General features: G+C 41.0%; 2 protein-coding genes across 8 annotated transcripts; both read left to right on the plus strand.

The window, feature by feature from the left end:
• Positions 1-2,493: 2,493 nt before the first annotated feature.
• LOC113067365 (gastrula zinc finger protein XlCGF52.1-like) lies at positions 2,494-45,351 on the plus strand. Of its 6 annotated transcripts, none has more exons than XM_026239728.1 (5): positions 2,494-2,774; positions 4,603-4,822; positions 39,103-39,141; positions 39,615-41,000; positions 43,760-45,351. In XM_026239728.1, the coding sequence occupies exons 2-5, from the start codon at positions 4,663-4,665 to the stop codon at positions 43,795-43,797; spliced, it is 1,623 nt and encodes a 540-aa protein (XP_026095513.1). In that variant the 5' UTR covers positions 2,494-2,774; positions 4,603-4,662; the 3' UTR covers positions 43,798-45,351. The 6 variants fall into 6 exon arrangements, with proteins under 6 accessions (XP_026095513.1, XP_026095510.1, XP_026095511.1 ...); XM_026239730.1 differs by lacking the exons at positions 2,494-2,774; positions 4,603-4,822 and adding exons at positions 27,222-27,470; positions 36,817-37,039 and having other exon boundaries at positions 39,615-40,558; XM_026239727.1 differs by lacking the exons at positions 2,494-2,774; positions 4,603-4,822 and adding exons at positions 27,224-27,470; positions 36,817-37,039.
• A 15,257-nt stretch (positions 45,352-60,608) lies between these two features.
• Positions 60,609-115,347, plus strand: LOC113067381 (zinc finger protein 845-like). 2 transcript variants are annotated; one of them, XM_026239765.1, is made up of 3 exons: positions 60,621-60,674; positions 112,067-112,205; positions 112,855-115,347. In XM_026239765.1, the coding sequence occupies exon 3, from the start codon at positions 112,870-112,872 to the stop codon at positions 114,739-114,741; it is 1,872 nt and encodes a 623-aa protein (XP_026095550.1). In that variant the 5' UTR covers positions 60,621-60,674; positions 112,067-112,205; positions 112,855-112,869; the 3' UTR covers positions 114,742-115,347. The 2 variants fall into 2 exon arrangements, with proteins under 2 accessions (XP_026095549.1, XP_026095550.1); XM_026239764.1 differs by lacking the exon at positions 112,067-112,205 and having other exon boundaries at positions 60,609-60,674.
• Positions 115,348-128,741: the final 13,394 nt, after the last annotated feature.

Raw genomic sequence — 128,741 nt, forward strand, 5'->3', positions numbered from 1 at the left:
AGGAGTTTCTGTGTGGCAGCGCCCTCTGGTGCGCCCCATTCCCCTGCTCTCCGGAGAGGGCTGCCCAACCTCCTGGTCTTCGACGACCTAAAGAGGGCCGTCATGCAGCGGGTCGGCCGGTCGCCCGAACAACACCGCCAGCGTTTCCGGTCCTTTGACTTGGGCGAAGCCGGTCGACCCTTCGCGATGGCCCAACAGCTCCGGGACTCCTGCCGCAAGTGGCTACTAGCCGATAAGTACCCACTGCAGCTTTAATTGTATTTGAATCCGGAAAAAGTCATTTTAATTTATGCCCTGGAGGTCCTCCTCTACTCCACACTTTTCCTGTCTTGCACCAACCTCCTGTGTTCCTCCAGAGTTCCAGCGTTACTCCTGTGTTCATCCAGCGACCACTCCTCCAAGTTCTCCTCTCCTGCTGCATTTTTCCCAGAGGTATGTGCAACGATTCCTCCATCCTGGTCACCCCACTGTCATTACAGAGAAAGCCTATATCGAGTCTGTTCATCAAAACCCTGCTCTACGCCTCCGACAACTAACACCAAATCGCTTCCAAAATCGACAAAGAATCGCCTGCGACTTTAACATCGATTTTGTGTAGATTGTTAGTGAATTACGGCTCGGTGTAGTAAATGTCAACCAGTGTTGCCAAGTCTGTGGTGGTTGTTTTTCATATCCGCGGGTCACGGCAACCCCAATACAAATAAATTGATATTTAGCCCATAAAACGCGAATTTTACCATGGCAACCCTGCTAAAAAAACGTATATTTTAACCCTGGGAAGCAATGTTTTATCGGGGAACCTTCTGGAAGCGGGATTGGGCTAGTTTTGAGAAGCAACTGGGCAGGATTTGTTGTGAAAACCTGGCAACCCTGATCTGAACACACGTGCTGGAGATATACTTCTAATTACAGGAGCGTCTTTACTGATGAGATGTACATGAAAATCGTATTCGATTTTTTGCACAGCCCTAATACCACATAGAAACGTCGTTGCTGATGCTGCTCTTGTTAAATTTCAGCCTCTGGATCTGATCCGTGTTTTTCCGGGAAAAATCGGTACAGACTATCTTTCTCTTATGAATATAATAAAACTAAAGACTTTTTGGAGTTATGAAGGATGCAGTACTACTCTATAGTTACTCAAGATTAAAGCTGCAGTAATGAACTTTTGATTTGGTTTTGGTAAATACTGGGGTGAGGATCAGATAAGGCTAGGACTTCTTCCTATGCCTTATTTAAACGGGTTGAGTATAATTTCCAAATGATTGTTTTGTCACACCTCATGGGTGTTCATTGTGTTTTGTCCCTCGTGTGCCCATATTTGTTTATGTTCCTGTTCTCATTATTGGTTAATTTTCATAATCTGTGCCCCTCTTGTTTTCTGCCCTATTATTGTTGGTATCACTTCTCATGTGTTGGATATTTTCTGTGTGTAGATTGCCTTCATCTTTCCTTGGATTTATTTTAAGAGATTTGAGATTATCTTCACCGTTGTAGGCTCTTTATCTCCTGCCAGCACGTAGTGTGACACTTATGTAATCATGTGTATATATATATATATATATATATATATATATATATATTTTTATTTTTTTTTCTCTCTCTCTCTTTTAACTGTTTGAAATAAATGTAATTCAATCATTCATTTTCATTTTCGTCATTTTCCTTGATATCTCTCTGTCTAGCACTTGTGTTTTCACTAATTTTCTTTTTGTACCTGTCACTTTTTCATCAACACAACTACTGTTATGAATATATTTATTTAAAATGTAGTAGATAAATTGAATAGAAATGTATTTTAGTTACATACATTTAAAATATTACATTACTACCATGTGTTATTGTTTATTATGACTTAAGATTTAACAAAACTCTACATTTATTAAATTATCTAAATGTCAAAATTAGCTCAATAAACATAACTCTTGGAATGGAAAGAGTTAATATGCTTAAATGATGTTAGGAATACAAGGGTAGATGTTGCACAAGGAAGAAATTCTGCAATTTATTTGACACTAGTATCTCGAAGCTTTGCAAAGATGTGTATGGAATATTATGGAAGAAAGTAGGTAGTGACCATTTCCCTATAAGCTATAAAATTGGAATAGAATTAAAACAAGTTGAAAGTGAAGAAAACCCTAGATGGAAATTTAAATCTGCTGACTGGGAAGAAAATCCAAGAAATAAGTGAGACAAGAATGGTAGCAATAGATATATCTGTAGAAGATGTTGATGGATAAATGTAATTCGGATGGCAAAAAAGAATTATTGGAGAACATTTTGTGATAAAATTGAAAAAGAGACAGATGTATGGGAAATGTGGGAAATGATAAGAAAGATTGGAGCGATTCAATCTAATAGAGAAATTCCAGTCTTAATCAATGAAAGAAAACAAGCCACACTGCACTTAATCAATCATTGTATGAAATAGGAGAACATGAGTCTGGACTTTGTGTTAAATGTGATCTTCCTGAAACAGTTGAACATATTTTAGTTAAATGTAAAGGACATGAGAATGAAATATTACAATTTACAGAAGCACTTCATATAGGAATGAATCCGATCACACTTCTTTCCCAATTCTTTGTTTACCCTTTCAGTTTTTCCTTTAACTCCAGTTACATCACTCCATCCTGATAGGTGGCGATATATGCACCCAAAGATAGTTTGCCAACCGCCATAAGAAAAAAGTCGAAGAAGAAGAACCCGAAGCGGAGGATCCGTCGGTGTGCGCATGCGCGAGTAAATAATGGGAGCCGGCGTGAGAGTTGAATGTGAGACCTCTTTTCTGCTTTTCCTTCACTATTTATTTGCTGTTTGGTGTAATGCATGGATTATTTTGCGTAAATAGGTTTGAGGTCAAGTCAGATTCTCGTATGAATAGCGCTGGAGTGATTTACTTTAATAACACTTGTGTTCTGTGCAGAAAGAGACTTTTACTCTAGAAATGCTCTTCGTTCAAAAACGATCATATTGTGTCTACTGTTCCTCTGTTCATAAAAGATGAGTTGTTCAGGACAAATAGTTTCACAAATGAGGAAAGTAAATTTAAACACGTATCTCTCAGATTCTTACTGAATGTGAGTTGAGCTATATTTTGCAAAACAAACAAAAAAAACTTTTGCTGGTATTTGGGGTAAAAACCGCCCCTGCTGTTGAAAGGCACAGTAATTTTGATAATTAATAGATGGCTGACTTTTTCATTTCTTGACATGACGTGGTTTGATGGTAAATATAACATATTATGTTGGGTGTCCATATTAGAAATAATCACCATGTTAGAATGAAACCATGATATTTAAACACATAATATTAATCATATATAATAAAACATTATTTGTTGTTACTATTGTAAATATATGTTAAATTATTATGGGATCACCTTCAGTGCTTTCAGAATCTTTACGTTTTAGTTTGTTTCTTTATTTTATATATTATCAACATTTTAATGATGGGATATTTATTGAACATTATCAATATACACAGAGAATAGCCTACAAACTTTTGCTAAAGTGATTGTTTTGAACAAGTATTAACCTTAGATGTTAATATATATAGGTCATTCCTGGCATGCGGTAACATTTTGGCTTCATAAGTGTTGGGGAAAAAGTTACATTTTTTTTTTTTTTTTGCATTCTACCAAAGTAGTGTCATGTTTAATGTGTGGTACTGCACCTATATAATATTTTCAAAACAATACCAAAAAAATTTAATAATAATCCAGATTTTATTTGGGGGAGAGATACAAAAAATAGCTATGTGTTTCCTTATCACTATCACTCATGGTGGAAAAACAATTATCTGTTCAGATGGCTAGAGAAATTGTTCAGAATTTCACTGTAAACTAATATTCATTACACAGAGGCAAGATGAAAGGAAAAACTACAGTATAAACTTTTCTAAAGACAGCAAGTTCTCATCAGACATACATTTATATAAACTGCGAATCGCGATTAATTTAGCGTCTCAACCAATTTGAATCGACACATATTCGAATCGATTTTCAACCGGCTCGCAGATAATCGTTACATCCCTAGAGCTGAAGGATTTTTCTGAAGAACAGCAGGAAGTTTAACTGTTCAGAACAAGCAAGGGACTCATGAACAACTATCACTTAAAAACAGCTGTGGATCAATCAGGCAACGACACTGTGTTAGGAATCAGTAAACTTTTGAAAAGGGGTCATTTTCAACAATTCAACTATTCGTTTCTCTTGTAGACTATATGTAAACAACTTTTATGTGAAATATCATATTTAGGTCAGTACTGCTACTACTACTAATAATAATAAAACACACATTTTGTATGATCTGTCTGATTTTGGTAAGATAATTAACATTTTGCATAGGCTTTTAGCATTTGAAAGGTGTCCAGAGTTGGTTTGTGATCGCATTAAGTCTGGAATAGCCTCTTGTTTCAGAAGTGTTACTGTCAGAGATGACTTTTAGAAGACAACACAACACTGTAAGCTAGGCTGGTGGTTTTTCAAGGTTCAAGAGTCACAGTTCACTACTGTGGTATAATATAGTAATGATTTACAAAGAGACAGCACTTAATGCATCTTTGATTTATTGTGTATTTAAATCTGCTTCTTCCACACAGAAATTCATGTTCAGTGAAACTCCTCTGACAACGATCTCACATTCATCGATTCAACAATAAATGCAGGAATATCTCCATCCCTTCTCAAGTGAAGAGGAGCATCAAATCATCCAAGAAGAGATGAAATCTGTAAAGACTGAGTTTATTAAAGAGGAAAGAGAGGAGATGGGAGATCCAGAACCCTGGATCAAACACACTGAAGATACTGAAGAACAAACAGGTTGGTGTTTATTCTTCATTAATTAATTAACCTATTAACCTGCTCCTGAATGCTATTACTAGGCACTAGAGATCGACCAATATGGGTTTTTCTATAGCCGATCCCGATGTTTAGAGGTCAGGGTCAGCCGATTGCCAATATGTGCTGCCGATTTTTAGGGACGATATCTTGAAGTTTTCCCCTTCATTTGCATACTAAAATGTTGCACTAATAATAAGTGGATGCACAACATTTCTAAACTTATCATCACTTTAACCATCTCTCGAATCTTAATTTTGTGCACTGCACGGTATTAAAATAAAAAAATTATCCAAAGTTAACCAAACAAATTAATAAACTGACCAAGTATTAAATTATATATATGTCAATCATTTACATAAAAGTTTTAGAGCATTTATCAATTTTTCAAGTTTGTTGGAACATAAATGTAAACACAAATATACATTTAAATAAATAAAATTTTAGAAATTAAAATCGATTAAACTGAAAAATATAAAAAATAGATAACAGTAGTGCTGCAAACACACTAGCAACATTTGTGTTTGGTATAAATGACACGGAACATCTAAAGTGCATTCTAATTTCAAACTTACATCGCAGTCTGTTCATTATTAAAATAAAGTACAGTCAACCAAACATATAAAAGGTTACACTGGTCAGTTTAAATGGACCGAAGTATACCGGTCCACTCTGCTGTTATGCCAAGGACGTTTTTGCTCATGTGAAGAGGATGATAATCTAAACCTGTATCAAGGACTGTAAAAAGATGGACTAATGAAGCAGAGCAGGATTTACAATCTTGTTTTGACCTCACTGATTGGAGTGTTTTTGAAGCTGCTGCCACCGATCTGGACGAACTCACAGAGACCGTAACATCATATATCAGTTTCTGTGAGGATATGTGTATTCCTACAAAGACTCAACTAATTTACAACAATGACAAACAGTGGTTCACTGCAAAACTCAGACAGCTCCGTCAGGCCAAAGAAGATGCTTACGTGAAGGGGGACAATGTCTTGTATAAACAGGCTAAATACACACTGGAAAAGGAGATCAAAGTGGCAAAGAGGAATTATTCTGAAAAAATAAGGACTCAGTTCACTTCCAACGACTCCGCATCAGTGTGGAGAAGTCTAAAGAAGATCACCGATTACAAGACACCACCCCCCAGCACCGTAGAGAATCAACGACTGGCAGACGATCTGAACGAGTTTTACTGCAGGTTTGAAAGAACACCCATCACCTGCCCTGAACGCCTCCCCACAAAACCATTCACACCCTTCACAACTCCTGCAACCCATCCTGAACACCTCTCCAATCAAGCACTCTCACCATTCACACCTCCTACATCCCCCCTCTCCCCCACACCTGCAATTCAGATCAGCGAGGATGCGGTGCGCCAGGTCTTCCGGAAGCAGAAAAGGAAAAAAGCACCAGGCCCAGATTGTGTTACACCAGCCTGTCTGAAATCCTGTGCTGACCAGCTGGCCCCCATCTTCACACAGATCTTCAACAGATCGCTGGAGCTGTGTGAAGTCCCTTCATGCTTCAAACGCTCCACCATCATCCCCATCCCTAAGAAACCCAAAATTACAGGACTAAATGACTACAGGCCTGTGGCTCTAACGTCTGTAGTCATGAAGTCATTTGAGAAACTGGTGCTGGGCCACCTGAAGGACATCACTGGCCCCTTGCTGGATCCTCTTCAGTTTGCCTACAGAGCAAACAGGTCTGTGGACGATGCAGTAAACATTGGACTGCATTATGTTCTGCAACATCTAGACAGACCGGGGACTTATGTGAGGATCCTGTTTGTGGACTTCAGCTCTGCCTTCAACACGATCATCCCAAACCTCCTCCTGCCCAAACTAAATCAGCTCTCCGTGCCCACCTCCATCTGTCAGTGGATCAACAGCTTCCTGACAGACAGGCAGCAGCTAGTGAGGTTGGGAAAATACACATCCAGCACCCGTACAATCAGCACCGGAGCTCCCCAGGGCTGTGTCCTCTCCCCACTGCTCTTCTCCCTGTACACTAATGATTGCACGTCTAAGGACCCCTCTGTCAAGCTCCTGAAGTTTGCAGATGACACCACACTCATCGGCCTCATTCAGGACGGTGACGAGTCTGCTTACAGACAGGAGGTAAAAGAGCTGGCTGTCTGGTGCACTCTCAACACCCTGGAGCTTAACACGCTCTAAACAGTGGAGATGATCGTGGACTTCAGGAGAAACCCCCCTGCACTCCCCCCACTCACCATCATGAACAGCCCTGTGACTGCAGTGGAGTCATTCAGGTTCCTGGGCACCACTATCTCTCAGGACCTGAAGTGGGACATTCACATTGACTCCATCGTGAAAAAGGCCCAGCAGAGGTTGTACAGAGGTTGTTCACTGTTGTGAACTGGTAAACGACAAACTGATCACATAACATGTTTGTAAAGCTTTAAATGTTAACTGTTAAAAAGCAATATTATCAGCTTTTACGACTAAACATTTGCAAACAACCTTGTACTGGAGAATCTGCACAAATAAAATTCTTAGGGGCCGTTCACATATCGCACCTAAAAACGCGTGGAAAACGCTAGTCGCGCCGCTTTCTCCACCTTTCCAAAGCGCTCGGGCAGAAGCGCCCCTGAGGCTTCTGCCTTTGCTAAGCAACCATGACGTGCTCTCTCCATGACGTGCCCTCTCCATGAAGAACCGGAAATTTCAGCAAAGGATAAATGGATGCGGTGTGGACGCGCCTGGAAAAACGGGCGCATCGCACCGCGTGCGTGTCGCGACCGCGTCGCTTCCATTATGAGAGTGCATACTGCGCGCCTACATAGGAAATAACGAACTTGAGCACGCAAAAGACACGATATGTGAACGGCCCATTAAACAGTTCAGTAGTGCAGAGTTTACAGGTTACTCTTCATTTTGAAGGCTCAAAGTAAAGTACTCCCACTTCCCGCTGAATGCTGCAGAGACGCTGTTCGGGAAGCACGTGACATAAAACGAGGCCAGCTATTGGCTATTCGCTACTTCACCTGCTGTACTGGCTGAGTAAAACCTCCGGTGGCTCATTACTGCCACACTTTGGTCACCGCAGATTTGAAATATGCACGAAATGAGCCGCTTATGGCAAATAAAATTTATTTAGCGACGAATCGATTACTAAATTAGTTGACAACTATTTTAATAATCGATTTTAATCGATTAAATCGATTCGTTGTTTCAGCTCTATTCCGAACAAATGTTATTTAGTCTCTCTGAGCGCGGTGCTGTCTGTGAGCGAGGCGAAGTAACGTCAGAGACAGTTTACTTTGGTAACGTCACGCTGCAGTGTTTGTAAGAGCTGACAACTTCTCCACCCCATTTACAGAGTGAAAATCTCTAACTACCTTTTTCTACCAGGGCAGTTGTTGAATCTTCAAACAGTTTTGGCTTGGGGTGCTTCACATGCAGCGGCAGCAGCAGCACTTTCCACCGCGCCAATAACACGGGTTGCCCGCCAACTTGCCTGACTTTAAATCGGCGCTACAAAACATGGATATCGGCCAATACCAATATATTAAAAAAAAAATTACAAATATCAGCCCGATATATCGGCCGAGCGATATATCGGTCAACCTCTACTAGGCACCTCTCTCCAAGTCTCTAGCCAACGTGCAGCACTAGGTAGCTTTTCAATACTTTCTTCTTTGTGTGGATAAGAGGAAAATATATATATATATATGTGTATACACACACACACACACACACAGAAGGGTAGAGTACCAAAAAACTGTACTCAAGTAAAAGTACTAGTCTGAATAGTTTCTAGAGTAAGAGTAAAAAATCGGCTAAAAAATCCACTCAAGTAGTTAGTTACTTTGGGTCATATATACTGAGCCTATTTTTATTTAGATATATAGATAAAATGTATGTTATGTGTGTGTGTATAAATATATATATTTCATCAGCCTTTACTCCAGTCTTCAATGTCACATAATCCTTCAGAATTCATTCCAATATGTTGATTTACTATCAATGATGTTCTTTTTATCATAATCCTAAACAAAATATCACAGGTTCTTAAAAAAAAATATTAAGCAGCAAAACTGTTTCCAGCACTGGTAATTAATCAATATATTAGATTTATATTTTGAAGGATCATAACTGGATCAAATCAAAACTGATCAGATCAAAACTGGAGTAACAGCTGATGAAAATTCGGATTTACATCATGAAATAAATGATATTTTAAAGTACGTATTATATATGTATAAATAACCTCTGACACAGAGAAGAGAGAAAACAGCATCTGTCTGTTTACTTAAGTCACAGTAAAGGTGTCATGCCATAACATATTTTTAATACGACTGACTTTATATTAAATGTGAATTTAACATTGAAAGTTAATGTGATATAAAAACTGCTACTAATCTTTCATTGTTCATAGAGCAAATGACATTATCAAAAATCATTTTCACTGACAGTCTAGAGTTCAATCACTCTCAGAAACTCCCATTAAAATCACTAAAACTGTTAACACTGTCAAATCAATATCTTATTTACAGATTCTTACACACATCTGCACTTTGTTGTTTCTGACGAGAGAATTCGCCAGAAAGAGGTATTCAGTCAGTGAGAGTGAAGGATGCACCGGCATTTTAGCAATGACTCATCGGAACACCTCTGATTGGCCATTGCATTCAAAAGCTCAACAGAACCGTGTGTGATTGGTTATAATGTGCACCGATGTAAGAACGCTTACAGAATCTCTGGCTCAGCTCCAGCATGCGATCACAGATCTGAATTTAGCAGCTGGTGACTTGCAGAACGTTCTCACGTTGGTCAGATTGTATTAACATTAATAAAATATGAATCGCCTATTTTTTGTCTTTTGGAAGCTCCATTCAACTTGGTTCCCTTCTGTTATAAGCAGTGTTGGGCAAGTTGCTTTTAAAAAGTAATTAGTTACAGTTACTAGTTACTTCTTCCAAAAAGTAACTAAATTAGTAACTCAGTTACAAATTTTAAAAGTAACTAGCTACTTAAGAAAGTAACTATTACGTTACTTTCAAGTAAAATTAAATTTTAAATGCTCAAATGTGACCCCACCTCTACCCCTCTTTAACGGAACTTAAAATACATGTGCATGTTCAATTATTTATGATAAATCTAAACATTATAATGAAACGGACACTTAATACAATTATTAACAGAAACATGAAACATTGTACACTCATCTAAAAAAATTAATGTTGCTTTGGGACAAAGTGAGACTAGCCTCCAATCAAATGCCATGTATGTAGATATTATGTTTATATAGTGGATCAATGCAAATAACACAATAGATGTTTTGGAACTTTTGATATTTATTGCCCCTCAACAGGCCACAACTGGGCAAAATTAAATTAAGCTTGTTAAGCAATATACCACAAAGAAATAACAAATATATACACTCTTTGTAGCGCTCTAAGAGCCGGCTCTTTTAGGTGAACGTCGGGAGCTGGCTCGCATATCTGAAGAGCCGACTCTATTTTTACAAATTTAGCCTATAGAAATTAAATAATTAGGTAATAAAAATTGAAATATTATAGTCAAAGTCATTTAAAGAGCCGTTTGTGAGCCAAAAGAGCCGGCTCTTTTCAGTGAGCTGAGTCAAAAGAGCCGAATGCCCCATCACTACTATGCGTGCTTTCGAATACCCGCCCAACTCTACCTCTGATTGGCTTGCAATGAAATTTTACTCTACCTCAGCCAATCGTCAGCATTTATGCGCTTGTCTCGTGCTCTGCCCACTAACCAAGGAAGAACAGTAAAAAAAAAGTATTTGCCTCTCACTCAGAGATCTAGTTGGTCTGATGAAAAAAAAAACAGCTTCATCAGTTATAGTAACGCTCCGCATTTTTTGCAGTAACGGTAACGGCGTTATTAAGATGAGAGGAGCAATCAATTAGATTACTCGTTACTGGAAAAAGTAATGGCGTTAGTAACGCCGTTATTCCCATCACTGGTCATAAGTCACACGTACAACAAACTAATGGCACAGTTATTACCTGTTAAACAGTAGACAGCACATGTGGTGTCTATCTAATAAAGATCTTCATCGCTAGCAAATAATAGCCTTTGAACATTTTCTTTCAATTCAGTGCAGTTCCATAGCCACGTTTCAACGCTGCTGATGTTAAACGTTTGCCAATTGGCTTGATCAAGCCTTTGAACAGAGTTGACTCAAAAGAATGAAACATTCGCGAATGGGCATCGCTCATTGTCCAGAGAAAAGTAGACGGTGTGTTTGGAATAAACTGAAGCATTTATAACATTTATTCCATTAAGATAAAGTAACGAGAGGAGCGTTTCCCACAGTAACGAAGTAAAGGTACAGATTTTTTTCAAAAAATTTACTCAAGTAGGAGTAAAAGTACCCATCTTTAAATATACTCAAAAAAGTATTAGTTGCCCAAAACCAAAAAATTTACTTAAGTAAATGTAACGAAGTAAATGTAACTCGTTACTACCCACCTCTGTGTGTGTGTGTATATATATATATATATATATATATATATATATATATATATATATATATATATATATATATATAAGGTCCGTTTGTTGCTATGTGCTTTGGCAGTACATGTTGCTAGGGTAGTCAAAAAAAAAAAAGCTAAATCTGAACAACAAATGGCTAAATTTGCAACCGTGCAGGCTACTCTGGGATTTCAGCATTTCCCGTCAAAATGTTACAAACCACTCTTTCCCGATGCCTGCAGCCGAGGAAAGCGCAAGGCTGCCTCCTTGTAGTACAGACTCACACATCTCAGTCTTTTTCCACCTGCCGCTAATAACCCCTTTTTCCTTTTCAGTGGCTTCCATCTCCCAAATCAGACACCAGCGCGAAGAGCCTCTGCTCACAACACAGACCAATACATCTTTCTTTTCTCCATTTTTCTTGCACTTCTCTCAGTTTCCCACCTCAAGCCCCAGAGGTCGATATTAAACACGAGGCAGCCCCTGCTCCAATCTCCCAGTTGTGTTTTACTTTTCTGTTTCCCTGCCTGGCTAGGCTTACCCATCTGATGATGAAAAATTAATTAGTTTAACCCAAGCTAAAGAATAATAATGCGCATTTGATCAGATACAACTGCAGTCACAATTTAAGAGATATATTATTCGAATGCTTGGCGAAAGAGATGCGTTTTCAATCTAGATTTAAACAGAGAGAGTGTGTCTGAATATCAGTTAAGCTACATAAGTATTAAAGTATAAAAGAATTGAGTTGCTTTTAAAATTTCCTCAACTCCTTTTCCTAATTTCAGGTCGAGTCTGATTCAAGTCTGAAATATATAAAAATGCGATTCGAGCCCGAGTCACTAGTCTCAGCTTCAGACGTCATGCCCAAGGACTGTTGGCTAAACGTCTGATGCATATGGGACACAAAAGTCGAAACACTTCAGCAGTGTCGAAGTCCTCATCACATTGGTTGAATTTTACATGATTTCTGGTAGACGTGCATATCGTTCTTTAACATTCTGCCTGGAAACAGAGATACTGTGGTGACAAACCACCTTACGAAAGAAGAAAGCTATGACGATGAGTGCACTTAGGATTGAAAACAATCATGGCCTCCATATTGAAGGGTCGTTTCAAACCGACGTAATTCTTGTGGCAGATCCATCACACTGACAAATGTACTGTTTTTACTTTTGTTTCAGAGTTGATTGAAGATAATGTGGTGAAAGAAGAACTGAGTGAATCTGAGAAGAAAAATTATGTAAGAAGTGGAGAGAAACCTGAACAGAATGCTTTAAAGAAAAAAAGAACCAATAAATCTTTCACCTGCACTCAATGTGGAAAGAGTTTCTCACGACCATCAAACCTTAAGGATCACATGAACATCCACACTGAAGAGAAACCATACACATGTGATCAATGCGGGAAGAGTTTCACAGTAAAAAGATACCTTGCATCACATGTGAGAAATCACACTGAAGAGAAACCATACACATGTGATCAATGCGGGAAAACATTTTTGTTTGCTTCAGAACTGAAGAGACACCTGAGAGTTCATACAAAGGAGAAACCACATTCATGTCATTTGTGTGGAAAGAGTTTTTCATTAATACAAAGTTTAAAAGCACATCAGAAAATACATACTGGTGTGAGAGAGTACATGTGCTTTGAGTGTGAAAAGACTTTTAATTCAGCGACCAGTTTAAAACAGCATGAGAGGATTCACACTGGAGAGAAACCTTACAAGTGTTCACACTGTGACAAGAGATTCAGTCAGTCAGGACACCTGAAAAAACACGAGATGATTCACACTGGAGAGAAACCGCACACATGTGATCAGTGCGGGAAGAGTTTCACACTAAAAGGAACCCTTACATCACACATGAGAATTCATACTGGAGAGAAACCTTACAAGTGTTCACACTGTGACAAGAGATTCAGAGATTTAGGAAACCTGAAAACACATGAGAGGATTCACACTGAAAAGAAACCTTATAAGTGTTCACACTGTGACAAGAGATTCAGTCGGTCAGGAGAACTGAAACTACAGGAGATGATTCACACTGGAGAGAAACCGCACACATGTGATCAGTGCGGGAAGAGTTTCATACTAAAAGGAAGCCTTACATCTCACATAAGAGTTCATACGGGAGAGAAACCATTCACTTGTGATCAGTGCGGGAAGAGTTTCTCACAATCAGCAAGTCTAAAGGTACACATGAACATCCACACTGGAGAGAAACTGCACACATGTGATCAGTGCGGGAAAACATTTTTGTGGGCTTCAAACCTGACAAAACACCTGAAACTTCATGCAAAGGAGAAACCACATTCATGTCATTTGTGTGGAAATAGGTTTTCACATCTAAAAAATTTGAAAGAACATGAGAAAATACATGCTGGTGTGAGAGAGTACATGTGCTTTGAACGTGAAAAGACCTTTACTTCAGCAAAGTATTTAAAACAGCATGAGAGGATTCACACTGAAAAGAAACCTTACCAGTGTTCACACTGTGACAAGAGATTCAGTAAGACAGGAAACCTGAAAACACATGAGATGATCCACACTGGAGAGAAACCTTACCAGTGTTCACACTGTGACAAGACATTCAGAGATTTAGGAAACCTGAAAACACATGAGAGGATCCACACTGGAGAGAAACCTTACCAGTGTTCACACTGTGACCAGAGATTCAGTCGGTCAGGAGACCTGAAAAGACATGAGAGGATTCACACTGGAGAGAAACCTTTTAAGTGTTCACACTGTGACGAGAGATTCATTCAGTCAGGAAACCTGAAAACACATGAGATGATCCACACTGGAGAGAAACCTTACAAGTGTTCACACTGTGACCAGAGATTCAGTCAGACAGGACACCTGAAAAGACATGAGAGGATCCACACTGGAGAGAAACCTTACACTTGTGATCAGTGCGGGAAGAGTTTCACACTAAAAGCAAACCTTACAGCACACATGAGAGTTCATACTGGAGAGAAACCATTCACTTGTGATCAGTGCGGAAAGAGTTTCACACAATCAGCAAGTCTTAAGTCACATATGAACATCCACACTGGAGAGAAACTGTACACATGTGATCAGTGCGGGAAAACATTTTTGAGGGATTCAGAACTGAAGAAACACTTGAAAGTTCATACAAAGGAGAAACCACATTCATGTCATTTGTGTGGAAAGAGTTTTTCATTTCTACAAAGTTTCAAATTACATCAGAAAATACATACTGGTGTGAGAGAGTACATGTGCTTTGAGTGTGAAAAGACTTTTACTACAGCAAGCCACTTAAAACAGCATGAGAGGATTCACACTGGAGAGAAACCTTACAAGTGTTCACACTGTGACAAGAGATTCAGTCAGACAGGAGACCTGAAAAGACATGAGAGGATTCACACTGGAGAGAAACCTTACAAGTGTTCACACTGTGGGAAGAGATTCAGAGATTTAGGAAACCTGAAAGCACATGAGAGGATCCACACTGGAGAGAAACCGTGTCACTGCACTGCATGTGAAAACTATCACAGTAAGTAATCATCTTCAGATCCAGCACTTTCAGACCTTATGCTATGTCCTCCCCAAATGTGACACAATTATGCATCAAGCATAAATATTTCACCTTTATGTTCAACTTTTATGTGTCTCCCTAATCAAACACACCTGATTCAACTCAGTAGCTCATTAAAAGAAACTCCAGAAACTGAAATAGGTGTGTCAAAAAAAGGAGACATACAAAATGTTCAGTGTTGGGGGACGCCTAGGACCAGAGTTGAGAAACTGATATAGTGCTCTTAACAATTAAGATTATCAAAGCAGCTTTGCAGTATTAAATAGGAAAATAGTGTTTCAATAATGCAGGAGGACAATGGTAAACACTCAATTTTCAGTTAAAATATTATCTGGATAAATCTGTAATTACAAGTGACACAACATAAAAACATAATCTAATGTTTTCATGATAAATAAAATTAATCTTCATCTTTAAAACCATGAGATTCGACTGAGATGAGTTTCTCCTCAAAGAATAATGTCAAAAAGTTTTATTCTTCTGTCATTTAATGGCAACATAATATGATGATTGTGGGCTGCTTTTAAATGAACATTTATTAATAAAACAAAATATCTTCTTTGGCCATAAAGATTAGCTTACTCAATAGCATTAACACAGGCTTTGCTCCTTTCCATTCAGGCGAACAAACACACACACATAAAATCGTCCGCCTGTTAAAAAACATATCTAAACTGTAGTTAATATTTGCAGGACAGAATAAATAGAAACATTTAAAATCCAACATGGAGAAGTCTGATGTAACATATAAATAAGGATATTTAAAGGTTTCATCTGTAATGTTTGGCAAAAAAAATCAAGTCATACTCCACATTCCATACCAGATGGGGGCAATATGCCTCAATAAAGTGAATGCTCACGACGCTCAGACACTCTAACGTAGATCGAATGCTTATTTTGTATTTAAAGTGGCCACAAAGCATACAAGCTTGTTGATCTCGTGCAGACTAACCACAAGGAGTTATAAGTTAACCTCATTAAAAATTGTTATGGACTAAATATTATGATCCTTTACTTAAAATGAACAGTCTCAGACACCTTGGTCCACGTATCGCTTTTAATTTATTTTTTATGTCCTTGTACGCAAACAGGGACACATCATAGATTAATACAAATGCTAAACAGCAATAATCAACATGTCCTTTATTCTGCTTGGGAACTAATGTGCCAACCCTCAAGCATTCACCGTGTGACACACACAATTGACTCTTTTCACACGCTTTCACGCCAAACATCAATTTTTTCACGCACAGAAAAACCACAATGCAAACAGGACACGGAGACCAACAGACTAGACAGAGCAGTTTAGTTATGATATAATAAAATGGGTAACGTTAAGTTATAGCTAGCTAATTATCAAACGCAGCTACGGTTAGCCATCGCTAACATTAGCACGTTTATCGAACAGTCTTCGATACATTTCTGTGTTATAACTTCCCGAAAACAAATACACAAACATATAAAACAAACTTCTAGCGAAATACTAACAGCATCTAACTTACCAATCGAAAAGAAATGTTGCAAGTTCAAAGTCAAACCTCATTTCTTTCAGGTCCATCAGTTTTCTCCAGCGATTAAAAGCAGTGCCGAAGTTTACTCTGGTTCGGCTTCTTTTCTTATCGGATTTGATTTGTGATTCCGAGCGTGGTTGTTTCCCTGTAGCGGGTGGTGGTCTCTTGCCAAGGGCTTGAGACATCCTTTCTCTCTCTTCCCTGAACTGAAATGAAGTACTGTGCTGTACTTTCCACATGATTGACATCAGGTTCAGGCACGCCCACAAGACGTGCGAGTTATTCGTGTATTGCAGGTTGGCTGGTGGTTATGTTGCCCGCATACCGCCTCCCATGGCCGAAACTGGTATTATGACACCTGTCGGGCTGGGGCTAGTAATGCTAATGCTAATTAAGGTTGATATCTCTGCAGCACTATAACTTGACATTTTTTTAATGACATCATCCCCCTTATTTCTTCTCATTCTTTTAATGCGTGTAGGTCATGTTATGGATATTTTTACCTCAATGTTTGCATATGGCACCTTTAAGTATTTAAGGATAAAAGACTGCATTTGCATTTAAAATATTCATGTCCTTTTCCTCCTGTCAAGTCAAGTCTGGAGTCATTTCAGGTAGAGTCTGTCAAGTCTATAAAAAGCGTCCAGAGTCCCAGTCACTAGTCTCAGCCTCAGATGTCATGCCCACAGACTGTTGGCTAAACATCTGATGCATATGGTACACATAAGTGGAAATACTTCAGCAGTGTCATACGTGTCGTACATGTAGCCGTGAATAAAGCATTCTTTAATGTCCCAAATGGAAACAAAGATACCGTGATGCCAAACCCCCTCACCAAAGAAAAAAGCAGTTGTGTTTACAGCTGTGACGATGAGTCTTCATCGGGATCAACTAATCTAGAGCTTCAAAAGTATATGAAAAATTAAAAGTTTGCGGCATAGAGTCTTTGTCACAAACCATGAGGTAGTCAGAGGGTTTAGTGCAAGTGAACTGTTTATTTACAAGTGGTAATGTAACAAGGTGTTATTGAGTTGTAGAGTGGAGCACTTCCAGAGTTGTGGAAATGAACACACAAAGAGTCAGCTTAGGAATGTCAATGTATATCGTCGTAGGGAAATCTAAGGACCTAGGAACGACAGGTAAGAGAGAGGTCGGGAACCAGTTCCTAGTAGTGAATGGTAGACCAGAGTCCATAGTATTGAAGGGATGAAGGCTTTATGTTTATGCACCACGCTGGAGACAAGTGCGAGGATGGAGGCCCGAGACTGGGCTTAATGGACAATCGGGAGCCCCTCCTGGGCTTAACTGGGGATTGGGAGACCTTGTTTAGGTCAGTGTGAGTGCGGTGGCATCAGCCAGTGGGCCTGCATCTGATGAACCTCTTCACCTCGGCGTCCAGGCCGGGCCAGTGGAAGCGATCCCGGATCCGATGGATGGTATTCTGGACCCCGAGGTGGCTGGCCATGGGATGTGAGTGGGCCAGCTCCATCACCATCTCCGTCTTCGTCCGAGGCACTACCAGCAAGGTTTTTTCCTTCCCCCTTCGCGGTGCGACACAATAGAATAGCCCTTTCCTGACGATGAAGTGTGGTACCGGGTGTGGCCCTGGCCAGACCTCCTTCCCCTCGATGACCCGGACCTGGGCCCAACAGTGCTTCAACCGGTCGTCCTCATGCTGTGCCTTGCTGAAATCGCCCTCTCCTGACACCTACTGGAAGACATCAAGATATAGGTTAGGGACACTTGGGGATTCACCCTCTTTAGCGCTGTCAGATGCCAGCTGCACGGGACGACGTCGGTCCCCTTCTTACGGAGGGGTCTTCATCGGCTCCAACAGGGGCTGGCAGGCTGGGTTGCGGCAAGGAGGAGGCGGTCAAATCCGGGCCAATCCCTTCCCAGGAGCATCGGCACTGGGAGGTCTGTGACAATTCCCACCTCAAGCGGCCAAGATCCTGGGGTGGCCGAAATGGTGACCCACCATCTCTGGGGTGTCCCCGTGGACATACGTGATGGCCAGGCGAGCTTTAGACTCCGGACGAGGGGGCAAGACAGCGAGGTGGACGAGGCTGACCTTCACCTTGGCTCGTGGGGCTCCCCCGGGCTGGGCGTGGTGGACGATGCAGCCTGCCAGCCACGTCCGCATGGAAGGGCGGGTTGGTTCGGTGGGCATGGGCTCGTCCTGGGGGGGAGTGGGAGCCGCCGGCCTGCTCACTGGTTGCGATGCGTCCTCTGGCGTGCGTCGCTCCTGGACCATCCTCCAGGGAAATGGCAGCTCCCGCTCTCCAGCCTCCCGTCGTTGGGCCGCATCCGACAGTTAGACCACCAGCTTGCCTAGAGTAGTGGGATTCCGCATTCTTGCCGCTTGACGATGGGGCCGTGGTAGGGCGCGCAAGAACCGATCGACGACCACGCGCTCCGCCATCTGGCTAGCGTTGGGATCCCCGGCCAGTGCCGCGCAAGCTGGGAGAGTTTTGCCGCTGGGGACCGTGCGTTGTATTCCCAGTCAAAGAACAGTTGGGCCGCTGCAATCGGTGACAATCCCACCGAGCCAGGATTTCCCGCTTCAGTTCCTCGTAGCTCTCACTGGCCTCGGGTGGGAGGGAGAAGTAGGCACGCTGTGATTTGCCAGTCAGGAGGGGTGGCGACGTTCTCAAACGTCTGCAGGAACAACTCCACGTCATCATGGGCAGTCATTTTGGGTATCAGCTGTGCGGCCTGGACATGGGAATCAGGCGGCGAAATGTGTCGGTCTACCTGGAGGGCGGCAAGCTTGCGTTCCGTCTCTCCTTGATGGCTGGCGAGGTGTTCAGCTGTTTGTTGCTGGCGGATGCTGACCTCGGTGAGGTGTTTGATAAGCTCTTCCATGACGTGGGGAGGAGCGCCCGCCTGCATGGGGAAAGGGAGAAAAGAAGCAGCGGTGAGGAAACAAAATAATTTTTTTTTTTTTTTACTTTTTTTGTGAGGGCGGCTGTCGGTGACTCTTCACGCTTCTGCCTGCATTCTCCACCAGTGTCACGGGGTGAAGAATAACACGACAGCAAGGAATACAAAGTAAGGCCCCGGAGGGTGGATTTATTTGGGTGAGAGAGTTCATTGGTCAGGAGTGGGAAGTGCTGGTGCACTGGTCGTTGTGGTGTCCCAGGTACGGCGTGTCCGTGCGTAGGGGTGCTGATCAGTCACAATCTTTCTGCAAGGGAACACGGAGAACAGCGTTAGCATCCAGTCTTCTGGAGTGATCACTCACTTGTGCATCAGAATGCTAAACCATTCAGGGCTTTATAAGTAATAAGCAATATTTTAAAATCTATACGATGTTTGATAGGGAGCAAGTGCAGTGTTGAAAGGACCGGGCTAATATGGTCACACTTCCTGGTTCTAGTAAGAACTCTTGCTGCTGCATTTTGGACTAGCTGTAGTTTGTTTTCTAAGCGTGCAGAACAACCACCCAATAAAGCATTACAATAATCTAACCTTGAGGTCATAAATGCATGGATTAACATTTCTGCATTGGACATTGAGAGCATAGGCCATAATTTAGATATATTTTTGAGATAGAAAAATGCAGTTTTACAATTGCTAGAAACGTGGCTTTCTAAGGAAAGATTGCGATCAAAAAGCACACCTAGGTTCCTAACTGATGATGAAGAATTGACAAAGTAGCCATCAAGTCTTAGAGTTGCAGAGACTTTAGGTCCTACAATAAAAACCTCTGTTTTTTTTTTTCCAGAATTTTGCAGTAAAAATTGTCATCCACTTTTTTATATCAACTATGCATTCCATTCGTGTTTCAAATTGGTGTGTTTCACCGGGCCGTGAAGAAATATAGAGCTGAGAATCATCAGCATAACAGTGAAAGCTAAGACCATGTTTCCTGTTGATATCTCCCAAGGGTAACATATAGAGCGTGAAGAGTAGCTGCCCTAGTACTGAGCCTTGAGGTACTCCATACTGCACTTGTGATCGATATGATACATCTTCATTCACTGCTACGAACTGATGGCGGTCATATAAGTACGATTTAACTCATGCTAATGCACTTCCATTAATGCCAACAAAGTGTTCAAGTCTATGCAAAAGAATGTTGTGGTCAATTGTGTCAAAAGCAGCACTAAGATCCAATAGAACTAATAGAGAGATACAATCACGATCAGATGATAAGAGCAGGTTATTTGTAACTCTAAGGAGAGCAGTCTCAGTACTATGATACGGTCTAAATCCTGACTGGAAATCTTCACATATACCATTTTTCTCTAAGAAGGAATATAATTGTGAGGATACCACCTTTTCTAGTATCTTGGACAGAAAAATGAGATTTGAGATTGGTCTATAATTAACTAGTTCTTTGCGGTCAAGTTGTGGTTTTTTGATGAGAGGCTTAATAACAGCCAGTTTGAAGGTTTTGGGGACATATCCTAATGACAATGAGGAATTAATAATAGTCAGAAGAGGATCTATGACTTCTGGAAGCACCTCTTTTAGGAGCTTAGATGGTATAGGGTCTGACATACATCAGTGATGCAATGTATAAACAACCCGCACCCGACCAATATTTTCAACTAACCCGACTGCAACTCAGACCGCAAAAAAAGAAAAAGAAAATATTGTAACCGACCCGCTTCCTACCCGCATATTTTAAAAGTAGTAAATGCGTCGCCCCTTTATATTAATTTAATTACTTAAATAAGCTATAGCCTACAGGATAATAAATGTTATGACCGCACACAAGGCTTGCCACAAAGAACCGTAATGATTATGACTTTGTCTAAATTAGCAAGGAGACATTCAATTTTTAGTAATAAACTGGTGTTTTTTTGTGTCGCTGCTAAGATAAAGTTGACCATGAGAAGTCACCATAAACGCCAGAGAGAAATGCACATTTCATATGGATTACATATTCAGATTATAGCCTATTTATTTTGGTTTGAATATTTTAGTTTAAAAGTAGACATTTCAAGCTTTCTGTAATATATCACCTATGTTTTTTTTTAAACCCACCGACTAAAAGATTAAGACACTACCTGACCCAAAATATCACCAATCAAAGTTTCTACAGCTTTTTTTTTTTTTTTGCTATTTCAGAATCTGGAAAAATGACTGGGGCTAACTTGTTACTGCAGTCGGTAGAACGTTATGAATGTGTGTGATGTCCGGCATGATAAATGCTCGTCACTTCTGCTGCCCAAACTTTGTCAGCCTGTGGGTCATTTGGTTTATTGAAAAACGATTGCACTGATTTGCATGTTTCTTGATGATGCACTTTTTTTCTGTGGTACTCACATGCACCATGTTGCTCACGTTGTATTCTCCACCATGTCCCACAGAAAAACTGCTTTTGCATAAAACACTGGCCATGGCTGCTTAACCTCAGCGAGCAGCGCGCGCGCTCTCCAATTTGAGATTATTGAATGTTGAGGAGGCTTCGTGCACCAGTCAACAGTTTGATTGACGTACGACTCAGCCTATCGACTAACGCTTTTATTGCTCTCCTCTGAACTATTGGATATAAGTTAACAGTACACCGATGGACATATCCGTGTATTTATTAGGCAGGGTCGAATGAAAAAAGCAATTTTATCTCTAATAGTATCGATTTTAGAAGTAAAGTAGTTCATAAAGTCATTACTGCTGTGGTGTTGGGAAATTATTTTTTGTTAATTTAGCCACTGTATTGAATAAATAACTGGGGTTATGTTTGTTTTCTTCTAAAAGAGAAGAAAAGTAATCGGATCTAGCAGTTTTTAATGCTTCTCTGTAGGATAGGTTACTTTCCCGCCAAGCAATACAAAATACCTCTAGTTTTGTTTATTTATCTATATATATATATATATATATATATATATATATATATATATATATATATATATATATATATATATATATATATATCAAAGATTTTGGTGACCCAATAGATTAAATACACTTAAAAAGGCCAGAGGGACACAATTCCACAGTTTCAAGGAATGACTCTGTTTTTGTTTTAAGAAATTGTATGGTTTTGTTTATGCTTTTTTGTTTTAGTGGCGCCGGCCACCTCTTATAAATTCAGTTTATGTCTTGTCTAGTAAGTGTTGTTATGTGATGTATCCTGGAAAGGTGGTGCTGTTTTATGGTCCTCGGTCAGGTTGAGAGGCTCTAGCATGATTATGCCCTTGGGAATGCTTTCTGTTCCCTGTGATTGAACCTTAATGGAACATGACTTGACCTTTTTAATCTGTTATCGTTTTTGTACCTCTGATGAGATTTGATCACTTTTTTTCTTGTTTCAGCAAGATTCAATACAGACTGTCACAATTGAAGACTGTTTTGCTGCAGTTTGTGGCTATGGACTTTTTGTTGTTGTTGTGATTTGCTAATTCTTACGGCAGATCAATCACACTGACAAATGTACTGTTTTTACTTTTGTTTCAGATTTGATTAAAGACAATGAGGAAAAAGAAGAATTGAGTGAATCTGAGAATAAAAATCATGTCAGAAGCGGATAAAAACCCAAACAGAAAGATTTAAAGAAAAAAAGAACCAATAAATCTTTCACCTGCACTCAATGTGGAAAGAGTTTCTCACGCTCATCAAACCTTAAGGATCACATGAACATCCACACTGAAGAGAAACCATATACATGTGATCAATGCAGGAAGAATTTCACAATAAAAAGATACCTTACATCACATATGAGAATTCACACTGGAGAGAAGCCATTCACTTACGGAGCTATAATTATGACAAAATGATTTGAAATTGAATTGTGTAAACTTGAATTATTTGCAAGTGTAATCTAACAAAATTGAATTTTAAGTGATAGTTTAAATAGTTCTGAATTTGATTTTTTTTTTTTTTACGAATATTGAAGATTTGAAATTTAACAAACTGAAATGTTTTATGGCTGAATTTTATAGACATGTATTTTCAAACAGCTATTTTTTTTGTTCTGATTTCTTATACTGCAAATATTAATATAAAACAAATTCAGATTCAAATTTTCAAGCTTAGGAAATTCGGAACTTCAAATTCAGTTTTCTAAAATTCAGTGTAAAAAATTTAAACTCAGAAATTCAGATCTTACATAAAGTAGGTCACAGGTCATCCACAGGGAAGAGTAGATGATCTCAGAAAAGTCGAACAGAGCATTTTGGCCATTAGTTCCCTTATTGTGTGCGTTTCCTTGAAACAACGTGCAAATGAATGGAACTGAAAATATCAGTGCACACTCGTCAAATCTCTATTTGATTTAATGGATTATTTTGAACAGGTAACAAGGTGTCAATGTTAAGTGTTAATTAGCATTAACTGCAACAGTGCCAAAACAATGGATAGTTTGTGTAATATGATAAATCGTCTTTCATGTTTTGCTTGATTGATTACAGGCACACAGAAAAACAATCAATAAGCTAATTTAACCTTTCTTAACTAATATAGTTTTTACTGTTTGGTGTATTTCGCTTTTTATATATTTCATTTCTGAGGCTTTTTTAAAAATAGTTTGCTTTGATTAGACTAAATAGTTGTCATTGGAGAGAAACTAGTACAATTTGTATACAATGCTTGAAACAAACCACTACAAATGTATCTGTGTCTTAATAAAATCGATGTGAGCATCCTGTGTCATGCTTTCTTTAATCTTCTTTTTTTTTAATAACCGGTTTTTACCAGCCTTCACAGCCCCATCAGTCTATATATTATTATAAATGCACATTTACTTCGGTCACATATTTTATCCTGTTACTAAGATTTTAAAGTCATGCAACATTGAAACAACATGCAAGTTATTTTTTATATTTAAACGAAGATCTTTAATGAATTTTAATGTCTTTTTAAAGTGGACACATTTTTCTTTATTGCTTTATTTTCTTTATTATAGTATGTTTACGGTTTAAATTATACTCATAAAACAATATTGTAGATCACATACATATAACATTCATTAAATGTTAATATGACAAGTACAGGAGTAATTGCTTTATGAATATAACTCAAATAGAAAAGACAAGGAAAGTTGTGTGAAAGTAAGCATGGAATGAAGCAATGCAAAATGAGTTGAGTGTCTGAGATATTTATTGTCTCTCGTTGAGAACAGCTTCCATGTATGTCCAGTTCATACAATGATCAGCTACTGTACCAGTGACTTCAGCTCTCTCATCCAGTCTGAAACAGACAGGGACTTTACATGAGGATCAATATATGTGGAAACATCACAAAAGCAAATCAAAGCCATATTATAACATTGGTGATGATGAGACACATGATTTCTTATCCAAATGTAAAAATAATATTCTTGGAGTAGTTACTGACCTATGTCCAAGAAGACTGCATCAGAACAATACTTTAAGGTTTATGCACCGTTTTATATAACCGATTACAAATTAGATTAATTACAATATTAGCATTTTCAGTGCAAGAAAATAGTTTTCAGTAGCCTATGTGTGTGACTTATTCAGGTAACAGAAACACTGGCTACATACAAACTAAACCTTTTATAAATGACACAGGAAAGCTAGCCTATAGCTATATTTATTAGGTGGCATATATATGTGTTTCAAGCGTTGTCATGAATACATTGCAGTAATAGTCACCAGTAGCCTAACTTAGCTAATCATACTATTCAAACAGCAATTCATGCCCCACAAATGAAATGAATAAAAAGCTGAACACCTCAAAAAATAAGATTCAGAAACTATATATCCCAAGGTTAGCATAGGTTATTCGCTTATAGTTTTTTTCTGTGTTCCTGCAATCAATCAATCAAATCAGCTTACAGACGATTAATATTACACAAACTGCATTGTTTTGACACTGTTACAATAGTATCTCTTGCCATGTGCCAAAACTACTTTTTTTTCTTTTGCTGCATGTTCAATCCTAGTTCTATGATGAGATTTGTAATAAAAAATAAAAAAAAAACTCAAATTGTACATGGCTTCTTGTTCCCCATTGTTCATCCATTGGTGCTGCAGTATGAGCGGTCCTGAACGCAGATTTTTACCAATCGCACAGAGATCTTTAAAATGACACCAAACATGGAAAATGTATCAAAATACATTTCTGTCTCTGATTCTTGATCACAAAATCTGCTGGAAACCCCACATTAAACACGTGAGAGCAAAAGAAGCACAGAATATTAGAATAATTAGGAGAGCAAGGCATGTATTGAATGAGAAAGCTCTTTATATTCTGTGTAGCTCACTTGTGTTGCCATCTTTTAAATACTGTGTTGAAGTATGGGACAACACAAACACACCACCTTAAGACTGCACAAATAATGTGTTTGTACTTTGATTTGTGGCGATTTTGTGGAATAGTTTAAACAAAGTGTAAATACGTTGCACTTTAAAACATGATACAAAAGATGTTTTTTTTTTTTTTTTTGGTAAGTAAAGAAAGTGAGGGGTGGTAGTGATAAATAATTAATTCTTTCATTCATTCATTCTCTTAATGTTACCTGATATCTCACTAATTTTCTCGTACCTGTCACTTTCTCATCAGCACATCTGCTGTTATGAACAGAACGGTCTCCACTTTACTACAAAACTACCACCTCATTGTAATTTGCTTGCACTTTATATTTATTTTAAATTAATATATAAATTAAAAATGCATTTATTTTAGTTACATACATTTTAAAGTATTACATTACTACCATGTGTTATTGTTTTATATTATTAACAAAACTGACAGTAAATGTTAAAATTAGTACAATAAACTTAATATATTTATAGAAAAGTCCAAAAACAAAGCATGCTATTACATTATATCACGAGTTACATTTTCCCTTTCCCAATGTACCATGGTTATATTATAGTAAAAGTATAGTTACCTATTTTTTTATTATTAATTATATTATTAATTCTTTATGTTTTTGTTACTGCTCTTATGCAATAAAATAAATAACTAACTACAACCAAACTTATTTAAGAGGCGAACAATTGAACTTACATCAGCGTGACAAAAACTACATACAGAGTCAAAACTCATCTTTGTAAACAAATATTGTGAGTGTAATTATTTAGTGAGTCTCGCGCCCCGTTATATCAGATGAAGGGGGCGGGGTTTGATCGAGACGCGCTGACGTCACTCTGCAGCAGCCCTCGTCGGAATCACTCGGTGTGCGCATGCGCGAGTAAATGAGCGACAGAAGAGACTGTCTGATCAAATATCTGTATTTACAGTGGAATTGATGGGTATCTGGTTGGCTCTACAGTGGGTAGAAGAAACAAGACCGGATAAAGTTGTAATTTGTTCAGACTCTAGTGCAGTACTAAAGTGTTTGCAATCATTTAAGTCAAAATCAAGACTAGACATAGTATATGAGGTACTAGAATGTTACACAAGGATTTCTCAGTTGGGGGTGAAGGTAAAATTTACATGGGTACCAGCTCATGTTGGTGTTAAAGGAAATGAAATGGCAGATGGTTTGGCAAAACAAGCCAGTAAAAGAGAAGATGTGGAAATATCAATCTTAATGAGTAAAACAGAAGCTAAAACAAAAATCTGGATGGAAATTATGAAAAAGTGGCAGAGTGGTTGGGATAGAGAGGAGAAAGGGAGACATTTATACAGAATACAACAGAAGGTTGGGACAGAGAGGATCACTGGAAGGAGTCGAAGGGAAGAAATAATTTTCACTAGGTTAAGGATTGGACATTGTGGGTTGAATAAGTGCTTACATATTTTAGGTAAGCATGTAACAGGAAGATGTGAATTTTGTGACAGTATGGAATCTGTTGAACATGTGGTACTTGAATGCCAAAAATATGATCGAGAAAGGATAAAGATGAAAGAAAGCATAAGGAATTTGGGGGCGCAAGGGAATTCACTTAAGGAACTTCTGGGATTAACTTCAAATGATATCAGTACTCATTTATTTACCTTCCTTAGGACACAGGGATAGCAAATAGAATATAGAACAATTTTATTAATTAAAGGGTGGGGGAAGAGAGTTGGAAGTCTCCATTTTAGTTTTAGTTTCTCTTTGTCTAGCTCCGGTTCACACTCCAGTACAGTAGGTGGCGGTAATGCACCATTGAAGTTGGATGCCAACCGCCGTTAAACATCAAGGAAGAAGAAGAAGAAGGAGAGTTGTATGGTGAGTGAAACTCCTCTTTTTCTGATTTTTATTCGCTATTATTTACTTATGGAGCCCGACAATTCACCTGTAGGAGAGAGAGAAGCAATCCGTCCCCTCAGTTTATAAATTGCACTCACGAATTCTCAAATTGTTACCTCTTTTAAACAAATCGTGCCCCCGGATTAAAAAAAAAAAACCATACCCAAGTTGCGCTCAGATTTTGTAAACCGTACTCACGGATTCATGCACAGCAAGCTCATGGGTATCCTGTGTCAACGAATCATATTGTATATTGTTTTATTTGGCGTTATTAATGATAAATGTGAGAGAGTTTTGAGAGTTTCACAGGACACAGTCTTTGTGCTGGCTAGAGGTTAAGTGAGAGGAGAGACGCGTTGTAAATGCGCGCACTCGCTCGGGTCAAGAGCAGCGTGTATTGAGAGTGTGATTTTAGCCCAATGACACAAACTGTACCAGGTTTTTGTGTTGGGGGCTGCAAAGTGGACAAACCAGTTCTGGGTTAGCTAGGGTAGTTAAATGTGTGATTACGAGATGTAAATGTCTGGGTTAGATTAAAGCCATTAACAGCGTGAATGCAAGGTGACTTACATCATAAACGATATAATTCACAATGTCCATATGTGAGCACAGAGGTAAATGGTCCAGGTCTCTGTTCCGCTGCAGGGAGCTCGCATGGGTCGATATTTTGGATGCCTGAGAGCTTCTCCAAACACCGCTGTTTTGCGCTTGGTGTGAGCTTGTTCCTGTAAGGTCCCCTTTCTTTCGCCTTACCTCTCTGAATTGCTTTACTTTCTTCGTTTCTTTCTCGTATTCGTAGATCCGTCTCTGTTCCACTGACATAATAAATGCGCAAAAATGAAAGAGCTCTGGAATGTTTAGTCGCGCCTCTGTGAAGTTCTGAAGACGTTGCCCCTGGCAACCGATAGCGTGTCCTACCATCATAGTCGACCGACTCAGACCCCTCCCAAATCATCCCAAATCGGCACGTGACTCCTCACTTTCAATAGCTTTATCTTATATTTTATATTTATATTTGATGTAGATTTTTAGGCTCTAATGTTAGTGTTATCTGTATGCACCGGGGTCTGAGAGTAACGTAATTTCGATTCTCTGTGTGTATGTACTGTACATGTGGAAGAATTGACAATAAAGCAGACTTGACTTGACTACTGGTAACTGATATAAATAATTGTAATTAATCAAAATGTAATTATTATATACATTTCCCTTTTGAACTGAAAATTATTTAAAATGAATTTCAGTCTGAAAATGATTATACATAAAATACAATGCAATCACTTCCGACAATGCACAGTGCTCATTCAATAAAATATGATTTCAATTTATAAAAAAATTAGCCTGTTTAAAAGTTTACATCCCCTTGATTCTTAATACTTTGTTACCTGAATGATCCACAGCTGTGTTTTTTGTTTAGTTTAGTGATAGCTGTTAATGAGTCCTTTGTTTGTGATATGATGCTGCTAAAAAGAACATCATTTTTTCATCATTTGGTGTAATGTAATGTTTATGCGGTTTAAGGTTTAAAAAAAACCCATTATTTTCCACATATTGTTGCTCTCTATGCTCCGCCTTTCTGAAACTTTTTTACATGGCTTATCATTAAAAAAAAAAAAAAAAAAAAAGCTAGGTGTGCTCTTGCCATACTATTCAGTGCATTGTGTTTGGCTGAGGCCATCCTTAAAAATATTTTGGTTTGCAGTAACAGTAATAATAAAAAAAAAAGGGTCGGTAGGTCGGTCTATATATTTTTTTGCATTATTAATTAAAAATATACATTTTTGTGATGGTGATGACGTCGGTATGAATTTAAACAAATTAGCATATCGTAACGTCACTGACTGGGTCTTCAACCCGTGCCTTCGGGCGCATAATTGTAAACCTCATTTTGATGCAGGCTATATAGACCACAACGACATTTAAATCTTTGTCAAAAAAATGTTTATTGCATGATTTTCAGGTGAGAAAAAAATGAGGTACTGTTTTACTTGCATCCACCGCTACGTATCAATGCAACCTACAAATTAGAGAACGTTTTCTTTGCTTTCTTGGGTTGTCACTTTTGTGAAAAAAGGTCAGGTCATCCTCAGACATTGTCCCCCCACTATATGGTCCAATGACCCTCTCAGGTCATTCTCAGACATTTGGTTGCTGGCCCGGGACCCCTCCTCTCTGCTCTCCGTCTCCCTCGCTTCAGTCTGCTTGTTAATTTTGCAGATTCTCCGGGCAATCCTCGGCCCAATGACCGTCCTTTTTGCACAGTCTGCATCTGCTACAATTCAATATCTCATGTTCATCAGTCCTACAGATCCGACAACCCCATCTTTCAGAGTTTCTTTCAGTTTTGTTCGGATATCTTCCTCCTCTCTTCCACTGCTGGTCTCGCTGTGCAGAATAGCCCCCCGTCTTCGACACGGCTTGCACAAACGCCAGCTGCCACTCCTTGTCGGTTTTGGCTTTAACTCTTTCCTCCTTCGACGTCTGTATCTCCTCTGCATGCAAAGCGTGTGCTAAAACAGCAGATAGACGTCCACTTTTCCATTCACAGTGCCCTCTCCGGCAGTCCTCTTTCTGCAGCTCTCCACTCACTTCATGCCAGCTCGTAGCCCCCAGTTTCACTGCCAGCGGCCTCCTCAGTTCGTGCACGGTAGGGCTGAATTCTTGGCAGAAGGTGACTAATTCGGTAGAAAATGTATCACCTGCTTCGTCAGGGCTTGGCAAGTGAGCCATCGCTTCCTTCATGTCCGTTATAGTCCATGGACTAAAGACCATAATAGGGACGTCAGGGCCTGAAACTTCAATCATTGGAGCTGTAATACTCACATTTTCTTCTTTCACTGGCTGTCTGGTTTTTCTTTTCTTTGTCGGGGGTGCTCTGCGCACTATTTCCTCTTCTATTTCCTCGTTGGGGGTTTCAGGAATGATTTCTGGGTCTTCCGCTGTTTCTTGTCTCCATTCTGGATCTGGCCACGGTGATGTTGGTCTTCTCGGTGGAGAGCAGTCGAGATCGGGGTCCATTTTCGCGGCTTGCACCTCGGTAACCGGGAAATGTGTGTATGGCGGAGGTACATGTTTAGAAACACAAACATCAGAGCGGTTAGTAGGTCTATGTGAGGCATTTACACTTTCATCACATTCTTCAACTTTCTTTTCCTTCTTTCTACTTGCTAATTCTTTCTGCATCGCTCTCCTTTCTCTCCTATCTGCTTCCGCTATCCAACAATTCACAGTCCGTTCACATTTCTCACACACCTGTCTCGCACAACAACCTTTCTGTCCCTCGCTTCCCTCTTCTACTGATTCCTTCACAGCTTTTAATTTCTTAACACTCAACGTTCCCTCTTTTGGAAAACCATGGTATTTAATTAATCTCCCCACACTTTGCATGCATTTTTGGCCATACATTTTTTTTCATTTTCCTAAACACCGGTGTTATCATATTCAACGAGCTTGCTCTGAGACTTTCCCATACCTGCTTGTTTCCTTCTCTGTGGAGACCTTTTCCCTTTGGCGCGCTTATAATCTGTCAGATGTCTCCAACAGATCTGACTTCTTGTCCCGGCCAAGTCGGCAAGCAATACTCACACAGTCTCACTTTCCCTCTTAGAAATATGTTAACCGCTCGAGCGTGATCTCAGCTTATCGCTTCGAAATATCTGGATCGCTTTGATCTCAATTTCTAACTCAATTTACGATCATGCCAGTTGCAGCAGTTTCAATTCCCCTTAGAAATGTATTAACTGTGCCGCAATATTCTCACAATCGGATACCCTCATCCTCTTGATTGTGCTTCCCACAGAGAAGGTCTCACCACTATGGTTCATCCCTCTTCTAATGTAGGTTCCAATCGTTATTTCTAAAAACCCAAAATTTTTGAATACCATGAACTGTCTCTTACCCGAGAGCTCTGTTGCCACTCCGGTTCTTTCCTGATTCCAGTGGTGTCTCCTCCTGGCCTCGGCGGTCGGTCCCTTTCTCCCTCAAATCTAATCGGGGTTAGGGCTGAACTTCTATTGTTCAGGATGATCAGTCACCGTCCGCTCACAGGTCCGGAAGACACATCCAAGGAATCCCACGTTCTGACACCAAATTGTCGTGGCAAAATTTAAATCAACTCTCGTCAGCATAAGAGACAGACTCATTCTCAGGTATAATTAAAAAGAAAGCTTTTATTCTTTGCAAAGAAGGTCAGACAGTCATACAGCAACACTGAGTTCCTGCAGAGTGAAACCGACCCAGGAAGAGGGCAGTCCTCCACCTTATATACCTCTGCTCTTCCAAGGTTATACATTCTGAACAGCTGTAACTTTTCAAACATAACAAGGAACACTCTCAATGGGCGGTTTCTCACACATTTAGGACTTAGGTGACCCCCTCGGGTCATCCTCAGACATTGTCCCCCAACTATATGGCCCATAACCCTCTCAGGTCATACTCAGACATCTGTTTCCCCCCAGGTGTCATCCTTCTGAACCACACAGCAATTCTAAGAAAACACATGCATATATAGGCATACAGAACCAATGTTAAATGAATTTTTCCACCACAGTGGCTAAATTTGAAAATGCCATTTACACGATGTTGTGTGGACTGTGAAAACGGAGGCTTTTGAAAAGGATGACGCAAGTTTAGTCATGTGACGTATATTATACCAATAGATATCCGTGTTTATACTGGTATATTGTGCACGTTATGTGCTATGCCCTTTCACACTATTGCTATAGATGTGTTACTCTGTACACTCTTCATATCACAGTCCTGCAAAGATAAAAAGCAAATTTACTCATAATCGCGAGTTTCATTAAAGATCAGATGTACAATCGTGAGTGTTTGCGACCTGGACGCGTCAATGAATGGTGATTTCTTTTCGTAAAATAAAATATATCAAATTTCTGTCAGGAAAAACATGCATGAACACGTTTCATGAAAAGCACCGAAAGTTGGTCAAATGACCATGGTGTTGGTTTGCTTGACTGGCCAGTAAACTCACCAGACCTGAACCCCAGAGAGAATCTATGGGCTATTGTCAAAAGGAAAGATGAGAAACAGAGACAAACAATGCGATGAGCTGAAGGCACTGTCAAAGAAACCTGGGCTTCCATACCACGCTGAATAATATAAGAGAGTTTTGATAATTACGAGTAAATAACATATTCCAACAGGCCACAATTACTAAATGTTTTTTTTAATTATTATTTATATCTTAGATATGTTTGAAGTTGGTGATTTACTGTAAAATCATCACATTAAACAATGCTAAACTACTTCAGTCTGTGCACTGAAATTATTTAATACACAATTTTCACAATTTGAGTTGAATTACTGAAGATTATAACTAATATGGCACCGGTACATATGTAACCCCTGTATGACCCAAACTGAATCAGAATGCAGATTTTGGTGCCTCATTTCGGTGCCTCTTAAAAATGCTCCGTTCACTGCTCATCACTGTGTCCTCCAGTGGAAATCTAGCCCTTAACACACATTTAACGCATACTTTTATTTATATTTTTTGCTGTAGTGTCTGTTTGCTGTAGAGACATTTAGTTTGTTTCAGTTTCATCTGTTTCTTCATGCAATCACAGGCAGTGAAATCATATCTCTGTGTGGCGTATCCCTTTAACTAATGAGGTCTTATTGTCTTTATAGTTCTTTTGCACTTAAATTTTTTTTTTTAAAGTTTTAACTTTTAACTTTATATATTTTTCTGTATTGGGTTATTGTATTTAAATGTTCACAATTTTTATTAAACCTGTTAGGCTCTATTATGACCACTTTTTAGAGCTAAATTTCAATTAGCATTAGCAATTAATCGCAACATAAAAATCGGATACCGTCATCCCTATTCATTAGTCATTTAAAGAGAGGGAGAATGTGAACACTTTGCACCATCAAAATAAAAGTCAGGCGTGCCCTCAAAATAAAAGAACACATAGTCCAAGCAGAAAAACGTATTGGCCAATGCCGGTATTTGAAAATTCCCTGTTATAGAAACTGCTTTTGTGTGTAGACGGCATTGTAGGCTACTCTCCCAGGTTCAGGAATATTTGGGTTGTTCTTGAACAGTGTTGTAAATAAAACGTAACCACTGATTTCTTTTGTGAACATCAGAATCAGAATCAGAATGAGCTTTATTGCCAGGTATGTTTACACATACGAGGAATTTGTTTTCGTGACAGAAGCTCCGCAGTACAACAGAATGACAGCGACAGAACATAAAACACATAATAAAAGAATAAAAATACAAATATGTAGACAGTGAATGACAATATACAAATGACAATTGTAGGCAGGTATATTACAAAGTGAAGTTATGTATGTACATATATATTGTGTGCAAAATTTAAGTGTATACTAAGTATGTGTGTTAGATAAATAAAGTGTGTGTGTATATAAATATAAAGTGTAGTGTGTTCGCCATTATTGTCAGCTGTTCATAAGATGGATTGCCTGAGGGAAGAAACTGGTCCTGTGTCTGGTCGTTCTAGTGCTCAGTGCTCTGTAGCGTCGACCAGATGGCCAACAGTTCAAAGAGGGAGTGTGCTGGATGTGAGGGGTCCAGAGTGATTTTGGCAGCCCTTTTTCTCACTCTGGATAAGTACAGTTCTTGAATAGATGGGAGAGTTGAACCGATGATTCGCTCAGCAGTCCGGACTACCCTCTGTAGTCTTCTGAGGTCAGATTTAGAAGCTGAGCTGAACCAGACAGTTACTGAAGTGCAGAGGATGGATTCAATGATGGTGGAGTAGAACTGTTTCAGCAGCTCCTGTGGCAGGTTAAACTTCCTCAGCTGGCGAAGGAAGTACAACCTCTGCTGGGCCTTTTTCACGATGGAGTCAATGTGAATGTCCCACTTCAGGTCCTGAGAGATAGAGGTGCCCAGGAACCTGAATGACTCCACTGCAGTCACAGGGCTGTTCATGATGGTGAGTGGGGGGAGTGCAGGGGGGTTCTCCTGAAGTCCACGATCATCTCCACTGTTTTGAGCGTGTTAAGCTCCAGGTTGTTGAGAGTGCACCAGACAGCCAGCTCTTTAACCTCCTGTCTGTAAGCAGACTCGTCACCGTCCTGAATGAGGCCGATGAGTGTGGTGTCGTCTGCAAACTTCAGGAGCTTGACAGAGGGGTCCTTAGACGTGCAATCATTAGTGTACAGGGAGAAGAGCAGTGGGGAGAGAACGCAGCCCTGGGGAGCTCTGGTGCTGATTGTACGGGTGCTGGATGTGTATTTTCCCAGCCTCACTAGCTGCTGCCTGTCTGTCAGGAAGCTGTTGATCCACTGACAGACGGAGGTGGGCACGGAGAGCTGATTTAGTTTGGGCAGGAGGAGGTTTGGGATGATCGTGTTGAAGGCCGAGCTGAAGTCCACAAACAGGATCCTCACATAAGTCCCCGGTCTGTCTAGGTGTTGCAGAACATAATGCAGTCCAATGTTTACTGCATCGTCCACAGACCTGTTTGCTCTGTAGGCAAACTGAAGAGGATCCAGCAAGGGCCCAGTGATGTCCTTCAGGTGGCCAGCACCAGTTTTACAAATGACTTCATGACTACAGACGTTAGAGCCACAGGCCTGTAGTCATTTAGTCCTGTAATTTTGGGTTTCTTAGGGATGGGGATGATGGTGGAGCGTTTGAAGCATGAAGGGACTTCGCACAGCTCCAGCGATCTGTTGAAGATCTGTGTGAAGATGGGGGCCAGCTGGTCAGCACAGGATTTCAGACAGGCTGGTGTAACACAATCTGGGCCTGGTGCTTTTTTCCTTTTCTGCTTCCGGAAGACCTGGCGCACCGCATCCTCGCTGATCTGAATTGCAGGTGTGGGGGAGAGGGGGGATGCAGGAGGTGAGAATGGTGAGAGTGCTTGATTGGAGAGGTGTTCAGGATGGGTTGCAGGAGCTGTTAATGGTGTGAACGGTAGTTTGGAGAGGCATTCAGGGCTGGTTGCAGGAGTTGTGACGGGTGTGAATGGTTGTGTGGGGAGGCGTTCAGGGCAGGTGATGGGTGTTCTTTCAAACCTGCAGTAAAACTCGTTCAGATCGTCTGCCAGTCGTTGATTCTCTACGGTGCTGGGGGGTGGTGTCTTGTAATTGGTGATCTTCTTTAGACTTTTCCACACTGATGCGGAGTCGTTCGAAGTGAACTGAGTCCTTATTTTTTCAGAATAATTCCTCTTTGCCACTTTGATCTCTTTCCAATGTGTATTTAGCCTGTTTATACAAGACATTGTCCCCCTTCACGTAAGCATCTTCTTTGGCCTGACGGAGCTGTCTGAGTTTTGCAGTGAACCACGGTTTGTCATTATTGAACATTTGGCCGGTGTTATGCAAATCTTCCCTCACTGTAAAGTAGACATGTGGGGGGGTGTTTAAACAAGGCATCTTAGGAAGGTGTGCTTGTGTTTTTACTTTTACAAAGAATATCTCTTTGGATTTGAAACTTTAGGCTTTGCAACTTTAGGGACTAAAGTCTATTCACTAACAGCTTGTAACACTTCAAAGAGAAAGGAAAACTTGAAATTGCATCATATGACAAATTTTGTAATGCAATTGTCTACTTTTCGCTGTTATAGCAGGGTTTGTTTTTATGTCCTTTCACTTTTTTTAAGTTAATGTAAAATGTACAGTTTACATTTTTTTTTTTAGTTTATCATATGACCCCGTTAAAAAGTGCCCATTGTTCTTCAGAAAAATCCTTTCAGAAAACTCCCCAAAATGATTTGGTTTTCCAGAATTTTCGTGTGTTTGAACCCTTTCCAACAACGACTGTATGATTTTGAGATCCATCTTTTCACACTGAGGATAACTGTGGGACTCATATGCAACTATAACAGAAGGTTCAAATGCTCACTGATGCTCCAGAAGGATAAACCATGCATTAAGAGCCAGGAGGTGAAAACTTTTGAACTTATTTTGCCTATATATGTATATACGTTTTGCTAGTATATTTAGTACTGAGAAGCTATGGAAGATGATTGCATAATTACCCCCCTCCCATCACATCTGGGATCCACTGTGTGTGTGTGTGCACTTCATATAAAACAATGTGTGTGAATTTTAAAAATGTGCAGAGAAGCACTGCGCTTCTCGTCCAGTTTGTGACCACATTAAGGCTGGAATAGCGTCTTGTTTGAGAGGTGGAATCATAAAAGATGACTTTCAGAAGAAGACACTGGAAGCTAGGCTGGTAGTTTCCACCAATGAGGGTAGAGGGACAGTTCAAGAGCTCACTACTGTAATATAATATAGTAATGTAATGATTTACAAAGAGACAACACTTAATGCTTCTTTGATTTATTGTTTATTTTGGCAAATCTGCTTTTCCACACAGAAATTCATGTTCAGTGAAACTCCTCTGACAACAATCTCACATTCATCAATTCACCAATAAATGCAGGAATATCTCCATCAGTTCTCAAGTGAAGAGGAGCATCAAATCATCCAAGAAGAGATGAAATCTGTAAAGACTGAGTTTATTAAAGAGGAAAGAGAGGAGATGGGAGATCCAGAACCCTGCAGAATCAAACACACTGAAGATACTGAAGAACAAAAAGGTTGGTGTTTATTCTTCATTAACGAGGCTGACATTTCTAAAACTTCACACAGATTTATATTTAGATTTTTGTAATTGGAAAGGTCTTCAGAGCTGCTGAATGATTTTACTGAAACATCAAATAATAAGGGACACTTCCTATAGACTGGCAGGTTTTCCCGCTCCAACAAAATGTATATTAGTTTTAGTCTCAACCATAGACTGTATAAAAACATAGACGTAGTGCCTGTGACCTCACCTGTTGACGTTTTGTAGCTCAAAAGCCATAATGGCCACAGAGGAGACACTAACGATCACCCTTCTGAGCGCTAAAATTATAAATTGGACACCCAAAGTTCTTGTGGACTTAAGACCGCAAATGCACATGAAGTGGTCCATTTGAGAAAGACCATCGCCATCTTGGCAGCACGTCTCTCCCAGATCATCGAAAATGGGCAAAGAGGGGAGGGAGTTGGTTGCTGAAACCACGTCCACCTAGATCGATGGCAGTGTCAGCAGCGGCAATCCACCTGTCACTCAAGTGCCCACACCCTTACTTTTGCAGGACATTAAGGCTTAATATAATTTAAACTGATGAGTTATAAAAACAAAAAAATCACCCCCTCACAGTCAATCAATCAATCAATCAATCACCTTTATTTATATAGTGCTTTAAACAAAATACATTGCGTCGAAAGCACTGAACAACATTCATTTGGAAAACAGTGTGTCAATAATGCAGAATGATAGTTAAAGGCAGTTCATCATTGAATTCAGTGATGTCATCTCTGTTCAGTTAAATAGTGTTTGTGCATTTATTTGCAATCAAGTCAATGATATCGCTGTAGATGAAGTGACCCCAACTAAGCAAGCCAGAGGCGACAGCGGCAAGGAACCGAAACTCCATCGGTGACAGAATGGAGAAAAAAACCTTGGGAGAAACCAGGCTCAGTTGGGGGCCAGTTCTCCTCTGACCAGACGAAACCAGTAGTTCAATTCCAGGCTGCAGCAAAGTCAGATTGTGCAGAAGAATCATCTGTTTCCTGTGGTCTTGTCCTGGTGGTCCTCTGAGACAAGGTCTTTACAGGGGATCTGTATCTGGGGCTCTAGTTGTCCTGGTCTCCGCTGTCTTTCAGGGCAGTAGAGGTTCTTTCTAGGTGCTGATCCACCATCTGGTCTGGATACGTACTGGATCCGGGTGACTGCAGTGACCCTCTGATCTGGACACAGACTGGATCTGGTGGCTACGGTGACCTCGGAACAAGAGAGAAACAGACAAATATTAGCGTAGATGCCATTCTTCTAATGATGTAGCAAGTACATAGGGTGTTATGTGAAGTGTTTCCGGTTCCGGTTCCCCTAATTAATGCAGCCTAAAAATCCTTTAACGGATTTGGATATTAAAAGCATATTAGTATGTTATGTGTATGCCAGGTTAAAGAGATGTGTCTTTAATCTAGATTTAAACTGCAAGAGTGTGTCTGCCTCCCGAACAATGTTAGGTAGGTTATTCCAGAGTTTAGGCGCCAAATAGGAAAAGGATCTGCCGCCCGCAGTTGATTTTGATATTCTAGGTATTATCAAATTGCCTGAGTTTTGAGAACGTAGCGGACGTAGAGGATTATAATGTAAAAGGAGCTCATTCAAATACTGAGGTGCTATGAAAGGCAGTTTTCATGAAAGGCAAAATTTGCTATATAGACCAAAATTACTATTTTATACTAGGCTGTATACAACTTCTTTGTTGGCTTGGGAGTGGAAGGTTGCAACTCGGTCTCAACACCAGATAGTTAAGATCCAGTCCTGAAAAATATCCAATTTGTTTGGTATCTGAACAAATAGTCAGTAGGGTTGTCGATAACCAAAATCGATTAAAGGGGTAGTTCACCGAAAAATGAAAATTATGTCATTAATGACTCACTTTCATGTAGTTCCAAACCCGTAAGACCAGAAAGGTAAGAAAAGCATCACAGTAGTCCATGTGACATCAGAGGGTCTGTTAGAATATTTTGAAGCATCGAAAATACATTTTGGTCCAAAAATAGAAAAAACTACGACTTTATTCATAACTGTCTTCTCTTCCAGGTCTGAACGGAGGTCTAAGGGGTTTGGAACGACATGAGGGTGAGTCATTAATGACATAATTTTGATTTTGGGGTGAACTATCCCTTTAACATCAAGTCTTGTCTCTTGCCATCAACTGTCCTCTTGCCATCAAGCCTCCTACCAACCAAGAAGTTGACCGAGCATAGCCAGAAAAGAGACTAAGCAAGAGAGATAGTGTGATGATGATAAAAGAGTTTATTGAAAAATCTTAGTTGTGTGTGTTTCAATCCTCACACTTCATCTGACCAGCACACATCCAACTATAAACAACCCATAAACCTTGAGTTTGCGTAAACATTCCATCTTATCTCTTATTCATTCAGACAAAACAGTTAATGAAACCTAATCATAAGATTAAGCAAACAAACTAAACAAATTTTGCAGTGCAATGGTCTACTTTTCGTGTTATAGCAGGGTTTGTTTTTATGTCCGGTCACTTTTTTGTAGTTAATGTCAAATGTACAGTTTTTTTTTTCTTCTCCTTTTTTCAGAGTTGATTGAAAGTAATGAGGAGAGAGAAGTGAGTGAATCTGAGAAGAAACCTTACAAGTGTTCACACTGTGACAAGAGATTCAGTCGGTCATCACATCTGAAAACACATGAGAGGATTCACACCGGAGTGAAACCTTTTAAGTGTTCACACTGTGACAAGAGATTCAGTCAGTTATCAAGTCTGAAAAGACATGAGATGATCCACACTGGAGAGAAACCGCACACATGTGATCAGTGCGGGAAGAATTTCACACTAAAAGGAGACCTTACATCACACATGAGAATTCATACTGGAGAGAGACCATTCACTTGTGATCAGTGCGGGAAGAGTTTCTCATACTCATCAAACCTTAAGTTACACATGAACAACCACACTAGAGAGAAGCTGTACACATGTGATCAGTGCGGGAAAACATTTTTGTGTGCTTCAGTCCTGAAGCAGCACCTGAGAGTTCATACAAAGGAGAAACCACACTCATGTCATTTGTGTGGAAAGAGTTTTTCATTATTACAAAGTTTGAAAATACATCAGAAAATACATACTGGTGTGAGAGAGTACATGTGCTTTGAGTGTGAAAAGACTTTTACTACAGCGGGCAGTTTAAAAAAGCATGAGAGGATTCACACTGGAGAGAAACCTTACAAGTGTTCACACTGTGACAAGAGATTCAGTGTGTCAGGAAACCTGAAAACACATGAGATGAGCCACACTGGAGAGAAACCTTACAAGTGTTCACACTGTGACAAGAGATTCAGTGTGTCAGGAAACCTGAAAAAACATGAGAGGATCCACACTGGAGAGAAACTGTACACATGTGATCAGTGCGGGAAGAGTTTCACACTAAAAGGAAGACTTACATCACACATGAGAGTTCATACTGGAGAGAGACCATTCACTTGTGATCAGTGCGGGAAGAGTTTCTCACGATCAGCAACTCTTAAGGTACACATGAACATCCACACTAGAGAGAAGCTGTACACATGTGATCAATGCGGGAAAACATTTTTGAGAGATTCAGCCCTGAAGCAGCACCTGAAAGTTCATACAAAGGAGAAACCACATTCATGTCATTTGTGTGGAAAAAGTTTTTCGCGTCCAGAACATTTAAAATTGCATCAGAAAATACATACTGGTGTGAGAGATTACATGTGCTTTAAGTGTGAAAAGACTTTTACTACAGCGGGCAGTTTAAAAAAGCATGAGAGGATTCACACTGGAGAGAAACCTTACAAGTGTTCACACTGTGACAAGAGATTCAGTGTTTCATCACATCTGAAATCACATGAGAGGATCCACACTAGAGAGAAACCATATCTCTGCACGACATGTTGGAAGAGTTTCAGTCATTCCGTTTCTCTACACAATCATACAAAAAACTATCATAGTAAGTAGATCATCATCAGATCTGATGCTGCATCCTCACCAAAAAAAATCCTCTTAAATCGATTAACACGTATACGAATTATGATTCATTTTCTCCTGATAACCCCAAAAAGAATTTAAATTTCAGTTTTGATCGTACAGATAAGAGCAATACATCAATCGAATCTGTAAAGGATAAACTTTTTTTGTATACAGACATAATAACAACAAAACTTGGTGCATTTATAAAATAACGATAACAAACAAGGTGTGCTGTCTGCAGCTTTTGTCTGCGCTGATCTTCATTTACAAACACGTCACTAAAATGAACTGTAACTCAGTGAATACTCAATGAAGAGACATGGGAGACATATCTTTAGAAAGCTTGACATAATAATAATAATAATAATTCATTACATTTATATAGCGCTTTTCTAGGCACTCAAAGCGCTTTACATAGTCTGGGGGTATCTCCTCATTCACCACCAGTGTGCAGCATCTCCCTGGATGTCTGCTTTTAAACTAAACAAGTGCTGCCGAAAACAAATATTCTGTAATAAAGTATTCCATATGAAAACAACACGATGTCTGTTTTTCACGTCTCCCTTCATTATATCTAATGTGACAACGCCCCCGCGCTTAACGCGCTAGTCAGATTCAAACTGAAGCGCGGCTTGAATACACACACAACAGAAGAAAAAGCAGCGAGACTGTTCTTCAAGTTTTTTTATTTTACTATTTGCTTCTCGATGAGAGGAATAAGACCTAATTCACCCCAAAAAGATGCAATGTGGTTGAGGATTTGAGATTTGGGTTTCCTCAGAAAAAAAGGTTGAAGTGCTTTATTCAGCAGAGAACATAAACATGAGTAAGTCTCTTTTTATTCATTTATATACTTGAACTAGTTTTAACATAACGTACTAGACTTTTTCCAAACTATAATTCCTGACTAAATGTATAATCAAGTGAAATATTATGAAGTTTCAATAACAATATACAATACTATACAATTCAAAAGCTTGATGTAAATAATATAAATGTAACAAATAAATGTAACTGTAACACTTGTAACAAACAATGCTGTTCTTTCAATTTATCCACCCTAAAAAACCTGAAAAAAATATTCTCAGCTCTTTTCAACATTAATAATAATATATATATATTTTTTGTAGAAAATCAGATTGTTAAAAGGAGGTGACTGGAGTAATGATGCAAAAAATTCAGTTTGAAAGTCAGCTTTGATTGTTCCTTATAAACTGTTTAACTGCTCCACCAAGTGGATATTAAATTATGTTGTGGGATAATTAATTATATTCTAAATAAACTACAAACATAAAATTATATAGATTTATTTTGTCCTCACATTCTTTCTTGTAACTCTTCCCTCTCAGTGACAGCTGACTGAGAGGCTCATTATGCGGCTCATTATGCAGGCCTTTGTCTTCTCAGGTGTAAATCACAATGATATTCATTATAGTTGACGCCTACTCGCATATGACTTTTACCAACCAAATGTGTCTTAGAAAATTTTAATCAATATATTGTTTTCTGTAAGTGAGTAAACAAGATGATTTTCACATAATTTACAAAGAAAAAAATCTAGGCTACAAGCTCCAGTTCTCAAAAATCCCGGGAGCCAGTTTTTGTAAGTGTTTTATGGCCTTATTCAAGTGATTTAACATTTTTAGTTTTTCACTAACCACAAAAAACATTTTCTTTTCTCAAAAACAGAATCATTTACATACATGCTGCTCACATATTATTATAGCCCAGTTTGTGCTGATTACAGTGAGATTAGACTTTAGCCATTTAGATGTGAAAAAGCACAAATGACAGGGCATGACAAAACTTCTCCAGGCCCCAAAAATACCCTTAGACTCCAGAGGGTTTATCTACATCTTCATAACCATTAAATTAAACTCAGATTCATACCAACTCAAAGATGCAGTTTCTTTCCAGATAACAATGTTACAAACTTTTGTTCCACTATATAATTTAGTTTCATGATATAAAAGATATCATTGTACTTATGGGTTTCATATTATTTTCATTAATTTAATATTATGTTTAATAAGCAGGATTGTAAGAATATCAAAACCTTACCGATACTCATCCATACGTGTAAGTCAGAAGGAGAGAGAGAGCGGAGAAAGAAGTTTTCACTTTTGCTTAGCTTGTTTTTCTATTTGCTGATAAAATGTAATTGATTAAATGTTACCTTTTTTATGAATACATTATCTTTACTTTTTATATTTCAACTTTTTATCAACAACTGTTATTGTCTGCTGATTGTATTTGAATCAGGGAAACGTAATTTTATAATTGTAGTTTTAATATTTAAAAGCCACAAAGTATTATAATTGCTTTTGGGGCTTTTACATTTCTCAGTAAAGCTTTAATTTGCCTAATAAACTATATTTTACTCCACACATGACTGACATTGAATGAGTTTGTCTACATTAGCAACCCTTCTCCTAGCTTTGGGCAGTTCAATCCTAATATCGATGGTATTAATACCTGCAACCAATCACATACAATATAAATACGATACCATAAGCACCACTCAGGGCTGAGTATTGTTAGTGTTTATCACCATGTTAGCGATAGCTACATTACACAGACCGTTCCTAGTACTAGTTCTCAAATCAAGTCTAGTTTAGTCCTGTCCATTGCCTTATACATCCGTGTCTTAATCCTAGCATGTTTGCCTTGTTCTGCCTGTTCTCTGCCTGCCTTGGACTTTAGCCTTTCATGGATTATCACTTTGTCTTGCTGTTTCAGACTTTGTTTGTACCTCGCCTGAACTATTGCCTGTCTGAAGATTACCCATTTGCCTTGCCCTTTGGATTAAATTACAGAGAGTATTGAAAACTGCAGAGCTCATAATTGGACATAAACTCCCAGCCTTACAGGATATCTATCAAACTCACTGCTTGAAAAAGGCTTGCAGCATCATCAAGGACTGCACTCACCCTGCTCATCACCTGTTTGCCTCACTGCCATCTGGCAGACACTTACGATCCATCTGATCATGGACAACCAGACTGAAAAATAGCTTTGATCTTCAAGCCATCAGACTGATTAACAGCCAACTATCTTTCATCTAAAACCGGAATACATGCTGCCTTTAAGTTTATTATTTATTGTACTTGCACTGCAACTTTTAATAGTTTTTTCTTGTAGCTCTGCGATATTCTACAAATACATTTTGGACACTGCTCTACACCAGTATTCTATATTAGTATCTCAGGACTAGTTAAATCTCTTAACAATGTCTACCCTTATTGTATCGGTTACTGCCCCTTATTTTTTATTTACTGCTCTGTTTATTGTTCTGTCTATAGTGACTTAAGTCACTCAATATCTCCATACCATCCATGTATGTTTATATCTGTATATGTTAATTTTTTTTATATGTGGGCCTGTTATTGTCCTTGTTGTCTGAGCCTTGTCACAATCATTTCAATGCCCAGTTTTTCCCAGTGTTACCTATGCAAATTATAAATAAATTACTCTTGACCTCTTGACATTCGCCATCGATTGATCCATGCCTGTCTCTGGATGACTTTTCTGCTGTGCCTGTGCTATACCTGTTGTTGCTGTCGACCCATCCCTGTTTTATGACTCCTTGCAGATAAAGGCGGCCACAAAATTTAGTCAACCACAAGACATTCAAGAAAGCTTATCACTACTCTGTTGACATCCCATTTAATCATCTTAAGTCATGTTATAGTTGGTCATCCAGAGTTTGTCAGGTCACAGCTGATCTTCCAGGTCCTTGGCACATCTCAGCTGATATTTAGGGGTTTGGTCATGTTACAGCTGATCTTCCATAGTCTCGTCACTTTACAGTTGATCGTCCAAACTCTCGTAATGACCCAGCTGATCTTATCTCCCAGAGTCATGTCACGTCCCAGTTGATCATCCAGAGTCACTTCACATCACAACTGATCATCCAGTTTCGTCTTGACACAACTGATCGTCCAGAATCACGTCACATTACAGCTGATGTCCAGTCTCTCGACACATCACAGTTGATCGTCTAGAGTCATGTGAATTTACCAGTTGTTCATCGTGAGGTGTGTCACTGTGGGTGTCTACCTGTGGGTGTCGCTGTTGGACAGTGTTATTCCTGCTTCCTGATGCCCTTGCTGCTGTTTGTGATTGTAGCTCCATGTTGCTTTGTTTTCAATAGAATCTTACTATCACTCTCTGTTGTTTAAAGTAATAAAATATAACTTAATACCCACCATATTTCTGATATTATCTATCAATCTAATCTGATTAATTTGATAGTTCACTTTTATTTGAAATTCGTGAGTGCAGTGCACCTGTATTAGCGTTTTCATTCGTGCCTATCACTGTTTTCTTTTCTCCTCTCTACTATCTCTTGCTACTCTCTCTCTCTCTCCAGTTTTTTTACAAGTTCATCAAAAAACTGTGGTAAGAATATTTCATCAAGCACGGTGAGTAATGGCTTTTCCTGCTATTGTTATTTGCACCTCTTGCCACATGTACAGTTTATCTATCTCTGTCGCAGATGAGGGATTCACATGTGATAAATGCTGGGAAATAGTTAGGCTGACAGAGAAGGTTTCAGAATTAAAGACACGCATCCAAACTTTAATTGAGGACAGTAAGAATGTTAGGGCTCTAGATATGGCTTTGGATGCGTCTAGCTCAGGGACTCCTGTACATTGTCCGGTTCCAGCAGAGCCCCTGCAGCAGGGCAACTGGGTGACGGTGAGGCAGCGTAGTCGTGGGTCAAAACACCGCTCTTCTGTTCCGATCAAAACATTAAACAGGTTCTCCCCACTCAGTGATGCACCCACTGAGAAACCTGATGAAAGTGCTGTAGTTATTGGTGATTCTATTGTACGGAACGTGAATATAGAGACACCAGCCACCATAGTCAAATGTTTACCAGGAGCCAGAGCGCCTGACATCTTGGCAAATTTAAAAGTGCTGGCTAATGCTAAACGTAAATACAGTAAGATTGTTATTCATGCCGGCGCTAATGATGTTCGACTTCGCCAGTCAGAGATCACAAAAAAGAGGTGTGTAAACTTGCAACCACAATGTCAGACACTAATATACTCTGGTCCCCTCCCTGCTTACCATGGTGGTGAGATGCATAACAGATTGTCATCACTCAATGGCTGGATGTCTAAGTGGTGCCCACAGAATAACATAGGTTTCATAGACAATTGGACGAGCTTTTGGGGCAGACCTGACCTGTTGAAAAGAGATGGTCTTCATCCCTCCTGGGGTGGCGCCACTCTTCTCTCTAGAAATATGGCAAATAGTCTTAGTGTTTATACTTGACTAACTGGGGCCCAGGTCAGGAAGCAGACAGACTGGCTAAACCGACCGTCTGCTAGCTGCCTCACTTCACACAGGTCAGCTAATTCTCAGCACATAGAGACTCTTTCACCTAGATATCACACTATAGAGACTGTGTCTGTTCCCCGAACTAGAAAATACAAAAAAATGTCCAAACCAATGTAAGATTAACAATTTGAGGTTGAACAAATAAAAAAAACGATGTAATATAGATAAACAAATGATAAAGCTTGGCTTATTGAATATCAGGTCCCTTTCTACGAAAGCACTTTTTTGTAAATATGATCACTGATCATAATCTAGATGTGCTCTGTTTGACAGAAACCTGGCTAAAACCTGATAATTACCCCCCAAGATTACTGTTATAAACATGAGCCTCGTCTAAAAGGCAATGGGGGAGGTGTTGCTTCAATTTATAACAATGTCTTCAGGATTTCTTAGGTGGCAGGCTTCAAGTATAACTCGTTTGAAGTAATGGTGTTTCATTTAACATTATCCAGAGAAACAAATGTTAATGATAAATCCCCTGTTATGTTTGTACTGGCTACTGTATACAGGCCACCAGGGCACCATACAGACTTTATTAAAGAGCTTGGTGATTTTACATCAAAGCTAGTCCTGGCTGCAGATAAAGTTTTGGTGATTTTAATATCCTTGTTGAAAATGAAAAAGACATATTGGGATCAGCATTTATAGACATTATGAACTCTATTGGGGTTAGTCAACACGTCTGCGTTGTGGAAAAAGTACTCTAGATTTAATACTGTCACATGGAATTGATGTTGTTGAAATTATGCAGCCAAGTGATGATATATCAGATCGTTATTTCGTTTTATGCAAACTTCATATAGCTAAAACTGTAAATTCTACTTCTGTTTAAAAGTATGGTAGAACAATCACTTCTACCACAAAAGACTGCTTTTTAAGTTATCTTCCTGATGTATCCGAATTCGTTAGCATATCCAAAACCTCAGAACAACTTGATGATGTAACAGAAACTATGGACTCTCTCTTTTCTAGAATTTTAAATACAGTTGCTCCTTTACTTTTAAGGAAGGTTAAGGAAAACAGTTTGACACCATGGTATAATGAGCATACTCATACCCTAAAGAGAGCAGCTCGAAAAATGGAGCGCAGCTGGAGGAAAACAAAACTAGAGGTATTTCGTATTGCTTGGTGGGAAAGTAACCTATCCTACAGAAAAACATTAAAAACTGCTAGATCTCTTTTAGACGAAAACAAACATAACCCCAGGTATTTATTCAATACAGTGGCTAAATAAAATAAAAAAGCATCAACAAGTGTTGACATTTCCCAACATCACAGCAGTAATGAATTTATGAACTACTTTACTTGTAAAATCGATACTATTAGAGATAAAATTGCAACCATTCAGCCGTCAGCTACAGTATCACATCACACAGTGCACTATAGACCCCCGAGGAACAGTTCCACTCATTATCTACTATAGGAGAGGAAGAATTGTATAAACTTGTTAAATCATCTAAACCAACAACATGTATGTTAGAACCTATACCATCTAAGCTCCTAAAAGAGGTGCTTCCAGAAGTCATAGATCCTTTTCTGACTATTATTAATTCCTCATTGTCATTAGGATATGTCACCAAAACCTTTAAACTGGCTGTTATTAAGCCTCTCATCAAAAACAACACAACTTGACCCCAAAGAACTAGTTAATTATAGACTGTCCAAGATACTAGAAAAGGTAGTATCCTCACAATTATAGTATGAAAAATGGTATTTTTGAAGATTTCCAGTCAGGATTTAGACCGTATCATAGTACTGAGACTCAGTACTTAGAGTTACAAATGATCTGCTCTTATCATCTGATCGTGGGTGTATCTCTCTATTAGTTTTATTGGATCTTAGTGCTGCGTTTGACACAATTGACAACAAAATTGTTTTGTACAGACTAGAACGCTTTGTTGACATTAATGGAAGTGCATTAGCATGATTTAAATCGTACTTATATGACCACCATCCGTTCGTAGCAGTGAATGAAGATATATCATATCGATCACAAGTGCAGTATGGAGTACCTCAAGACTCAGTACTAGGGCTGTTACTCTTCATGCTTTACATGTTACCCTTGAGAAATATCATCAGGAAACACGGTGTTAGCTTTCACTGTTATGCTGATGATACTCAGCTCTATATTTCTCCACGGCCTGGTGAAACACACCAATATGAAAACCTAATGGAATGCATAGTCGATATAAAAAACTAGATGACGAGTAATTAGGACCTAAAAACTAAAAATGTTATAACCCAGAACACTAAGACTTGATGGTTGCTCTTTCAATTCTTCGTCATCAGTTAGGAACCCAGGTGTGCTATTGGAAAGCAATCTTTCTTTAGAAATCCACGTTTCTAGCATTTGTAAAACTGAATTTTTCCATTTCAAAAGTATTTCTAAATTACGGCCTATGCTTTCAATGTAAAATGCAGAAATGTTAATCCATGCATTCATGACCTCAAGGTTAGATTATTGTAATGCTTTATTGGGTGGTTGTTCTGCCAATTACTAAACAAACTACAACTAGTCCAAAATGCAGCAGCAAGAGTTCTTACTAGAACCAGAAAGTATGACCATATTAGCCCGCCAGCCCGGTCCTGTCAACACTGCACTGGCTCCCTATTAAACATCATATATATTTTAAAATCTTGCTTATTACTTATAAAGCCCTGAATGGTTTAGCACCTCAGTATTTAAATTAGCTCCTGTTACATTACAATCCTCCACGTCTCGTCATGTCAAAGCTGGTCATCCAGAGACTCGTCACATCACAGCTGATTATCCAGAGTCATGTGACGTCCCAGTTGATAATCCTGACTCTTGTCACATCACAGTTGATCGTCCAGAGTCTCATCACTCCACAGCTGGTCATCCAGAGACTTGTTACGTCTCAGCTGATCGTCCAGAGAGTCATCACCGCACAGCTGATCATCCAGAGTCACGTCAGGTCACAGCCGATCGTCCAGAGTCACATAACGTCCCAGTTGATCCTCCAGAGTCACGTCTCAGGTGATCTTCCAGAGCCTCGTACGAGTCTCACCACATCAGAGCTGATCGTCCAGACTCAAGTAATGTCACAGCTGATTGTCCAGAGTCTCATCACGTAACAACTGATCGTCCAGAGGCACGTAATGTCCCAGTTGATCATGCAGAGTCACTTCAGGTCACAGCTGATCATCCAGAGGCACGTAATGTCACAGCTGGTCATCCAGACTCACGTAATAGCACAGTTGATCATCCAGAGTCACTTCAGGTCGCAGCTGACATCCAGAGTCACGTAACATTCCAGCTGATTATCCAGAGCCTCATCATGTCTCAGCTGATCTCCCAGAGTATTGTGACGTCTCATCTGTTCGTCTGTAGTGTTTTCATATTGTGTTTTGTAGCTAGATCTTTGTGGTCAGTTCTAAGGTTTCCCAGACTAGCATCCAGTGTGGAGGGTCCATCATTGGTTTCACTACATGCATCTGGTAGCCCTAAACCAGTGCTCTAAAACCTTCCTGTTCCCAAACTGATTTATCTGTAAGATCCCATTATGGGGATCACTTCATGGTGTGTTTGGGCTGCATATACCACCAGAAGCTCTAGAGGTGATGGCGCACAGTATGATTTATCCAGAGGTGGCGGCGGATGCTGCAAAACTTAAGTGACATACAGCCAACCCACTGCCCTAGGGTTAGGAGTCAAATTCTCTAACCACTAGGCCATGACTTCCCCATCCTGAAGAGGTCATGAAGACGGTCATTGAATCTCCTGTCAAAACTATCTCAGCCTTAAGCACTATTCGGACGGGACTAGTTTTCTAAACTACGTTTGAGTTTCGATTCTTACCACCTGACGTCTGTGATTTTCATGTACCAATTCGGACGGGACTAGTATCTCCGTGTTTATTACAGAGGTGGGAGGGTCTGATTTTTGCATCTGGGCGTCACAGAGATCACGCGCTCTGTATGCGTGCATTGCATTCATTCAGAATGATTGCCATTAGTATTATTACACAATAAATACTAAATGGCTAGTATAGCAAAACCATGTTAATGTGTGGTTCCTTTAGTTGAACTTGTTTTCCTTTTTTTTATTAAATGTAATTAAAACATTATGTAACTGAGTACATAAATGAACGTGAGTAATCTTACCTGATGCTGATATTACAATAGCCGGTATTAACAGTTTACGCGATCTTGCTCTTGATTTTATTAGTTGTATAATTTTTTTATCATTATTTATTTGCCGCTAAGCAAATATATCAAACATCCGCGCGGTAAGAGCATCTACGGTAATTCACGTTGGCCAAAACACACAAGGAAACGCGTTGTGAAATAAAATATAATCGGCAATCACAGACATTCGCATTCGGACGGGATTAGTTTTCTCAGAGGATCACTGAGTTTGCTGAAAAACGGTAGGTAATTTGCTCTGGAATTATCACAGAGGTTGTGTGAGAAAAACACAGACATGGCAGATTCAGACGGGATTAAAATCACCAAGTACGTCTGTGAAACACCGATTTCTCTAACGACCCCCTGTAAAACTAGTCCCGTCCGAATAGGGCTTTTGAAGCCAATCATGAACTCTCAGCCCTGCCCATTACAGTCACAAAGACCACCTTAGAACTCTTAGTCTGTTCTGTTATGGCCACGGAGGCCAATTATGAGCTATTGTCCTGTACCAACATGGCCGCAAAGGCTGTTTGTGAATATTGTTCACAGCCAGTGTTTTTGGGTCTGGTTGACCCATTGCAGCTTTGGAATTTTAATTTAAAACAATCAAATATTAAATGTTAAAATACTCAACAAATGTCTAATTCATCCCAATTTCAAGCAATATAAACTAAATATTTGGTTGATATTTGCAGTGAGTGGTCATTGAGCATTTGTTTTTAGAAATGTTCTTCACAGAAAATGAGCCAAGGCCAATGAGTCTGAGTTTGGGAAAATGTATAATAGTATAATTTTCATTTTGATAAAAAACACTAAACAAGGGTTAAGATCCAAATTCATGACTTAGAATAACATTGGCTGCGTAATTTCATTTTCTATATATTTTAGCAATGCTTTCACATGTAACGAATCGTGCACCAGTGAAACACAGGGAGAAGAGAGATCCAATCCAAAGTATGTTTATTTGAGGTAATCCAAAATCGTTGTCAAACATGCCAGGGTCAAAACCAGAATGCAGTCCAAACAAAAAAAAAAAAAATTGAGCCCACTAGTGGACACCCAGGGAAACAGAGACTGACAGCGTGACATTACCCCCTCCTCCACGGAGCAGCTGCCAGATGCTCCACCCAAAACCAAGGGAAAACCAACAGAAAAAGAGACTAGGAGGGAGGTGGAGTGGCGGAGGACTGGGGTAGGGACGGAGGGTCAGATAACATGGTAAAACAGAGACAAGAGGACCAGGTAGAATGGGGAGACAGAGACAAGACAACCAGGTAAAATGGGGAGACAGAGACAAGAGAAGTGCAACACAAAACAAGGAATCCAGGGGGTAGGTGGACCGGCGGAGGATCAGGGAGAGGGATGGAGGGCCAGGTCCTAGAGGGAAATGGAATGACAGACACAGACTAGAAACCCAGGAGGGAGGTGGACCGGCGGAGGATCAGGGGAAGGGATGGAGGGCCAGGTCCAAAAGGAGGAAACAGACAGAAAAAAACAAAAGAAAACAAAAACATAAGTCCATAAGGGCCTCACGTGACGCCCACCAGGACGGAGCAGAAGACCGCCACATCCTTGTGGTCGAGGGCGAAGGGCCCCAGGGCAGAGCAGAAGACCACCACATTCGTGCAGCCAGACCAACGGGAGGACGAAACTCTGGTAATCCTATGGTGTTTCTACTGGATTCCAGAAGATCGGTGCTGACTTGACTCTGCTCATGAAGATTATTGGTGACTTGCATTTGTTCATGAAGATCCCCGGTGACTTGACTCAGTCCTTAAAGATCACCGGTGACTTGACTCAGTCCTTGAAGGTCACCGGTGACTTGACTCTGTCCTTGAAGGTCACCGGTGACTTGACTCTGTCCTTGAAGGTCACCGGTGACTTGACTCTGTCCTTGAAGGTCACCAGTGACTTGACTCTGTCCTTGAAGGTCACCAGTGACTTGACTCTGTCCTTGAAGGTCACCAGTGACTTGACTTGACTCTGAAAGGTCAACGGTGACTAGCCTTGTCTCTGGAAAGTCCATGGTGACTAGTCCTGACTCTGGAAGGTCAATGGTGACTAACCCTGACTCTGGAAGGTCAACGGTGACTAACCCTGACTCTGGAGGGTCCATGAGCACCTGACTAGACTCTGGAGGTTCAACCGGAACCTGACTTAACTCTGAAAATTCAACGGTCACCTGACTCTACTCTGGAAGGTCCACAGAAACTAGCCCTGACTCTGGAGGGCCAACGGTGACTAACCCTGACTCTGGAAGGTCGACGGTGACTAACCCTGACTCTGGAGGGTCGACAGTGACTAACCCTGACTCTGGAGGGTCCATGAGCACCTGACTCGACTTTGGAGGGTCAACCGGAACCTGACTCAACTCTGGAAAGTCAATGGGTACCTGACTCGACTCTGGAAGGTCAACCGGAATCTGACTTGATTCTGGGGAATCAACTGGAACATGACTCGACTCTGGAAGGTCAACAGGAACTAGCCCTGACTTTGGAAGGTCGACGGTGACTAACCCTGACTCTGGAAGGTCGACGGTGACTAACCCTGACTCTAGAAGGTCGACTGTGACTAACCCTGACTCTAGAAGGTCGACTGTGACTAACCCTGACTCTGGAGGGTCCATGAGCACCTCACTCGACTTTGGAGGGTCCACGAGCACCTGACTCAACTTTGGAGGGTCAACCGGAACCTGACTCGACTCTGGAAAATCAATGGGCACCTGACTCTACTCTGGAAGGTCAACAGGAATCTGACTTGATTCTGGGGAATCAACTGGATTTTGACTCGACTCTGGAAGATCGACAGGAACTAGCCCTGACTCTGGAGGGTCAACGGTAACTAACCCTGACTCTGGAAGGTCAACAGGAATCTGACTTGATTCTGGAGGATTGTGGTGAAGTAGACACCTCGCTGGGCACGCACGCACACATACACACCTGCATACATACCCCATTCACTTTTCATTCCCCTCTCCTTACCTGCTATTTCTGCTGACGGCAAAGCGGGTGCACACGTCAGGCCGATGGCACATGGACATTTCTCCACCTAGCGTTTCCCTTTAAACCCGTCTCTTGGCGATCATTTCTCACACACACACTCACACACACACTCATACACTGTCCTTGTCTTTGTCTTGTGGTATCTATAGTCGATTAAATGTTTGTTCGAGGAGAGTTGACTGTCTTCCAGCGGGTAAATGTTGCGTCAGCCAAACGTATTGTATATTGTGGATACAGTTTTCATTTTGTTTTCTTGTTTTGTTGTTTCTTTGATACTTTAGTATTTTTTTCCTGACTCTGGAAGGTCCATGAACACCTGACTCGACTCTGGAGGGTCAACCGGAACCTGACTCGACTCTGGAAGGTCCACTCAATCAATCAATCAATCACCTTTATTTATATAGTGCTTTAAACAAAATACATTGCGTCAAAGCACTGAACAACATTCATTTGGAAAACAGTGTCTCAATAATGCAAAATGATAGTTAAAGGCAGTTCATCATTGAATTCAGTTATGTCATCTCTGTTCAGTTGAAATAGTGTCTGTTTTTATTTGCAATCAAGTCAATGATATCGCTGTAGATGAAGTGACCCCAACTAAGCAAGCCAGAGGCGACAGCGGCAAGGAACCGAAACTCCATCGGTGACAGAATGGAGAAAAAAACCTTGGGAGAAACCAGGCTCAGTTGGGGGGTCAGTTCTCCTCTGACCAGACGAAAACCAGTAGTTCAATTCCAGGCTGCAGCAAAGTCAGATTGTGCAGAAGAATCATCTGTTTCCTGTGGTCTTGTCCTGGTGCTCCTCTGAGACAAGGTCTTTACAGGGGATCTGTATCTGGGGCTCTAGTTGTCCTGGTCTCCGCTGTCTTTCAGGGCAGTAGAGGTCCTTTCTAGGTGCTGATCCACCATCTGGTCTGGATACGTACTGGATCCGGGTGACTGCAGTGACCCTCTGATCTGGACACAGACTGGATCTCGTGGCCATGGTGACCTCGGAACAAGAGATAAACAGACAAATATTAGCGTAGATGCCATTCTTCTAATGATGTAGAAAGTACGGTGTTATGTGAAGTGTTTCCGGTTCCGGTTTACCTAATTAATGCAGCCTAAAAATCCTTTAACGGATTTGGATATTAAAAGCATATTAGTATGTTATGTGTATGCCAGGTTAAAGAGATGGGTCTTTAATCTAGATTTAAACTGCAAGAGTGTGTCTGCCTCCCGAACAATGTTAGGTAGGTTATTCCAGAGTTTAGGCGCCAAATAGGAAAAGGATCTGCCGCCCGCAGTTGATTTTGATATTCTAGGCAATTTGATAATGCCTAGAATATCAAAATCAACTGCGGGCGGCAGATCCTTTTCCTATTTGGCGCCTAAACTCTGGAATAACCTACCTACCTAACTTTGCTGCAGCCTGGAATTGAACTACTGGTTTTCGTCTGGTCAGAGGAGAACTGACCCCCCAACTGAGCCTGGTTTCTCCCAAGGTTTTTTTCTCCATTCTGTCACCGATGGAGTTTCGGTTCCTTGCCGCTGTCGCCTCTGGCTTGCTTAGTTTTGAGAACGTAGCGGACGTAGAGGAGTATAATGTAAAAGGAGCTCATTCAAATACTGAGGTGCTAAACCATTCAGGGCTTTATAAGTAATAAGCAATATTTTAAAATCTATACGATGTTTGATAGGGAGCCAGTGCAGTGTGGACAGGACCGGGCTAATATGGTCATACTTCCTGGTTCTAGTAAGAACTCTTGCTGCTGCATTTTGGACTAGCTGTAGTTTGTTTACCAAGAGTGCAGAACAACCACCCAATAAAGCATTACAATAGTCTAACCTTGAAGTCATAAATGCATGGATTAACATTTCTGCATTTGACATTGAGAGCATAGGCCGTAATTTAGATATATTTTTGAGATGGAAAAATGCAGTTTTACAAATGCTAGAAACGTGGCTTTCTAAGGAAAGATTGCGATCAAATAGCACACCTAGGTTCCTAACTGATGACGAAGAATTGACAGAGCAACCATCAAGTCTTAGACAGTGTTCTAGTTTATTATAAGCAGAGTTTTTAGGCCCTATGATTAACACCTCTGTTTTTTCTGAATTTAGCAGTAAGAAATTACTCGTCATCCAATTTTTTATATCGACTATACATTCCATTAGTTTTTCAAATTGGTGTGTTTCACCAGGCTGCGAGGAAATATAGAGCTGCGTATCATCAGCATAACAGTGAAAACTAACACCATGTTTCCTGATGATATCTCCCAAGGGTAACATATAAAGCCTGAAGAGTAGCGGTCCACTGTAGTTGCCATCCTCTGCCGGGGCTCCGGGCTGGTGGCCATCTTGTACTGTGGTACTGGCTCAGCAGACATAACGTGAACAGTCTTGGGAATCTTTGATCTTTGACAGCATGGAGAAATAATCGAAAGACGTCTCTGCGGCCATCTTGGGCGTTGGCACTGAGTTGGCAGCCATCTTGCATCGTGGCACTGGGTTGGCGGCCATTTTGTGCTGTGGCGCTTAGCTGGCGGCCATCTTGTGCTGTGGTGTGGGGCTGGCTTCCATCTTGTCTCGTGGTGCTGGGTTGGCCGCCATGCTGCGCAGCGGCGTTGGGTTGGCGGCCATCTTGTGCAGCGCCACTGGACTGGTGGCCATCTTGCTAAGCGGCGCTGGCACAGCCGATTTGCGCCAACTCTCCCCTCTCTGTCCATGATGGGGAAACGGCGGCTCCCATCCGAACCCCGGGTCAACGGGAGGCCACAGTGGAGATCGCTGCCAGATCTCCTCTCGATTACTCACTCCTGAGCGACCTCCCCTGGTTCCACGGAACCATTCCTCTCCCGCTTGATGGCTGGGGAGGAAATTGGAGCTGACATACCGCTGGATCTCTTTGGATGGAGTCCTTCTGTAACGAATCGTGCACCAGTGAAACACAGGGAGACGAGAGATCCAATCGCGGGTATGTTTATTTGAGGTAATCCAAAATCGTTGTTAAACATGCCAGGGTCAAAACCAGAATGCAGTCCAAACAAACAAAATAACAAAACAAGGAAGGGAACAGGAAAGGGAAGGGAAGGAAACGAAACGGGAACATGGAATATGAGAGTAGAGGAATCTCGGGGACCGAGAAGACTGGAACATCGAAGGGTAAGGACTCCATACAAACAACAGTGAAAGACAGGTATAAGGAGGCTAATGACAATTGAGTGCCTGCACCTGGTGCAATTAACTGGAGTGCAATTACTGTGAAGACAGGACCAGACTAGAGGAATTATATTGCCTATGGTGAAGTGCCTAAGGGAAAGTGAGCCCACTAGTGGACACCCAGGGAAACAGAGACTGACAGCGTGGTGTGAAATCACCACACTCACAAACTGCTGGAGTTATCTTTAGTACTGACTAGTATGGAGTGATACTATCCCCTAAGCTTTCTGCATTAGCACACTCACTGAACACTGTTCTGAGTTTTCACATCCAAGTCAGTCTTCTTTATTGGATTTTCCTACACTACTTCTTAATTTCTGATTTTAGATGTTTAGATACATTTCTTAATGCTTTTTATGGGAGTTTTTTAAAAATATTTTTAATTCATAACTCTATTATATATTATAATGGAATATTCTGAAGCTCCCTGCAACTTTAAATCAAAGCTGTAAAATCAAAAAGTTTTTTGTTTTTTTTTTTGCAAAAAAACTCAACTTCATGAGCCTGTACCATGATAGTAGCTGAACAAATTCAGAGTTACAGGATTAGTTTTCAGTTGACATAGCCAAACCTCTCCAATCCTGCTTTGTTGGTACCATGATGATGATCATCAACTTTCTTTGTCAATTCAGGCTTTGATCCTGAGTTTGTGGAGCGTGTGTACATGAATGTGTGACCTAACTGGCAAGAGTGACATGGTGCATTATCCTGCTGGAAGTAGCCATCAGAGGATGGGCACATGGTGGTCATAAAGGGATGGACATGGTCAGAAACAATGCTCAGGTAGGCCGTGGCATTTAAACGATGCCCAATTGGCACTAAGTGTGTGTGTGTTCACAGTGTGTGTGTGTGTGTTCCCTGCTCCGGGTGTGTTCACAGTGTGTGTGTGTGTTCACTGCTCCGGGTGTGTTCACAGTGTGTGTGTGTGTGGGGAGCAGTTGGGGGTTCAATGCCTTGCTCAAGGGCACCTAAGTCTGGTATTGAAGGTGGAGAGAGAACTGTACATGCACTCCCCCCACCCACAATTCTTGCCGGCCCAGGACTCGAACTCACAACCTTTCGATTGGGAGTCCGACTCTCTAACCATTAGGCCACGTGTTCATTGCGGTGTGTGTGTGTGTGTGTGTGTGTGTGTGCGTGCGTGCGTGCGTGCGTGCGTGCGTGCGTGCGTGCGTGCGTGCGTGCGTGCGTGCGTGCGTGCGTGCGTGCGTGCGTGTGTGTGTGTGTGTGTGTGTTCACTGCTCCGGGTGTGTGTTCACAGTGTGTGTGTGTGTTCACTGCTCCGGGTGTGTGTTCACAGTGTGGGTGTGTGTGTGTTCACTGCTCCGGGTGTGTGTTCACAGTGTGGGTGTGTGTGTGTTCACTGCTCCGGGTGTGTGTTCACAGTGTGTGTGTGTGTGTGTGTGTTCACTGCTCCGGGTGTGTGTGTGTGTGTTCACTGCTCCAGGTGTGTGTTCACAGTGTGTGTATGTGTGTGTTCACTGCTCCGGGTTTGTGTTCACAGTGTGTGTGTGTGTGTGTGTGTGTGTGTGTGTGTGTGTGTGTGTGTGTTCACTGCTCCGGGTGTGTGTTCACAGTGTGTGTGCTCACAGTGTGTGAGTGTGTGTGTGTTCACAGTGTGGGTGTGTGTGTGTGTTCACTGCTCCGGGTGTGTGTGTGTTCACTGCTTCGGGTTTGTGTTCACAGTGTGTGTGTGTGTGTGCGTGTGTGTGTTCACTGCTCAGGGTGTGTGTTCACAGTGTGTGTATGTGTGTGTTCACTGCTCCGGGTTTGTGTTCACAGTGTGTGTGTGTGTGTGTGTGTGTGTGTGTGTTCACTGCTCCGGGTGTGTGTTTACAGTGTGTGAGTGTGTGTGTGTGTGTGTTCACAGTGTGGGTGTGTGTGTGTTCACTGCTCCAGGTTTGTGTTCACAGTGTGTGTGTGTGTGTGTGTATGTGTGTGTTCACTGCTCCGGGTGTGTGTTCACAGTGTGTGTATGTGTGTGTTCACTGCTCCGGGTTTGTGTTCACAGTGTGTGTGTGTTCACTGCTCCGGGTGTGTGTTCACAATGTGTGAGTGTGTGTGTGTGTGTGTGTGTGTGTGTTCACAGTGTGGGTGTGTGTGTGTGTGTGTTCACAGTGTGGGTGTGTGTGTGTTCACTGCTCCAGGTTTGTGTTCACAGTGTGTGTGTGTGTGTGTGTGTGTGTGTGTGTGTTCACAGTGTGTGTATGTGTGTGTTCACTGCTCCGGGTTTGTGTTCACAGTGTGTGTGTGTGTGTGTGTGTTCACTGCTCCGGGTGTGTGTTCACAGTGTGTGAGTGTGTGTGTGTGTTCACAGTGTGTGTATGTGTGTGTTCACTGCTCCGGGTGTGTGTTCACAGTGTGGGTGTGTGTGTGTTCACTGCTCCGGGTGTGTGTTCACAGTGTGTGTGTGTGTGTGTGTGTGTTCACTGCTCCGGGTGTGTGTGTGTGTGTTCACTGCTCCAGGTGTGTGTTCACAGTGTGTGTATGTCTGTGTTCACTGCTCCGGGTTTGTGTTCACAGTGTGTGTGTGTGTGTGTTCACTGCTCCGGGTGTGTGTTCACAGTGTGTGTGCTCACAGTGTGTGAGTGTGTGTGTGTTCACAGTGTGGGTGTGTGTGTGTGTTCACTGCTCCGGGTGTGTGTGTGTTCACTGCTTCGGGTTTGTGTTCACAGTGTGTGTGTGTGTGTGTGTGTGTGTGTGTGTGTGCGTGTGTGTTCACTGCTCCGGGTGTGTGTTCACAGTGTGTGTATGTGTGTGTTCACTGCTCAGGGTTTGTGTTCACAGTGTGTGTGTGTGTGTGTGTGTGTGTTCACTGCTCCGGGTGTGTGTTTACAGTGTGTGAGTGTGTGTGTGTTCACAGTGTGGGTGTGTGTGTGTTCACTGCTCCAGGTTTGTGTTCACAGTGTGTGTGTGTGTGTGTGTGTTCACTGCTCTGGGTGTGTGTTCACAGTGTGTGTATGTGTGTGTTCACTGCTCCGGGTTTGTGTTCACAGTGTGTGTGTGTTCACTGCTCCGGGTGTGTGTTCACAGTGTGTGAGTGTGTGTGTGTGTGTGTGTGTTCACAGTGTGGGTGTGTGTGTGTGTGTGTTCACAGTGTGGGTGTGTGTGTGTTCACTGCTCCAGGTTTGTGTTCACAGTGTGTGTGTGTGTGTGTGTGTGTGTGTGTGTGTTCACTGCTCCGGGTGTGTGTTCACAGTGTGTGTATGTGTGTGTTCACTGCTCCGGGTTTGTGTTCACAGTGTGTGTGTGTGTGTGTGTTCACTGCTCCGGGTGTGTGTTCACAGTGTGTGAGTGTGTGTGTGTGTTCACAGTGTGGGTGTGTGTGTGTTCACTGCTCCGAGTGTGTGTTCACAGTGTGTGTGTGTTCACTGCTCCGGGTGTGCACTTGGATGGTTAAATGCAGAGCACCAATTCTGAGTTTGGGTTACCATACTTGGCAAATGTCACGACTTTCACTTTTTTTTAAAAACAAAAATGGTATAATAATAAACCTAACATTACATAATTTTAAATTGAAGCATTACATTGAAACTTTAAAAGATCTAAGAAATAAGAATGTATATAATTTTTTATCCTTTTCTAATAAAACCCTTGTAGTTTTTTCCCTTCTTTCTCTTTTTTTCATTTTGTTCCTTTGATGCTATTATGAACTATTGTTAAGTATAACAGTTGAAAACACTGTGATTCTCGCTATACTGTATGTATGTTGTGTTACTGCTCTTATTTCTTTGTGTTCCTGTAGCTCAGTTGGTAGAGTATTGCGCATTGTGAGTGTAATGTAATTATTTAGTCAGTCTCGCGTCCCGTTAGATCAGATGGAGGGGGCGGGGTTTGATCGAGACGCGATGACGTCACTCTGTAGCAGGGCTCGTGAGGATCACTCGGTGTGCGCATGCGCGAGTAAGTGAGCGGACAGCGGAGCTGCGTGAGAGTACTGAGAGTTGTACGGTAAGTGCGAGTCTTTTTTTTCATCTATTGTTTGCTAACGGAGCCCTGGAAGTAACCGTACTTCCTAAACTGTTCCCTCGATTTAACAAATCGTGCCCACGGATTAATGCATTTTCAATCCGTGCGCTCAGATTTTGTAAGCCGTACCTTCGGGTTTTATATCTGTAAATTACCCACAAATTCATAATCTGTGCGCACACTTTTCGCGTCCGTTCCTCGGGTTTGGAAACTGTGTTCACGGATTCATGCAGTGGTGTCAACGAATCATATTGTATATTGTTTTGTATGGTGTTACTTTAATGACAAATGTGAGAGAGTTTTGAGAGTATCACAGGACACAGTTTGAGTTATGTGCGAGCGCAAAGGAAATCCGCATTATATTTAATGTGCTTTCGCGCTACTATGATGCGCTCTCGACATTTGTCGTCAAAATATAATGGAATATATTATATTACAGCCACTTAAGGCATTCTCTTTCATGTTAACAGAAGTTATAATTGTATTTAAATACATCTTCAATTCTTCTTTGAAAAAGCTAAAGTGGGGTTTACTTTTCATATATTTACATTTATGGATATGAAACTTTCCAATATATAAAAGAAGGTTTATACAAAAACTTGCATTAATTAGATTATTGTCTTTAAAATAAAACCCAAAAAGAATGTGTCTATATGATAAAGAAAAATTACAAAAAACCTTTTGGACAATCAGAGCATTAATATTATTCTAGAAAGACCGAGCAAAAGGACATTCCCAAAACAAATGATCAACAGAAACTGAAGAAGAGGCTTCACAAACAGAGCAGGACGTATCAATATCACTTCTAAATTTCTTTAAAAATTATTTAACTGGATAAAATCTTTGAATAATTTTATAGGATCTAACTTTATTTGTTAGAAAAAAATTCTGAGGAAGTGACCATACATATGACCATTTAATATAATCAAAAGGTTATTCCAATAAGAAATGGAGTAAGGAATTGAAGTAACAGGGTCCAAAAATAATGACCTGATTTTATAGTTGGATTTATGCATTGAAAAACAAATAGAACCAACCACAGTGGATTCAGGGCTAGGGGGATAAACAGAAGTCACTGTAGCACTGTTATTGTTTCTAAACAGCATACAGATTTCCAAAGAGATGGCCTTGAAAACTGTATTAAATTCTTTACTAGATACTGGTAAATGGTATCCTGACAAAACGGGAATAATTAAATAACCTTCACTATCAAATAGCTGGTTTACTAACATCACTCCATTATTGAACCAGTTTTCAAAAAGCAAAGATTTCCTCCTATGTAGAATATTATAGTTGTTCCAAATTAAAAAAAATTGTGTGACGAGAAATTATGCTTGTAAATAAGTCTCCAAGCCATAAGCATCTGCTGATGATAATTGGAAAACTTGACAGGAAGTTTATTAACTGAATAATTGCACATTAAAAGAAAATGTATACCTCCTAATTGAGAAAAGATATATCTTGGGATTATACTCCAAATAGAAGATTGATTGTGTAGGAAACGTTTAAGCCAATTAATTTTTAAGGTATTGTTAAGGGAATCAAAATCAATGAAATTTAAGCCAACTTTATTATAAGAATTCAAAATAACTGTTTTATTTTTCCAAAGAAATTTGAGCAACGTTACGTCAATCAACTTGCAAGTAGATTTATCCACAAATAAAGACTGAGCAGCATATGATAAGCGGGAAATCTGCCTTTCAAAGATAGATCTCTTAACAACCAAAGGTAAAACATTTTTTTGTGTTTTCTCCTCAACTCAACTAAAATTCATCTGACATCTCAGTTTAGTATCTTTTATTATTTTTATTCCTAAATAGGTGACACTTTCTTTGATGGGAATGTTAGAGATAGAGGTTGAAGCACATTTTTTTATCGGGAGTAATTCGCATTTATTAATGTTAAGGAAAAGGCCAGATGCATTAGAGAAAGACTGAAGAGAGGTTGAAGCAAAGGGATCTGAGAGACATCTCTTAGAAACAATGCTGTATCATCTGCCAGTTGGCTAATAAACAATTCCGTACCAGCAATAGAAATTCCCTTCACAGGGCCCTCTTTAATATGTAAATGTAATGTTTAGCTATTAAAAAAAGATATGGGGAAATGGGGCAACCTTGTCTTACACCACGCTTTAAAGAAAATCTAGGAGAGGAGCCATTATTGAGTCGGATAGAGCTATTACCATTACAGTAAAGCATTTTAAAACATTTGCAAAAAAAATTACCGAAACCCAATCTGTGCAGGGCTTGTAACATAAATTTGTGTTCTAAGCAATCAAATGCTTTATAATAGTCAAGAAAGAGGATAAAACTATCAGTAGAAATAAGATCTGAATAATCCAACAAGTCAAAAATCAAGCGTATATTATTAGAAATATGTCCCTGATTGGCACTCATCTATTATATTATTAAGAATAAGTTTTAGCCTCTTTGCTAAAACCAAGGCAATAATTTTATAATCGGTATTCAATAAGGAAATCGGGCGCCAATTTTCTAATAGAAGGGGATCTTTATTTTGCTTGGGAATCTGAAGTTATTAGCCCTTGACATAAAGAGGGAGGAAGCTTTGTTTTCTCAATACTCTCTAAAAACATTTTATGTAAAAAAGGTGCTAATTTTTACTAAATGCTTTATAAAGCTCTGCAGAAAGCCCATCAGTACCTGGGGATTTGTTACTTTTTAAATTATTTATAGAATCAAGAATTTATCAAAGACTAATGGGTGCATCACACAGATTACAATCTTAATTATTAATTTGTTTTATGTGAGGTAAGGAATCAAAAAAGGCGCCTTCAGCCTTCCGTTTATATATATCCTCTAAATTATGTTTTTGTTGAACAAGCTCAATTTTTTCTGCGTCTGATCATGTCAGCTATCACCTGCAATCTCTGTAACAGGAATAATGTGAGCTATTGTAATGTACTATAATATCTTGTACTACCGTAAATATTAAATAAATAGGTGGACAAGGGTAATCATGGAAAATTCGTTGTACTTCGTTAACTGCCTGTTACTGATCTTAAATGTATTCATAGAACAGACTTCATAAATCTAACGTTAGGCGAGCAAACACAAGTTAAGGTTAGCTTACCCAAATCTGACAACATTTTCATCTCTCGGCGTGACCTCTTTAACGGAACATCGTAGTCGAGACATTTCTCGGGGTAAGGGTGTTTGTCAGTCACCTTCCCGTCCATGAAATGGTACGAACACACATAAGAGCGCTTGAGTGAGTGCTTCAAATTAAGCGCCTTCATCCATTTCTTCAATGTGCTTCTCTTCTTTAGGTGGTGGGTGTAAATTGTAAAGTGCACCACAACACTCCGACCGCTTCACAATGTGTTCACTACATCGTTGGTGCAATTGTTTTTTTTTTTTTTATACAATTGTTATGCAGCCCCCTAACTGAGCATACAATACTTGATATATTTGCATTCTGTTATCTAGCCACTAGCTTAGGTATGTTACGTCCGGTCCCTCAGCCGGAAGTAATATGACAAAACGAGCGCAATGGCGGCACCATTGTTGCCATGGAAAATAAGGTGAATAATCACCATTCCGTTTCAGGTTGAAATACGTCACTACACTGAAATAAATCAGCAGCAACCTTCGGTTTCTTTTCTTTTTCACTATGGAAGTCACTGTGGACCAGTAACTGTTCAGTTTTCTTAAATTTTTCAAAACAGCATTTATGTTCAGCAGAAGAAATAAACTCATTCAGGTTTAAAACAGCTTTGTGTGAGTAAATGAAAAGAATGAAAATAAAACACTGTGACAGAACTGACAGATAGATGACAGAATTTATATTTTTGGGAGAACTATTCCTTTTATATTAATAAAAGGGCAAAACACAAAGAGAAATATCACTTCCTAATTTTGCCTATAAACTTTTATACAGTTGCTTTAAAAGGGCACCTATTATTCAAAATTCACTTTGGACTTAAATGTGTTTATGTAAGCACAACCAAACTACAAAGATAAAAATCCACCCACTGCTCATTTTTAATGCCCTTTAAATCAAATCAGTCTTACCAGACCTGCCATTTTCACTCTCTCGCAGTGTAACGCCACATCATTTGTGTGTGCGCACATTAAATATTTTGAACTAATCAGCTGCCCTTGTGAGATTAGTCCGTGCCGTTCGTAGATCGAGATTTGTTCAGTAGCACGGCTCAGTCTATTGATTCACACTGATGACAGGTCAGAAACGAGCTCTGTAACATTGCGCTGTTTGTCCCACTTTCAGTGCATTTGGCTTCCTATATGTGTGGCTGAACACCAGTTCTCTCGCTCATGTTCAGGGTTCCCACGCTTCTTGAAAGTACTTGAATTTCAGATATATGGATTCAACGCCTGTAAAGTACTAATTGAAAAAAAAAAACAGGTTCTTGAAAGTGTTGAAAGGAACACGCCACTGTTTTTCCATATTCCTGTCACGATCATTAGATGGAGTGCCCATGAGCTTCAGTAGAGGGCACGCCACTCAGGACCATTCCACCCATCAACCACCAGATGTCACTTGGACACTAGCACCTATCATACTGTTGCACCACACCCAAACTACATTACCCATAAGTCACTGCATCACAATCACCCTGCCACACCTGCACCTCATCAGCCAATTTCCTTGCCACACCTGCACCTCATTTACACACACATATAAGCAGCACACTCACTCTCACTCACTGCGAAGTCTTGATTTGCTGTGTCTGTCATTTCTGAGCATTTTCCTTGTGTTTGATCTCTCTGTATTTGACCTTTGGATTGTTTATACCGACTCTGATTCTCTGCTGCCTGCCCTCGATATCTGCTTGCTTCTGTTTTTGATTCTGGTTATCCCCTTATACCTGACGCCGTTGCTGATCATTGTCTGTCTGACCATTTTCATTAAAAGTTCTGCACATGGATCTGAACCTCTGTCTCATCATTACAATTCCACTGTTCTTCCCTCAACTTGCGTACCTCTCCTGTCTCAGTGCATGGAATCAATCGCTGTAGCACACTACACCTATACGGCGTATTACTGCACGGTGCCACAATACTAGCGTTTAGCTTAGCACCATTCATTCCTTAGATTTGTTAACAGTTTTTGAGAGAAATATGCCTTTTGTGTACATAGGAAAAGTCTAAAATCTTTGAGTTTAGCTCATGGAAATGAGGCAAAAACAATAATTTTTTTCTTATATTTTTTATTGTTGCAATTCCAAAATGATATTTGTTTATTGTTTTAGCATGACTAATTATATGCATGAAACAACTTTAATTTATTCTTTGTTTCTGAAGTTGCCTCATGATATTTTTTTTTTTCTCACAAATTCCCTGTTGTGTATTTACATTTTTCTGGTTATCAGTTAAAGGCTTAAAATAATAATTTAAATGATCATTTAACTATTGAAAATAAGCTAACTTAATTTTTTGGCAAACAAAGGGGGTTTACTATTAAAGTTTAAACCTGAAGAATAAATGTTGTGTGATTTTTCTTACAAAATAATATTGGTTTCATTTTATTAGTAGTAGTAGTAGCAAATATAGTAAAGAAGCCCAGGAGGCAAAACTCAATAGAACGCTCCGCAGCAACAGCTGTGCCCATGACGTGACTGTGCTGCCACCATTTTGGACTGAAAACTACACAAAAACACCATAAGTCTTCACCATCGTACTGCGGCAGCGCCTGAACCTCTCCTTGGCATTTTATTGCCTTGGATAACATTTACCATCACTTCCTCAGAATCCTCCCTGCATTCTTCATTCCTTCACAGACGGGGTACGTGACCTTTATCATACTTAGCACAGAGTATCAAAAGTTCAAATGGAGGAATTGTAGATTAACCATCACCTTGGTAGTGTTCATGAAACTTATCAGTTCATACTTTGTGATTTTGACTTAGATTTGAAGAAGGCTGACCCCAAGTGACGGAATTACAGCATGGAATAACTTCTCAGCTCCGTTCCACAGCCTGTGTTCCCTCTTGTCGAGTTGGTCATGTAGTTTCGCTGCAGTGGTCTGATGGTATGTTTCCTAACAGCTCAAGTCCCTCGCTGTCATCCGTTGGCCCAAACTGAGCTCAGATCACCCCCACACAGTGATTTTGCTGCGTGTTCAGCTCCCATACGCCACTGTATGTTTGTTCACCTATGTCTGCCAGACGTCCCCCTTGGCACGGGGCAACTGGTCAATCACTTTACTGAGCTGTAGCCCTCTGGTGGCACTGGAACCTTCCTGCAGTGACTTGCGTGTAGCCACATAGCTCTCTCTACTACTTTCACCTCAGTTATGTGTGTTATCAGCAAGACCTGATATCATGCATAGTTCCTTCCGCTGGCTTGGGCAGAGCACCCTTTACCTGCTAAGATATCTGAGAAAGTACAAGAGACAACTTTCGACAATGCTTTAGCATGTCACTTTCATACAAGGCTGTAGAGGACAGTGGTTGTGGTTCTGGTCCAACTCCATTGGAAGTTGGCCTGCCAAACAAATGTTGGAAAAGTGGACTCAAGTTAGACTTTATTTTCCTCATTCTCATATACATTAACACAAATGAGAGTGCTTTTACCCAAGACAGTCCTATCTGCTCACAACACCTCCCAACACCTAATGGTTAGTGACTCGGACTCCCAATCGAAAGGTTGTGAGTTCAAGTCTCGTGCCGGCAGGAATTGTGGGTGGGGGAGTGCATGTACAGTGCTCTTTCCACCCTCAATACCATGACTTAGGTGCCCTTGAGCAAGGCATCGAACCCCCAACTGCCCCCCGGGCGCCGCAGTATAAATGGCTGCCCACTGCTCCGGGTGTGTGTTCACTGTGTGTGTGTGTGTGTGTTCACTGCTCTGTGTGTGTGCACTTCGGATGGGTTAAATGCAGAGCGCAAATTTTGAGTATGGGTCACCATACTTGGCTGAATGTCATGTCACTTAAATTAATTTGTTCTTTAATGTCACACCTGACTGATAGCTTCATTTGCAAAAGGTGTACCATTGTCCCTCGTACATTATATTATCAAATCGCTGATTTGGAATTGGGTGTGCCACTTGAGGCATCATCTGCCCTTTGTCCACTTTGCTTGTGGCACAGATCATGCAATACCTTTCCACAAAGAAATTTAATTCCCTTGTGAACCAATATTGATTTAGCCAATCAAATATTCCCCCTTACTCATGTGATCTAAGGACATGTACAAGTTTCACATAGTGTGGGAAAAAGTGTTTTGGCAGACATGGTCTGTCTTCAGTACTTAGACTGTTTTCAGTTTGCTCTCGGCCTTCACCCATTGTTTCTTCTCCTCTGCTGTGGCAAAAGTTTGCATTGCTGTAAGATAATCAGAAGGGAGTGTGAATGAATTATTGTTAACTGTTACACAGGTAAAATAACGTCCTGTTCTCAGTGCTGCGTCCTTCGCCATGGTATCAGCTTACTTGTTACCTAAAACACAAAATTAGAAGTTTTGGAATGTGTGACACATTTGCAGATAGCAACTGACTTTGGTAGCAAAATTTCTTCTAACAGTGTTGCTATTTTATCATGGTTTAGAACAGGCTTACCATCAGACTTGAGAAATTTCCTGTTTCCATAATGCCCCAAAATCATGAAAAACCCCAAAAGAGTAACAAGAATCTGTGTAAATGGTAACTGTTTGTCCTTCAGCTATTTTCCAAACCTCCGTCAATGCCACTAATTCAAGTTCAAGTTCAAGTTCCTTTATACCCGAAGGTAGATTTTGTTTGCAGAGTCCTCATACACACATATGAAAGAGCACATATCACCCATATCATCAAAACTACATCATTAAAAAGTTCTTATCGGTCCAGAATAAATGAAACATTTAAAAAATAAAATAATTACAAAAAAAGTTTCAGTAGTCTAAAGGAAGTAAAATACATAAAAACCAAGTACACTATAAGCTAGAACTTATTCCTCAAAGTAATGGCTGCAGGAACAAAACTGTTTTTGTGTCTTTTTGTTCTACACCTGGGGAAGTCGTGGCCTAATGGTTAGAGGGTTGGACTCCCAATCGAAGGGTTGTGAGTTCTAGTCTCAGGCCGGACGGAATTGTGGGTGGGGGTAGTGCATGAACAGCTCTCTCTCCACCTTCAATACCAAGACTTAGGTGCCCTTGAGCAAGGCATCGAACCCCCAACTGCTCCCGGGCGCAGCAGCATAAATGGCTGCCTACTGCTCCGGGTGTGTGCTCACAGTGTGTGTGTTCACTGCTCTGTGTGTGTGCATTTCGGATGGGTAGAATGCAGAGCACAAATTCTGAGTATGGGTCACCATACTTGGCTGAATGTCCCTTCACTTTGCTTTTTTTTTTTTTTTATAAACCTACGCCCAGAGGGTAGAAGCTGGAATTCTGTGTGCTAAGGATGTGAACTGTCATTTCACTAGTTCACGCTTACATATAATTAGCTGAGGTATGGTATGCGTATTTGGCGTGCTGTCCGGGGAAGGGTTCCGAGCTTGGGAATGGCCCGAACCTAGAGTACCCCCCCTTCCCCGTATATTATAAAGTGAACTTGAAGTGAGGAGATGGAGTGGAGGAGGGATGCTGATAAACCACCAATGGATAGAGGTAAGTCAGCGATATTTATAATATGGGATTGATTACTTGATTGTGGTCCACCTGTGTTGATTAGGGTAAGTATCTGACACGCTCCTCCCGAATCTTATTTATAATTACATTTCACTAGTTCACGCTTACATATAATTAGCTGAGGTATGGTATGCATATTTGGCGTGCTGTCCGGGGAAGGGCTCCGAGCTCGGGAATGGCCCGAACCTAGAGTAACCCCCAAAAAGGCAAATGTAAAAGAGGACAGCCGCCAGTTTAAAGAATGCCCCCCAAAAAAGCAGAATACTGGCGGGGGCTGATTTGGTCGGTAGGGCTCGAGCCGATGCTCAACTGGAGCTTTTTTGGCGTTGGAACGGTGAGCCCTACCGGCCGATGAGGAGGAGCAGCGTGGTTGTGGTGCCCGACCGGGAGGACCCAAGTTGCCTCGACCGGAATAGGTCATGGTGTCGGAGTACGGGCCCTACTGGCTGATAGCCCCTGCTATTCAGTGGGTGAAGGGCCTAACGCTGACCGAGAGGGCCCATGAAGCCTCCAACAGGAGATTGAGACTCAGGATTATGGACGTCTGGGTCCTCTCGGTTTGGCAGATAAAAAGCTTTGGGCTGGCCGACAAGGAGGACTCTGGCGACATCCGAAGGGAGATCCCGACCCACGGCATTGAATGGATGAGACTCGCTTGCGGACGCATAGGACGCATAGTCCGGGAGACTCTCGCCAGATGTCTGAAGGGAGCACACGCGACAGACGGGTAAGCCTCAGAGGACGGGGAGGGTTGGAAAGGAAAACCCGACTGGGAGGACTCTCGCAGCATCCGATGGGGCCTCTAACTCAGAACATCGAACGGGTAAGCCTCGCCAGACGGGGTTAAAAGATGTGAGAGTAGCTGAGGGTAGCTGAGAGTTTTCTTTTTTTTTTTATGCAGGATTTGGCGAGAGGACAAGACTCGTAGCGTCGGATGGTTAAGCCTCTCCTACCGTCAAATGGAAAGGTTGCGTGGCCGAGAGACTGTTACCGACGTCCGAAGGGAGCACACACATCGAACGGGTAAGCCTCGCCGACCGTAGAGTGGAAACGTAAAGCAAGTCTGTCCAGGAGGCTGTCGCCAGCGTCCGAAGGGAGCACACACATCGAACGGGTGAGCCTCGCTGACCATAGAAAAGGAAAAGGTAAGGTTGTCTAACCCGGAGGCTCTCGCCGGCGTCCGAAGGGAGCACGCGCATCGAACGGGTAAGCCTCTCCGGATGGCGGACAGAAAAGGTAACGATAGGTGGCCAGGAGGCTCTTGCCAGCGTCAAGTGGGTACAAAACTGGGTTAGCCTCGCACGCCGTAGGATGGAAAAGGTAAGTTTGTGTGGTCGTTAGGCTGTCATCAGCGTTTTATGGGAGTTTGCTACTCCGGGCAAGAGACGGGTAAGCCTTGGCGACCGTAGGAAGGAAGGAGGGTTTATTTGTGTGTTTGGTACTTGCAGCATTGAACAGCTTGCTTGTAGGTTTGTAACCTAAACCATGTGGTAAGGTCGTGGTTGGCTGGCCAGGAGGCTCTCGCCAGCGTCCGATGGGAGCACTCGCATCGAACGGGTGAGCCTTGCTGGCCAAGGGTGGAAAAGGTCAGGTTGTCTAGCCGGGAGGCTCGGACCGACGTCCGATAGGAGCTTAGCTCCAGGAATCTAACGGGTAAACCTCTCTGGCTGAAGGACGGAAAAGGTTGTCCGGCCGGGAGGCTCTTACCTTTGTCCGACAGGAGCTTAGCTCCCGGATAGAACAGTTAAGCCTCGCTGGCCAAAGGATGGAAAAGGTAAGGTTGTCTAGCCGGGAAGCTCTCACCTACATTCAATAGGAGCCCTGACTCCGTGCATTGGATGGGTAAACCTCTCCGTACGTAAGACAGAATGGCAAAGCAGGTAGCCAGGGGCTTTCACCTACGTCGGAAGGGAGTGTGAGCTCCTGGCAACGAACGGGTAAGCCTTGCTGGCCGCAGAATGGAAAAGGTGAGGTTCTCTGGCCGGGAGGCTCTCGTCAGCATCCGATGGGAGCTCAAGCTCTTGGCATCGAAGAGAGAAGCCTTGCCGGCCATAGGATTGAAAAAGGTAAGGTTATCTGGCCGGGAGGCTATGGCCAGCATCCGGTGTCTTTTTATTTATTATTTATTTATTTTTATTTTTTATATTTATTTTTATTTTTATTCTTATTATTATTATTATTTATTAAAATTTGCGACACCAGATGGGTAGTCTCTCCAGCCATCGGAGGGAAAATTTAGATTGTTTTATCTGAGAAGCACCCGTTAGTGTTCGGCAAAAGCGTAACTTGCGGTATTGGATGGGTACATCTTGCCATCGGAGGGAAAATTTGTTTTGGCTGCGATGTACTCATTGGTGTTTGATAGGTAAATGTCGCTTTTTTTTGAGGGGGGTTAATCTGCCTTTTTTAATCGGGTAAGCTTCACTGGTGGTCGGATGGAAAGTCCAAGATTGATTAAGTGGGAAAGCATCTGGCAGGATTTTAATACTGTCATACGAGTAAGCTTTGCTGATAGTTGAACGGAGAAGGCAAATGTTGGTTCAACCGGGAGCCCTCTTGCAGTGCCTGGCAGGGAGTTTGATACTAAGGATGATTTTTTTGTCTAAGAGGGTAGACGCTGTGAGTTTTTTTGCCACCTTCGGGCTCACATCATCCTTTGAGAGCACGGGTAATGAGATGAGATAACGGAGGGGTTTGATAACCGAATTATGGTAGGCCGCCTAATGATTATTATAAAAAACGTTGGTTGGAGAATGGGCCTAATATCATCTTGGCTATTGTCGATACATGATGCTATCACCGCAACCTCGAATGCATGGCATGCCTTTAGGCGGAGGTGATGTGTGTGTTTTTTTTTTTTTAATAACATATTTAGGTATAGGAAAGGCTCCTGTGGGAGCAGACACCACTGCGGCAGTGGAGAGAACGGGAAAGGCTCCTGCGGGAGCAGACACTGCAGCGGCAATGGGGAGAACGGGAAAAGCTCCTGCGGGAGCAGACACTGCAGCGGCAGTGGGGAGATACAGGAAAGGCTCCTGCGGGAGCAGACACTGCTGCGGCGGTGAGGAAGTACAGGAAAGGCTCCTGCGGGAGCAGACACTGCTGCGGTGGTGAGGAGGTACAGTAAAGGCTCCTGCGGGAGCAGACACTGCTGCGGCAGTGGGGAGATACAGGAAAGGCTCCTGCGGGAGCAGACACTGCCTCGGCAGTGAGTAGGTACATGAAAGGCTACTTGCTTCGGCTGCTGTAGATGTTGGCTGTGGGAAGAGTAAAAAGGGTTAGTAACATTTGATGGGGCAAGCTAAAAATGAATGGGTAGCCTACTGTGTTACCAGCTTAGCAATTTGTTGCCTGATTTGACAATTCCTCAAGCCTTGTCCACCTTATTATGGTCCTGTTGGAAAAGCATCTTTCCTCTCATTTGGCCTCTGGGCTCTTTAGACGGTCTCCCGAGCGGATACGTTTGTAACGCTGTTTTCATGTTGTATTATGGACTGTGGAAACAGAGGCTTTTGGAAACGATTGAGCATGTTTAGTCTTGTAAGACGTTGTACCGAAAGACATGATTATAGCAGTAACGTTAACCCCTTAACAGACACGCACCATTTTTGGCATGGAGACAGAAATTACATACCCAAAATAAAGATGTTTCGGTTCATGATTCTTTCTGACTAGATCCATGATCAACATTTGTCCACGAGCTAAAACTTTGACGTTTACAGTTCAGAAATAGGAATAGTTTTCCTGACATGATGGAAAATGATCACTGGAATGATGTTTTATCAAAATATTGGTCAAATATAAAAGCCAAAGTCTTTAGACCAGTGTTGTAGTCGAGACCAGCTCATTCGAGTCCGAGTCCAGATTGAGTCCAGAGAGGGTCGAGTCTGAGTCAAGACCGAGTTCAGAAAGGGTCGAGTCCGAGTCAAGACCGAGTTCAGAAAGGGTCGAGTCCGAGTCAAGACCGAGACCAGAGAGATTGGATCTTTGACAAGACCTAAAGAAATCTTCAAGAGTATGTAAAATGTTTGGTGGAAACAATAAAGGGTAAAAGGGCCACATAGTATGTGGTGTAAAGGTAATTTTATTAGTATTATGAATTGTAACTTGTCAATATTAAGTGCTCATTTTCACACAACATCGTTGTACCACTATACACATCCATATAACCTTTCTAGTACAAGTAACATTACTGTACCACTATACCTGTAAATGTTCAACTGTAACAGCTTTTACATAACTTTCAACCTTGAAGCTTAACTAATGACTGCTAATATCCTTAAAATGTCTTGGATTATGTGCACTTTAGATGTTGTGAAGATTACAGATGGGCATAATTACTTTTAAAAAAAATAAGTGAGGAGACCATCCTGCTACCCAACCAAGCATGATGTGGTCTCATGATCAATCCACCCCGACTGAAAACACTCTACTGGTGCAGAGGAAGCGGGGACTGACAACAGTTACCATTTTATCACTTTCTAATCTAATGCTAATTTCCCTGGATGGTATACACACAAGAGCCGACTGACTGTCCAGGAACATTTCATGCAAAAGTGTGTAGTGTGCCAGGGGAAGAAAGCTGGATGAAATGCCATATAAGTTCAATGTATTCTGTCAGACATGTTTTTGGGGGGAGATGTTTAGTGTTGAGACAGTCAGTCTGTGTCTGTATTCATTATATAATTTAATTAAACGATATTTGTTTTTTTTCTGTGACCATTTTGTCCTACTTTGTAAAAAGAACACAGTTGAGAGAAATAATGTAGCAATGTGGCTTCCTGGAAAGCGGGATCACTACAGGCGGATGGCAGGAGGGTAACTTAAGGCCGGTGACACACTGGCTGCGTGGCGTCTCTGCTGCGTGCCAGAACAGTGGTGGCTGCTTCGCGTTTTCTGTGTTTACACACCAGAAGCGTGCATGCACGCGGCGCTTGGCGCGCTTCTGCTGCTGTAGGTGACATAGAGGGAGACCGCCAACAGACCAGGCTCATGGCGGGAAGATGGCGGCAGGAGGCAGCAGCTTGGCAGGCACTGCTTCTTCCCCTATCCCAAAAACACCTGGGAAGCTGCCTGATACAGGAATTGCTGTAACAAATGGGACAGTGTGGCCTTTGACAAAAGATATCAATGCCCGGGTCTTAAGTGTGCTAATTGTGTTGCTGTATCTGATGGCTCTCACTACTATGCAAATGTTTGGGAGCTGGGTAGCTGCTTGTAAACGCTCAACTTTACCTGGCGATGTGCCAAAGACGCTCGCTGTTCCCCTGGACTCGTGGAGCCAGTATATAATCTAACGTGCTGGACGGTGGGCGAGCCGTTTACCAGGATGATCACCGTGGTCAGCTATGCGCACGGGGAGTGGCTCGTCACGTAAAAGTTCAGAGAGGAAATGCGACGATTCTTTGCATTTTGTTACTACTATGCGGGGATGTTTATGCAAATCCTGGCCCTACGGATTTACAACATTCACCGCAGCTAAATACAAACACGGCAACACCAGCGACCTCAATGCTACAAGGTAACATCTTAACATGCTGTGCGTCCAAAACTGCAGACTTCAACTTGCCACAAACTATTGTCACCTCCAAACAACGAAATGCTAAACTTTCCAAACAGTTAATCATGCATCGATACTATGGAATCCCCAAATAGAACCGAAAGGAATATTTGGCGGACATATAAACATACGTAGTGTGATTTTAAAAAACGGAACAGTTGGAACATTTATTTTTGGACTCAAATCTTGATTACCTGTGTCTTACAGAGACTTGGTTAACATCCACGACTCCTTCATCCGTGTTTACAATTCCTGGATATAATGTTTACAGACGGGACAGAGGGAAGGGGAAAGGAGGCGGAGTTTTAATTTATGTGAGAGAAAGCATCAATAGTCATCAAATAGATATTCCAGTGCAAACCTTGGAGTGTGTCGGTGTTACTATAACCCTTTCAGCACAAATGTCATTCATTTATATATCGACCACCAAATGCGACAAATGAATTTTATTTTGATCTAGCTGAAATACTTAAAAAATACGAAACAAAAGAAACTCTGTTAATGGGTGATCTGAATATAAACTGGCTTGATAAAGTACGAAAGAAAAAACTTAAGGATATTATAAATTCGGTACAAATGACTCAAATGATAAACAAACAAAAAATTCTCAAACTTTGATTGATCTTATATTTACAAATAAACCAGATAGGGTGACCAAAACATACAATTTAATAACTGGATTGTCAGACTATAACCTTACTCTAGTTGCTAGAAAAATAAACAAATCTAGGTACAGAGACAAACAACAAATAAATAAATTAAATAATTATTTTCATATTCCAAAGAGAAATCAAATCAAACTGATGAATGATTTACAGTATTGTTCAAAATAATAGCAGTACAATGTGACTAACCAGAATAATCAAGGTTTTTCGTATATTTTTTATTGCTACGTGGCAAACAAGTTACCAGTAGGTTCAGTAGATTCTCAGAAAACAAATGAGACCCAGCATTCATGATATGCATGCTCTTAAGGCTGTGCAATTGGGCAATTAGTTGAATTAGTTGAAAGGGGTGTGTTCAAAAAAATAGCAGTGTGGCATTCAATCACTGAGGTCATCAATTTTGTGAAGAAACAGGTGTGAATCAGGTGGCCCCTCTTTAAGGATGAAGCCAACACTTGTTGAACATGCATTTGAAAGCTGAGGAAAATGGGTCGTTCAAGACATTGTTCAGAAGAACAGCGTACTTTGATTAAAAAGTTGATTAGAGAGGGGAAAACCTATAAAGAGGTGCAAAAAATGATAGGCTGTTCAGCTAAAATGATCTCCAATGCCTTAAAATGGAGAGCAAAACCAGAGAGACGTGGAAGAAAACGGAAGACAACCATCAAAATGGATAGAAGAATAACCAGAATGGCAAAGGCTCAGCCAATGATCACCTCCAGGATGATCAAAGACAGTCTGGAGTTACCTGTAAGTACTGTGACAGTTAGAAGACGTCTGTGTGAAGCTAATCTATTTTCAAGAATCCCCCGCAAAGTCCCTCTGTTAAAAAAAAGGCATGTGCAGAAGAGGTTACAATTTGCCAAAGAACACATCAACTGGCCTAAAGAGAAATGGAGGAACATTTTGTGGACTGATGAGAGTAAAATTGTTCTTTTTGGGTCCAAGGGCCACAGGCAGTTTGTGAGACGACCCAAAACTCTGAATTCAAGCCACAGTACACAGTGAAGACAGTGAAGCATGGAGGTGCAAGCATCATGATATGGGCATGTTTCTCCTACTATGGTGTTGGGCCTATTTATCGCATACCAGGGATCATGGATCAGTTTGCATATGTTAAAATACTTGAAGAGGTCATGTTGCCCTATGCTGAAGAGGACATGCCCTTGAAATGGTTGTTTCAACAAGACAATGACCCAAAACACACTAGTAAACGGGCAAAGTCTTGGTTCCAAACCAACAAAATTAATGTTATGGAGGGGTCAGCCCAATCTCCAGACCTTAATCCAATTGAGAACTTGTGGGGTGATATCGAAAATGCTGTTTCTGAAGCAAAACCAAGAAATGTGAATGAATTGTGGAATGTTGTTAAAGAATCATGGAGTGGAATAACAGCTGAGAGGTGCCACAAGTTGGTTGACTCCATGCCACACAGATGTCAAGCAGTTTTAAAAAACTGTGGTCATACAACTAAATATTAGTTTAGTGATTCACAGGATTGCTAAATCCCAGAAAAAAAAAATGTTTGTACAAAATAGTTTTGAGTTTGTACAGTCAAAGGTAGACACTGCTATTTTTTTGAACACACCCCTTTCAACTAATTGCCCAATTGCACAGCCTTAAGAGCGTGCATATCATGAATGCTGGGTCTTGTTTGTTTTCTGAGAATCTACTGAACCTACTGGTAACTTGTTTGCCACGTAGCAATAAAAAATATACTAAAAACCTTGATTATTCTGGTTAGTCACATTGTACTGCTATTATTTTGAACAATACTGTAAATGAAATTGATTGGGAGAATAGAGTTGACAGTAAAGGCTGTGAGTATACATGTAATAATATTACTCTAACTTTACAGGAGACTATTACCAAATATACAGAATTAAAAAGAAATAAAACTAATAAAAATAAATTGCCATGGTTTGGTAGCTCTCTTTGGGAGCTAATGAAGCAGAGAGACCAGGCACTTAAAACCTTTCTTAAATCAAAATTGACCACTGATCATTATGTATACAAATGTTTAAGGAACAAAGTTACCACACAGCTTAGAAAAGCAAAGGCAAACTTTTATTTAAATTTGATTAAAGAAGCAAAAGGAAATGGTAAACTTCTCTGGAAAAGTATGGATAAATTACTGGGAAAAGAAAAAAATAATTGTGATCATGTACAACTCAAAATAAATGGAATTATTCAAAGTGATAACATAGAGGTGGCAACACATTTTAATGATTATTTTTTAGATTCTGTCCGGGATCTGGCCGATATGTTCCCGAAATCAATTTGTGTACATAACTTTAATTGTGATAAGTCATTTTTTAAATTATCTAATGTAGATGAAGGGACGGTTTTAAAAGTAATATCACACTTAAACAATTGTCATGATTCTGCCCTCCTGTCCTTGATTTTTCCTAGTCTTGAGGCAGGATCATGGCAGACCCGTGTTTTGTGTACAAGCACATGGCCTTGTCTTTGGGCTATGTGCTTGTGTTGTCTCGTTCCCTTGCCCTGCCCCCCTTGTTATCCTAGTCGTGTCGTGATTGCTATCTGTGCCACCTGTCGTGTCTTAATTGTTCCCCTATTTAGATCTCCTAGTGTGCTCTGTCTTGCGTCGGTTCATTGTCGTTGTGATTGAGATTTGTGATTGTTCATCATCTGTGATTGTTCCACGTCTGAGATTATTCCACATTTGTGATTGTTTCTGTACCTCTGAAGTCCTTGTATTACCGTGAGTGTTTGTTTGTAGTTAGTGTTAAGAGTTTGTTTGTCATGTCAGCCCAGTCCTGTTTAGTTATTTAGTCTTTACCTTACTCCGTGTTTTCCCCCTCGTGGGTTTTGTTTTTCCCCTTTTTGTAAATAAACCCTTCGTGTTGTGATTCCTGTCTGCATTTGAGTTCCTCCTTGCCAAACCCTGACAGAATGAACCAACCAAAAAGGAACTCAGCAGGCAGGAGGTCCTCCGAGCTCCAACATCTGTTGGAGTTCCGTCGTCAATGTTGGATGTCATCCCCCACCGACAGGAAGGGGGTCACCCTCCCATACTCGCCCGAGGGGGAATGGATCCTCCAAAATTATGCCCGGCTGTGGGAGAGCGTCTCCCAGGAGGAGCCACAGAGGTCCCCTCCACCTACCATGCTGCCAACGATCCCAGAGGGTCGTGTCCTGGCCGTGGCAACCCTGGGGGATCAGGCGAGTCCCTCCCAGAATCCTGAGGCACCTCCCACTACCTTCAGTCTCCCCAACAAGCGAGGGAGACGGTTTTCGTGGGAGTCAGCCTCGGAATCGTCGGCGTCAGAGTCCGCCCTGCCCGAGACCAAACTCCCCCAACCCGCCTCTGACCCAGCTGTGGGTCCGCGGCCAAGGAGGAAGAGGAAGAAGAAGGGGCCTGCCGGTCCTGTGACCCTGTCTCCTCCTGAGTCGGCGAGGTCTCCTGAGCCAGCGGCGGTGAGCTCTGTCGTGCCCGAGCCAGCAGCGGTGAGCGCTGGCGTGCCCGAGCCAGCAGCGGTGAGCGCTGGCGTGCCCGAGCCAGCAGCGGTGAGCGCTGGCGTGCCCGAGCCAGCAGCGGAGAGCGCTGGCGTGCCCGTGCCAGCAGCGGAGAGCGTTAGCGTGCCCGTGCCAGCAGCGGAGAGCGTTAGCGTGCCCGAGCCAGCAGCGGTGAGCGCTGGCGTGCCCGAGCCGGCAAAGAAGAGAGCTGTATTCAAGTCTGCAGTCGTGAGAGCGGAGGAGAGAGCCGCGGCCGACTCTGCAGCAGAAACTCTTCTACAGTCTGTCTCATCTCGTAAGGAGATGCCCATTATTATTGCCGCTAAGTCTTTGTCTGATTATCTGTCCCGTCTTGTTCAAACTTTAGAAGTCCCCGTCAGTCCTGTCTTGTCCCCTGACCCTGTCCCCAGAAATCCCGAGTGTCCAGCCGTTGTTCCCCCGTGTCCTGTTGTCCCCGCGTGTCCTGTGGTCCCCCCGTGTCCAGTAGATGTGGTCCCCCCATGTCCAGTAGATGTGGTCCCCCTGTGTCCAGTAGATGTGGTCCCCCTGTGTCCAGTAGATGTGGTCCCCCCGTGTCCAGTAGATGTGGTCGCCCCGTGTCAAGCTGATGTTGTCATGTGTCCTGTTGTCCCTCCGCGTCCCGTTGATATAGTCGTCCCTCGTCCAGCTGTTGTCGTCCCTCGTCCAGCTGTTGTCGCCCTTCGTCCAGTCAATGTAGCCCCTCATCCTGTAGAGGTTGCCCCGTGTCCTGTGACCCCTCCGGTCAAGTCCTCTGTCAGTTGTCCCAAGACCCCTTCCCACCCCTCACCACCCAGACCTGCCCGGACCCCTCGTCGTCAGCCTTCGGCCCGCCCTCCTAAGACTCCTGCCCCACCCACCCACCCTGGTCTGTCCCTCATGAACTTTGTGGTCCCGCCTCCTCCCCTTCCCTGTTTGTTTTTTTTGATTTGTCACCCTAACCCTGCCGTTGTGTATTCATGTTTGCCTTTGTTGTTATTTGTCATGTCTTGTTGGTTTGTGTCTGTGTCCCAGTCTGTCATGTCAGTCATGTCCGTGTTTGATGTTCCCTTGAGGAGCGTCTGGAAGCCGCTCCTTAAGGGAGGGGTTCTGTCATGATTCTGCCCCCGTGTCCTTGATTTTTCCTAGTCTTGAGGCAGGATCATGGCAGACCCGTGTTTTGTGTACAAGCACATGGCCTTGTCTTTGGGCCATGTGCTTGTGTTGTCTCGTTCCCTTGCCCCGCCCCCCTTGTTATCCTAGTCGTGTCGTGATTGCTATCTGTGCCACCTGTCGTGTCTTAATTGTTCCCCTATTTAGATCTCCTAGTGTGCTCTGTCTTGCGTCGGTTTATTGTCGCTGTGATTGAGATTTGTGATTGTTCATCATCTGTGATTGTTCCACGTCTGAGATTATTCCACATTTGTGATTGTTTCTGTACCTCTGAAGTCCTTGTATTACCTTGAGTGTTTGTTTGTAGTTAGTGTTAAGAGTTTGTTTGTCATGTCAGCCCAGTCCTGTTTAGTTATTTAGTCTTTACCTTACTCCGTGTTTTCCCCCTCGTGGGTTTTGTTTTTCCCCTTTTTGTAAATAAACCCTTCGTGTTGTGATTTCTGTCTGCATTTGAGTTCCTCCTTGCCAAACCCTGACAACAATAGTAAATCTAAAGACATCTTCGCCATTGATTCTGTGTTTTTAAAAGAGCACAAGGAAATCTTAACTCCAGTAGAAACAAAAGCTATAAATCAGTCTATAAATGAAAGTATTTTCCCTATAGCTCTGAAAACAGCTATACCGAGCCTATACACAAGTCAGGAGACAAGCTCCAGGTCTCTAATTATCGACCTATAAGCATCCTTCCCACTATCTCCAAAGTCTTCGAAAAAGTAGTTGCAGCACAGTTGGTGGAACATCTTGATCACATTGCTGCATTACATCCTCTCCAGTTTGGTTTCAGAAAACGTTTCTCAACGGAGACAGCATGTTGCTACTTAACAGAGGAAATAAAATCAAGTTTGGATAGCGGAGGAGTGCCGCAGGGCTCTATATTAGGGCCGTTGTTGTTTTCTCTGTATATAAATGATCTTCCATCTGTGTGTATTAATGCTAAAATGATAATGTATGCTGATGATACAGTGGTGTATATTCATGGTAAAACTGTTAAGGATGTTGCCCAAAAGTTAACTGAGGAAATGAAAAAGATTTCCAGTTGGTTGAAAAACTCTCACTTAACTTTGAATGTTGACAAAACAGTCTCTATGTTCTTCATAAACCGCCGTAAGTTTTCGCTAGATGAAACTGAATCAAAAATCACAATTGAAGGTCAGGAATATCAAGGGTTGACCAAATTAAATATTTAGGAGTCACTCTTGATCCAAATTTAAATTTGAAAAAACACATTAAAAAGATAACCAACACACTGAAAATGAACATAGCACACTTTAGATATATTTGGAACTCTTTGACCATAGATGCATCTGATTTATATCTAAATGCACTCATATTTCCACCCTTTCGTTACTGTATGACGAGTTGGTCACAGGCCTGTAAAACAACATTAAGGCCCCTGGAATCATTGTACAAAAGTTCTCTTAAGGTTCATGATAAGAAATCTCGATTATTTCACCACTGTCATATTTAAAAAAAACATAGGATATTAAGTTTTGAAAACTTAATCATATATTCAAACCTCTGTCTTTTATTTAAGATAATAAATGGTACTGCAGCTCCTCCCTTAAAAAAGTTTGTCCTACTGAGCTCAGAAAGTACATCCAGGGCCACTAGGTCGACTGTTCGAGGTGAGTGTAGAATTCCTTTGTGTAAAACAGCATTTGGTACTTCAGCGTTCTCTAGTGTGGCCATCAGACAGTGGAATAAGTTGCCAACAGAATTTCCCACATGTGGAAATTTTAACATTTTTCACATCAGGTCAAAAAATTGCTTATTTTAAAACAAACATGTTTACATAATTTATAATAATTGATGTGTATGTGTGAGTGTATTTGTAAATGTATGTTGCGAACTGAATGAAAGTTTTTTTTTTTTTTTTTTTTTTTTTTACTGTTTTGGGATAATGCATTTATTTTTTTGACATCAGCCTGTCCAGGGACTACAGGTGTAAATTAGCACATGTGCTACAACCTGGTAAAATGCATATCTCCTTTTAAGGTTAATGTATATTTTACACTGTCCCTGTTTAAATAAATAAACAAATGAAATGAAATATCAACTTTTTTTTTTTTTTTTACACACCTACTGATAGGACACCGTCAACAGTATTGACGGCACAATAGAGTATGTTTGACAGGTGCAATATTTGAAAATCGTTCATTATTAATTTATTTTTAAAATTACATTTATATCTGAATTTATGCCAACCTACAGACTTTCAAATATCAAAATGTCATGAATTAATATGTATTTGTGTACAAAATGACATACAGTATTGTTCAAAATAATAGCAGTACATTGTGACTAACCAGAATAATCAAGGTTTTTCATATATTTTTTTATTGCTACGTGGCAAACAAGTTACCAGTAGGTTCAGTAGATTCTCAGAAAACAAATGAGACCCAGCATTCATGATATGCACGCTCTTAAGGCTGTGCAATTGGGCAATTAGTTGAATTAGTTGAAAGGGGTGTGTTCAAAAAAATAGCAGTGTGGCATTCAATCACTGAGGTCATCAATTTTGTGAAGAAACAGGTGTGAATCAGGTGGCCCCTATTTAAGGATGAAGCCAACACTTGTTGAACATGCATTTGAAAGCTGAGGAAAATGGGTCGTTCAAGACATTGTTCAGAAGAACAGCGTACTTTGATTAAAAAGTTGATTAGAGAGGGGAAAACCTATAAAGAGGTGCAAAAAATGATAGGCTGTTCAGCTAAAATGATCTCCAATGCCTTAAAATGGAGAGCAAAACCAGAGAGACGTGGAAGAAAACGGAAGACAACCATCAAAATGGATAGAAGAATAACCAGAATGGCAAAGGCTCAGCCAATGATCACCTCCAGGATGATCAAAGACAGTCTGGAGTTACCTGTAAGTACTGTGACAGTTAGAAGACGTCTGTGTGAAGCTAATCTATTTTCAAGAATCCCCCGCAAAGTCCCTCTGTTAAAAAAAAGGCATGTGCAGAAGAGGTTACAATTTGCCAAAGAACACATCAACTGGCCTAAAGAGAAATGGAGGAACATTTTGTGGACTGATGAGAGTAAAATTGTTCTTTTTGGGTCCAAGGGCCACAGGCAGTTTGTGAGACGACCCCCAAACTCTGAATTCAAGCCACAGTACACAGTGAAGACAGTGAAGCATGGAGGTGCAAGCATCATGATATGGACATGTTTCTCCTACTATGGTGTTGGGCCTATTTATCGCATACCAGGGATCATGGATCAGTTTGCATATGTTAAAATACTTGAAGAGGTCATGTTGCCCTATGCTGAAGAGGACATGCCCTTGAAATGGTTGTTTCAACAAGACAATGACCCCAAAACACACTAGTAAACGGGCAAAGTCTTGGTTCCAAACCAACAAAATTAATGTTATGGAGTGGCCAGCCCAATCTCCAGACCTTAATCCAATTGAGAACTTGTGGGGTGATATCAAAAATGCTGTTTCTGAAGCAAAACCAAGAAATGTGAATGAATTGTGGAATGTTGTTAAAGAATCATGGAGTGGAATAACAGCTGAGAGGTGCCACAAGTTGGTTGACTCCATGCCACACAGATGTCAAGCAGTTTTAAAAAACTGTGGTCATACAACTAAATATTAGTTTAGTGATTCACAGGATTGCTAAATCCCAGAAAAAAAAATGTTTGTACAAAATAGTTTTGAGTTTGTACAGTCAAAGGTAGACACTGCTATTTTTTTGAACACACCCCTTTCAACTAATTGCCCAATTGCACAGCCTTAAGAGCGTGCATATCATGAATGCTGGGTCTTGTTTGTTTTCTGACAATCTACTGAACCTGTTGGTAACTTGTTTGCCACGTAGCAATAAAAAATATACTAAAAACCTTGATTATTCTGGTTAGTCACATTGTACTGCTATTATTTTGAACAATACTGTATAAACATATTTTCCTAGTATATTTTGCCTGGAAACGCTTCCAACATGCACCCGTGTAGCGTGAAAAATAGGCGTCGGTTCTATTTCTAGCATGTACGGGTTTTACGCGCATCTCACGCAGGCAGTCTGCAAGATCTAACCTGTTAACATGGGAGCCGAATTAAAAACAGATACGCCACGCAGCTGAGACGCTTGCACCACACATCCAGTGTGTCGCTGGCCTAACGTCTCACGTCAAAAGAAAATCACCAGTCATTGGATGTCTCAAACATACATCAATTTAAATAAACATTAACATACAGTAATAATCATGAAATAATTTCATTGGGACTCGAGTGGACTCGGGCATAAGTCCGATTCCTAATATGTTCGAGTCCGAGTCAATACCGAGTCAAAATGCACACGAGTCCATGACAAGACTGAGACCATTAAAATACGGTCTCGAGACCGAGTCCAAGACCGAGTCTCGAGTACTCAACACTGCTTTAGACTTCAATTTATGCGCGGTTTATCCAGATCAAGTAAGAGAGTGGTGTTTAACGTGCTGTGAAAGTGAAACGATAGTAGACTGGGGCCGTTGGCGATGCTTGCAGCAAATGGGTTAACAGCAGTTATGTGCCATTCGCTTCCAAGTGGTTTCTAAAGATATTTACTTGCCAGTTTTTACATATTACGAGAATGTAACAATAATAATAATAATAATGCATTTTATTTTTAATGCGCTTTTCTTAAACCCAAAGCGCTACAGTAATAAAGTAATAAAAAATAGAACAAAACACCAAAAGCAATACAACAATTCATTAAAGAAAGACAGTCTTGAATAAATGTGACTTAATCAACTTTTTAAAATCGCCCAACATAGGTGCATATCTGACGTGCAGAGGAAGTACATTCCATAGCTTAGGGGCTTTATATGAAAAGGCTTTTTCCCCCATGGTCTTTAGCTTACATGATGGCTGGTGAAGTGAAAGAGAGTTAGTAGAGTGAAGAGAGCGTGATGGAATATAAGGACTGATGAGTTCACAAAGATACTCAGGTGCAATCCCATGAAGTGCCTTGTATGTTAAGATAAGAATTTTAAAATCAATTCCCGCATTTACGGGAAGCCAGTGTAATTGTGAAAGAACCGGTGTAATGTGTTCACGAGGAGAAGTACAAGTGAGCACACGTGCGGCAGAATTTATATATACTGAAGCTTGCTCAACGATTTAGCTGGAAGGCCTGAGAACAAGGCATTACAATAATCTAACCTAATGCCTTGGCTTCGTGGTTAAAAGTGGCATCATCATCCGACGGAACGTTGTATCTGTAGTCCAAATCTATGCCCGATCCACACTCCAGATCAGCGGGTGGCGGTAATGCACCTTTACGCTGGTTTGCCAAAACCGCCATAAAACACTAGTAGAAGAAGATGGAACTACGTTGTGACGTCGTTTAACAAACTTTAGCTGCAAAACTGCTTTTAGATGCAACACTTTGGATGCCAACTGCCGTAAAAATCCAATGACGAAAAAGAAGAACCTGTTTTTAGCGTCTTCGCCTGGAAATTTATTGGTTAATGTCGCGTGGTCTATGCCGCTAGAGGAAGCGGCCTCAAACTGCCACTCGGCCGGAACGCCGTGATGAAAGACTGAGCCGCGGTGACTGTTCAGCCCAGGCTGGTTGGATTCTTTCTGCTGCAATCCAATGCTCGATGAGAGCTCAGTCTCGGGCGGCGCGATCGTTGTATCGAGCGAGGCGAGCTCGGAGCTTGCACGGTCTATTGGCCATGATGTGTGACTTGGCGAGGAAAGCAGCTGTCGCGATGACGCTTAATGCTGCTCAACGGCCGTGTTTGGCTGGGTAGAAATGATCTCAGGTCCGGCAAAATCAGCAGGTCTTATAATTCCCCTGTGTAGCACTCTTCGCTGGTACGAAAATTGGGTCTGTGATAAGGTGACTGACGAAGCGAACCAGCATACTGATAAACCGTCAATGGATAGAGGTAAGTCAGCGATATTTATACAATGGGATTGATTACTTGATTGTGGTCCACCTGTGTTTATTAGGCTAAGTATCTGACGCGCTCCTCCCGAATCTTATTGATAATTACATTTAAAATCGAACTAGTTATGCGCTGTAACTGTTTTGTGTACAAGGTCTCCAAATTAAGCTGTGGGTCACCTATCAGCCTGCTGGACCACTTTACTACTACTAGTTTTTATTTTTCAAAGTGAGTTTTCCAAACCAGACTGCTAGCACAAAGGATAAAATTGACTCAATGAAAGCGTGATAAAAAAGGGTCATGATGGATTATTTGAACTCAATTTACTTTCATTAAAATTGTGAAATTGATTCAGTTTCCTCAAACAAAACAAACGCTGATGCCCTTTTTTACAGTCTTGTTCACAGTTAATTCCAAATGTAAGTTTAGAGTTTATTACCATCCCCAGGTATTTATATGATTTGACACATTCAATAGTTTGACCTTTGATTGATGTAATTTCTTGTGCTTGGATTGTTTTTTTTCCCCTAAAATCAATAAGCATGTCATTTGTTTTAACTTCATTTAGTTGAAGGTGAGACGCCTCACACCATTCAACAAAGTCATTGATGACTTGACCTTGACCTGTTTCTCTATCTTGGAGCAGGCTTGCAATTACTTAGTCATCTGCATATTTAATTATAGTCCTGTTTTCCCACCTGCTCTGGCACATATTTGTGTACAAGATAAAAAGAAGAGGTGAGAGTACGCATCCTTGTGGGGAGCCTGTTGATGAACATACTTTTTCTGAGAGACTGCCATTCACTCTCACTCTTTGTGTCCTGTCCCTAAAAAAGTTAAGGATCCAACCGACCAGGTTACAGATGTTATCTGGACCATGACTTTTATAGAGAGGAATGTTTTTTGCACTTTTGCCTGTGTTATATTAAAATGTTGAGTGTCTACAAGCTGTTTACTCAAATTGTCGATCTCATAGGTAAAATCAAAAATATTAAAACGATTATAAAATTGAATAAGAGCACTGGCCAGCTCAGTATCTGAGCTGAAGCCATCCAAGGTGGCTGGGCTGCTGCTTTTTAGATTCTGGAGGTCTGCTATGGTTTTCATACTGTCCCAGGCTAATCCAAGATTGTTTGTTTCCATCTGGTTCTCCAGTATATATTTATAGTCTCGTTTTGCTTTGAGGATTCCAATTTTTAAATCCTTTTTTGCTGTTTGTAGTTCAGCAATGTCACCCCCCTTAAAACATGATTGTTTTTTTCTGTAAACTATCTTTAACAGTTTTAGTTATCCATGGTTTGTTATTAGGATAAATCTTCACCTATTTAAATGGGACAATCGTGTCTCTACAAAAAGCAATATATGAGCATGTCACATCAGTCCATTCATTTAGGTCATCCCCACAAGACTTTTTAAACATTTCCCAGTCTGTACAATCAAAACAGTCTTGTAAGCATAGTACTGATTCATCAGTCCAGTCTTTAATTACTCGAACTTGAGCTTTATGTCTTTTTAGGACAGTTTTATATGTTGGCAGCAAATGCACACAGTTGTGATCCGCTGAACCCAGTGGCGGTAAAGGCAGAGGTCCAGGGTTTTATCCCATCTAGTAGGACAGGAAACATACTGATATATGTTTGTAAGTGTTTTTTTTTAAGAAATACATGGTTAAAATCACCCAGTATGAAGTTTGGCGCCTCAGGTGAGAGTAATTGTAATTTCTGCAAGGTTTCGAAGATGGTGTTAGAGGCCGGCGCATCGTTTGCCCTTGGGTGAATATAGAATGTCGTAATGAAAACTTATGGAAATTCACAGGGTAGGTAGAAAGGTTGTAGTGATACTGATAAAAGTTCAACATCTGATCTACAGATACGCTCTCTTACAGTCACAGAAGTGCAGTATCATTTGTTAAAATATAAACATATGCTGCCACCTTGAGATTTCCCCGTTACCTCTCTATCCCGATCGAGTCGATAAGGTGCTCCAAATCCATCAATTGACAAGTCGGTGTCCTGATCATTCTCCGTAAACCAGGTCTCTGTGAAAGCCAGGACACTCCCTGAAGTATTTCAGAAAACTGACGTTCCCCTGGAGCTCATCCATTTTATTCCTCAGGGACTGGACGTTCCCTAGGATCATGGAGGGTAGAGGAATGCGAGGAAGCCGCTGTTTTCGGAAGCGTTGCCTGATGCCTCCCCGCTTACCTCTCTTTCTCTTTGTTGTCGCTACTTTCCGCCCTGGGTTTTTTAGGATACAATTGAGCAGTTGTAGCATGAAGACTGTCCACAACATTCTCCCACAGTTCAATTGCAGCAGTGTGGTTCTGGTGTACTGTAGCTTTCCATGGCTAACAGCTCCTTTGACGAAGTCGTAGATAATTAATCAGAGGAAGAGCGTCCAAAGGATAGAAAGAGTTCTAATGTCCATTGTGTATACCTGCATAAACATAAACATAAACATAAACGAAACTATAAACCGGACACGTAAGAACTTTTCCAATAAAATAAAGAAGGAAAACACAAACACGAATGCTCTAAAACTTCCACGCCAAACTTTCACACACTCACTCCAAATGCCGGTCGCAGTGTGCGCATGCGCCCTTTGACCTTCAACCGCTTGTGCAGAGCAGTGTGCAGGGGAGCACTCGAGATGTTATTGTTGCATATGCTGTGGTTACGGCTTCACTTGCTCTGTTGTTTCCCCTTGACTCTTATGTATTACGGACTTGTGTATGGATTGATTTATTTATTAACTAATTTTCACCATGAAATATACGCTGAAACATTCGCATGAAACATACGCTGGTATGGCTTAATAAGCAAATAAACCAACAATCAGCAAAACATCTCCATGTTTGCTAATAATTCTCTTTAGCTACTTCTAAATTTCAGATGCCCATTCACTGTGCCTCACACCATTCAAATCTTGCATCTTGCAACACACCCCACTTACAAACATCATTTCATCCCAACATCCTTTTTTCCACCCTAACTTCAGCTGTTTACAGGAATATGGCCTTGTGTCTCTAATGTGACCAAGATGGCGGCGCGTACACATCACGAGGCTCAGCGTCTCTCCAGTTTTTGCAATTTTGCAGTTTTATTCCTGCTCATCTCGGGTCTGTTCGTACTGAACAGTTTTGCTTTAACATCCTACACCCGACAGGAGCTTTTGGATGTCGGTGAGGACTTTTCCAACAGTTTTATCACCAATCTTCAACTCATCCCTGAGATCGTCAGAACACCCGAGGCTAAGCACTCTACCCGGCCGGGCGGAAGTGCTTGCAGGCGGCGTCGAGATCGTAAACAAAGGCGGGGGAAGCGCGGAGGTCTAAGAGCTAAGCTAAAGCTAGCACCGCTCCGGCTCTCTTTACCCAGCATTTTCCTTGCTAATGTGCGGTCACTGGTGAACAAAATGGATGAGTTACGACTTCACATCACCAACAGTAAGAGACTTTTGGACTGCAATGTCATGGTTTTCACAGAAACATGGCTAAACAGCGACGTACCCAATAATGCTATTGAGCTAGCCGGGCACTACACGCTCCGGGCAGATAGAACGGCAGATGACTCCGGTAAGCCAAGAGGTGGTGGATTGTGCATTTATGTCAACAAAGCTTGGTGTACGAACACTGTCATTGTTGGGAGACACAGCTCAGCTAACCTAGAGTTTCTCATGGTTAAATGTAGACCTTTTTATCTGCCGCGGGAGTTCACTTCCACCATAATAACCGCAGTCTATATCCCACCGGATGCTAATGCCAAGCTTGCTTTGAACGAACTTCATGCAGCCATTAGTAAACAACAGACTGCTCACCCAGAGGCTGCTTTTATTGTCGCGGGTGATTTTAATCACTGCAAATTAAAGGACAGTTCTCCCCAAATTCCACCAGCATGTTTCCTGCCACACCAGAGGAGACAAAACTTTGGATCATGTATACACAAACATTAATGGAGCTTACATCGTGTTCGCCCTCCCCCACCTCGGACAGTCTGATCACCTTTCTTTGTTTCTCACCCCTAAGTATTCACCCCTCATCAACCGTGTGAAGCCATCAGTGAGGACCATCAAAGTGTGGCCAACTGGAGCTGACTCTTTACTTCAAGACAGGTTTCAACACACTGACTGGAGTATGTTTGCTTTACAGGCTGCCTGTGGCTCTCACACGGACATTGATATCTACACCTCCTCTGTACTGGATCACATCAACACCACCATTGACAGTGTAACAACAGAAAAACAGATAACATACCCTAATCAGAAGCCATGGATGAACAAAGAGGGGCGACTTCTGCTGAAAGCCCGCAACGCTGCCTTCAGGTTAGATGACGCTCAAGCCTACAGTAAATCCAGGGCTAACCTGAAAAGGGGCATCAAAAAGGCCAAGTACTGCTACAAACTGAAGGTAGAGGAACACTTTTCCAACTCTGACCCCCGACGCATGTGGCAGGGCATCCAGGTCATCAGTGACTACAAGTCAAGCAACTCCACTCCAACGGTCACGGACGTCTCCTTCCTGAACGAGCTAAATGAAGGCCACCAAAATCTCACCCTCAGCAGACCACCAACCCCTTAAACTCACCTCCTCAGATGTCCACACTGCACTGAGCCGGATCAACGCACGCAAGGCTGCTGGCCCGGATGGCATTCCTGGACGTGTGCTTAGGGCATGTGCTGAGCAGCTTGCAGGGGTCTTCACAGACATTTTCAACCTGTCCCTCACCCAAGCAACTGTGCCAACATGTTTTAAGTCCACATCCATTGTGCCAGTACCAAAAAACTCCTCCCCAATGTGCCTGAATGATTATCGCCCCGGTAGCACTCACACCCATCATTATGAAGTGCTTCGAGCGACTGGTCCTAGCACACCTCAAAGACTGCCTCCCACCCACACTGGACCCACACCAATTTGCCTACCGCAGAAATAGGAGCACAGAGGATGCAGTATGCACAGTGCTGCACTCTGCACTCACACACTTGGACAATAACAACACATATGTTAGGATGTTGTTTGTTGACTTCAGTTCAGCATTTAACACTGTCATTCCCTCCAAGCTGACCACAAAACTTGGAGACCTGGACATTAACACCTCCCTCTGCAACTGGATTATGGACTTTCTGACCAACCGGCCTCAGCATGTTAGGTCAGGCCACAACCACTCCACCACCATCACACTTAACACCGGCGTACCACAGGGCTGTGTGCTGAGCCCATTCCTTTACTCCCTCTACACCCACGACTGCAAGCCTGTGCATGGATCCAACTCCATCATTAAGTATGCAGATGACACCACGGTGATTGGCCTTATCACAGACAACGATGAGACTGCCTACAGGAAAGAGGTACAGCACTTGGCTACATGGTGCGCTGACAATAACCTGCTCCTTAACACCAGCAAGACAAAGGAGCTCATTGTGGACTTCAGGAAGAAAAAAGGAGGCACGCTTGACCCCATCCACAATAACGGTATGGTTGTTGAACGTGTCTCCGGCTTCAAGTTCCTGGGAACCACCATCTCGGAGGAACTGTCCTGGACCACAAACACCTCCAGCCTAGTCAAGAAGGCTCACCAGCGCCTCTTCTTCCTCAGGACACTGAAGAAGAACCAGCTGTCTTCAGCCATCCTGGTGAACTTCTACCGGTGTGTAATCGAGAGCATCCTGACAAGTTGCATCACAGTCTGGTATGGGAACTGCTCAGTTGCTGACCGCAAAGCACTACAGAGGGTGGTGAAAACTGCCCAACGAATCACAGAGACACCACTTCCTGATATTGAGGACATCCAGAGGAAACGCTGTCTACGTCGAGCTCGCAGCATTCTTAAGGACTCCTCTCACCCCGACCATAGACTGTTTAACCTCCTGCCCTCTGGGAGGCGCTTCAGGAGCCTCCGGACAAGGACCACAAGATTCAGGAACAGCTTTTTCCATACAGCTGTCTCCTTACTGAACTCTGCCCTCTGACACCACACACACACAGACTCCTCCCCCACATCACCACTGAGTCTGACTGATTTATTTATTTATTTACAACAAGCAAAAAACAGTAAACTTGTTATTACTAGCACTACTGTCTGTTCATCCATAAACACTCAGTAATCCATTTGCACACCGTAATATTTTCTATGCACTGTACTGTCCATTGCACTAGTGTAAATTATGTTCATATGTTCATAGTTTCTGCCTATAGTGTACATACACTTTAACATAATCCATCTGTATAGTATGTTCATAGTACACCTACCTGTATATCATGCTTATAGTATTTATAATCTGTAAATTATGTCCATAATACTTATCTGTATAGTTATTGTACATATTATAGACCTTGTATATTCTGTACTTACTGCTTATTGCACTTCTGGTTAGATGCTAACTGCATTTCGTTGCCTGGTACCTTACATGTGCAGTGACAATAAAGTTGAATCTAATCTAATCTAATTGTCTCTAACAAAGCTGACATTAACTGTGTCATAATGTTGTTACTTCTGCTCAGATAGCTAATAAAACCACAGCTAACACCACCATCACCATCGCTAATATTTCTCAACAGCTATTCAGGAAGTTTTAGAATTTAAGAGGTTTTATTGCATTTGCTATACTTGTATTTTAATTGTTTGCCTCGGAAATAGCATAGATGCTGATCTGGCATTAAATGTAAAATGTATTAGTCAATAGCTTTTTATGTTTCCCTCTCTATACCTCCTATCGCACTTTCTCCCCACCTCCCTCTACCTTTCCCCCCTTCCAATATCCCCTCATCCTTGACACCCCCTCCCCCATTCAAAGACATCCTTTCATCCCAACATCCATTCTTCCATCCTTCCTTCAGCCATTTCAGGGCCGACTCTCGTCTAACTTCAGGCTCCTTCACACCTGCGCATTCTGTGATGGAGCTCATGTGAGAAATTGCTGCCAGCATAACCCTACGACATCAGCAGACTGACTTGCAAAGCACCTCTGTACTTCTATCAAGAAGCCTCCGGTCAAGAGCAGTCTCCACAGCATAATGAAACATATCCCATAATCATAATCATAGCAGCTATACTTTGGGGGTTCAATGGTCCGAATCTACTCATCCACTCAGACTATGCAGCAGAATTTGAAACCATAAACAAGGGACGATTATGTTTGGCAGTTATGCAATTCATGTATGGGCTCACTTAATGTACTCCGCAACAATTCCTCCTCCGAGCAACTCCTATACCAAGACTCCTCAAACTCGTAACCGACTCTTTGTCTCATTTTCCATTCAGAAGTAAGACTTTGCTCCGGAATAACCATGGATACCCCGCTGGTCATAACACAGATTAAACACCAAACAGGCTTCCCGAGAAGCCATTCTTAATTGCCTTACTCCAAGCATGATCTCCAGGATACCTCTCTGGATGGAACAGTCTCAAAGCTTCCTTTCCCATCAACCCACCCGCCGTCCATTTACAACCTAAACTCTTAGGCTCATTCCTTCCTCAGATCCCCACGTGCATTAAAAAAACCTACTTGCGAGGGATCAACTATTCCTAAGAATAACCACAGGCTACAATTTCCCAGCTTCTCTCTTTCTTACACATTCATACTTCTAAAGGCTTATGAAAACAAGAACCTACATTAACCATCAATCGCCTGAACTATTCAGCCTCTGCATCCTCTCCATATGATCAGGCATTCTGAGCTCACACTTAACTCAGCTCTTCTCAACTTTGGGGGTCCTCATTTTCTGGCCTTAATATATGCTAGAGATGGTACGCCCACCTTGAGTCTCCCTGAGCCATCAATTCAAGATGCCCTGATCAACCTGAACATCATCCCATTCCTTCGACCCCTTCATCCTCTTTCTACTCTTCCCAAGTTTCATAGCTTGTTTGTGGTTTGGTCCTAGCTAATGAAATTGAGTTAATTGATATTAACTAAATATCGGGAGCAGGGCCACGCCCCAAACAATCACCTGACTTCTAAAACCTCAATATATAGTGGGTCACCTCATACCACTCTGCTAGTCTCGTTCTCTCTAACCCACCCTTCCCTCCCTTTCTCATCCATTCAGCCAACCTTATCCCACTTTATATTTCAATCAGGTTGTATCAGGTGGTCCTCATTGTCTGGCCTAAATATATGCTAGAGATGGTACCCCCACCCTGAGTCTCCCTGAGCCATCAATTCAAGATGCCCTGATCAACCTGACCATCATCCTATTCCCTCAACCCCTTCATCCTCTTTCTACTCTTCCCCAGATTCATAGCTTGTTTGTGGCATGGTCCAAGCTAGTGATTTGAGAATGAACGTTCAACAATATGAACACATGCCCAAAATTGTCTCTTTTTGTTTTTCAGATAAAGATTTGCCATTTTTATTGATGATGACCCTAAAAATGTAACCTCCCTTTTTACAAACTGCAGTTTTGACAAAATGGCTTATGAACCTCAGCAGCCAAAAGTTTTAAAAGTATCAGTATCTTTTTTGCATTTTCTTTATATTTTTAACAGGGAAAATATGTGTACGCACAGGAGGATCTTCAAAATTACTCCAGCTGATCTTTTTGATTCAAATACTGGTGTTTACAGGGTCTGTAATCAGACTTTCGGAGTGACTTGAACTGGTTCAAAATTTTTAACCAGTCCCAAGTCAAATTTAGATTTTCCTTAGATACTCCTTTGAAAACTGGGTGTGTCTCTAATTCCTCTTCTGAGAGAAAATAGTGTGTTGTTGTAATGGCGTCATCAATCACAAAGACTGCGTACAGTTTAACAGCAAAATAGGTGTTACATACATTCGGATGCAGACAGTGTTGAATTGTATTCAACATTTTCCTCTGCTGTCTCTGCCTCTGTTGTTTTTTTTTTTGTTTTTTTTTTACATATGATCCAATGTCATGCAAACAATATATGTGCTGAGCAATGGAAATCAGAAAATGGCATTATTCAAATTAGGTGAAAGTGTCTTTTGCAGCGTTAACAAGCTTTTCACATTATTCATCATCTTTCCGTTTACACTGGTAAATATACAAAGTGCAATTGTTGGATTGTGGCTAAAGTTTGAATTTGGCACTGGAACACTTTCCAGTTTCACATTAAATCTCTTTCTAACAGATTTTGAAGGCAGTTTTATGACAGTATTAAACAATGCTTAAAGTTCATGCCATTCTAATCATCACATCTCAATGGTACAGTGAAATTTTCTCTGACCGTATAACCAGATGCAGTAGTAGACCAAACTAAATTTCCACTTAATTTTGGAATTGGATCTATTTCATCCATTCTAATTACTGAGTTGCCAGCCCTTTCAGCTCCATTAACCCATAATCTAATCTGTGGCATTTTTTGTTTATTTGGATGACTATATGTGCCTATGTTCTTGTCGAGAGACTATTTATCATTTTCTAATCTTCCGATGTGATCATGTTTTAAAGCAAGATTTTTCTTTATTGCTTAGATCGGAAATATGAGCAAGCATACAAAGGGGGCCCCAGGGGGCCTGGCCACCTAGGTTACTGTGCCCCCTCACCTCTAGTCAGCACACCACCCTGCCTCGGAGCGCAATTTCAGCCATTGAGACTCAGCAACAGGCAGGGTGACGGTCCCACTGTGCCCTCTTATTTCTGACATATAATTTAGTTTTACTAGAATAAAATCAGCATTGCATCTTTGCATGAAAAACTTTGAAGGCGATTTACTAAATTCCATCACTACATACGTCACTAGCAGCTTGTATGTAATTGGTTGAAATATGATTGTATACGTCATGACGTTAAGTATTCTTTTTTCAGTCAACTTCTACTCTTTATTCAATTCATAGTGATCTGTATTCGTCTAAAACACCTAACGCGCTTGATCATTCAAGCAATCATGGATTTAAGGAAATGGTTTACCACCACCTCGACAACAGTGAAAACTGTCATGCCTAGCACTAGCACCACCACCAGTAATGTCGACATGCCAGTGACAGAGGGCCATCTGCGCGACGGTAGGCAAGCTAGCGTAACTGCTTCCAGTCATGATGATGACACTTGCCCAGATGATTTGGGAAAAGATGAGCCTTTGCAAATAAGACTAAATTTGGCTCCCACACGCTTATTTTGCACCAGAAACAGATCATTTTCACACACGTGGTTTCAGAAAAGAGATTGGCTCGAGTATTCGGTTAAAGCAGATGCGGCCTTCTGCTACCCTTGCAGAAAATTTAGCACTACAAGTGCTACGCAGATCAAGATCGGCAGCCGCAGAGCGGGACTAGGCTTGACCCAGCATTTACAACCAAAGGCTTCCATGACTGGAAACACGCTGTGGAAACAAAGGATTCAGCAGCACTGTTGGGAACGTTACTTTAAAAAAGTAATTAGTTATAGTTACTCACTATTTGTTTCAAAAAGTAACTGAGTTAGTAACTGAATTACTCTATAATAAAAATAACTCGTTACCAGGGAAAGTAACTATTTGCGTAAAAAAAAAAAAGTAAAAAGTAAAAAAAAAAGTTGCTATATGTCAAAGAATTATTATTACTATTTTTTTGGAGCGGTTTTCACAAGTCAGTTAAAATGAGTAGAACAGACAGGTTTTCGTACATAACTTTCAATATTTATGTCAACAGACAGCAAGAGTTTTATCCTGCACTTCCAAGTATTATCTTTGTAAGAAAAGTGTTTTTGGGCACTAGCTTTGTAGATGCGTTTGTCACATATTACATGTACACATTACATGCACGTTCTTGCCTTTGGCCACAATGAATTTTAATTAGTGCTTATATCTCCACCTTGAAAATGACAACTTTTCATCGGATTGCTCCTGACTCGCCATCTCTGCTGCTTCTGCGAATCTCGCGTGCGTGCGTGCATGCATGAGTGTGTGTGTGTAGGTACAGTGGCGTAAAAACACTGGCTCTGATTGGCTACCATAATACACATGACTCTGCCTATGCCAATCATAATCGCTTATCTCGTTATTAACCCACCTTCTCACTCGCTGTGTAAGCCAGAGGGGTGCGTTCGGATTACATAGTTTATTAAATCAATGCATAATAACGCACCGCATTTAACGTCCAGTAATGTTAACGGCGTTATAAAGACGGGAAAAGTAATTAGTTAGATTACCCCGTTACTGAAAAAATAACGTCGTTATATATAGCCGCCATTTGGTTGATCAAATGTGGTACAGTGAAATTTTCCAGTGTCCCCTCTTCACCAGTAAAAGCAAACATCTTTGTCTTTGTCCTCTGCGTCTTCTGCATGATTTTGGCGGTGTTCACTCTGACTGGAAAGTCAGTTTTAATCCGTTGACACAGTGTTTCCACTGCTTGACGATATGCTTTGTTGTGCTTCTTTAAATCTTTCTCGTTTCATGGTCAAGAGACCATCATAATTCCATTCAGCCCAGCCACTTGAATCTGGTGCTGCTGTGCCATTTGTCAATAGGGGTGAAGCCAGGAGTCCAGATCAAAGTCCATTTTGGCACACCACAGTTCTCTAAAGGGAAAAAGAGAAGAATTCTAAACAGTATGATCTGTTCTTTTGTCAGCTTTTTGTTTGTTTATCTGCTTTTTAACATTCTCTTAATTAGTTTTCACTTTTTTCCAAGCTCTCTTTTACTCTGTTCAGGGCTGTTATGCTAAAGGTACCTTTTCTTTTTTGGAAAACCATGATTCTCAACCCAGGGTATGACTTCCATAATTATTTTCCATATGTCATTGTAAATTTGACTGTCCAAATCATCAAGACCAATCTTAGATTTGACATTCCCAGACCCCATTTTCGCAATCCAAGACTATACCTGCAACGCGTCCTCTTTTCCTCACACGTAGTCGTCACTACCGTGTGGCTTCGCACTTACTTGCAGAAGTCTTGCCTTGTCACCCCCGTCTTGCTTCCTTGCAACCATGTATGATAATAGTGTATCAACAATCTTACGTGCTGATGATATGATGATTTAAATATGACCATATCACCCAACACTAGTCAAGACCCGAGCATGCAGATGAGCTTCCCTGAGACAGTTTCTGACAGTTTGTGCAGAAATCTTTGGTTATCAAACTGATTGTTGCTGCAGCTGTCCGGGTGGCTGGTCTCAGATGATCTTGGAGGTGAAGATGCTTGGTTTGAAGGTCTTGACTGGTGTGGTCACACGTGGTCTGCAGTTGTGAGGCCGGTTGGATGTACTGCCAAATTCTCTGAAACGCCTTTGGCGACAGCTTATTGTAGAGAAATTAACATCAGGCAACAGTTCTGTTGGCCAATTGCATGCTCCCTCAAAACTTGCGACATATGTGGTGTTGTGCTGTGTGATAAAACTGCACATTTGAAAGTGGTATTTTATTGTGGCCAGCCTAAGGCACACCTGTGCAATAATCATGCTGTCTAATCAGCATCTTGATATGTCACACCTGTGAGGTGGATAGATTATCTTGGCAAAGGAGAAGTGCTCACTAACACAGATTTAGACAGATTTGTTAACAATATTTGAGAGAAATAGGCCTTTTGTGTACATTGAAAAAGTCATAGATCTTTGAGTGCAGCTCATGAAAAATGTGGGCAAAAACAAAAGTGTTGCAGTTTTTAATTTTGTTCAGTTTAATAATAATAATAATAAATGTTTGTTGATGAGCAAATCAGTATATTAGAATGATATCTGAAGGATCAAGTTACAGACTGGAGTAATGATGCTGAAAATTCAGCTTTGATCACAGGAATAAATTACGTTAATAAAAATATTTCACAGTATTACTGTTTTTACTGTTTTGGATCAAATATATAAAGGCTTATGAGCAGAAAAGACTTCTTTAAAAAAACGTAACAATTTTACTGATATTTTGACTAGGACTGATAGTGTATTAAAAACAATTTTTTTTCACTGTTAAAAATTTATTGTAATTTTACAGGAAATTCCTGGCAACTAATTGCCGTGAATTTACAGGTAATATATTGTTTTTTTAATACAATAGAGTCCTGTATTTATACAGCAGTGCTACTGTGATTTAAAGTAGCATTATTTCAGTAAAATGCTGTAATTTATTTTAATTTACTGTATATTTACTGCAACTCAGTTGCCAGGAATTTCCTTTAATTTTACAGGAGACAATTACAACTGAATATTGTAATTCAAAATATATTGTAATTTCTAAATATAATAAAATACTGCAATTTTCCATCTTCCAAAATTAAAACCAAAAAATTTATTATTAACACACTATGCAACATCACATATTACAAACTTATTTTATCTTTTTTTTTCATACAAACAAAATTACAGTTTCACTGAAGAATCTAGCTCACTTCCAGACGTCCAGACAGTCTATCATCAGGGGGAACATGGTAATAAATAATAAAAGGTCCCAACCAGTCTTGAACTGGGGAAGCTGTGGGGTGTTGGTGGGCATCAATACTAGCCCATCAACTCAAAGCCCAGGAGTCTTCTTAATAGGGTGCAGACAGGTGCGTTGATCCCCTGTCTCTTCTCTGCTTTGCTGACATCTTGGAGTTGATTCCACAAAAAGCTCTAAAAACAGAGAGAGTGAAAACAAGTTTTCATATCAGGTAATGATAAATACTGTGTAAAAAAACAAAAAAAACATAAAAAGTAAACTTGCTTGTAGAAAAAAAATGACGTTGATGTATTTATTTAACATCAACACATTTAACAACATAACAATAAACAATACAATAAATTGAATGTCGCTTTGGACAAAAGTGTCTGCAAAATGGGTCATTTGACGTTGCTAAAAAGAACACTATTTTGTGTATTTGGTGTAATGAAATGTTTAAGCGGTTTAAGGTTAAAAAAACACATTATTGTTTCTCCTCTACAGGTACTCCTCTCCTCGCCTTCTGAAACGTGTTGATTTTTACAAAGCTCATCGTTCTGAAAAGTGAAGTGTGCTCTGATTGATCAGCTATCATGTGACTGAAATGTTATGCCTCTTAACATACTGGGCCCTGTCCGGCCGAAGCAACGAGACAAACATTTAAATATAATGTTTATTTCATTATAATGTCAAAACCCATTAATAAATGTGATATAAACATGATTTCTAGTCGTGTTCTCTTTTGGAAGGCCAAACAAAGAAGTTTCCCTTTTTATAGAAACAGCGTTTAAGAGTGACGCTTCAATTCAACCTAACAAACAAACACATGAGAGCAATTTCAAAAGCATAAGGAGCTGTCTGTTCTGCTCTCTTTAGCTCTCGATCGACCTGGATGTTTTAGGCAATATTAAAATCCTGGCGGGGACGTGTCCCGTATGAACGGCGCATATGGCCACCCTATACAGATCTTCTTCATTCACCAAGAGCTTGTAACACTCCAAAGAGAAAGGAAAAAGTAAAATCACATCTAATGAAAATTTTAATGTTTACATAAATGTCTTGCAGGGCAATACCAACTCTATGTTCTCCTGTCCATTTCTAATTTACATAAAAGAGCTGATGGAAATGCTCTCCAGTTATAGGGTTTCTTTGCCAAATTTCTACGAATGCGCTTAAAAGGTGCAAAGGAATTGGATGGAAACCTGTCTTTTGACATCAATGCATAGAATATATCATAGAGTCTATTTTCTTTATAAGTGTGCAAACAGTTTTCATCATCCATTTGTCTGCACTTAGTGCCTCTCCTGAAATGCATACACAATATGATAACTAAAAGAGCACTAGAACGCTTCACTACACACGCATGAGTGGCAGTATTGGCAGGATGGGCAAAAGTACCAATTTTATCAGGTGGGAGACAAAGTTATGGTATGGTTTTTCCTAATTTAGACTAGGCATTTTATGGATGCAATAGGCTTATGTTGAATTACAGCCTTTCCTTTCTTCTTTGACATATAACCATATGACAATTATTAACAGGGCTTAAAGCAAGCAAACGTATGTTCCATCTAGCAGCCAGTGTGCAGCTGATTCTGCGGCGTGTCTACAGTCTTTTCCTTCTGCCTTGACCGTTCATGACCGTGGTTCAGTTATGACGCGTTTCCACCGACCCCCCCCCCCCCCCCATTTCAATAAGACGAAATATGATATCAAACACCACTGCCTCCTTTCGTTCTCATTTTCATTCGTTAAACATATTAATAGCCGCAGAAATGAAGTTCAGGGAAATGTGTAACGTTAGGCCTACATTATATAAAACAAAATATTATACCAAACAGTAGCCTATTGTCTCCTTTTTTCATTTTAACATATTAAAAGATTTAACTGAATAAAGACCAAATATTACCTGTTAGGTTCACCCAAAACAAATTATATTTTATGCTTAATCACTAAAGAGACATCACAGCCAGCGGCAAATGTCAGAAGGTCTAGCCGAGTTGATAGTGCTCCCGACGGATTAATGATCACTGAGCTCCCGCTGATCGCGTGGAGTTGACCGTCTCCGACATCAGTGAAACACATTTTTTAATAGACGCAGTCTTTATAAATAAACCGCATATTTGAGTTTTAAACAACTACATTCTCGCCTGAAATAGTTAAAACACTATACCTTTCATGACACGATGACAGTAATATTTAAAAAATTATCAAAAGAAATGGCGGTTGAAATTACAATGCTGCATTTCCACTCCCGAAAGTTCAGTAACGTTACCTTTGAACAAGTACCTCGCGAGCAGGGACTTTCTGAGGGGCATTTTTTTTTACCCAGAACTTTATTTAGATCATGGTAGCTGCGGTGGAAGCACACCGAGTTCCAGCCCAAAGTCCATAGTTTCTGGGTAAAGTTCTTGCAATGGAAATTTGGATAGAGTATGAAGACGCGATTTTAACTAACTCCAACCTATTCCACTGAATTATACCAAATGAAACAATCAGCACTCACTCAGATCACCAGTATTAATATATAAAGACTTATAAAACAAATTTTATGTTACATACCTGAGACATGTTCTTTCTTCCAAAAAAATGTAAAAATACTTCTGGTAACGTCCGTTGGCCGCGCAATTTCAAAATTCAAACAGCAGCGATCCCACAATGCTATGCGGTTGCTGTAAAAAAAAATGCTTCTACGGTGTAGTTACAATAATTTTACAGGACTGTCCGTTAATTTCCCATCATGCATTTGCATTTACAACAAAAACATGAATAATGCGTTGTTGTAAAATTTATTGTATAAATTACATCAATTGCTAACAGTGTAACTTTACAATCAATATTCATGTCCTTTAGCACAGCATTCTGAATGATGATAATAATGGGGTGCCCTATAGCCTAACAGATACTAGAAATTTAATACTTATAGCTGCACTGGTCTAATGAAATGAGCCACGCTTCATACAGATGTCCTTTTTTTGCTGTTTATTTGTCTCTATGTCTCTGTCTCTTTCCAGCAGACTCTGTGAAAACTACAAGAAATAAAGCATATAATGTTCAAAATATGCATTTAGTCGAGTTCTTTTCAAGTCTCTCATGTAAATGTCCGCTGATACGCGAATGAACACATGCGACAATCCGAATCCGATTACATCACGATTTACACATAACACTGTTTACATAAACTGATATAAAACAACATTATACAGAAAATACAACAGATTTAAAGATGAATTACCGTGTGCGCCGTCTTAGACCATGCAGATAAAGGTTATTCTTTTTCAGGCTCTGTATACCATTAACATTACTCTGCATCCATGTTTCTTCAACCCATAATGCAGCGGTCCCGCATTCAACTCAACCTGGTCATATGACCTGTTACGCTTCGATATTAACTCTTTCTTAAAGAACCCATGACATTAAACATTCTAAGTGAGCACATTCTCTACTTTTAAACAATAAATGAACTCAAATTGATTAGACTGTTTAAACAAACATAAATAATACACATATCTTTGAAAAACATGTCCTTTGACAGTTACACTCCCACCAAATTACTACAATTTATGATTAACTTTACGTAAAAGTTTGAAAAATTAGTAATTTCACAAACCAGATATTAGAATCACATATCTCAGACTCTTGGTTCAAGACTACCAGATGAACTTGTGACACTTAAAAGTCTCAAGATCGGAAAATACATCAGATTTAATTGTTCTCTACAAGTACCACTAATTTATGAATAGGACGTTCAAGAATTGATGGATTAGTCAGTCGTTGACCCTTTTTCGATAACTTCCTATTTGAATTTTGGCTTTTCGCACCAATCCGTCTTCATCTGCACAGACATCAAGCACTAGTCCAAGTCTCCATTCATTGCGGGGAAGCTCTTCCTCCTTGACAATGACAATATCTCCAATCTTTACATTTCGTCTTGGAGAGTGCCACCGTTGTCTAAGGATGATGTTTGCCAGATATTCCTTCCTCCATCTACTCCAAAATTGCTGTGTCAGATATTGTACTCTGCGCCACCTCTTCCTCGCATACAGGTCCTCTGGCACAAATTTCCCAGGTGGAGGCAGAGGGACAGAAGATTTCATGGTGAGTAAATGGTTTGGGGTAAGTGGCTCTAGCCCTTTGGGATCGTTAATGTTATTTGAGGTGAGTGGGCGATTATTTATGATTGACATGGCTTCATAGAAGAAAGTTCTCAAGGAGGCATCATCCAGTCTTCCTGCACTCTGTGAAAGGACCCAACTTAGAACGCTTCTAATGGTTCTGATCTGCCTTTCAATCAATCAATCAATCACCTTTATTTATATAGTGCTTTAAACAAAATACATTGCGCCAAAGCACTGAACAACATTCATTTGGAAAACAGTGTCTCAATAATGCAAAATGATAGTTAAAGGCAGTTCATCATTGAATTCAGTTATGTCATCTCTGTTCAGTTGAAATAGTGTCTGTTTTAATTTGCAATCAAGTCAATGATATCACTGTAGATGAAGTGACCCCAACTAAGCAAGCCAGAGGCGACAGCGGCAAGGAACCAAAACTCCATCGGTGACAGAATGGAGAAAAAAACCTTGGGAGAAACCAGGCTCAGTTGGGGGGCCAGTTCTCCTCTGACCAGACGGAACCAGTAGTTCAATTCCAGGCTGCAGCAAAGTCAGATTGTGCAGAAGAATCATCTGTTTCCTGTGGTCTTGTCCTGGTGCTCCTCTGAGACAAGGTCTTTACAGGGGATCTGTATCTGGGGCTCTAGTTGTCCTGGTCTCCGCTGTCTTTCAGGGCAGTAGAGGTCCTTTCTAGGTGCTGATCCATCATCTGATCTGGACACAGACTGGATCTGGTGGCCACGGTGACCTCGGAACAAGAGAGAAACAGACAAATATTAGCGTAGATGCCATTCTTCACTTTCTGATGTAGAAAGTACGGTGTTATGTGAAGTGTTCCGGTTCCAGTTTACCTAATTAATGCAGCCTAAAAATCCTTTAACGGATTTGGATATTAAAAGCATATTAGTATGTTATGTGTATGCCAGGTTAAAGAGATGGGTCTTTAATCTAGATTTAAACTGCAAGAGTGTGTCTGCCTCCCGAACAATGTTAGGTAGGTTATTCCAGAGTTTAGGCGCCAAATAGGAAAAGGATCTGCCGCCCGCAGTTGATTTTGATATTCTAGGTATTATCAAATTGCCTGAGTTTTGAGAACGTAGCGGACGTAGAGGAGTATAATGTAAAAGGAGCTCATTCAAATACTGAGGTGCTAAACCATTCAGGGCTTTATAAGTAATAAGCAATATTTTAAAATCTATACGATGTTTGATAGGGAGCCAGTGCAGTGTGGACAGGACCGGGCTAATATGGTCATATTTCCTGGTTCTAGTAAGAACTCTTGCTGCTGCATTTTGGACTAGCTGTAGTTTGTTTACCAAGCGTGCAGAACAACCACCCAATAAAGCATTACAATAGTCTAACCTTGAAGTCATAAATGCATGGATTAACATTTCTGCATTTGACATTGAGAGCATAGGCCGTAATTTAGATATATTTTTGAGATGGAAAAATGCAGTTTTACAAATGCTAGAAACGTGGCTTTCTAAGGAAAGATTGCGATCAAGTAGCACACCTAGGTTCCTAACTGATGACGAAGAATTGACAGAGCAACCATCAAGTCTTAGACAGTGTTCTAGGTTATTACAAGTAGAGTTTTTAGGCCCTATGATTAACACCTCTGTTTTTTCTGAATTTAGCAGTAAGAAATTACTCGTCATCCAATTTTTTATATCGACTATACAATCCATTAGTTTTTCAAATTGGTGTGTTTCACCGGGCTGCGAGGAAATATAGAGCTGCGTATCATCAGCATAACAGTGAAAGCTAACACCATGTTTCCTGATGATATCTCCCAAGGGTAACATATAAAGCGTGAAGAGTAGCGGCCCTAGAACTGAGCCTTGAGGTACTCCATACTGCACTTGTGATCGATATGATACATCTTCATTCACTGCTACGAACTGATGGCGGTCATATAAGTACGATTTAAACCATGCTAATGCACTTCCACTGATGCCAACAAAGTGTTCAAGTCTATGCAAAAGAATGTTGTGGTCAATTGTGTCAAACGCAGCACTAAGATCCAATAAAACTAATAGAGAGATACACCCACGATCAGATGATAAGAGCAGATCATTTGTAACTCTAAGGAGAGCAGTTTCAGTACTATGATACGGTCTAAATCCTGACTGGAAATCCTCACATATACCATTTTTCTCTAAGAAGGAATATAATTGTGAGGATACCACCTTTTCTAGTATCTTGGACAGAAAAGGGAGATTCGAGATTGGTCTATAATTAACTAGTTCTCTGGGGTCAAGTTGTGGCTTTTTTATGAGAGGCTTAATAACAGCCAGTTTGAAGGTTTTGGGGACATATCCTAATGACAATGAGGAATTAATAATAGTCAGAAGAGGACCTATGACTTCTGGAAGCACCTCTTTTAAGAGCTTAGATGGTATAGGGTCTAACATACATGTTGTAAGTTTAGATGATTTAACAAGTTTATACAATTCTTCCTCTCCTATAGTAGAGAATGAGTGGAACTGTTCCTCAGGGGGTCTATAGTGCACTGTCTGATGCGAAACTGTAGCTGACGGCTGAATGGTTGCAATTTTATCTCTAATAGTATCGATTTTAGAAGTAAAGTAGTTCATAAAGTCATTACTGCTGTGGTGTTGGGAAATGTCAACACTTGTTGAGGCTTTATTTTTCGTTAATTTAGCCACTGTATTGAATAAATACCTGGGGTTATGTTTGTTTTCTTCTAAAAGAGAAGAAAAGTAATCAGATCTAGCAGTTTTTAATGCTTTTCTGTAGGATATGCTACTTTCCCGCCAAGCAATACGAAATACCTCTAGTTTTGTTTTCCTCCAGCTGCGCTCCATTTTTCGGGCTGCTCTCTTTAGGGTGCGAGTATGCTCATTATACCATGGTGTCAAACTGTTTTCCTTAACCTTTCTTAAGCGTAAAGGAGCAACTGTATTTAAAGTGCTAGAAAAGAGAGAGTCCATAGTTTCTGTTACATCATCAAGTTGTTCTGAGGTTTTGGATATGCTAAGGAATTCGGATACATCTGGAAGATAACTTAAAAAGCAGTCTTTTGTGGTAGAAGTGATGGTTCTTCGATACTTGTAACAAGAAGTAGAATTTACAATTTTGGCTATATGAAGTTTACACAGAACTAAATAATGATCTGAGATATCATCACTTGGCTGAATAATTTCAACACTATCAACATCAATTCCATGTGACAGTATTAAATCTAGAGTATGATTTCGACAATGAGTAGGTCCTGAAACGTGTTGTCTAACACCAATAGAGTTCAGAATGTCTATAAATGCTGATCCCAATACATCTTTTTCATTATCGACATGGATATTAAAATCACCAACTATTAAGACTTTATCTGCAGCCAGAACTAACTCGGATGTAAAATCACCAAACTCTTTAATAAAGTCTGTATGGTGCCCTGGTGGCCTGTATACAGTAGCCAGTACAAACATAACAGGGGATTTATCATTAACATTGGTTTCTCTGGATAATGTTATATGAAGCACCATTACTTCAAACGAGTTATACTTGAAGCCTGCCCTCTGAGAAATCCTGAAAACGTTATTATAAATTGAAGCAACTCCTCCCCCTTTGCCTTTTAGACGCGGCTCGTGTTTATAACAATAATCTTGGGGGGTGGACTCATTTAAAATAATGTAATCATCAGGTTTTAGCCAGGTTTCTGTCAAGCAGAGCACATCTATATTATGATCAGTTATCATATTATTTACAAAAAGTGTTTTCGTAGAAATGTATCTGATATTCAATAAGCCAATCTTTATCATTTGTTTATCCATATTGCATTTGTTTTTTATTTGTTGAACCTCAATTAAATTGTTAACCTTAACTTGGTTTGGACGTTTTTTGTATTTTCTAGTTCGTGGAACAGACACAGTCTCTATAGTGTGATATCTAGGTGAAAGAGTCTCTATGTGCTGAGAATTAACTGACCTCTGTGACGGGAGGCAGCTAGCAGACGGTCGGTTTAGCCAGTCTGTCTGCTTCCTGACCTGGGCCCCAGTTAGTCAAGTATAAACACTAAGACTATTTGCCATATTTCTAGACAGAAGAGTGGCGCCACCCCAGGACGGATGAAGACCATCTCTTTTAAACAGGTCAGGTCTGCCCCAAAAGCTCGTCCAATTGTCTATATAACCTATGTTATTCTGTGGGCACCACTTAGACATCCAGCCATTGAGTGATGACAATCTGCTATGCATCTCATCACCACGGTAAGCAGGAAGGGGACCAGAGCATATTACAGTGTCTGACATCGTGCTTGCAAGTTCACACACCTCTTTAAAGTTATTTTTAGTGATCTCCGACTGGCGAAGTCGAACATCATTAGCGCCGGCATGAATAACAATCTTACTGTATTTACGTTTAGCATTAGCCAGCACTTTTAAATTTGCCAAGATGTCAGGCGCTCTGGCTCCCGGTAAACATTTGACTATGGTGGCTGGTGTCTCTATATTCACGTTCCGTACAATAGAGTCGCCAATAACTAGAGCACTTTCATCAGGTTTCTCAGTGGGTACAGCACTGAGTGGGGAGAACCTGTTTAATGTTTTGATCGGAACAGAAGAGCGGTGTTTTGACCCACGACTACGCTGCCTCACCGTCACCCAGTTGCCCTGCTGCAGGGGCTCTGCTGGAACCGGACAATGTACAGGAATCCCTGAGCTAGACGCATCCAAAGCCATATCTAGAGCCCTAACATTCTTACTGTCCTCAATTAAAGTTTGGATGCGTGTCTCTAATTCTGAAATCTTCTCTGTCAGCCTAACTGTTTCCCTGCATTTATCACATGTGAATCCCTCATCAGCGACAGAGATAGATAAACTGTACATGTGGCAAGAGGTGCAAATAACAATTGTAGGAGAAGCCATTACTCACCGTGCTTGATGAAATATTCTTACTGCGGTTGTTTGATGAACTTGTGGAAAAACTGCAGCGTGGGAGAGGAGAAAAGAAAACGCTAATGACAAGCTAACGAGTGCTAACGCTTTGCAGGTGTGCTGCAGTCACGGAAGAGTGAAAGATCTAAGTTAATCTGATAATCTTTCCCAAACCCCTCCCATGTGACTGGCATCAGGTACGTTCAAAATCAAATCACATTGCTTTTGGGATAGGTAAGCAATTAATCTCTCCTTGTCCAATTCTTCCAAAGCCTTTGTCAGCTCGTTTTTTGCCCCAACAAAGTTTGTCCCTTGATCCGATCTGATTTCTCTTACAGCTCCACGGATTGCAATAAAACATCGCAAGGCGTTTATGAAGGCATCAGTGGTTAGATCTTCTAGCATCTCTATATGGATTGCTCTTGAGGAGAAGCAGGTGAATATGAGACCATATCTTTTATGTTATTTCCGTCCTTGCTAACATAGAAATGGCCCAAAGCAATCCATCCCACAGTGAAAAAAAAAAAAAGTATGAGAATGGTGGAGAGGAGTCAACACGGTTAGCAGGTAGATCCGCCATCATCTGTGTCTCTGTTGGCCTGCGAGCTCTCCTGCATATAACACATTGCTTAATGAGGTTAGCCACAACTTTGCTGCCACCAACAACCCAGTAACCATTTCCTCTCAGTTCATTAAGGGTCTGTCCTCTGCCTTGGTGTTGAGTCTTTTCATGGCAGTAATCCACGATGAGACGGGTGACCACACCATCTCTTGGAAGAACTGCTGGGTGCTTCGTGTCTAGAGGTAGGGAAGCTTTCTTCAATCGCCCTCCCACCCTAAGAACACCATCTTGCAGTACTGGGTCAAGTTGGAACAAAGGGTGACTATTTGGCAATTTGCCTTGTTTAAATTTTTGTATCTCATCTTTGAAGGCATCCCTTTGTGCCAATTTTACAAGCCTGATGCTAGCATTTCTCATGTCTTCGACATTTATGGGTTTAACTGCCTTGTGTCTTGCTAACTGCTGAATTCGAGCAACAACTTTCAATGCAGTGTGCCATTTCAAAAACCTATTGAACCGCTCCAAAAAAATTCATCATTTGCTACCTTTGTTTGTAGCACTTGCGTTGCCCTGATTTCAGGATCACCAATCAGAAGCTCTGGAGTGGTCTCTGATGTGATAATTTCTCTTTCCCAGAGAAACTTAGGTCCAGTGAGCCAATTCGAATTTATCAACTCTGACACCTTGAGGCCCCTGGAAGCGTGATCTGCAGGATTTTGTTCAGAGTCTATATAATGCCACTGTTCAGGGTCAGTCGTTTCTCTAATTCTTTGGACTCGATTCGCTACGAAAACGTGAAACCTACGGGCTTCATTGTTAATGTAGCCTAAGACTACTTTTGAATCGGTCCAAAAATATTCTTGATCAATTTTGAGCTCCAGCTCCTCCTTTAACATTCTACTGACTGCTGAAGAGATCACCGCAGCAGTTAACTCAAGCCTGGGTATGGTTACGACTTTTGTGGGTGCAACCCTTGCCTTGCCAATAACAAAGGAGCAGTGCACTTTGTCTTCACTCAACACTCGAATATATGAGCATTGACCATAGCCATAGCTACTCGCATCTGAAAAGTGATGGAGTTCGATCCTCTGGACAGTCCCTAGATAGTCAGGAACAAAACATCTTGCAATCTGGAGATTGTGCAGATCCTTCAATTCATTTAGCCAGCTAGTCCATTGTGGCATTAACTCTTTGGGGAGTGGATCATCCCATTCAATGCCCCTTTGGCACATCTCCTGTAGTACTTTCTTTCCTAATAGGAGAAAGGGAGCCAGGAAGCCTAATGGATCAAAAACAGATGCTATTGTTGAGAGGAATCCTCGCCGCATTGCTGGTTTCTCATCCAGGGCTACTTTAAAGGAAAAGGTGTCACTATTTACACTCCATTTAACTCCCAACACCGTCTGGACTGGAAGTTCATCAGAGCCAATCTCCACATCTTGAACACCGCTGGCTTGCTCACTGACAGGTATAGACTCCATGACCTTTTTGTCATTTGAGATGAACTTGTGAAGATGCAATTTCCCTTTTGCACACACATTTCGGGCTTCTTGTACTAGTTTGATAGCTGCGTCCACATTTTCCACACTAATGAGCCAATCATCAACGTAGAAATTACTTTTGATGAAACTGGCTGCTGCAGGATGCTCTCTTTCGTTTTGACATGCAAGATACTTCATTCCATAATTTGCGCAGCCAGGAGAGGATGCTGCTCCAAAAAGATGGACTTTCATGCGATACTCCTTTGGCTCGGTGTTTGTATCACCATTTTCCCACCACAGGAACCGTAAGTAATCTCTGTCTTCCTGGCTTACATGGAACCTGTGGAACATTCTTTCTACATCACAGATAATTGTTATTGGATATTTGCGAAACCCGCAAAGTACCCCTGTTAGCCGTTAGTGAGATCAGGCCCAGTTAACAAGTGATAATTTAATGTGGTGCCATCATATTTGGCAGAGCAATCGAACACAACTCTTATCTTCTCTGGCTTTCTAGGGTGATATACTCCCTGGTGAGGAATGTACCAGACATTTCCTTCTTTAGGTTGGAGTTCAGCTCTCTCCGCATCACCATCCTTGAAGACACCTTCCATAAACTTTACATAATCATCCTTGAATTTTGGGTCTTTCTCAAATTTTCCTTTCAGGCGCTTCAATCGCACCAGAGCTAGCTGCTTATTTTCAGGTAACTGTGGGCGTGTCTTAAAGGGGAGGGGCATCTCAAGGTGTCCCTCTGAGTTCTTGTGAATTTTCTCATTCATAAGTTGCATAAACTGTATATCATCTTGTGATATGCTCCTTTCCCTTGGATTTGTATCTCCAAAGTCTGATTCAAGGGCTCTGATGATTAAGGTAGGTGTCAGATTTGGGAGTTCCTTAACAGATACACGATGGCACAGGCCTGTAACTTCAGTTGACTTTGCAATCTTAGGTGAAGAGCCTACTATGCTCCAACCCAAGTCTGTCCTGATGGCATATGGTTCGTCATCACCTCCTGTGGTGACTTGCCGAGGTGCCAAAGCTCTTGAGCAATCGTAACCTATCAGAAGTCCAACTTCACAATCCAGCAGCATTGGAATTTCCTGAGCAATTTCATTCAGATGATTCCATCTTCTAGCAGTTTCAGGAGTAGGAATGTGGGAGCGTTCAAGTGGAATGAAGTCTCTAGTATAGGCAGGTGGCAAACTGATTAAGCCATAAGAAGTAAAGCCCCTAACTCTGAGCCCACTAACTCTTTCACTCTGAACAATGGAATCCTTTCCCATCATTGTTGTAAGCTTTAACTTGACTGGCTCTGAAATTGCCCCCATCCTCTCACATACCTCTTGATCCACGAAAGTGTTGCTGCTCTGTGTATCCAGAAGGGCATAAACTAAGATCTCCCTTTCAGGTGTGTAAGTTGAAGAAATCCATACAGGCACTATCATTGATGTACTTCCACCATCGCCACTGTCTACACAACCGGAAAGTGACGATGTGTTTTGTTCTGCTTGCATAGCATGAGAAAATGTGACTGCTGTAGAATAAGGGCGGTCTTCATGAAGTGGTGTTGGATGATGTTTCTTGCATACACTACAAGTAGCTTTACTCTTGCAATCCTTGGAGTTGTGTCCTTTCCTAAGACAGCCAAAGCACAGGTTATTGTCTAATATGAACTTCCTTTTGTCCTCCACAGACTTACTGGCAAACGTTTGGCATTTGTGGATGGAGTGGCTTTCCCCACAATACCTGCAAGTGATTGAGTTTGAAACTGAAGGCACAGTGATGACTTTGTCGGATCGGTTTGAATCCACTGAATTGCTTACTCCAACACTGTATGTCTTTGACACTATTCTTGATTTATCTGACGCTTTCACATTAGTGATGAATGCATTTGCCTTTGAGCGCTTAACCTCTCTAGATGGCTTCTCTTGAAAAACATGTCCTTTGACAGTTACAATACTCAACTACATTAATAAAGACAAAACTATCTTTACAAATGAAACAGACCTGTGCTTGAAGCTCTGAACAGGTCATTGATGTTGCTACATTTCCCTGCTTCTTCTGACCACTTTGGTTGAGTGAGGAACAAACATGAGCCGATTCATTTATTGCAGCAATGCCAGTCAAGACTTATTATCCATTTATTATTGAAAGAAAAAAAAAACTGAAATGATCACTTTGGTACATTGAGAAGGCATGAATCTAAAATATTAGTAATTATAATAACTAAAATAAACAAAACAGGGCAGCGGGCCAAATCTCCTATAATATTTTAAAACCAATAATTTCAAGATCAGTGTACCTCATTCATGGAAAGATTCAGGGACATTTAATTTATAAAATTGCATCAAAAGGATCAAAATCGTGTAATGCAGTTGTCTACTTTCTGCTGTTATAATCAGGGTTATGTCCTTTCACTTTACTACATCCTTTCACTTTTTTTTTTTTTACATGGTACTGACAGATTTACTTTTGTTTCAGAGTTGATTGAAGACAATGAGTGGAAAGAAGAATAATTCTGATGAGAAAAATCATGCCGGAAGTGGAGAAATGCAGCACACATGTGATCAGTGTGATAAAACATTTTTGTGTGCTTCAGTCCTGAAGAAACACCTGAGAGTTCATACAAAAGAGAAACCACATTCATGTCATTTGTGTGGAAAGAGTTTTTCATTAATACAAAGTTTAAAAGAACATCAGAAAACACATACTGATGTGAGAGAGTACATGTGCTTTAAGTGTGGGAAGACTTTTACTACAGCGGGCAGTTTAAAAACGCACCAGAGGATTCACACTGGAGAGAAACCTTACAAGTGTTCACACTGTGACAAGAGATTCAGTCGGTCAGGAAACTTTAAAACACATGAGAGGATTCACACTGGAGAGAAACCATACGCATGTGATCAATGCGGGAAGAGATTTTTTAGAGATTCAATCCTGAAGCAGCACCTGAGAGTTCATACAAAGGAGAAGCCATATTCATGTCTTTTGTGTGGAAATAGGTTTTCACATCAACAAAGTTTGAAAGAACATGAGAAATTACATAATGTTGTGAGAGAGTACATGTGCTTTGAGTGTGAGAAGACTTTTACTACAGCGACCAGTTTAAAACAGCATGAGATGATCCACACTGGAGAGAAACCGCACACATGTGATCAGTGCGGGAAGAGTTTCACACTAAAAGGAAGTCTTACATCACACATAAGAGTTCATACGGGAGAGAAACCATTCACTTGTGATCAGTGCGGGAAGAGTTTCTCACGATCAGCAAGTCTAAAGGTACACATGAACATCCACACTAGAGAGAAGCTGTACACATGTGATCAATGCGGGAAAACATTTCTGTGGGCTTCAGACCTGAACCAGCACCTCAGAGTTCATACAAAAGAGAAAACACATTCATGTCATTTGTGTGGAAAGAGTTTTTCATTAATACGAATTTTGAAAGAACATCAGAAAATACATACTGGTGTGAGAGAGTACATGTGCTTTGAGTGTGAGAAGACTTTTACTACAGCGAGCCATTTAAAACTGCATGAAAGGATTCACACTGGAGAGAAACCTTACAAGTGTTCACACTGTGACCAGAGATTCAGAGATTTAGGAAACCTGAAAAAACATGAGAGGATCCACACTGGAGAGAAACCTTACAAGTGTTCACAATGTGACAAGAGATTCAGTCAGACAGGACACCTGAAAATACATGAGAGGATTCACACTGGAGAGAAACCTTACACGTGTTCACAATGTGACAAGAGATTCAGTCAGTCAGGAAACCTGAAAACACACGAGAGGATCCACACTGGAAAGAAACCGTACACATGTGATCAGTGCGGGAAGAGTTATGCAATGAAAGGGAGCTTTACGGGCCACATGAGAGTTCATACTGGAGAGAAACCATTCACTTGTGATCAGTGCGGACAGAGTTTCAGAAAATCATCACTCCTTTATAGACACATGAACATTCACACTGGAGAGAAACCTTACAAGTGTTCACACTGTGACAAGAGATTCAGTCAGTCAGGACACCTGAAACAACATGAGAGGATGCACACTGGAGAGAAACCTTACAAGTGTTCACACTGTGACAAGAGATTCAGTCAGTCAGGATATCTGAAAACACATGAGAGGATTCACACTGGAGAGAAACCTTACAAGTGTTCACACTGTGACAAGAGATTCAGAGATTCAGGACACCTGAAAATACATGAGAGGATCCACACTGGAGTGAAACCATATCTCTGCACTGAATGTGGGAAGGGTTTCAATGATCCATCTTCTCTACAAAGTCATAGAAAAAAGAAACACAGTAAATCATCTTCAGATTCAGCACTTTCAGATCTGATGATGCGTCCTCACCAAATGTGACACAGTAATGGATCAAGCAGTGACGAATAATCTGGATAAATCTAACATTACAAGTGACATGACAAAGAAACAAACAGTATGTAAAGTTTTCACAGTGAATAAAGTTAATCTTCAAAACCAGCAGATTCAACTGAGATTCTGATCAATCAGAGTTCCTCCCCAAAGATCCCTGTCACAAAGTTTTATTCTTGTGTTTCATTTAGCTTCATAATATAATTGATATCATTGTGCTTTCTTCTGAGTTTCATATGATGTTAAATTTTTTCATATTATGCTCAATATGTTTAATAAGCAGGATTGTAAGAATAATAACACCAATGCAACTGATAACCATCTATAATTTTACGCAAAGTAGAGAGATCAAGCTCATTAGTTTTCACTTTTACTTATCTAATTTTTGTATTTGCTGTTTAAATGCTATTCAAATGTAATTATATGTAACTTTTTATATTTTTATATCAACTTTTATTGTCTGCAGATTGTATTTGAATCAGGAAAAAAGTAATTTTATAATTTTAGTTTTATTATTTTTGAGCGTGGCATGGTTGTTGGTGCCAGACGGGCCGGTCTTAGTATCTCACAATCTGCTCAGTTACTGGGATTTTCACGCACAACCATTTCTAGGGTTTACAAAGAATGGTGTGAAAAGGGAAAACATCCAGTATGCGGCAGTCCTGTGGGCGAAAATGCTTTGTTGATGCTAGAGGTCAGAGGAGAATGGGTCGACTGATTCAAGATAATTGAAGAGCAACTTTGACTGAAACAACCGAGGTATGCAGCAAAGCATTTGTGAAGCCACAACTTGCACAACCTTGAGGTGGATGGGGTACAACAGCAGAAGACCCCACCGAGTAACACTCATCTCCACTACATATAGGAAAAAGAGGCTACAGTTTGAACAAGCTCACCAAAATTGGACAGTTGAAGACTGGAAAAATGTTGCCTGGTCTGATGAGTCTCTGATGATTTCTGTTGAGACATTCAGATGGTAGAGTCAGAATTTGGTGTAAACAGAATGAGAACATGGATCCATCATGCCTTGTTACCACTGTGCAGGCTGGTGCTGGTGGTGTAATGGTGTGGGGGATGTTTTCTTGGAACACTTTAGGCCCCTTAGTGCCACTTGGGCATCGTTTCAATGCCACGCCCTACCTGAGCATTGTTTCTGACCATGTCCATCCCTTTATGACCACCATGTACCATCCTCTGATGGCTACTTCCAGCAGGATAATGCACCATGTCACAAAGCTCAATTTCAAATTGGTTTCTTGAACATGACAATGAGTTCACTGTACTAAAATAGCCCCCACAGTCACCAGATCTCAACCCAATAGAGCATCTTTGGGATGTGGTGGAGTGGGAGCTTGGTGCCCTGGATGTGCCTCCCACAAATCTCCATCAACTGCAAGTTGCTATCCTATCAATATGGGCCAACCTTTCTAAAGAATGCTTTCAGCACCTTGTTGAATCAATGCCACGTAGAATTAAGGCAGTTCTGAAGGTGAAAGGGGGTCAAACAAAGTATTAGTATGGTGTTCCTAATAATCCTTTAGGGGAGTGTATGTAATCTATATATTATTTGCTGAAAGGGCTGTACCACCCTTATTGTATCCTTATATATATCCAGTGTAAGACAATAAAGATTTGAAGAAAAGGTATACTCCGATTTTGTGTCTGTTGTGCATTTAGTAATTTAACACTGTTTAAATGCTGAATAAATATAATTATTGATAAAAATTAATTATTAATGTATTGTTATCTTTACTGTTTACATTTTATCAACTACTTTTATTGTCTGCAGATTTTATGTGAAACAGGAAAAAGTAATTTTATAATTTAAAGGGGGGGTGAAATGCTATTTCATGCATACTGAGTTTTTTACACTGTTAAAGAGTTGGATTCCCATGCTAAACATGGACAAAGTTTCAAAAATTAAGTTGTACATTTGAAGGAGTATTTCTGTTCCAAAAAAACTTGTCACAAGTTTGGGAAGGTTTTTTTCGAGTATGGCTCTGTGTGACGTTAGATGGAGCGGAATTTCCTTATATGGGTCCTGAGGCACTTCTGCCGGAAGAGCGCGCTCCCGTATAGCAGAGCACTGAGAGCACAACAGACTTCACTGATCAGAGCGAGAGCGTCGCCAAATTTCACAAAAGAAGTGTGTTTTTGGTTGCCAGGGCAAGACAACCCTGCACGTATTACCAAAAGAGAAACAGCATTAAGGGACCAGTGGATGGAGTTTATTTTTACAGAGCATCAACGGAGTTGTGCAAGTGTTTGTGTTTGTTCCCTGCTTTTCGAAGATGCTTGTTTTACAAACAAGGCCCAGTTTGATGACGGATTTGCGTATCGTTTATTTCTTAAGGATGATGCAATCCCAACGAAAAAGGGTCACGATCATGTGTTGGAACCGCAGGCGGTGAGTAAAACTGCTTCAAATATCTCTGTGTTGTTAACTTCGCTATCGGCGCGTAAGCACATCAAGTAAACAACATGCGATGTTGTCATCAAACTGCACTTTCCACATGTACACCTTACACACACCGCAAGCGCGAGCGCAGGAGGATTAGAGCCTGTAGTCGTTGAAGTGGTCCGCTTTGACTCGGATAACTCATTAAATCCATGAAATGAAAGAGAAATGGAGTTGGTGTCCCACACATTTAATGGATGCTACACGGCATCACGCTCTTCTCAAACATGAGAGATTAACTCTTTCTTGGCGTTACAAATTAATTAAAGACAAAATAATAATAAGGCAGCAGAGCGAATTTATCATCCATAGTGGTTCACACGTAGTCCTTCTCTTAAAGACTGATCACTTATAACTGACTGATCACTTACATTTCAGCCTCTGGATCTGATTCTGGATAATAAATATACGGCCGAATCTGACTGTAAGCCATGGTTTGTTTTGGATGATGTTTTTTTTCCTCACGGTAATGTCACAGCTTCCAAACGCTCTAAACACAAAAGCCTACTCGTGCTCGTGATTCTTTAGCTGACGCCTCCAGGCGCTCGAGTTTTTCTGGGAAAAAACGGTACAGACCATCTTTCTCTTATGAATATAATAAAACTAAAGACTTTTTGGAGTTATTGTTACGTGTTAGAAAGTAATTGTGGTGTCAAAAGTGTTAACCTGTGAGTGGTGTGTATTTTCTTGTGTCTCTCTCTCTCTCTCGCTCCCTGCTCATTAGAGCAACAGATGCAGCTGCTAAGTGGGCGCAGCTGAAGCATGTCAACGTGTGGATATAAGCAGTGAGGATTGTCTGTTTGTCGAGCTCACCCTCCTGCTTCCTTGGTGTAGATCATGTGTGGATGACTGCTGCTTTAAAGAACGGTGTTGTGTTAACCCCGAGAGAGCTGTGTTGTGTCCCAGTTCATGTAAAACTCCTGGTGAGGAGTTAGAACTGGTAGTGGTGTTAGGCCGGTAATTGTATTGGCAAACTAACCATTATTTGTTTAAAATAACCTGTGAGAGAGGTTTTTAGGCCTTTTTATTTCCTTTATAGTTTTCTCCTGTTTAATGGTCAGAAAGGGAGGTAAGGATTTGTATTTTATTTATTGTTTAATTCCAGGGAAGAGGACTTAAAACTTAGTTAGAAAACTCCCTTTTGTTTATTGTTTTGGCCATTTTGAAGCCCTCTCAGCTTAAGTTATTCCATGTGGCACGTAACATAATGGGGGCTCGTCTTTAAATTCATAATTCTTCGATTGCGGCAACAAAGTGAAAAACCTCAAATTCGGTGAGTAAAAATCTAACTTCTCTTATCTTACCATATATCAAAAACATTTTGGTGGGGGAGGAAATATGGAGAGTGAGGTTGAAGCCTTTATTAGCTCTCCATCTGTAGAGCAGTTAGATCGTTTTAAAAAAAAAGAGTTACTGCAAATTGCGGAGAGTCTTAAAATATCCGTTTCATCTTCGGCATTAAAAGCTGATGTCAAAAAAGAAATCCTGTCTGAGATGATTTCTCTTGGTAGGTTGACCAAAGAATCTGTACCACCTGCACGTGAGTTTGATCCTGAGGTGGCACTAAAATTAAAAGAATTAGACTTGCAAATTAAGCGTCAAGAACACGAGACACGTTTGCTAGGGTTACGTGAACTAGAACTTGTTCGTTTAACGAAGCAGGAGAAATGTGCACAGCCTGTTGTTGAGCCACAGGGGGGCCATGGGTTAAGTCAGTTTGATCCTACTCGTTACATGAAGCTTGTTCCCCAGTTTAGGGAAACGGAAGTAGATGCCTACTTTACAGCTTTTGAGAGGGTAGCTGGAAAACTGCTGGTCTAAAGATATGTGGGCGGTGATGTTACAGAGTAGCTTCGTGGGCAAAGCACAAGAGGTTTGCTCTACTTTGCCCATTGAAGACTCTCTTGATTACGATGAAGTCAAAACAGCGGTTCTTAGAGCATATGAACTCGTGCCAGAGGCGTACAGGCAGAAATTCAGAAGTCATACGAAGATGTCTAGACAGACCTTTGTGGAATTCGCGCATGATAAAAAGGCAATGTTAGAGAAGTGGTGTATTGCGTCGGATGCTACAACGTTTGAATGCCTACAGGAATTAATATTATTGGAGGACTTCAAGGGTTGCCTCCCTGAAAATTTGGTGTTACATCTAAATGAACAGAAGGTTTCTACTTTGTCTGAAGCTGCAGTATTTGCTGATGAGTACGTGTTGACTCACCGTACTGTTTTTGCCTCGCCCTGTCTTAGTCAAAACATTAGAGAGTATACTGAGCTGAATTCTGCAGGTGTGCGTTCCCCAAAGTCTGATTCTCGTGCGAGAGTGCCTGGGGGAAGTATGTTTAGACCCACTGATTCAAAATGCGCGTGCTTCTGTCTTGATCCCAGTCATTTAATTGCAGACTGCAAGGCATGGAAGCAAAAGAATGTGGCTGCTAAAGCTAAAGGAGTTGCACATTTAGTACTTGAACCACAGGTAGGAATGGCTGAGACTTTTTCACCTGGAACGGAGTTGTTTAAACCTTTCCTGATGAATGGTTCAGTTTCTATTACTCCTGGAGATACGGCAAAACCTGTTTCCATTCTGCGCGACACTGGTGCCGCCCACTCGTTTATTCTTGAAAACGTACTTCCACTATCTGCAGACACTTACACAGGGACTGATATATTGGTCCGTGGAATTGAGCTAGGGTGCATTAAAGTTCCTGTTCATTCTGTGTTCCTGAAATCCGAGCTAGTCACTGGCTCAGTAAACGTGGGAGTATGTGTTAAGCTACCAGTTGAAGGTGTCAATTTCATCTTAGAGAACGATCTGGCCGGAGGCAATGTTTTCCCTTTTCCGTTTGTCCGAATGTCCTACGAGAGATTCAGATGTGCTGGCTGTTTCTCCTCCTTTATTTCCAGTGTGTGTGGTAACGCGTGCACAGTCACAAAAATTTGCAGACACCGTTGATCTGTCTGACTCTTTTCTACTAAGTTCGAAACCAACAGAGTTGTCATTGTCGGTGAATGACAATGTGTTTGAGACAAGCTCTGATGAGTGTAATCAAAGGCAAACTGCTACTATAGGACGAAAGCAGCTTAGTGCCGCACAAAAGTCAGACTCTACTTTGTCGCGCTGTATTGAAACCGCCGTAAAATCCAATGATGAACTCGCTCATGTGAGGATGGGATATTATTGGGACGGGGAGGTATTAAGGCGCAAGTGGCTTCCAATATCTGGGGACAAGACTGACTTAGACCATGCCGACCAAATTGTTGTGCCAACCTGTTATCGTCCTGTAGAGCTCGAATTGGCTCACGATCACCAAATGGCAGGCCACTTTGGAGTCAATAAAACCTTTAAGCGTGTTACAAAATATTTTTACTGGCCCGGAATAAAAGCCTGTGTCTTGAAATATTGCCGGTCCTGTCATGCGTGTCAGATTGCAGGAAAACCTAATCAGGTTGTGCGCCCTGCGCCCCTACACCCAATTCCTGTGGTGGGGGAGCCGTTCGAAAGATTAATACTAGACTGTGTTGGCCCGCTCCCGAAATCGAAAAGCGGACATCAGTATGTTCTCACGCTGATGTGTGTAACCACTCGGTTTCCCGAAGCGGTCCCTCTTCGTAATATAAAAGCGAAGACTATTGCGAAAGAACTAATCAAATTCTGCTCTCTTATTGGCTTGCCTCGAGTAATTCAAACAGACCGTGGAACTAACTTTACATCGAAGCTTTTCAAGCAGGTGCTAAATAGAATTTCGGTGTCACATCAGATGTCCAGTGCCTATCATCCGCAGTCTCAGGGAGCGTTGGAGCGGTTCCATCAAACGCTCAAAACCATGTTGCGTATCTACTGCGTTGAAGAGGGAAAAGACTGGGCTGACAGTTTGCCCTTGCTACTTTTCGCTGTGCGAGAAACCGTGCAAGACTCTCTAGGCTTCAGCTCAGCGCAGTTAGTGTTCAGACACTCCATTCGTGGCCCCCTTAGGCTTCTTAGTGAGCAAATGCTTGAGGAAGAGGTTGCACTTGTGCCAGTGGCTCAGTATGTTGATACTCTCCGTAAGAGGTTGAACCGCGCTTGTGTTCTCGCCAAATCTAATCTAGCAGGTTCTCAGGATGTTATGAAAGATTACTATGACCGCAAAAGTGTTGTCCGTTTGTTTGCTCCGGGTGAGTCGATGCTGGCATTATTACCAGTTCCTGGGTCTCCTTTGCAATCCCGATTTACTGGTCCTTAGGTTGTTGAGTGAAACTAACTATGTACTGAAAACGCCAGATCGTAGGAAGAAAATGCGAATGTGTCACATTAATATGCTGAAGCCGTATCATGCTAGAGATCAAGTTGTAGCATCAGTTAAGGACGTGACGTTGGTGGCTCCTGTTCTCCAGAGCTCCGTCGAGGATGAAGTTGGAGTAAATATTCCAGGGCTGGGCGAAAGCTTGCAAAACTCGAACGTGCTCAACAATTTGCATACCTTTCTTGGTCACTTAACAGATTACCAAAGAAAAAATATTACAGAATTGATTGACAGTTTTCCAAGTATTTTCTCTGATCTCCCGTCTTGTACTGATGTGTTGTTCCATGACATTGACGTTGGAGTTGCGGTTCCTATTAAACAACATCCGTATAGAGTTAATCCTTATAAGTGTAGTATCATGAAAACTGAGGTTGAATACATGTTACGAAACAGTTTAGCAAAACAAAGTCAAAACGCGTGGAGTTCGCCCTGCCTGTTGGTTCCTAAAAGTGATTCATCATTTCGATTCTGTACGGACTTCCGAAAGGTTAATTCAGTAACTAAACCTGACTGTTTTCCCCTTCCAAGAATAGATGATTGCATTGATAGAGTCGGACCAGCAAAGTTTGTTTCGAAGCTTGACCTGCTGAAGGGCTACTGGCAGGTGCCCCTTACTCCGCGCGCTTCTGAAATCTCAGCATTTGTCACACCAGACTACTTCTGTCAATATTCCGTGATGGCCTTCGGTATGCGGAACGCCCCGTCCACTTTCTAACGCCTAATGCAGTTGGTACTGCGTGATGTACAGAATTGTATTGCTTACCTTGATGATATTGTTGTGTATTCTTCCACATTGGAAGAACATGTTGAATCATTACGTGAGGTATTCTCCCGACTAGCTGGTGCATCGCTAACTCTGAACCTGACAAAATGCGAATTCGCCAAAGCCTACGTCACCTATCTTGGTAAACGTGTGGGTCAAGGTCAGGTTTGCCCAATAGATGCCAAGGTAATGGCCATAACTGAATTTCCTACACCCACAAATAAACGTGAGTTACGCCGCTTCATCGGAATGGCTGGTTATTACCTAGGGTTTTGTCGAAATTTTGCCACTCTTATTGCACCCCTAACTGAGCTTCTCCGACCGTCATCAGGTTTTAACTGGACTCCTAATTGTGAACGTGCTTTCTCTGGAACGAAAGACCTTTTGTGTAATGCCCCAGTCCTGGCCGCCCCTGACTTTGAACGGCCTTTCCAACTTGAGGTTGACGCGAGTATGGTAGGCGCAGGAGCTGTCCTTCTGCAGACGTCAGAAATTAACATCAAGAAACCTGTGTGTTATTTCTCGAAAAAGTTTAATCGCTGTCAATACAAGTATAGCACTATTGAAAAAGAGGCTCTCGCATTATTAATGGCATTGAAACATTTCGAGGTTTATCTGGGTGGGTCCACGTTCCCTGTCAAAGTTTTTACGGACCATAATATGTTGGTTTTTCTCAATCGCATGTACAATTCAAACCAACGCTTAATGCGTTGGTCCCTTGCTCTTCAGGAGTTTAATTTGGAGATTGTCCATAAGCGCGGTACTGAAAATCTGATTGCTGATGCGCTGTCCAGAGCACACACTGCTGAAAATGAAGAGTAAGATAAAAGATCAATGTGATGTGGCCATTAATCTTTTGGGGAGGGGAGGAGTGTTACGTGTTAGAACGTAATTGTGGTGTCAAAAGTGTTAACCTGTGAGTGGTGTGTATTTTCTTGTGTGTCTCTCTCTCTCTCTCTTTCGCTCCCTGCTCATTAGAGCAACAGGTGCAGCTGCTAAGTGGACGCAGCTGAAGCATGTCAATGTGTGGATATAAGCAGTGAGGATTGTCTGTTTGTCGAGCTCACCCTCCTGCTTCCTTGGTGTAGATCGTGTGTGGACGACTGCTGTTTAAAAGAACGGTGTTGTGTTAGCCCCGAGAGAGCTGTGCTGTGTCCCAGTTCATGTAAAACTCCTGGTGAGGAGTTAGAACTGGTAGTGGTATTAGGCCGGTAATTGTATGGCAAACTAACCATTATTTGTTTAAAATAACCTGTGAGAGAGGTTTTTAGGCCTTTTTATTTCCTTTATAGTTTTCTCCTGTTTAATGGTCAGAAAGGGAGGTAAGGATTTGTATTTTATTTATTTAATTCCAGGGAAGAGGACTTAAAACTTAGTTAGAAAACTCCCTTTTGTTTATTGTTTTGGCCATTTTGAAGCCCTCTCAGCTTAAGTTATTCCTCAAGTCTCATCCCAATGTAAACAAATAAATACCACTTTTCTTGACTTCTGGGTACACAACCCAGCGTGGTGTGTTTGTGGAAGCAGGAGATTGAACTCCGGGCGGCACCCCTTTTCTTTGGTGTCGCTCTCGATGTGCGTGCATGTGGCACGTAACATAATGGGGGCTCGTCTTTAAATTCATAATTTAAAGAAGGATGCAGTACTACTCTATAGGTACTCAAGATTAACAGGATATTGAGTGAAAACGAGCATTTCACCCCCCCCCCCCTTCAAGTTTTAATATTTAAAAGCCACAAAGTATTAGAATTGCTTTTTGGGCTTTTAAATTTCTCATTAAATAGCTTTTATTTGCCTAATAAACTACATTTTACTCCACACTTGACTGAGTTTGTCTACATTAGCAACCCTTCTTCTAGTGGTGGGCGGATCGATCCAAATATTGATAGTATGCTAGCATGATAGCATGGCAGGGAGGTTTTCATCATGTTCTGCTTTGGTCTTTCCATAAATGAGAACGTCATAGACTGTGGCCATGACCCCATTCAAAACTTCATACGTTTCATAATTTTTTCCATTGGAACTCATCTTGGGCTGAAATCAGTCCGAAGGGGAGGCATAAGAAACGGTGTTGAAAGTAGTTAGTCTTGATGACTTCTCAGGGAGCTTAATGGCCCAATAACCCAATCTGGCATCTAGAACACTAAAATATCAGGCACCAGCGTGCTTGGATGTTAAATCTTCAAGAGTGGGTAGAGGGGATAGTGAGGTCGCTTAATGGCCTTGTTCAGGTCCCCTGGATCCAGGCATACCCTCAGCTGACCTGTGCGTGGTTATCTGCTCCAACCATGGAGTTAACCCATTCGGTTGGCTCTGTGACTTTAAAGATAACATTCTGTCTTTCCATGTTCTCAAGCTCGTCTTTAAGATGGCTGCGCAATGCAAGAGGAATGCGTCTGGCTGGATGAACTACTGGGGTTGCATGTGGGTCTAAATGTATGGCACACTCACCCGGAAACAGTCTAATCCCTTTGAAAACATCTTCAAACTTCTCAGAGACTGGCACGTCCTTCTGTGTTTCTTTAATTGACAGAACCATCTTAATGAGGCAAAATCTATGCATCCTTTTAGCCCTAGGACAAGGAGTGCATTTGTGTCGACTACATAAAATGTCATAACCATCTCATTGTCTTTGTGCTTGAATTTCAGGTTTCATTTGCCTTTTACCACAAGGCATTCACCACCATAAACATACAGGGGATGAGATGTTGGCTACAAAGTGCACTGTGTGTCCAATTTGGTGTACTCGAATAGGGGTATAAAGTTGGCTGAGGATGCTGTGTCCAGCTTTAACTTGATTTCATAATTTCTTGGACCTATTTTAATGGTCACAAAAGCCTTTTCTGCCCTGTGTCACTGAGTCAAACAGTTAATCACACTCCTCAAGCTAGTCTGAACCTCCTTGGCCTATTGCATGAACAGTTTTCCCACAGTTAGAGCAACATACTATCCACAGTAGCCAAATATTTTGGGGTGTACTCTAGGAGAAGTTCTAGGCTGCAAACCGGCGCTGTATCTCTTTTTGTACTTGGCGCTACATTGCTTTGAAACTTAGCCTTTTGATGTGTGACCAGATATTTCATGCACTGCATGTTCACGTGATGTACTCATGCTGCTTGCAATGGTTTTTATTGGGCTTGAGCCAACTCATGAGATCTAGCAACATCTATCGCTTCAGAGACCACATTCAAAAGTTTCCCTCTCACTTTTGGCGAATGTATCCCGAATGCGATGTTGGATCATCTCGTCAATATTAGCATAGTTACAGTCTTTGACAACAAGACGCAGACCTGTCACAAACTGCTTGAAGGGCTCGTGCTCTCCCTGCACCTTTTCATGGAATTTGTAATGTGCAAATATCACATTTGCTTTGGGCTCAACATATGCTGTGAAGCTTGATGCTTGCTTCGTCTGCAGACAGTAATCATGTATTAAAATCGGCAGTTTTCTCCGACCCATAGGAGAAGATAACTATTTTTCATCCTCACAATTTTCTTTAGGGGTCCGCTGAACATTTACTCTGCATGCTGTTGAAATTCGTGCCATGACTCGGGCAGGTTAGTTGTTTTCTAGTTCATCGTGGGCATTTGATGATGTATATATGAAGAATCTCGAGGCATGCATAATCAGCTTTATCCTGTAGCTTTTCTTTATTAAACAATTCTCAGCCATGCAACATGAGTGCTAACTCCTGAACTCACAACCAAACCTCTGACTAATTTGCACTAGCTATACTGACAGCTGATACAGCCAATAGGAAGAGAATACATTGCTTTTCTGAACCCAAATGCATTTCTCGAAACTCTGATGTGTTAACTCACTTTTTATCCAACACAAATGTTCCTCATTTTATCTGTGGTACTAATAGACAAATGAAATAAAGTTTGTTTAGTTACTCAATGTAGATTTATTTCTTTACATGACTTACATTCATCTAAAGCAGTGTTGACAGTGAATTATACGTAATAGCACACACACATCACTCACTCAGATGTCTGTTCATGTTGTGATGTGCTCATCTGCAATTCTTTTAGAATATTTTCCTGTCAGTCGTTATATAGAAATTTAGAAATCATTTTTAAGTTGTATATGGTACATGGTAGAGATGTAAGTGTGCTTACTGGAGCTATGTACATGCTATACGTAATAAAACTTGTTTTACAGCAAAATCACAAATGTACTATACTGTCTAACATATTTACACCTTCAGCAATACTACAGGTTACAGTTGTTCAACAAATGTGTTTTTTTTTTTTTAAAGTACTTTTTCTGACAGACGATACAGAAGAATGGTTAGAGAGAACAAAAAAAAAAATACAATGGCACAGGTCAAACATGTAAATTTAGTTCAACAACAATTAAAACGATTGTTGTCTTGATGGTGGATGTGAACAGAGTCTTGGATGACTCGGTGTGTGGGCGGATGATCTTGAAGGCAGACGTCAGTTGGCCGAGGAGGTGGCACTTTTGCTCCAGTGGTTTGTGAAGCTAGTGCCTTAAAGACGGTGGCTTGAGTTGGAGCAGAGAGCTTGTGGGTGGAAGGAAACGGTTCTACTTTGGACAGTCGTAGTAGATGAGGAATGCTAGAAAACTGTCATGGGACAGGGATAAGTTGATTTTAAGAGTATATTACAGTGACGTCCAGCGGATGACGTAGCACCCGGAAGTGATCAACATGCAGAGGAGAGAGCGAAAACAAATTAGTAGTGCAAAACAAGGATTTGTATTTAAAAAGAATAATAATTGTTGAGATTTTCAATATAAGTGAAGAGGACATTGGTTTACTGTTGCTGTAAACAAATCTAGTTTCTTGCGAGACTAGCATACAGTATTGTTCAAAATAATAGCAGTACAATGTGACTAACCAGAATAATCAAGGTTTTTCGTATATTTTTTTATTGCTACGTGGCAAACAAGTTACCAGTAGGTTCAGTAGATTCTCAGAAAACAAACAAGACCCAGCATTCATGATATGCACGCTCTTAAGGCTGTGCAATTGGGCAATTAGTTGAAAGGGGTGTGTTCAAAAAAATAGCAGTGTGGCATTCAATCACTGAGGTCATCAATTTTGTGAAGAAACAGGTGTGAATCAGGTGGCCCCTATTTAAGGATGAAGCCAACACTTGTTGAACATGCATTTGAAAGCTGAGGAAAATGGGTCGTTCAAGACATTGTTCAGAAGAACAGCGTACTTTGATTAAAAAGTTGATTAGAGAGGGGAAAACCTATAAAGAGGTGCAAAAAATGATAGGCTGTTCAGCTAAAATGATCTCCAATGCCTTAAAATGGAGAGCAAAACCAGAGAGACGTGGAAGAAAACGGAAGACAACCATCAAAATGGATAGAAGAATAACCAGAATGGCAAAGGCTCAGCCAATGATCACCTCCAGGATGATCAAAGCCAGTCTGGAGTTACCTGTAAGTACTGTGACAGTTAGAAGACGTCTGTGTGAAGCTAATCTATTTTCAAGAATCCCCCGCAAAGTCCCTCTGTTAAAAAAAAGGCATGTGCAGAAGAGGTTACAATTTGCCAAAGAACACATCAACTGGCCTAAAGAGAAATGGAGGAACATTTTGTGGACTGATGAGAGTAAAATTGTTCTTTTTGGGTCCAAGGGCCACAGGCAGTTTGTGAGACGACCCCCAAACTCTGAATTCAAGCCACAGTACACAGTGAAGACAGTGAAGCATGGAGGTGCAAGCATCATGATATGGACATGTTTCTCCTACTATGGTGTTGGGCCTATTTATCGCATACCAGGGATCATGGATCAGTTTGCATATGTTAAAATACTTGAAGAGGTCATGTTGCCCTATGCTGAAGAGGACATGCCCTTGAAATGGTTGTTTCAACAAGACAATGACCCAAAACACACTAGTAAACGGGCAAAGTCTTGGTTCCAAACCAACAAAATTAATGTTATGGAGTGGCCAGCCCAATCTCCAGACCTTAATCCAATTGAGAACTTGTGGGGTGATATCAAAAATGCTGTTTCTGAAGCAAAACCAAGAAATGTGAATGAATTGTGGAATGTTGTTAAAGAATCATGGAGTGGAATAACAGCTGAGAGGTGCCACAAGTTGGTTGACTCCATGCCACACAGATGTCAAGCAGTTTTAAAAAACTGTGGTCATACAACTAAATATTAGTTTAGTGATTCACAGGATTGCTAAATCCCAGAAAAAAAAACTGTTTGTACAAAATAGTTTTGAGTTTGTACAGTCAAAGGTAGACACTGCTATTTTTTTTAACACACCCCTTTCAACTAATTGCCCAATTGCACAGCCTTAAGAGCGTGCATATCATGAATGCTGGGTCTTGTTTGTTTTCTGACAATCTACTGAACCTACTGGTAACTTGTTTGCCACGTAGCAATAAAAAATATACTAAAAACCTTGATTATTCTGGTTAGTCACATTGTACTGCTATTATTTTGAACAATACTGTATATTCACCAGAGTTTACACGATGCCTACGTCAACTGCT

Source organism: Carassius auratus, linkage group LG28B, assembly GCF_003368295.1.
Source record: "Carassius auratus strain Wakin linkage group LG28B, ASM336829v1, whole genome shotgun sequence".
Lineage (NCBI taxonomy): Eukaryota > Metazoa > Chordata > Actinopteri > Cypriniformes > Cyprinidae > Carassius > Carassius auratus.

What these genes read in the sequence shown, in the direction of transcription:
- LOC113067381 (XM_026239764.1), top strand. Translation starts at nt 112,870, where the DNA reads ATGAGTGGAAAGAAGAATAATTCTGATGAGAAAAATCATGCCGGAAGT.
- LOC113067365 (XM_026239725.1), top strand. Translation starts at nt 4,663, where the DNA reads ATGCAGGAATATCTCCATCCCTTCTCAAGTGAAGAGGAGCATCAAATC. An exon ending in AGATACTGAAGAACAAACAG is followed by an intron (nt 4,823 to 12,506) that starts GTTGGTGTTTAT and finishes CTTTTGTTTCAG; the next exon opens with AGTTGATTGAAGATAATGTG. An exon ending in TGCATGTGAAAACTATCACA is followed by an intron (nt 14,841 to 22,801) that starts GTAAGTAATCAT and finishes CTTTTGTTTCAG; the next exon opens with ATTTGATTAAAGACAATGAG.